This window comes from Tenrec ecaudatus, chromosome 2 (assembly GCF_050624435.1).
Source record: "Tenrec ecaudatus isolate mTenEca1 chromosome 2, mTenEca1.hap1, whole genome shotgun sequence".
Lineage (NCBI taxonomy): Eukaryota > Metazoa > Chordata > Mammalia > Afrosoricida > Tenrecidae > Tenrec > Tenrec ecaudatus.
The window spans coordinates 145,772,740-145,916,918 of record NC_134531.1 but is presented as its reverse complement, the minus strand read 5'-3'; the positions used below and the strand labels follow the sequence as shown (position 1 = coordinate 145,916,918).

Below are 144,179 nucleotides of genomic sequence, written 5' to 3'. Positions count from 1 at the left end.
CAGTCCTGAGCCCAGTGGGAGAGGGAAAAGGGCGGCCTCTCTTCCTTCATTCGGCTCCTTTCCCTCCAGCCATTTCCCCGGCTCCAGGCGCCCAAACCCCAATTAGCCAGTGAGGCTGACGGCCTCGGCTTCGAATGACAGACACCTCCTGTCACCCCCTGACGGGCGAGGAGATTAACTCAGAGCGGCGCCAGCTAGAGGGGACGGCTGGGAGAGGAGGGAGGGGGAGGGGATGGCCAGGCCTCCCCCAACCAAGACCAAACATCCTCAGTGTCTAAGAGGTGGGAGGGGACACTGGAGCGGGACCCAGTCCTCTGAGAGGAGGGCTGGCAGGCTAGGGAGGAGCACCCCCACTCTCCTGATTGGCTGCTCAGAGCTGGGGCTGTTGAGGGCAGGCATGGGTGCCTATGGGTGCTTGAAGGTGGAACCCTCTGTTCCAGGCACTAGGTGGGTGCCCAATAAATAGCTGTGAACTGAGACCTTGCTAAGTACTTTTCCTGTAGACATTCATGGGACCTCACAACATCCCCATTTTAAAGAATAGACTCAGAGGTAGAGGAACTGGTTCAAAAGTCACGTGCTGGCCTAGGATTTAAATTGTGGCTGCCAGACGCCAAAGCCAAGCCACTAATCACCACACCACATCCCTCCTCTCTTAAGGAGAGGATGCAGGTCATACCATTTAGGAATTTACTGTCTAATTTGGCACAACTAAATAGCCCTCATGGTGCAGTGGTTTAGGGCTTGGCTGCTAACTGAAAGGTTGGCAGTTCAAACCCACCAGCATCTCCATGGGAGAAAGATGTGGCAGTCAGGTTCGAAAAAGATTTTAAAAATATATGTGTGGGTATCATATACACACATACATATATACATACACACAGATATATCTATATATATTCAAACTCATTTCCATAGGAAAGGATAGAACTTCCCTGTGCATTTCCAAGTCTATAATGCTTTTACAGGTGTAGAAAGCCTCATCTTTCTTCCACAGAGCAGGTTGTGGTTTTGAACTTCTGTCCTTGAGGTTAGCAACCCAGTGAATAACCCACAGTGTTACCAGTTCTCCTTTTCTGTGAAGATTTAAGGTCTTGGGATCCTATGGGCAGGCTTACTCTACTCTATCCTACAGGTTTACCAGGGGTCCGAATTTAGTCCACCACTGTGGAATTCATTTGGGTGTGTTGACACAAGCCCCAGAAAAGAAAATTAAGATATCAGTTTGAGAATAGACACTGAGCATGAACCTGGAGGTCAGAAGAGTGGGGGGACCAGAGACATGGATTCAGAATGAGCCTCCTATTGTAGAGTGAGCAGGGCCTCAAAGCCCACTAATGGCGTTTCTGTACTTCCATGGCCAGTAAAAGGGCAGAGGAAGGCATTGCAGGCATCGACAAAGGCTTGAAGGTAGAAACTGGCAAGGTGTTCATGAACTGCTCATGGCTTTGGGTTGTGATCAACAGAAACTCAACACACACACACTGGCTTCAGAAATACTGGCTCACTTTGAGGCTCAAGTAGAAGAGCGCTTGAGTTCAAGTCCAAGTGTTGCAAGTATGAGGAAAACTGTTTCACTTCACTTGCTCCATTCATGAGTAGTTCTCCTCCCTAGCTGGTGGTAGCCTCAGATTCCCACACTTCCCAATCAGACGTACACACACCTTCCTAATAATGCCAACCGTGGCCCTGAGATTCAACCTGATTGGCCAATTCAGGACATATGCCCATCCCTGAAGCAATCATTGTGATTCAGGTAGACGTGTGTTGATTGGCCATGTCTTCTTCATCACTAGCAATGGATGACTCCTTCTAGACTCTTATGTCTGGTGAGGGTGGGGATTTTGAGGGTGGAAGTCCTCCAGAGGTCTTCCACACTGAGGACCTGCCTGTCAACATATGGGCTGCCTCTACTCTCTCTCCACTGCCCAGAATTCCTACCTTTGTAGATGACGCCATCAGTCAGCCCTGGCTGAGTGAGAAGGGGTTCCTGGAGTCCGACTCTTCGAGGGTCCCCTCCCCAAACCCGATTTCTCTACCCTTTTCCCACTCTTGGACCAGTTATCTGTTACCTCTACAGTTTGATTAATTATGAAAGTCAACTTAGCTTCTCTCAAGGCACCAGCTCTGACTAGAGCCCAAGAATGGATAAGACAACAGGAAAGGCTATAGCCAGATGTGAGGAAGACCATCCACAGCCTGTAGCCAGGAGGGGTAATAAATGTCTACTTCAGGTAGCGAGAAGATGAACAGCAGCCAGGGCAGCCCCCAGGCTAGGGTGGGAGGGAAGTTTGTCCATCTTGGTGTTCATGCCCTCCATGGGCAGTAAGCTCCTTTCTCCAGGAGGAGGGGAATCTGCAAAAATCACAGCTGTGTGGGAAAGGGAGGCTCTGACTTGAGACCATCAAGTTCAGGGGTTTGAAGCACTGGACTGGAAATGATTTGAATTCTTGTCAGCTGAGGGCCCTTGGGCGGTCTACTCACCCCTAGCGGTTTTCAGTTCCTCATCTGTGAAATGGGGATATGCAAGGCCTGACCTTAAAGGGCCGTGAAGCTCAAATGAGATCCGACACACCAGGTGCTGGCACCGCTCCCAGTGCACAGCGACGGTGCCATAGAGGGGCGGCTGTTATTAATATTCTTCCAGCTCTTGGGACCGCCGCTCCCCGTTTGTATTTCCAACCCCCTTGCTCCTAGGTTGGGTGAGTGACTTGGATGATCTCACTGAAGACCCCTCCCATATTGGTCAATCCTGATGGGGGGGTTGTGTGTGGGAGGGTGTGATGCCCAACCAACGTTTTCACCAGGCTGGGCGGGCAGCGTCAGGCAGGCGGGAGCTGGTCAGGTTTTTAATTGAACGCAATGCAAATGAAATGTAAATACCATGCAAATAAGCTCTTGCCAGGAGGCACTGGGGCCGGGGAGGAAGGGGGGTGGGGAAGGGACTGCTGAGCAGGGGGCCCTTCCCTACCTCCCTTTTTCTCTCTCTCCTGCGGCTGCCCACGCCCACCCCCTGGTGCTGCCCACCCAGCCGGTCATTCCATTCCCAGAAAACAGCGGGCACTTCATCCTGCCCCAAGCTCCCTACACTATGGCTCCTGGTGGTGGCGGTGGCAGTGCTCAAGGAGGGCCAGGGATCCTGTGGATGGGGCGGAGCTGACACACACACTCACAGTCACACAGAAAGACCCACACAGAGGCACAGAGGGACATGCACAGAGGGACAAGCCCTTTGCCACACTGAGACTCACAAATACAGTCATGAATACACACAGCGTCACAAATGCACTCAGACACACGTATGCGCGCGCGCGCGCGTGCACACACACACACACACACACACACACACACACACACACAGAGCCTGCCCTGCCATAAGGCCTGCAAACTGAAGTCCCATAGCTGGCCGAAGGTCAGACAGTGGGAGTAGAGGGGGTGGGGAACAGACACCCTGTGTGGTCAGAGCCTGGTGGCCTGAGTGAGGCCAGACAGCCTTAGGGGGTGGGGTGAAGGGAGCTCCAGGGTGGCCTGGGCCCTTTGCCCACCCCACCCCCACCCAGGACGCTTCGCTCATACCCCAACTGTGCTCACCACTGCCAGTAGATAACCCAGGTGTTGGCCCATAGCTTAAATCCTCTGGACCCTAATTTTGGACTGGGGGTTCCCTAGAGCTGACAGGCCCCAATCCTGAAGCTCCCCACACTCTCAGGGAGGCTGGCCCAGGGGGGCAGGACCTGGCAGGTTAGGTGGCTAGGTCAGCAGTCCATGCCCTACCTACCCTGCCAAGGGGTGAAGTGCAGAAACGAGGATCAGCAGAGCTTGTGTGGACAAGCGTCCGTCCTGCCCCACTCATGTCTGGGGTGGTCCCCACTTCCCCTCTGAGCAGGCCCACAGTTAAGTCTCAGGCTTCTGAGCCTAGTTGGGAGGGACAACCAGCCAACTCTCCCTAGTCGACAGGGAACTCTGGGTGGGCTGCCCTCCCCGCCCGTTTCCCCCAGGGGCCTGGCCCTGCAACAGCCCCTCTGTTAGAGTGAGGCTGTCCTCCTCCACCACATTCTCTCCTCGGAACCCCTCCCACCAGGTCCCCCACCGGATACGCCACGACTTCAAATAGTCCCCCTCTCCCCCACTATGGCCCAGAGGTCGGGAAAGATGAGGCTGGGGATGAGGTTGGATGGGGGGCGCCAGGCAGATGATGCTGGGCCTTTGGCTGCAGAAGTGGCGGGTGATCCCACCGCCTCCTGGGGCGAGGGGCCCAAGCCGCTCTCCAACAGCGCCCTCCAAGAGGGCTGTACCGGGGCAGGGGGCGATGAACCCAGGCGGGCTGCGGGGCAGAGGCGTGGCCGCTGGGGGCCTTCCTCCCTCCCCCGCCCCGGCCAAGCCGCGCAGCCGGTGACTGGGCCCAGTGGCGTGCCTGGCGTCTTGGGCTCAGGCTGCAGGGGACCTCAGCCTGCCCCAGGAGGGCCAGTTCTGCCTGCCTCTCCACCACGCTCCCTCCCCCGCTGCTCCCCTCTCTGTGGGAAGGCGGCAGCTGGGGCGGGGGTGGCCGCGGGAGCGTCTTGCCGGTGTGGTGTGATCGTGCCGAGCCGGGAATTCGGGCCATGTGGGAAAGACATTAGTGCCGGCCGCCCTGCCAGCCAGGAATGCGCCCCCCGCTCCGCGGCCGCCGCCTGCCTGCCTGCCTGGCTGGCCCAGAAACGGTGACTCACCCGCTCCGCGTTCCCACCCCCTCTTCGTGCGCCCTCCACAGCCCACCGCAGGCCGGGCCCCAGCCTGTCCCAAGTGCCCGCCTCTGCTCCGGCGGTTCTGCTACCTGCCGGGCCCACCCCCTTCTCTTATTACAGGAATCCGGGCTGGGACCTCCCGGGGAGACCTCGACCCCACCCCCCAACGTGACCTGGCTAGTCTCTGGACTCTTGCCCTGGTTAGCACCCTCCTTTGGCGCTTAGCCCTTGGGGCAGGCGGGCAGGCGGTCTTGGTTCCCTGGCTCCAGGGTTCCCCTGCTGGCGGGGCCTCAGTTGAACACGGGGCAGGTGCACAACAAAGAAGATGGCCTCGTCCCTGTGAGAGACAGAGACCATTGTGTGAGTGCTGTTTCCTTGGGCCCTTCCTCTGAGAAACTGGGCAGGCTGGCTGGAAGGGGTGGGGGATGATACAATGATACCCACAACCTCCTAGGGGTCTGACCCCCGCCCTCTGTTCCCCATCTGAGCTTAAGCAGCCTGGGAATATGGTCACCCACCTCATCACCGGACAGGAAGAGCCTGCGCAGATGCTAGTGGCCTGCCACGGAGTGGCACTCACACTATGATGCTTTTTAATAAACACCTACTACTTGATGGCCTGACTTCATCTCACATGCTTGGGACATGTCATCGCAGAGACCAATCCCTGGAGAAGGACATCATGCTTGGGAAAGTGGAGGGGCAGAATGGGCTCAGGCATAGGAACCGTTGTGAGGACGGCGCAGGACTGTTGTGCAGAGGGTCGCTGTGGGTTGGAACTGTCTCAATAGCACCTAACAACAACTAGAGCCAGGCCCAAAGGAGCTTCTGTTGGTGTAGTGGGTTGCAGGTTGGGCTGTGAATCAATCACAATGTCAACGGTTCAAAACCACCAGGAACTCCTCATGAGAAAAATGAGGCTTTCTACTCCCACAGTCTCAGAAACCCACAGGGGCAGTGCTGCCCTGCCCTACAGGGTGACTCTGAGTTAGAATCAACTTGGTGGCAATGAGATGTGTTAGCTCTGGGCTGTGCACTTTCTTCACGGTCTCATCCAGTCCCTGCATCAGCCCTGTGAGGGCTCATTAAAGTTGGTGAGGGAGAGGTGCTACCCAGTGCCCCGTGCGGTGTGCAAGAACGTAGGCCCACACCCAGGGCTCTGGTCCCAGCCCCTCCCAGTGTTCTCCTGACCCCAACAAGAGCAGCCTCTAGATCTGCCGCTTCCAAAGACCAACTGGGCACCGCGCTAGCAGACAGCTCCTCACTGCCTGTGGTAGTTACATAGTCTGGTGTCAATTTGAGATTTGAGAGGATTATGAGTGAAGGGGTGGAGTCTAATCTGTCAATCAATCAGATCATCGCCATTGAGACCTCTGTGTGGGCATAGCCTTCTGCTGAGAATTATGGGAAATCCTGCGTTTCCTCCTTGGAGGAGGAAGACTTCTCTGATTCTACTCACCTTAGAGACTCTCTACTGAGACATCCCTGAGGCTGACTCCCCTTGAGACATCCCTGAGGCGAAGCCACATGGACCAACCCTGATGCAGCCAGAACCCTGGACCTAGAGAAGTCATGTGGAGACCCCTGCCAGCGCTGACATGCTTACAATACCACTGGATCCGAAAACTTTCTACCCACTGGCCTGTGATCGTCTTGCATTCGGCATCATTGCATGTGTTTCGTGAGTTTGAAGAGGACTTTATATATTGGTATGGGACATATGGGCTAATATCAGACTTATGGGGTTGGACTGGACTGGGTGGGGATGCTTTCTTAATGTACAATTACCCTTTCTATAAAACTCTCTTTTATACACATATGAGTTTCTGTGGATTTGTTTCTCTAGTCTACCCGGATTCACAGTGGCCCAACCCCATCAGAACCTTTCCACTAGCCTTCCACGCAGGCCTACCTCCCACAAATTTTAATAAGAGGTGGGCATCTGCTTCATTTTTAATCACGTAGTTTACATTTCATTTGCCCCACCATCGTGATGCTGACTGTTGGCGTCTTACCTAAGAGTATCCACTTATGGACGGGCTGAGAGCAAGTTCACAAAACTCATGGAACTCCCCTTCAGCCCCCTGGGCCCTTGGGCACCCTTCTGACTGAAACGGAAGTCACCCCCTGGCTCAACTTTCAGCCAAACAATAGGGGTCCCTACTTCTTAGGACAGCTCGCCTTTGAACAATCAACAGCAGGTCAGAGGGGCAGCATTTGCCCAGGGAGGAAGCTCTGAAGACAAGGGAGGATGAAGAAGAAGGATGAAGAATGGAAACAGTAGACAAAGAGGAAGTGGAAAGGGCACGGTTACATTGTGATGTTCTTACACTCAGCCCCATGAAACAAACTGTGCATGAATTGTTGAATGGAAAACCAATTTGTTCTGTACACTTTCAACCAAATCCCAAGACAAAAACAACAAAACAACAACAAACTAATGGACATTCCACCGTCCCTTTGGGAGGACTCCACCCTCATTCAGAGTGGAAGACCCCAGCTGGGGTCTCAGAGGCCAGGACCCAACAACCAACAGAGTCCCTGGCCCAGATCGGTGTTCAAAACATCTCCCAGGTAATTAATGAACCAACGTCCCTTTTATTTCAGGCCCCTTCCCGCCAGCCTCCAGAAATAATGATCGAGTGTTCAATCTATGGAATATCTCCTCTACTCTGTGCACCAACATCTGTAGGTTGGTTCCAGTAAACACCTATTTTACAGATGGAAAAATCGAAGCCTAGAAAGACAAAGCATCTTATCCAGGGGATATTGCCAACTTAAAGCCTACCCTCTGCACTGCAGCTCAGGGTGGGCCCCTCTGAAAATCCACACTCCGGGCCTATAAACACCAGACCCAAATGTTGGGACTCTGGCTCCATGAACTTCTCAGAATGTCAGCAGCATCAGGTGACAGAGCAAGTGGGAGAGGAGGCCAGGGGCCTGGATGGTTATGGCTCCCCTCACTGGGATCTCCCCACCCCCCATGGTGTTTGCCCTGTCTCTGTGCATCCCTCTCCCTCAGGTATTGAGGCGTGTGCCTACAGCCTAAGGACCAGAGGAAGGAAGATGAGAGCCAGCAGGCTGCCTCCACTCTGAAGGCCCTCTGGCCCCACAGCAGGGACTCTGAGGTCTGACTCTACTTTTCCAGGCTCCCTGTGACTTCCCTGGGATCCGTACATCCAAGAAGTCGCAGAGTCCACTCACCTTTCTTTTCCCCACCAGCCAAAACAAAGAAGATGAGCCAAGATTCCTTCCTGCTTCCCGGCCAGAAGAGGGAAGAGGAAATGCAACATGAAGCCCAGAGCCCAGAGCCTGCAGCAGAGCCCTGGATGAGGTGCAAACTGATCTCGGCCATAGCTCTAGTGGGTAGGGAGGACCTCCCCTAAAACTCAAACTGGACAAGGGTCCCAGACACTTGCTCCTGGCCTCAGCCAGTCCTTAGGAGAATGGGCAGTGTAGCCATCAGCCACCCTCTGGATTGACGGTATGGACTCTCACTTTGGCCTTGGCCTGGTCCCAAGCAGACTAGAAGGACCGAGGATATTCCCCTCAAGACTCAGTCAGACCCTAAGTAGAGGGCGGAGTGGATCACCAACCTCCCGCCCAAGTTCTACTCATAGAATTGGGAGCGCCTCTGAATTTGGATGCATCAGCCCCTACCTTAAGGGTTTCTTCATCAATGGCTGGGGTTTTTAGAAGCTCACCTCGCTTAGACAGGGCAAGCAAGAGAGGGCCACCCTGAGAGCCAGAGGCCTAGTTTAGCATCCCTGGCACCACCCTTACCTCTGCATCCTTGGTGGGCTTGTCTAGAGAGGGGGTTTGGCCCAGTGCACATTGCAGGGAACTGTCGGTGCTGCTAGGCTAATGCACTAAGAGGGGCAGCCAGAGCGTGACATCTCCTCCATTCCTAAGTGGCCTTCCCCAAAAGGGAAACCAAGGCCTGGCAAGGCCAAGGGACTCCCCCATGATCACAAAACAGATTGGGGTGGGAGGTGGAGGAGGTACCTAGCTCTGGGTCTCTGCACAGGTGGGAAATTAGCACGGACCATAGCATAGTATGGGTTAAACAGCACCTTGGTGCCTGGTCCAGGCTGTGGCTGTGTGTGCTGCGGGGGGCGAGCAGGGTGTGGAGCTGCTGCTGCCACCTCCCTGGTATTTTTAGCCTGGAGAATGCGCTGAGCTCAGGGCTCACGCTCATCTGCAGTGAGGGGATTGGGAAGGTCCCGCTGCCCCTCCCTAACTCCACCAGCCTGGAGCCAGGAAGGGGGAGTCCAGTGGACCCAGGTCTGGAAAGAGGCAGGGACCTCAGGAGCTGGGAGAAGTCTGAACCTGAGCCCCTGAAACCCCAACCCACCGGTTTGGTTCACACTTCTAATGGCCCTTCCCCTGGGGGTGCAAGCGCCCAGCCTCGCTGCAGGGACAGGCTCCTCCACCTAGTCCTCTCTACCCTCCGCCTCTGCTAGGCGCTCTGGGCCAGCGCGGGCCTGCGCCAGGTCAGAGCTGCGAGGTTCCCATGACAACGGATGACAGCAGCGGAGGCTGCTGGCCGCAGGGTCAGGGGTGAGGGGGATGTGGGTGGAGGAGCAAGAGAAGGGAGGAGAAACTAGTCTGGGAATGGGGGAGGGGACTGGAGGGGATCCCCAAAATTGCCACCCCCTACTGAGCCTAGAGCCTTGGGAGAGTGCCCAGCCTTCGCCCTGGGTGGGAGACACCCCCAGAGAGAGGGTCTTTTCGCCGCCACTGCCGCTGCCGCTGCTGCTGCTGCAGCAGGGTGGAGGCGGTTGGTCACGGTCATGTGATCTGTGTAGGGGTAGAGCTGCAGGGAATTGCTCGCCCTCTGCCACCCAGCCCGTCTCTGCTGCCTCTTGTCAAGGTTCTTGGGGATGGGGCAGGGAGTGAGAGCTGCGATCCACCCCCTCACCTCTAGGAACTGTAATGCTTCCGCAGGGTCTCCCAGCTGACAGGTCACTTCCCATCAAGCCTGACCCCTACATCCTAGCCCAGGCGATCTCTGGGTTTCCCTGAAGGAGGGCATGCTAGGAATCGTGGGCTCTTGCTGACTGCACCCTTCTGCCTTGCCATCCTCAGAGATCCAGAGGGACTTTCGGAAGTTGCTCCCGCTCGTTCCAGCCGACTGGAGGCGCCATCTGCATGTGACACTAAGGTCTCTAAAGGCTGCCCCCATCAGACCCATCCATGGTTGGCACTTATTATGAAGCTTGAGGTTGACTATAGCCCCTAGGCTTTCTCCAGAGTACTCCCCTTGGCATCCGGAAGTGCCAGCCTCCAGCTTCTGAGGTAAGTGGTGCGGGCCCCTCCAGGCTCAGTTCCACACGCAACAACCCGGGAAACCCGGTTTCTGCCCATTCTGGTTGCTTGCTCAGCAAATGGGACAATGCGGGAGAGATGACAAGGGTCTTTTCCACACCAGACTTCCCATTCCACCCTTACAGTACCTTGGAGAAGAGACATTATTGCTGATGGGTAAACTGAAGCCCTGAGAGGAAGGTCATGTTGTCTGTGGGTCCCAACTGGTGGCCCCTTTTCTCTCTGGACCCCGTCCTGGCTCCTTCCCGGTGGTCCCAGCCTGTGGCACTGCTGCACTTGGACGCCTCAAAGCCAGGCCCACCCAGTCCTTGCCCGGACTCTTCCACACCCAGGCTGCTGCAACCTGCAGTCTACCTCGGGTGGGGCCAGATTGACTCAGCCTCCACTGAGCGCTGCGTACTTGCCAGGCATACAGCCCGTACCCGACGGAGCTTCCGTCTGGTTAGGAAGAGCAGCAAGTGGGCAGGCCGGCTGGCTCACCATGGGATCTCAGATCTCAGCAGGGCTGTCCTGAGGGTGCTCTGGGACAATGGACCCAGGTGCACAGAAGGGGGGGTCATCCAGCCCAGGTGGATGGAGGTCAGCTTCACCTTTCTCAGGGCCTCGCAGGCCTGGGGAACCTTGCCTCCATGTCAGGCACAGCTCCCTCTTGCTGCAACCTCAGGAAGACTTTTAGGTGGGTGAGTGGTTGAAAAGGGCCGGTCACCGGGTCCCTGACCTCTGTGCTTTCTCAACCAGTAACCTCACTCTCAATCTGCCCAGGTCCCACTATCCCTACAGTCTCCACAGGTCCCCCAAGATGGTTAGAGGTGGCTGGCTGGGCAGCAGGCCCATCAGGCCCAGAGCCAACAGATGCCCCTGTGCTTCAAGCCCCTCAAGCAAACACTAGCCCAGGGCCTGCCTGCAGCACCCTAGCAGCACCTGCGCTCTGCTCAGGAGGGTTGGCAGGTCGGCGGGGCCATTAGGGCCAGTGGGAGGGAAGCCAGGGTCAGATTCTCTCCCCCCACACATACACCTACACAAGGGCTGCTGGGCGGGGCCAACCCAGTGGGGTTGTGGTGTGGAAAGGAGGCCCCAGGATGGCTGTTTGGTTCTCGGGATCCCTGAGGGCCACCAGGGAGGGAAGACTAAATGAGAGAGGAACTCCATTTCAGCTCTCAAAATCCTCCCACCAGTTGGCCCCGGGGCCCCAGGGGGAGCAGGGAGCTGTGGAAGGCAGGGCAGGCTCCCAGGCTCCCGACACAAGGGACCCAGACCCTCTCCTGAGGTGGGGGGGTTGGAGTGCTGGGCATCCTCGTGAGGAGGCCACTGCAGGACGATTAATCTTGTGAGGCATGTGTGTCAGCTCCCCACCCCCCCACCCCCACCTGCCCCCCCACTTTGGCCTCCCATGGCCACCCTCCCATACTGCCAGGGAGTTAATCTCCGCTCTGGGGACTTCTCAGTCCCTGTCAGGGCTGCATTACTTCAGAGGCAGAGGGAGGCAGGAATGAGAGCACACAGTTGGGGGTGGTAGATAGTTTCCTTGGAAAGGGGTGTATGGTCAGCAGCTGGTGAGAAGGGGCCCAAAGGAAAAGGCCTGGGTCCCTCGCAAGGTCCAGCCCTGGATGAGGTGGTGAGGGCCCCTCGGTGGTGCTACCCAGGCCGGCAGAACCCTGGCACCCCTGGCCCTCGTCCGCCAGCTGAGCCCCAAATGCAGTTTGCAGTTTTGACAGCAGATGTCTCTGCTATTATGATTTATCCAAATGCTTAAGGTAAATAACGCGCCCATATTTATAGGCAAGGAAGCAGGCAGGAGGTGGGAGGGAAGGAATGGGGTCAGGGGACTTGAGGGCCCCAGGACTCAGAGCACCTCTGCTTCTGTCCTCAACCCTCCCCACTCAGACCCAGAGCAGGCTGGACCCCAACTTGGCCCCAGGGGAAGTGGGATAGAGTCACAGCAGGCCTGTGGAATTGCCCATCCACCCTCCCAGGCCCCGCCCCCAGGACAGGTGGACCAGGGACTAGACCTGTCTTGCTGGCCTGGGAGGCAGCCACCCGAGGAGGGAAGCTGCTGAGGCAGCCTCCCCACCTCTGCCAGCCGCGTTTCCATGGCTTCACTGTGTCCTGGCTCCCCAGGGCTCCGGCCACATTATCAACAGCAGGCACTGCCCTTGCCCTCACCCCCCGCTGCCACCACTCCCTCCCCTCAGACCCCCCAGCAATGGGCCTGACTTTAGCCACAGGCGGCACCCTCCTAGCAGGCCTCAGAGCTGGGTGAGGTATGGGAGCCTGGCGGGGAGACACCAGGGAGGTGGAGGTGAAGGTCCTCTGGCGATTCCAGCTGCACCCATATTAAGTGCCCCTCTAAGGTGCTTAGATTCTGCCATTCCAGGGGAGGGGGCAGTGGTCCGGGGGCTGCCTCCCCACTCCACCCCTCCGCCTCACTCCATACAGTGCTCTGTGTTCCCAGACCTTTCTGAGCTGCAGAAGGATTGAAGAACTTCACTGGGTTCTCCAACAGGAGAGCCAATGCATGTCCACTGCACAAAGTGAAACAAAAAGTCAGACAATGCAAAGACATTTAAAGAAGGAATCCCATACCACATCTGGGCGCGGCCAGGGACGCAAGGCTGCATGTGTGCTGGGTGGTTTATTTGATTTTTATTTTAGTAAATCCTTTTATTGGGGGCTCTTACAGCTCATAGCAATCTATGCACCAACTGTATCAACCACATTTGTACGTCAGTTGTTGTTTCCAAAACATATTCTTTCAACTTGAGCCCTTGGTATCAGCATCTTTTCCCCCCTCCCCCCTCATGAACTCTTGATAATTTAGAAATTATTTTAATTTTCATATCTCACATTGTCCGCAGTGTCCTTTCATCCACCTTTCTGTTGTTCGTCCCAGCAGCAGGGGGTGGGGGAGTGGGTGTTGTATGTCAATCATTGCAATTGGTTCCACCTTTCTCCCCCTTCCATCTTCCCCTTCCCCTCCTGGTATTGCTACTCTCATTATTGGCCCTGAGGGGTTTATCTGTCCTGGATTCCCTGTGTGCAGAGTGTGTGGTTTTCCCAGCCAAAGTCGGGTGTTTAAAGGGCAGCTTCTGAAAGCAGAGGAACCCAGCTATGTGACCTTGTGTATGTTTCTCTACTCCGTGTCGCAACTTTCTCATCTATCAAATGGATCCATACCTTCCCTGGAGTGCTATTGGGAGGATTGTGTGAGCTAGCTAAGTGTGTGGGTGTGTGGGTGGTGGGGGGGCTCAGTGCCTGGCACCTGGGCTTGTGAGGCACAGTAGTATCATTGGCACCTCTCTCCCTGGGAAGGGAGGAAGGGGACAGAGTTCTTCTTGGGGTTGGAAACATGTGGGAGGGAAACAATGGCCAGGAAGAGATCTCTTCAGCACGCCCACATTGATGGGCAGTCCCACAACCAGGCAACTGTCACCCAGGGTGATCAGAGCTGTGAAGCAGACCCACAGGAGCACCTGGCCTGGGCTGCAGGGACCAGAAAGCCTCCCCAGGAGATCCCTGGAGGCAGAGGAGGATGGAAGCAGGGAATGGACCTGAATCCGATGGGGACCAGACGCTGGGGTAGTCAGTCACCGGGTCGCAGCTAGGACCCCCCAGTCCAACTGCTTTGCACCAAGGCCTGGAGCGCCAATGAAGCCAGCCACCTCCCCTGGGCCCGCCCCACCTTCACGCCCTGCTGCCTGGAATCTGAGGCAGCCCTTGTTCTCTGGCAGGAGGGGAATTTAATGCCGCCGAGAGATGGCAGGTCGACAGGCAAAGAAAGATGAAAGTGTCCGCTCTGGCAGGCGGGCCAGGGGCCTCGGGGGACACTCCCACCATCAGTCCTCCTCAGCCTTTCCCGACTCCGTGTGTCAGGAAGAGCCCCCAAGGGGCCCTCAGGGGAGATGTGGGTCTCTGAGGACTGGACTCCCTGCAGGGCTGTGTGACCTTGGGGGCTAGCTGGGCCTCTCTGTGTCTGCAGGGTGTCTGGGCCAAGGTCTGTATTAACATGCTGGTGGCCGCCTGTGTCTACCTCCACCCTTGATGTCACCAGCAACGCCTGTCGCTCAGGACTGCGGGTGGGGAGTGGGGGAGCCGGGCCAGCCATGCAGTGACCTCCATCCAGCCATCTCCGGCACCTGAGAGGAGGCAACGCCAGCTCGACAATCAGGCGGAGCCTGAGCGGCCTGGACTGCAGCAGAGCCAGGCGCCATCACTACCTCCTTTATGGCAGCCGGCACTGGGCTCGGCCAGAACCTGCCCACTGGGTCACCAGCCCACAGCCCCACTGAAATGCTACGGGTCTGGGCACTAACTAGGAGATAACCTTACTGTTTTACAAAGCATCCTGTCAGGTGCCCTCACCCCACAGCCTCTGGCAATGTTGACCTTCTTTCCTGGGAACAGAGAAACAGGATGCTCCGACAAGGTCATTTTGCAAGGGCATGCGTGCTCATGCATGGATGCACCTGTGTGCCCTCGCCCGCATGCACATACACCATGGTTTTGACACATGTTAACCAAGGACATATGTGTCCCAACTTCCAGGCCCCCTTTCCATTCTTTTGAAGACAGCCGGCCCTTCTCCCACCAAGGCAGTCTGGTGCGGGCAACTGGCAGCCAGAAGTCTGGCTTCCAACTAAGACCCTGCTACAAATTTGCCACAATTTGGGCCGGTTATGCCCAGGTCTCTGAGGCCTCTGTTTCTTATCTGTAAAATGGGTAATAATGTCTAGCCTGGTAACATCCTGGAGTCCAAGAGGGAAATTTCCCCAACAAACTGAGACTCTCCCAAACGGAAGACAGCTTCTAAGTAGCTTTGGGTCAAGCGGAAGTGCCCACAAGGAGAGCCCAGCTCTTAGCCCACAACCATTCAGTACAGCCACAGGGGCTGTCCTGCTTCCCCCTTCTTGTACAACATGACCACAGCAAGCTCACAGCAGACGGTCAAAGGCCCAGCCTGGAGTTCTGAGGCCAGAGACCTGGGTCGGGGACAGAGGCCCTCGTCTGGGTGGGGGACAGCAGCACCAAGGGAGACTAGGTCTGGCCAAGACTAGCTGCTGAGGCTGGGGGGAGGCGGGTGCGCCTGGCAGGCGCTGGGCAGGCCGGGCTGGGGAGAGGCCTTTGGCGGCCGCAGAGAACAAAGACACTGGGGTTGCCAGGATATTCTGTGGAGCTGAAGCCGGCAGCGGTGGGGCTGGGAGAGGGGCTGTTGGCCGTGGGAACCGCGCCTGCTGCCCTCACGCCAGCTCCCCTGTCCAGACTGGGCCTCAGGGCCAGGCTAGGGGGCAAGAGGGGCTGGCAGCCCCACCCCTGAGTTGCACGGCTGTCAGGGCAGAGACCCAGCAAGTGCTGTGGGCAGCCATGGCACTCCGTGTCAGCATCACTGAGGGCTGTAGGTGTTACTGTCCCAGCGTCATGACAGGCAGCACCCCAGGGGCTTGCACCATGCTTAACAGCAGCGTCACACAGACTTGTCCCTTGCCGTCCCCAAATGCCCTCCCAGGGTCCCAGTCATGGCGGCGACACAGTCACTATCATGGGGCCACACAGTGTCGCACACTCCGCTCCCAAAAACCCGCCCCACGTCTCACACAGCCGTTTCCCACCAGGTCTGTTGCAGGACATGTTCGAGAACCATGTAGGCTGTGTCCTGCAGTGTGGCCGCTGGTGTCATACATGACTCCTCCGCCACATGGTGTCTCACACCAGCCTCCCACATACTGCCACCGGCCATTTTCATGTCACCAAGAACCACACTGCTGCACAGGACTTCATCAGAAAGATCCCTGCCACATACATGCTCCCTTAGCTCATACATGCGCGCATGACACGTACACACGTGCTGATCCAGGTGTAGGGGCTGCCTGGAGGCTGGGTTTACCACCAGCCTAGTGCACACCTCCAGTTTCTTGAAGTCACCCACCCCTGCCTCCAAAGCCGGTTCCCAATGCTAAACCAACCAGATGGGGTGGGGGGTGGGTGTCAGACTACCTAGGGTGAAGGCTCCTGCATTACCTGAAGGACAGACTCCTAACTGTGCAGAGGGGAGCTGAAGGCACCCAAGAAGGGTCAGGACTTGAGCAAGCGGCCCCAGCTGCATGGGGAGCCTGCCTCTCAGGAGAGCCACAGAGATGAGCTGATAGGAGGAGGGGAGAAAAAGAAAGGGGAGAGACAGACAGAGATGTAGAGGCAAACAGGACAGACACCCAGGGCCTCGGAGCTGCAAGAAGATGACGAAACACAGACACAGGAGAGAGAGACAGACAGAGATCATCAAGTCAGAGATGCAGAGACAGTAAGCCAGACAGAGACACAGAGCAGACACAGATATGGACATCCAACCAGAGACAGGCAGGGCAGACAGGCTGGGCTGAGTGCATGGGAAGGAGGGGCTGGGGGTGGGTAGCTCTATGGAGGTAGGGCAACTGGGTCGCTAGGGCTGTGGGCAGCTGCGCGGCCCAGGCAAAAGGTGGGTGACATCTTGGTGAGATGTTCGGTGAATAATGGTTTTAAAATAACACCGGCCACCATTGACTGTGCGCATACTATGAGCCAGGCCTTTCCCAGAGTGACCTCATTTCATCCTCAGGCAACTTTATGGGGACGACTGTTATTGCCCCCGTTTCCCAGATGAGGCAACCGGGGCTTGTCATGTGGCCTGGTTCACAGCCATCCCCACCCACGTGCGGGCACCCCCCAGCCTCAGAGGGGTCAAGAAGCCTCCCTGCTCCAAGTCAGGGAGGGCAGGCTGCAGCTGGAAATAAGGGCAGGGAGCTGGGGGCAGTTCTGTGTCGAGGAGTGGGCCTAAGAGACCCGCTTGGGCTTCGGGTTGGCACACGAACAGGTACAGGCTGGCTGAGTCATGGCAACCGCCCCCAACCCCCGTAGGACTGGCATCAGAGCTGCTCACCCCACACCTGTAGGCATGCCAATGAGGGCCGGCTGAGGCCATCTGCAGCCCGAGCTGCTGCCAGCAGTTGGGTGGGCAGGCAGGGGTCTTCTGCCCGGGCTCCCCCTACTGGCCAGTCCCCACAAGGTTCTGGAGGGGCTGCAGTCAGTTTGCCTTGTGCTAGGGGTGAGGGTGCCCCTGGCTACAACACCTCCCCTCTACCCCCCACTGGACACCGCCCTTCGGCAGAGCGGCCTGGAGAGATCACAGGCAGCCACATGAAAGGGAATTTTTCCCAGGCAGAGATGGAGTTGAAAGCCACCTCCCACACCCCTGCCAGGCCCTGCTGAGCCAGGCCTGCTGCTGAGCAGTGCCCACTCCCCACCCCCCCTCCAGTGCCAGAAGGGGCTTGTGACACCTGGGAAGGGGCTGGGGGCAGAGGGCCCACCCCATGTGACTATGTTCGCCTCCTGGGAACCATGAGGCTCTCAATTCCCCGCCCCCCCCCCCCATTTCAGAGGCTACTAGCCCTTTTCCTCACCTACCTGAAGCCAGGTTGTTCAAGCCCCACCTGCACTTCGGCCAGGCTCAAAGCAACTGGGTAAGAGGCAGGATCCTCCAGTGCAGTGGATGTGGGCAGGCCTCACCCCCGGCTGGCCTCTGGCTATGTGTAGGGAGCAGGGGCTTCCCCAGCCTAGACCTATGGTAATATCCAGCCACCTGGCCTCTGGGAACCTGGATGACTTTGTGCCAACAGACGTCCTGGGGGTGGGGCAGTCACAGGAAGGCCTGAGGACCCCAGGTTCCAAGTGCAGCAGCCCTCCAGTCTGAGGAGGTCCCTCTAGTCAGAGGGGGGTGGGGTGGGGTGTGTGCGCGCGCGCGCGCGCTCAGGGCAGAGTCCCATGTCTATAAACCTGGGCTACGACTGCTCCCACCAGCACCTGGGGGCAAGGGGAACCCTACATCCCACCCTTGTGTCTGCCGTGGTCAGGGCATGGTGGGTTTAGGTGACTAATGATGGGGGATCCAGGTGATGGAAGATCCCCATAGCCAGGCTTTGGGGGCCTGGAGTGCCCAACACTGCCCACTTCTCAGGCTGGCTTCTCCTGCTCATTGCTTCGGGGACTTAAAGGCCTGCTCCATCCAAGCGGTTTGCCCTCTAACTCTCCTGGGCAGTCCACCCCCTGGAGATGGTCCCAAACCACACCTACCTAGAACAGCTGCCACCCCACCCCACCCCACTCCCGACCCAAACCCAGAGAGCAAGAAGCCAGCATCATGACACAAACATGCATTCGTTTTATTCACAAAACAGCCTGGTTCCCTACAACAATGCAAACAGCATGTTCATCAGCAGGAAGCCGGCCATGGACAGGGGGCCCCTGGGTACCCACCCCCACGGGGGCGGGGGAGGAGAGGTGGGGACCCTCGCAAAGGAGTCCTTTCTTCTGTTACGGTCAGCAAGGCCAGGAAAAAAGAAAGGAGAGGGCTCGTTCTCCCCAAGGAGCCAGGATCAGGACTATTGAGACACAGGCTCCCCAGATCCGAGTGGAGAAAACCAACAGAAACTTCATTTTTTGCCCAAACCCTCGCTGTCGAGGTGGGAGACCCCATCTGGAGGCTGTGGGTCCAGCAGAGCAGGCCCTGGCCAGGGGGTGGGGTGGGGTGGCTACCAAGCCCCCACCTCACTCCCCTCCAAGTTCCACCGGCTGGTGTGGGTGGGTACAGAGGGGCTTCTATGCGGCGCCATCAACATTCTCTTTATAAACGTGAGTGGATTCCCCAGGCAGACTATGCACTATTTCATGGTCGGAAAGGGTCAAAGGAAGTCTAAATGAAGGTGGAGTTAAACTGTGCTAAATTACAGTAGTGCTTATTAGTAACTAGATTTCAAAAGGTTACAGAAAATTTACATTCTCTACACAAAAACTGCATCTCCTGCACAGACAACATCGACATCGACACAGGAAGGAAACTGATTGTCCATTCTTTGCCCAGGAAGTCTCGGCACTTTACAGACTCGCCTTTACTTCTTCATTTCCTTTTTTTTCTTTTCTGTTTGTTGCTGCTGTTCTTCCGAGAAAAAAAAAAAGCAGTTAATTTTTTTCCTTGTCTTTTTTTATACTAGGGACGTGGAGATGTTAAAACGACAACAAAAAATATATATATAAAAACAGGAATGAAATCTGTGAGAGAATATTTTTGGTTCTAAAGACGGGTGCGTTTTGTCTTCGCCTGAATCCCTTGCCGGAGACCACGCGAGCACTGACATTGCACGGAGAGGGCAGCTTTGGGGTCCCGCCGTCACTGAAACCACCGGAAGGCGGCCCCCGTCGGAAGCGTCACCTTCTGGTGAGGGCGGGAGACAAAAACAAGGAGAGTTCGGTCAGGGTCCGGGTGGGCCTGGCGCAAAGACGTTCCCCGTGGATGGCTGCTGGGGGCAGAGGGTCGCGCGTGGTGAGCAGCTGCCCGCGGAGTTCCTGCCCATCCCAGCCTGGCCAGAGAAGGAGTCTTGACCCGAAGGGCCGCTGGAGGGCCGGGAGCACCGAGTCCCTGTGCCCAGGTACCCTCCATCCAGACAGGAAGCACCGGGTGCCTGCGATGCGTCTGGGCGTGTGGACAGGCGTCTGCCTAGTGCTAAGCTGCATGGCCGGGGCACCGAGCTGTGTGTGCCCGAGTGGAGGATGATACTGAGTGGGTCTGCCAACAGGCTATACCTGTCATCAGGGTGTGGCATATGGGAGGGGCGGGTGTGTGTCTCCCCACACGGGGTGAGAGCAGGTGCTTGTGTGTGTGCCTATCGGTGTGTTCTCTGGAGGTCGACCAGATCTACGATGGGGCTGCGACACTGTTTTTTTACTTTCCACCCATTTGTGTCGAGCCCACTTGCCAATGGGTGAGGATAGGGACAGGGACAGCAGGCTGAAAAGATGCTTTCATCCTTGGGGTACAAGGGCAGGCTCTGCTACGAGGCTGGAGAGAAAGCAGCAGCATGGTGACCCTTCTGGGGCTTTCCTATGCCAATCGCACAATGGGCCCCTGGCTGACGGGGGACCGTTGGCCCCAGGACCACAGGCGCCCTGGCCAGTAGCTGTGCAGCCAGGGTGGTTCCCGAGGCACCCACAAGGTACTCCAAATCTTTTAACTGATGGCCTACCCGCGTCTCAGAGTTCTCCCGCGTCTCAGAGCATGACAGCCTAGAGAACTTTGGACTAAGGGCTGGCCCTGGAGAGTCAAGTGGAAGTTAGTCTACAAGCCAAGGGGCCCATGGGGCAGAACCCTACCCTCAGGTGGGGCGGGGAAAGGCCCCAGCATCTTCATGGGCTGGAAGCTTCAGGACGTGACTGACTGAGAACCAGGAACTTAGGATCCCTATGGGAATTGGCATCCCAGGGCCTGGCTGGGAATGCCAGCTCCTTTACCAGGAAGTTTGCGTTCACATAGCTAAGTACCGCCTGGCTGGATCTCAGGATGTGGCTCTGGTGGTGGGTGGTGGTGAGTGGGTGGGTGGGCAGTGAACTGGTTGCTGTTTTAGAGGCTGGCCCAGGCCCCCAGACTCCAGGGACTCACTGGGCATCCCCCTGCCACCTGCGCAGGTAGGAAAGGTGGGGACAGGGGTGAGGGGCAGGGTGGACTTAGGACGACACACAGATGCAAGCCCACACACCTCCCTCTAAGGCGCAGTTACCTCCAGAGCAGCGGAAGGCTTCTTTTTGAGTTCCTCGCACTTTCTGAATTTGCAAATCTGATGGCCAGTCTTTCGGTTCCTACAACTGCTGCATTGCTCGCAGTTGATGCGCCGTCGGCAGGGCGCACACATGCCGCAGCGTTTCCGCTTCTTCTTGCCCGAGCTGATGGCGGAGGCCAGCTCTCCCTGCATGGGGTACTCGGCCAGGCCGGCCATGTGCAGTGCACTCTCGGCCAGGAACACACCCGCGGGGGTCATGATGAAGAGGCCCGGGTTGATGGGGAAGGCGCCCAGGTAGGGGAAGTCGGACTGGCCGTTGAGAGCTTCAGCCCCCGCCACAGCCTCCATGTCAGGCAGGCCAGCGCCGGCCTCGCTCATGAGCGGAAGGTGCTCTTGCACCACACGCTTCAGCATCTCCGTGGACTGCGCAAACTGCTGCAGTGTCAGCTGTCCCTCGGCGGCCAGCTCCGTGGCCCGCTCCGCCTTGCTCAGCAGGCTGGCCACAGCGCCGCTTTTGTGCTTTGAGGTAGGGTTGCTTTTGTCCACGGCCATGGCCGCTGCCAGGTCATGCCCATTGGCCAACAGGGAGGCGGCGGCCGCGGCGGCCTTGTCGACAGACTCTCCACCCATCATGCTGCCTCCCCCACTGCCCCCACTGCCCCCAAAGGAGGAGTAGTGGGAGAGCGGGCGGGAGCGGCGCAGGCTCTTGTTCAGGGGTTCGCTGATGATGCCGCTCTTGTTCCGACGCTCCGGGGGCGGTGCGTCATCTGCCACTGAGGCTGGCGCAGCAGGGGCAGCCACGGTCGAACTCTTGTCAGCCACTCCCGCCTTCGAGCTGCCGCCACCCCCGCCGCTGCCGCCGCCATTGGTGGTGGTGGTACTGCTGCCGCCGGCGTCCTGGGGGCCACTGCCAAGGCTTGACATGGTGGGGCCGAGGCCCAGACCCCGCCACTGGGGGAACCTGTCAACTGCTGGGGGCCCACAGACAAGTGCCTGGCCCTACCGTCTTCAACAGAGGTGCCTGGTGGGCCTGACTGCTCAGGGCAGGCACATGGTCAGCTGTCCTCGTGGAAGTGTCTTCACTCTGTTGGGACAAGAAGATAGAGGGGGTCAGTACCTTTTCCAGCCTCGCCTCAACCACTGCCACCACAGTGGCCACCAGCCTGACAGTGGCTCTAATTGACAGGCCCGCCCCTGCTGGCCATTTTAATCGTGGCACATCCTCATTTAAGACCCACAAGAACCTTGTGGCTCACTGGTTGAGTGCTCAGCTGCTAACCAGCCAGAGAAAAGACGGGGCAGTCCATCTGCTCCTGGGAGGACAGGGCCTATGGCACTCCAGGGGCAGGTCTACGTTGTCAGAGGGCCCCGGTGTGCTGGCCCAAAGCAACAGCACCCTATTCTGCAGAATGACAGGAAGGTGGAGGAGAAGCGTGGTCAAGTCCGCACACACAGCGCTAGCAAAGAGCATGCCGGAGGTTAAGCCCAGGCACCACCCTCCACCCCCACATGGCGCAGTGGGTAAGGGACTTTTGGCTGCTAACCGAAAGCTTAGTAGTTTGGACACACGCCACTTGGCAGGAAAGCCAAATGGCAGCCAGCTTCCAGGCAGAGCACAGCCTTGGAAACCCAATGGAGCACTCTACTCTATCCTTCAGGGTTGTGGGAGTTGGGGTCCACTTGAATGCGACAAGAGTTTTTGAGCGTGCTGGAAGACCCAGTGGTCAAGGAGAGTTGGAGGTGTTTGCTAATTCCCCTGGGGCCCGAGAAAGAAGGGGGCTGGAATATCCTTCTGCTGAGCTTGAAGGTGTAGATCAAAAACAGCTGGGAAGCTGCCCCTGGATCCTCATTCGGAAGCTAATACATACAGGGGAGGAGCCTCAGTGGTGTAGTGGCCCCGCACTGAGCGGAGATCTATAAAGGTCCCCAGTTCAAAACCACTAGCCGCTCTGTGGGAGAAAGACGGGGGTTTCTACTCCCATAAACACAGTTACCGTCTCGGAAACTCACAAGGGCAGCTCTTTCTTGTCCTATAGGGTCGCTATGAGTCAGCGTGGACTCAACAGACAGTGAGTTTGGTTTTTGGTTTAATATGTACAGGTGTAGTCCTGGTGGTGCAGTGGGTTACCTATTAAGCTGCTAACCACAAAGTCAGTGGTTCAAACCTACCAGTGGCTCCGCAGGAACGCGACAAGGCTGTCTACTTCTATAAAAAATTTAAAGTGTTGGAAATCCAAAAGGAGCAATCCTACTGTCCGATAGGGTCACTATGCATCCAAATTGACTTGATGGCAGTGGGTTTTTTTTTGCGGGGGGGGGGGGGGGGGAAGAATACATATAGGTTTCCCTGCTTTTTGAAAACCCACTTCACATCGCCCCGAGTTTACAAAAGGCTGCCATCGACACCAAGCCGAGGCAAGCTGGAGAGGACTTCCCACATCTGTGGAGTGGGGCAAAAGGAAACAAGGGTCCCGTGTCTGTTTTGCAGCGAGTGGCATCGCCGAGCTCCCTCCAGATCTTCACAGTGGCCCCCCCTCCCATGACTTTGGAACTGCGGTAGCCAGCACCATATATGTCAGTGTTATTTTAGGTTTTACGTTGGTATGGTTTCGGAGGTTGCTTTTGGGCCTGGGAACACTCAAATTTTATCCCGATATAAATTAGTGGCTGTTTCTGGGATTTACACCATTTGAGCTCACGAAAGGCTTCCCAGCAATATTCTCCTGCTTTGACTCGGGGGCAGGGGAGGGCACCCACATTTGTTATCTCAAGGCTCTGACAAGTCCTGCAGGTAAAAAGAATGTTTGCCTTCATGCACGTTTGCTGAGTAGAGCACAGAAGCCCTGTTCCAAGGAGCACCCCTATCCTCCAACACAGGGTGCTGTGCCTTCTCCTATGGGAGTGGGGGACTCGCCCGCCTAAGCTCCTGCGCCATCAATGCCATGGGAGATCCCATTGCCACTCCTGTTTACATAGGCCTTGGGTGGGAGCTCTGGCCCGCCTTCTAGAAGGGGGAGACTTAGCCAAAAAGGGCTCCAGGCACAGGACTCTATGAGAACCCAGAGTGGGCGGGGCTTTGGAGGAGGGACAACCTGGGGCTCAGAGAGAGGGTGTGAAATTGGGCCAGGAGGGAGCTTGCCCTTGGCCACGCCCATACTCCTGAGGTATTCCTACCCAGGACAGGTCCTGTCCGGAGCAGGCGAAGGCCCTTGAACAACCAGCCTCCTTGGCCAGGAGCTCTGGAAGGAACTGGTCCAGATGGAATGGAGCGGCAGTTTGCTCATCAGCTCGGCTCGCTAGCGTCCGTCCCTTCCCAGTCTGGTCTGCCTGCTGTAGCTCAGCATCCCCCAGGAGAGGGGCGGGAAGACAGGGCCCAGCCCGTGAGCAGCTGGGGCCCATGGGGGAGGCACACATCTGGTGGGGCCTGGCCCCGCCCTGGGCTTGAAGACTGCACACACTGCAGCTTTGTCCCCAGGCAACCCCACCACCTCCTAGTCACGGGACACAGCCCGCCCCAGGAGATCATCTAGTGTGACCCGAAGTTTACAGAAGGGGCAACTGAGGCACTGAGCAGGCAAGACCCTCTGCCTCAGTGCTGCTAAGGAGTGGTCAGAAGGACTGTGGGAATGGGGAAAGCTCCCGTCTGTCTCCAGGGTGAAGAAAATGGCAGGCACCAGCCAGGTGCCAGCACAGCCTGCCCTGGCGATGGGCTCCCACCTAAAGGCTCAGCAACAGTACTGGGTAACGGCGGTCAGGAAATGCCGGGAGAGCTCAGACGCCACAGGGAAGACCCCCTGGAGTGCCTTGCAGGGGTCCAGGCTGGGCTGGTACAGAGATCAGAGGTGCACTAGAAGAAAGGTGGTCACGTGTGTCCAGGACAGCCCTGTCTGTTCTACCTCCCATGGGCCAGGGCCAGGCCCAGGCTGGCTCTCAGGCCCCTTCCCTTAGGCAGTAGTTTTCAACCTTCCTATGCCTTGACCCTTGAATACAAGTTCCTCGTGTTGCGGTGACCTCCCAACCATAAAGTTACTTTCGTTACTACTCTTCTTAACTGTCATTTTGCTACTGTTATGAATTGGGCGACCCCTGTGAAAGGGTCATTTGACAACCCTCCCACCCCTCAAAGGGGTCTTGACCCACAGGTTGAGAACCACCGCCTTAGAGGCTGGTGATCCCTGCAGGCATGAGTGACCCTGATTAGGGGATGGGACCAGGACCAAGGACACCCACCACCCTACCCATATCAACTCATCCAGCCCATTGGAGCTCAAGTCCCTTCCTTCCCTGGACCTTCGGGAAGAGGGAAGACAGGAGAAGGCCGGTGGCTGCAGGTTGGAGAGGTGGGAGGGGAGCAGTCTGCGCCCCAGCCCCGGTGTGCACCCCCCCCCCCCCGCCTCTGCAGCCCGCTGGCTGGTGGCAGAAATCGATAGCTGCATTAACGCTGCTCTCGCCCTTCTCCCTCCCTCCCTCCTCCCAGCTCCAGGATCTGGCTCTGTGTGCAGGGCGGGCAGGTCAATTAGAAGTCAGCTCCCTCCAACACGGCTGGTCGGTTGGGGCTGCGCGCTGGCTGCCTCTGCTTTTGTCTCCTTGGTGGGGACTGAGCCTCGTGTTCTGGGCCTCTCTTCGCACCTCCTGGACCTCTCTCTTCTGCCCTTCCTCGGGGACCACCTTCCCTTAGCTGCCCAGGTCCTGGGACAAGCTGAGCTCAGGGACCGGGGGACTTGATATGCCACCGAACAGGTTGCTGCGGTGGAAGACAGCTTGGCTCGTCAGCCCCAGAAACGGGAGGTGGGGCAGTGTGCAAGTGCAAAGGGGACTGGCACTCAGGGGAACTGTCCTTAAACAGTGGTGTGGCAGCACACTTAACATCTAGAACCAAGGCCCGGTTCCCAAGCACGTCCAAAGTCTGTCCCTGGCTCAGCTTCTCGTGCAGATCCCAGCAAAGTCGATGCCCTGGCCCCAGTGGACCCGACCCCTGGGCCTGGTGGTCCTCTGAACAGCAGAGGAGGGCCTGGAGAGGACGTCTGTCCTCTGTCGGCCCAGGCCTCAGCCTCCTACTTGGAGACACACCGCAACCCCCTCCCAGGCCAGGCAGGGCCTGGCAGTGCCCAGGCAGCAGGGGAGGAGTCAGGGCTGCGTTGAAGCGGAGCGGGAATGAGCGGGAGGGAAAGCTGGCGGGCAGGCGGGCGGGCGGCGGCGGGCGCATCCATCATCGGCCCTGCCAGGAACGCATCCAGCCCCCAAAAAGAAATACTGCGCCTGAGGAGGGACAACAAAGGGCTCCGTTTCATCAGCAATGCGGAGCCAGCGCCCCGCCGCCCCGCCAGCCGCGGTCAGCCCACAAAGGACCCCTTTGTCCATGCAGGAGCCGGGCGCTCGGGAGCTGGGACCAGGGGCTGACGGGCGGGGACAAGAGCCCAGGGGGTAGAGGGGGCCAGAGGGGGAACCCAGCCATGAAGAGCTAGGGGGCAGAGGGGGACATAGAGGCACAAGAACAGTGACAGGTGGTGGGGATAGAGAACCATGAGAGAGAACTTGAGGGGCCAGTCACAAGGAAGTGGACCTGGGAAGAACGGGCAGAGGGTCAAGGCTAGAGGACAGTGATATAAGGGGGTCGAGGCTAGGACAACTCGGCTCAGAGACCTGAGCACTCGGGGCACCCAGTCTAGCTTCAGACCCGCATGCATGCCTGATGGACGTGGACAGCAATGGACAGGCTCACAGGGCAGAGGCACGAGTGTGGGGGTGGGGGGGAGTGGAATGGAGACCCACCTTATCTGGGGCCTCCACCTGTGGTTGCCCAAGCACCCAAAAAGGGAGAGGGGAATGCAGCTAGGCTAGGGGCAAGGGGTTCTTGGCCTCAGGGCTTGCGTTGGGGAGAAAGGTCAAAGCTGGGTGCTCTGCACCAAGCGGGCCATTCCTGCCTCTATCCTTAGGCCATGGCCATTCCCAGAAGGCATTAGATCCACACCCTCTAACTAGCTCCCACCACCGGCACTCAAGCTCCCTGAACGGGCTATCTTGTCACCTAGCATTTGTGGAGCACCTGTTTGTAGGAGCCTCGGTGGAGGTTAGGCACTGGGCTGCTAACTACAATGCCAGCAGTTCGAACCCACTAGTGGCTCTGCAACAGAAAGATGAGGCTTTTTGTTCCTGTAGAGCAGTTCTCAACATGTGGGTCGTGACCCCTTGGGGGGGGGTCCAAACGACCCTTTCACAGGGGTCGCCTAATACATCCTGCATATCAAATATTTACATGATTCCTAACAATAGCAAAATGACAGTTATGAAATAGCAATGAAATTTTATGGTTGGGGGTCAGCAACACATGAGGAACAGCATTAGGAAGGTGGAGAACCACTGCTGTAGAGTTAGCGCCTTGGAAACTCACAGGGTCCTGGGAGTCAGAATGAACTCAACGGCAGTGAGTTACTGTGCACGGGCCCAGTGCACTTAACTTACAGTCCCATCACCCCGACTCCTTAGAGACAGACAGAGGGTTCATGAGTTTGAGAGATGAGCAGACAGGCTCAGCGAGGTTGGGGTGAAAAGCCCAAGGTCACATAGCCAGTACCTAGCAGGGATAGGACTTGAACTCAGAGGCTCGAAGTGTCAAGTCCCTCTGCTCTGTGATCTCCGTTGTTCCAACTGGGCAATTGGCAGAGTGAGGGCGCAAGATGATCCAGCTCACGTGGGGGCTGCCCTAAAACCCCACACCTCCCGCCCCAGGGTTGTTACCGTGCTTGTCACCTCTCCATGGTGAGGGGGCCAGCTGTCACAGACCCCAGGAGAGTGCTTTGGAGATGCCCAGGAAGGAGCCTAGAATGCTGGGCCAGTGACGTCACAGTGCCAGCTGGCGATGAGGTCACCACAGGTGGCAGTAGTGCCTCACCCCTCCCTTGCCCCCAGGGGAGGCTCTCTCCTGAGCCCCTCGGGGAGACAGGGGTGGGGGAGGGTGGCCCTAGGGGAGGGCGTGGCACTGCTGCATGAAAACATGGACACAGGTGGCCCCAGCTAGCCGTTCAACGGACACATTCCCCACCACCTGCCCCAGTGTCAGGCACAGGCCTCTGCCCCAGGGTCGCGAGGAGGTACCGGGAGGGAGCCTGCCTTGGGGAAGGGGCTGTGGGGCTGAGTGTTTAGAATGCAGGAGTGGTTCCTAGAGTGGGAGGAAGCCCAAGCTTGAAAGAGTTCATCAGAAAAATGCATGTGAGGTTGGCAGGGTAACAACTGGGCAGGGCCTTGAGGCTAGGGGATGAGTTTGTTTGTTTGTTTAAATCGCCACATTGAGGTAATAATTTACATACTGTAAGTCTCCTGTTTTTGAGCTCATACTGTTAGTAAACTTATGGAGTTGTGCAGTCATCTCGACAACCAATAGTGGAGGAACCACGCCACCGCCATCCCTGCTCCACTCTGTTGCTGGTGGGACACCCTCCCCCCATCTGCCGAGGGGAGCTGCTGCCTTCCGAGAGGCCTTCAGGACCTGATGCGGCCACAGCGCCAATGGGTCAGGGCAAACCCGCTTTGCAGAGCGTATCCAGACTCAATAACCCCTTCCCCACACTTCCACTCATCTCTTGAAGTCTGCTACTCCTCCAGCCCCGCTGGCTCTCCTTCCCCCACCTTCGTGGGCTGATCCTGGCAGTCAGACTGATGGCGGGCAGGCCACGGGGGACGGAGCGCAGACCACAGGCTGCGGTGGCTGCACTGGGCTGAGCAATAGGGTGTGTGTGGGGGGGTTTTCCGTCTCTGATTTCCATGATTCAGCCTGGGGAGTTTCCAGAGGGGAAAAGAAGCGCTGTGCAGACCCAGGAGACGCACAAAGGGATACTGGTCCTAGAGGCATCAAGAAATTGCATCTCAGCCAGCGAGCACAGGGCACACGACGCACGCGCCTGACAACTGCCAGCACCCCACAAGTGGGCCTTGGGGTAGCACATGCCCTCAACATTCTTAGGGTCTCCCCACCCAGACTGCCTGCCAAGGACAGAATGGAGGATGGACAACAATCACAATTCCCCAACTGCTTGCACCCAGACTTCCACGTCCTTCCTCCTAAGGACAGTCCCTGACAGGATCAAAAGATACCCCCAACACCCAAGGGTTTGTGAGAAAATTACAGGATGGCCAGCCGGTTAAGAGCCTAGAATACAGAGGCCCCACGCAATATAAGGGGGGGGGGGGAGAGAGGCACAGCTGGGCTGTAAAAGGCACCTAGGAAACCTTTGATAAAGACAGGGGGGCCTTTCCAAACAGGCTCCTCCCTCAGGCCTGGCTCTCTTCCTGCAAGAGTCACCTGATCCGGAGGTTGTCCCTTAACATCTGGCCTCTGAGCCAGTTTGTAATGTGGGCCCATGGAAACAGGCAGAGAGTGGAGCCCTTCCTGTAAGACCTGCTTTCCCTCAGACTCCTCCTACCACCCACTGAAGGGAGCACCAGGAGGACCGCTCATAGCGCCGGAACCCTAATCAACAGCTGTGAAGCACAGAGCAAAGGGTGCCTCCCCACTGAGGACCCACGGGTCTTGGGCTAAGGGTGTCCCAAACGGGGATGTCTGAGTTCATACCACCCGGTGAGCAGAGTCCAGACACTCATCTGGAACCTTCCTCCTGGTGGGCCCTGCTCAGAGATACTGGAGGGAAACACCTCCAACAAGAGAACTGGTTAGGGGGCCCCTGTCCAAAGGTGCAGACTTGTGGTCCCACTGTTTCCCTCCCTGAGGGTTACCTCTGACCAAGGAAAAGAATCGTCCTCATTCCTCGCCCCCCAAATATAGCACAGTGACCCCTGGGGGCTCCATGCGGAAGGAGGCAGTTCGATACAGGAAATCCTAAGTAGGGACTCTCCACCCCCCCATCCCCCCCACTACCTCCTTTGCAGGTAGAGACACTGAGGTCTAAGGAGGAGGATTTGAGTCTAAACCCCAGGGAGCCCCTCCACTGCTATCTCCCCATAAAAAGGGTAAGAGCAGGCCCTGGCGGTGTTGTGGTTTCTGTTGGGTCGATAGCCTAAGATTAGCCGCTTGGACCCACTAGCTCATCTGAGGGAGGAAGATGAGGTTGTCTTCCCATAAAGATGATCGGGCTCAGAGAAACCCCAGGGAGCAGTTCTACGCTGGCCTGTCGGGTCCTCGGGAGTCAGGATTGACTCGATGGCAGGCGCTGCCAACATCTCACATGCAAAGTTTCCACTGTGGGTTCTCACTACAACCCATTCCACAGACCAGGCAACTGAGGCTCAGGGAGACGAACTCATCTGCCAAAGGTCACAACGCTGATTAAGTGGCAGAGGCAGGACTTGAAGTCAGGCCTCTATAACTGGACTCTGGCCTCCTGGGCTCTGAGGCACATGGAGTGGAACTTGGGCTAGAGGATAGGGCCCAGGTAACCTCTCAATCTTGGGACTTCTCTAGATTGCCCATGGATCCTAGGGGCTGGTTCTTAGACCCTGGGCAGAAGATGTTAAGGCACTGTGGCCAGGAGGTCTGCAGCTGTACTCCCAAGGCCCAGGAAAAGTCAGGGGAAGGGGCTGCGGGTGGGCCGGACGGGCCAGGCTGGGCCAGAGCTCCGGGCATTCCGGCGGCCTCCGCAGGAAGCAGAAAGGGACGGAAACCGGCTCCTGCCTCCTCCCCCAGAATCCTGTGGGCAGCCCAGCCGTGCCGCACAGAGGCCCTCTTTGTGCCTGCCCCAACCCACCACTCGCGGCTGGCCCAGGGTTTTGAGTTTCCTGGGGGGTGGGGGCCCAGCCTCCACTGAGCCTCTAGCTACCTCCCATCTCAGGCGGCCACAGCGGTCCGGCCACAGCTGGAGGAGGAAGTAGAGGGCCTAGGCTACCCCAGAGACCCAGGGGTCTGGAGTCTGCCTAGACCCCACTCCCCACATGTGCACGCTCCAATCAAGGGCTGGGGATGCGAAGAAGTAAAGGCCACCCTCCCCACCAAGTCCATTGTCAGGCCGCAAAATAATCCCACCTCCCACCCTACATGCCCATGCTCTGAACCCAGGGTGGTGAACGTGAAGAAGCATGTGACAGGGCTGATCAGGTGGGCAGGGCAGTCTGTCTGCCCAGCCACCATTCCCCACTCCCCTACATCTCAGGGCTGGAAGCCGTCTAGGCGGACACCAGATGCTGGGGAGGGAGGGAGGGAGGGAGCGATGGGGTCAGGTGTGTGAGATCAGGAGCAGTGCAAGTGTGTGGGGTGGGGTGGGGTGGGCAAAGGATGTGCCCAGGTGAGTGTGAACATTTTCAGTGTCTATTTGGAGATCTGAGCACTGATGCAACACCAGGCTCACACACCAGGGGGCTTCAAAAAGTTCATGGAAAACAGGAATTGAAACAGAATAGGGTTTTCCCATGAACTTTTTGAAGACCGCTCTTCATACAAGCACCTGCACGGTGACTGAGAGACCTTTTGTGTGTACACGTGGATGTGTGTCTCATCTAGACCTGAGGACCTATGTGCAGGCCCGTGTGTACATGTCCAGGTACAGTGGTGGGATCTCAGTGGGCTTGTCTGGGCTGTGAAATGGCCTATCTGTGCACCAGTGTACTGTGGAGGGGGTTGGGGGAAAGGAGGCAATGATAGTGCACTGAGGGCCTTTGGGGGCTCTGTGATGGAAGTCTGGGCCTGCCTGGCATGGGGAGGGGACAGATAGGAACTGGTGCTAGGTGCTGAACCGCCTATGGAAACAGGAAGCTGCCCACAGGTGCACTCGGGTTATGCTGGGGGCCGGGCTTTGCCCAGGCTTCAGTTTGTCCCCCTGAGAAACCCACCCACAGTTCCCTTGGCCCAAAACACATCCCAGGCCTGGCAATGAGGGAGGCACCTGCCTCATCTGCTGCTCAAGGCCCAACAGCTCTGGCCAGCGTCTGCCTGACTGCCTGGCTGGCCTGGGTGTAGAGAACACTGGAAAACAAAAGCCCCCAGACCGCAGGCCCTCCCTGCAGAGGCATGGGGGAGGCAGGCAAGAGGCGGGAGGCTGAGGAGGAGGGAGGGAGGTGTCGCCGCAGCCCCGGAACACAAAAATAATGAGGCGAGAGGGGCCATGGGGCCGAGCCGGCTGGTTCCGGAGTCGCTATCTGACCTTGACAGATGCCACAGCTGGGCGCCTGGAGAGGAGCTGCCGCCTGCCGCGCTACGGCGGGGAGGGGGGGCCCCCGCCGCTCCCACCTTCCCCAAGCCAGGGTCGATGGAGACTTAGGCAAGCCCCAGCCACAGGCAGCCCCTAACCAGGGGAGAGCTCTGAGCACATCCCAGTCAGGGGCACAAGGGGGCGGGGAACCTGGGCCAGCGCAGGGCAGCATGGGCCTCCTGAGTCCACCTCAGCACTCAGGTGTGAGAAGGAGAAACAGTGTGTCATTGTGCGCACGTCACCATGAGGCCGAGCCTGCACAGGGACGGGAAACACAGTGGGAGTGTGGGTGAGACAGACACAAAGATTGCACTTGTGCACGCATGTCCTTGGGGGGGCACACGGGCTGCAGAGATGACTGAGGTCCCCGCAATGGGTGTGGCCATGTCACTCAGGGGTGGGCACTGATCATAACTCCATCTCCAAGGGCCTAAGGGAAAAGTCACAGCTAACCTGGGGGGTGCCAGCCACACGGGCGATGGGGATGGGGACAAAGAGTGCCACAGTGCACCCCACCAAGCCTCAGCCACTTGCACATGGAGAAAGCCCGTGCCTGCGGCCCTTTCCGGTCCCCCCTCTCCCACTGTGGCAGTTGTCCCGGCCACCACCACTCGGGGGGACATCAGCAAGGGGTTGGGGTGTGAGCTGCAGGAGGGGACGCTGGGCTGGAGGCGGATTAGCAATTCCGAGCACTGGCTGCATAATTAAAAAATCATTACGGCAGGCGGGCAGGCAGGCGGGCAGATCGGAGTGTGAGCTCACGCTCTGAGCGGGCGGGGACACTGCCATGGCTCTCCCCCTCCCACCACTTCCCCGAGGAAAAATCCCACCTGCTAATATCATTATGGAAAAACACAAGCACGGAAATTCGGTTTCAGCAAACAACGTGCCCCAGTGCCCGGGGCCTGCCCGGCCCCCCAGCACAGAGAACAGACTGGTCACCAGCCCCCGGGGCTCCTGGCAGTGGAGCAGGCTCTGCTGGGTCCATATATTCCCGACTGACCCTGGCTCCCAGCCCTTCAGCAGCCCCGACAGAGGGCAGTGGGCGTGTGAAACACAGCCCTCTATGTACAAAGCCAGCCAGCTAGGCCTGACACTTTACAAATGGGGAAACTGAGGCTAAGGGAGCCGCATAAGTACAATGGCAAAGTGGAGACACTGAGTTAAAGACCACTGAACCAGGGCAGAACCTGGGGAGCTGGACACTGCCCCAGCCCCTGCCCAGTTTCCCTCTCATCTGTCACCCAGACCTGCCTACTCTCTATATCGGCATCTCACTCCCTGAGGACTGAGACTGTGCACGCCACACAGACCCGGACTCCCTACGGACGCCCCACCCCCGAAGTCCAGGGACAGGGCGTCCTGGGCACGGCTGGGTTAAGCCAGGCAAACAGAACTGGCTCCTGCCCCGAGAAACGTCGCCAGCTCCGGGGCGCAGGCCCACAACAGCAGGAACAGCCGCCATCACCTCGGGCCTGGAGCGGGCAGCGCAGGGAGGGGGGCTGCGCCTAATTAGCCGGCCTGGGACCCGGGTGGGCAGGCGCCGCAGCCGCTGGAGCCGCGCGGGCACGTCCGTCCGAGAGGCCAGGCGGCTGGCCGGCGGGGGAGGCGGCGGGAAGGCTTGGGGCTGAGGCGCCCTGCGCAGTGGGACAGGCTGGCCTGGGAAGGCCCGGGCCAAGGAGATTCCACACTGCGCAGGCCGCCTCCCCTCACTCCTCGGTGCCACCAGGCGCAGCAATTAGAGGCTTTCAAAGTTTGTCCTTAATTGGTTTCATTTTTGCCTCATAAATGATTCATGGCCCCAGAGGTCTGGGAGGCAGAGGGAGTGGCAGGGGAAATTTGGGGAGGCTTTCGCCCGGCGGTAAGCCCCCATACCTGCGGCCTGGGAAGGGTCCCAGCACGAGCAGGGGACGGGGGAGCAGCCTTGGGCAGGTGGGGGCCTCCAGCAAAAATAAGATGGCAGGTCCTCCCCTCCGAGCAGCACTGAGGGCCTGAGAGCCTGGGGTCCACCACGGCTGCTGGGGCCCTGGGCGCGTGCATCATCATGGAGGAGAGCAAACCAACAGTCAGTAAAAAGGATGGTGAGCACTTAGGGGGCGCCCATTCAGTGACAGGCAATGGAAGCCCATGTACATTTCCGCCTGTAGCCACAAGGGTGGGTACTGAGGCTCAGGCTGCAGACCTGCTCGCCGACCCTCAATCTAGCCAAAGCCAGATCTCTCCCACTCCAAGCCTGAACACTACGAATACCACTCATCTGGGTCAGGAGCACTTTAGAGTCAGAGGACCAGGGCAGGCCCCAGGGAACTCTGAGCATGGCCCCGGTCAGGGCCTAAAGCCTGGAGGAAATCCCTGAAGGGCATCCAGGAGCCACACCCAGCTGACAGGCAAGACTAGTGGGAAAGCACCCACTCACTTACCCCTGTCTCTCAGGCCTGAGGCTCAGCAGGCTTTCTCCCTCCACAGGCCCTGTGACTGGCTGAGCAATGTTTTCATTCGGCCGTAACTGGCCAGTCTGTAAAAATTAGGACAAAAAGTGGCCCAGTGTTAAGCTTGCACTGGACACTGGGGTACAGACAAGAGGTCCCATCCTCCCCCAGGGAGCTCCCCGGCTAGAGGAGCGACAGACACACACACACAGGCTGCACAGGTTTATTTAGAGAACCCTGAGCTCCCACCTGGGCGATGCTGGGGGGACTTGTTGGCAAAGATAAGGTGGCCAGAAGATGCTGCTCCACTCTTGACCCCACACCTAGCCACAAAGAGGACACTTGGACTCGTGGTGTGGCACCCTTAAACACCCCACCCCAACCTGAAGAAACCCAGAGCTATATCCTTGAGTCAAGAGAGGGGTGGGAAGCTCAGCCCACCTATGTAGGTCACTCTCGACAACTCTGACTATGGGGGTGAGGCCTACATAACCAGCCAGGGGTCCCCTCCACCCCAGGGAAATCCTGGAGGGGAGGAAATGTGGCAAACAATCTGGGGTGCTGCTGGGTAGACTGACTGAACCCTGAGAGCGCCTCAGAGTTCTAGGCCACTAGTTGCTGGTCTCTGCTTTACTTGCAAGCACCCCCCCAGATCCTCCTTTTCCCAACCACTCCGAAGTCCACTGCTGCCCTCCTGGGCCCCAGCATGGTCCCATCCAGCCTGCCTCCAACAGGCAGGGGTCTGCCTGCCCTTGCAATGCGATGCCTCCCTGTGCTTCCCCACAGGCCTCTGAGTGATGTACATGACCATCCCTGTTTTCCAGATGAGGACGGTGAGGCTCGGGGAAGATAAGGGACCTGCTTCAAGGCTATGTAGCTAGGGAGGACCCAGGGTTCGTCCTGACTGGCCGCTTGCCGTCGGTATATCCCGAAACTAGCAAGGACTCAGTCCCTGGAAACTTGTGGTCAGGGGTTCCCTATATACTCCAGGGGCCCTGAGGCACAAGGGCTCCTTCCTTAACCCAACCAAGCCTTCCGAAAGGTTAGTCAGATGGGGTGGGGGTTCCCCAAGAGGCTAACACTTTAAAAAACAATAAACCTAATGCCTTTGAAGTCAGTTCAACGCACAGGGGCCTTATACATGCACGGCTTCTTAGCCTGTGTCTTTACAGGTGCAGTCTCAGCTTTCTCCCAAGGAACAGCTGGTGGGGTTGAACCACTGACCTTGCAGTGAGGAGATTAATGCCCAACCCATAGGGTCACTGGGGCTCCTTACATGCACACATCAAACTCAAGAAACCAAGCTCGCTGCCAGGGAGTCCGTGCCGACTCAGTGACCCCATAGGACAGGGTTGAACTAACTGCTCCTGTGGGTTTCTGAGATGAACTCTGTCTAAGAGCAGAAAAGCCACCTCTTTCTCCCGCTGAGCGGCTGGTGGTTTTGAACTGTTGACCTTGTAGTTAGCAGCATAACACGTGATCACTGTGCCACCAGGGAGGGCTTCTTACATGCACACACAGCGTACCACAAATGTCCTGTGCATGACAGGGTGGAGGGGTTGCCATGGGGAATACGGGATCGGCATTAGGTGTCTATGCCATACCTGGGATGGCCCGATGGAGCCTGTGCAATTCTTACAGGTTGGCTTGGAGCAGTGGTTCTCAACCTTCCTAATGCCGATGAGCCCCCAACCATAACATTATTTTTGTTGCTACTTCATAACTGTCATTTTGCCACTGTTATGAATCAGGCGACCCCTGTGAAAGGGCCATTCAACCCCCAAAGGGGTCGCGACCCACAGGTTGAGAACCGCTGGCTTGGACAGAAGCTTAGGTTCTATGTGCCCCCTATTTCACCCTGCTAGCGAGTACAGCTAAATCACCTGAGCAATCCACCCTCACTGAGCCTCAGTTGCACGGGGGCGGCCAAAATGTCCCTCAAGTCCTCTGGAAAAGGCTCTGGACAACACATCCAGTGGCCTGTGTTGACTGTTGACACTTGAGACACTGGGGCCTGCGTACAATCGAAGCCTCACAATGGGCATGTTGAACATACAAACAAGTGGCTGAGTTCTCAGGATCCCGAGGTCCCCCTCAGAAGGTCCTGTCAACACACCCTGCCCAGGTGCCCAAGTGGGGCCAGGGCACACACTGCCCTTTGGCTCTCATGGTCCATATGCTTGTCCCAGGCACCAGAGTCCCTCTCCTCGGTCTGCCCAGGGGGCTGCGCATCTCAGGCAGGTCAGCACTGATGTCAGCAGGACCAGCCGGGTGTGGAGCCCGCCACCTCCAGAACCACCAATTAACTTTTTCAAATTAATTTCCCAAGCAAAATTCCATAATTACATCTGTCTCCGTCAGCTAGAGCTGGGCAAGCAAGAAGATCCTGCAATGATATGGACTGTGGGGTGAGGGCCCGGACAGGTGGCCCGACTGGCTCAGAGACCAGCATGGAAGGGACGCCGGGGTTCGGTTTCACCATAACTGAGTGCTTGCTGGTGTCCTCATGGATGCTGCCACACTGCCGGGGAGGAGATGGGGCCGGGAGGTCAGAGGTCCCCAAGCCAGGCAGTGGGAGGTCCTGGGAGACTCATGGCTGCCAAACTCATTCTGTGGTCCTTTTACTGCCCCCCACCCCAGTGGCCCCAAACCACAGAGGGTCTTGGCATGGCCCAGTAGCAGCGCAGACACTGCAAGGCTGAGGAGGCCGCTGCTGCAGCGTTCTAATTTCCCAAAGGGGCTGAGATTAATTAGCTCACACACAGGCGCAGAGAGGGAGAGGGGAGTGGGAGCAGGGGCGGGCAGCATCAGGCGAGGAGCTGGCTGGCGCTCCCCCTGCTCGCCCGGCAGGCAGGCAGGCAGGCAGGCAGGCAGGCAGGCGGCCTTGACAGCCTGGGTGCGCTGAAGGTCAGTGGCCAAGCCGGCTGAGCCAGCAGACTGGCACCGTCTCCTTCCCAGAATCCCTGAGGCCAAGGCTGAGGGGACAGTGACCAGGAGGACAGGCGGGAGGGGGCGGCTGCTCCATTGTCACCACCATCTATCTAACCTGTGCCAGGTGCTCTGCTCAGATCATCTTGTTTCATCCACCCAGCAGCCCAGAGGAGGGGCCTCACGGTGCTCCCCCCATTCAGGGAGGCCACTGAGCCTGGAGCAGTGTGGGGCAGTGGCAGGCCAAGGTCAGAAGGGGCACATGGGCAAGAGACTGGAATCCAGGCTTGCCCAAGGCTAGAGGCCACCCTGCTCCACTGTGCCATCAAGAGGACTGCAGGAGTCCTGGGCCCGGGGACATGTATGGAACCTGACCCCGCCTCTGAGAAAGTGTAGGGCAGACCTGCAGCCATTCCACAAAGAAACCAAGGCCAGAAATGGGCAGTCACCTGCCACGCAGCACAAACCCAGCCCCCAGGAAGGCGGGGTGGTGGTGAGGGACTGGTGGGGGCTGGTGAGGGGGCATAGGTGGAGGAGGAGCACAGAGATCAGGCCACAAAAAAGGGTTTAAGCACCTAAGAGTCAGAGGACCAACTAGGTGGCTTAGCTCTGGATTGCTGGGCCTTGCCGGGCCTATCTCTGACCTCCTCCCCGGGCAGAGCCAGCATCTAGTACAGATGCTCACTGAAGGGTAGATGTGATGTTAATTTTACTGCCACCAAGAGCAAATGTGCAGACCTAGGATGCAGCCCCACTTCTGGTGTTTGCCTGTGGCCCAGAGGAACCCCTCCATGGGCTCAGTCTCCCAACCCCAGAGAGCATCCTCCCTGTATTTCATCCTGGGGTCCGTGGGTTACAAAGGGGGGTACCACCCAGATGGCTAGACAAATACTCCTGCCTCTGACCACAGGAAGACCCCACCTACATTTCCTGTCACCTTTGCCTCCCACCAACCCTGCTCCCCCCCACCCCCGTCCTGCCTCCCCCTCAGCACTCCTGACAGCCCTGCTGCAAGGGCCATGGGCTGAGTCCCTCGCCACCTCTCGATGGCCCCATTTAGCACCTGAAGTCTTTGCTCCAGTCTAACAGGTGGCCTGGGGACTAGAGTTGGCTCTCTCCATTTCTTCCCCGACTGTGAAGCCCCCAAAAATGTTCCTAACAACCTGATTCCCCTACCCTGGGTTCAAACCACCGCCACTCACTGCTCCCCAACTTAGTCCCTTCATGCCAAGACCCCAGCATTCCCATCTGAGAATAGCCCTAGAGAAGCTTAGGCACAAGTTATTAAAATGAGGACATCCTTGTGGGGTCCCCTTCTCTGAGAAATGCCAGCTTTGGTGGCACAGACAAGTGGGGACAGAGGTGAACTCACCTATACCCCTAGGTGTGGCATAGGAAGGCTGTGAGCACCACACCCCAATATCTGCTTCAGGTCCTGCAGCTTCCAGACAGAGATGCGCCTCATACCCATTTTATAGGCAGAAAAGGTGAGGTCAGAAAGGTTGACAGACTGGCTCATGATTACACAGCAGGGAGGGGCCAGGCCAGGTTTGGAACCTGAGCCTGTCTAGCTCAAGTGCATGGTTGCTGACTGGCCGGTGCTGGTTTGTTTGCCATGGATTACTTGGGACCCTTGTACCCACCCCACCCCACCCCCCATCACCACTGTCTAAGCTTTTTTATGGAGGAAACTTGTATGGTCAAGATCAAACTCAACCTCCACTTGCTTCTCAACCCTAGCTGGACTACGTCAATGCTGTGAGCCTAGAATGATCTGCAGGCTGGGAGGAGTAGACAGGTGAAAGCCTATCATGACCATGGGCAAGTTATTCCTATTAGACTCGACTTATTCATCTGAAAAATAGGCATGCTTGTAACTCCACCTAGTTCAGAGTGGGCAGGCCCCAGCCCCAGCCCCAGTGGGCAACAGGAACATAGGCCCCTTGAGAACAGCCCTCGAAGACAGCAGCCCAACTGAACAGCACCCCTTTGTATGCAGGCTGGCTCTGTAGACAGGAACAGGGGCTCTGCTGCAGGGGATGGGTACAAGGGAGGTGTGGGTGAAAGAGGGGTACCAAAGGCCTTAACCAAAAGAACAGAGAAAAGCAATTCAGGGTGAGCAGACAGACAGGCTCATGGGACCCAACCCACTCACTCAACGCCCCGAATTTCCCAAAGACCCTGCCCCCCAGAGTGGGGAGAACAGCCAGGCCACTCAGCGCTCCTGGGGAAATGGATTTTCCATGGTTTTCAGTCTCCAGCCTTTCTTCTTCCCAACTCCTCGGCATCCCTCCCTCCCTGATCCCAGCCCAGTTCCCCCTAAGGGAAGACAGATGGATTTAACACTTTCAGCCAGATCCTTGGACCTCTTTCTCCAGGTAGGGCCAAGACAGCCTGGAAGAAGGGGCGGGGTGGGGGGGGGGATGGACACGGAGCACAATTCCCTCATCCAGCCCAATCTCAGAAGACTCACTTGTGCTCCCTGGTGTGAATCTAACAGGAGGCATGTGTGGGTCTGTGTGCATGTACAGGCGTGCACATACCAGGTTTTCTCATGTTTGGTTCATGGCCGGCCGACTCCCTGGCATCATCTGGGTATGAACGGTGGCCTGAGAGTGAGTGGGTGAGCCTGTGGCAGGATGGAGCAGTGGGTGGGGGTGGGCAGTGCGAACATGTATGCCTGGGACAGTGTATACCCTCCATCCACGTGTCTGTGTGCCAGAGCATACGTGACAGAGGCTGGGGCGGTACATGCAACAGCAAGAGTGACCGCGATGAAGCCTGTGAGCACAGGGCATGGGAGCCAGCTTGGGCTACGCGTGTCAGTGTGTGTGTGCTGGGTCATGTGCAACTATTCGTGCGTGAGCGAGTGACTGGGTCTGTCCTAAGTGTGTGCCCCGGGTGTGCCTTGCGTGGACTGCAGGAGTGCACGTTCTGCCTGCCAGGCCGCAGGGCTTCGTGGGGCTGCTGGGGATGGGGTGACTCACGTCTCCTGAGCTAATCCCGCCACCCGCCCAGCTCACCCTGCCCAGCTCACCCGGCTCGGCAGGGCTCACGGCCGCCAGCATGAGGGGGGGAGCAGGGGGGGTTGGCGCAGGCAGACGCGGCAGGGAGGCTGGCTTGATAAATAACCTGCTGCTTCCCCCCCCCCCCCCCGGCCTCGGAGAAGGGGAGGGGAGGCTGCGTGGGGAGGAGGGAGGGAAGAGAGGTGGGGAAGGCAGCTCTGGCCCCCCAGGCTCTGGCTGTCCTGGCCCCCACAGCCCAGGCTGCAGCTCCGGTTCCTGTTTCATCGAAACCTGAGCTGGGAAAAGCCTATCGGGTCATCTTGCCTGTCCCGCCGGCCGCCAGGCCCAGGCAAGCTGCCCCTCAGGGGACAAGCCCATAGCCTGGCCGCCCAGCCAGTGGGGAGGGTGGGGGTAGAGCGGGTGGCGGGTGGATATTTCTGTCCAGACTAAATGCAGCTTGAGGCCTCTGTCCGCACCCCGCAAACAGCTGCTCCCAGGGGCCCCCAGCACTGGAGGATTGACTAAATATAAACCCCCTCCTTCCAGCAAAACCCCAATGTTCACCTTTTCCGACTGGCCCACATAAGGAAGGGGGGTAGAGGGCTAGAGAGCCCACTGTGTGACCTTGAGCCCATGCATCCCCTTCTCTGAGTCCTGCCCTGCCTTCCGTGTCCTATCGGGCAGCAGAGGCAGCTAGGCTGGGGTCTTGGTGTAGAGAGATAAGGGCTGGTGTCCAGAGTCATCTCTCTAAATGACTCCAATCTTCTTCAGCCAAAGAGCCAGGGCAGGGAGTACTCAAGCACCTTCAAGCTTATTCGAAACATGGCTCCTTCCAACCTGCCTGCTCCCTGCCTATGCCGGGCAACACCAGGCTCCTCCAATCTGCCCCGGACGGACCCTGGCCAGGAAACAAGTAGTGCCAAGTTGGGGGGGTGGGGTAGGCGGGGGAGCAGGGCTGCAGGGGCGGGGCGGGGAGTATGACAGCTGCTATTTCCTGGAGGCCACAGTTGGGCACAACCCGGATTCCTGCCTGGCTCCACACGCCAACAGTCTACCCAGGGGACTCTCGCAGGCCAGCCTCCAGACCCTAGACAGGGTGCCCCTTTTCCTCAGGATCAGCATCATCATCAGACCCCAGCCAGGGTCACAGCAAGACCTCTCTCCATACGGGTACAGGCAGGAGGTACCCTCTAGAACAGGAGAGAAGTGGTCTCCACAGGCAGGTGTGTGGCAGGGGGAAGCAGCCCCAGCCCCCCTTCTTCTGCCTGCCTGCCTGCCCATCCGGCTGCTTCCCCCAGCCCCACTGCTTCAGCCCCACATGCACCAAATTCCCCACATGCCTGTCTGTCTCTGACAGCTCGCGCAAATACTTGGCTGCACGGGCACCCGCTGTTCTGAGCCCGCTGTGCCTCCTCCCCTGCCTTCCCGGGGGCTCTGCACACAGAGCCAGGAACGGGAGGGGGCCAGAGCCTAAAGCTCAGCTCGGTGGGCAGCAGTAGCTAGGGAGTAAGATTAGGAAGGGCCTTCTTAATCCAAAGCACCACCATCATCCACCCCACCACCCAAGCCTGGGGTGGGGGGACCAAGGGGCCTGGGAGTCAGGTGGCAGCTGGCGACCCGGCCTTCTCCCCCCCACCCCCCACTGCACTGCCCGGAACCTCCCAGGAGGGCTTTCCGGAGGCCTCCCACTTGCCTCGGCGATGAAACAGCATCTGCCACCCACAAGCGGCGGCTCCGGACAGGGCGGAGGGCACCGGGAGACCCCTGGGGAAGGTTGAGACCTGGACGGTGGCTAGGCCCCTCCTGGGCCCCCCACTACAAGTCCAGCTGAAGAGTACGGGAGCAGGGAGTGTGTCCCGCTCTCCTGTCACTGCTGGAGGGGCACGCCCGCCCAGCTGCCAGGTTTGGCCGAGGGGCCTTGTCTGCCTCCACCGGCTCTCCTTCCTGCTGGCCTTGCCTCCCTCCCAGGAGACTGGAGAGGAAACACTTCCTGAGCACAGCTGGGATTTTCCGCTGGACAGTGCCTCCCTGGCCGGCTCCATAACCCCCCCCCACTTCATCCCTGCTCCGAGTCGGCCCTTCACGGCCCCCACCTTGTGTGTGCACTCAAGGAGTGGCCACCACCAGTGCCTGGCCCTTTGCTTTGGCATCCCCGGTATCTACCAGCCAGCCCGGCACACTGGGTGCTGAGTGCGGGTCCTTATGTACAAGCCCCTCCAGGTGGCGGAAGGGAAGATGGAGGTCAGAGAATCACACATTCCCCCCCCCACACACACACACATTCTTCCTGAAGGAAACTGCATCTTCCACCACACTTGATCCTGGACTCAGTTCCATGCCCCCCTCCCCCCGCCTGGCCACGGGGCTCAAGCCTGCCAACTCCCAGCTACCCATCAGGACATCCTGCTGCTCAAGCTCCCGCTGCCCCCTCCCACCACCGCCCCTCTCCTCAACTCTCTCAAAGCCCAAGAGGAAGAATCTCCCAACTGTAGTGATGACCCGAGACTGTGAGGTACAGCTTCCTCTCCCCATTGCACAGATGGGGCTGCTGAGGGCCCCAGAGAAGGGGGGGAGCTACGGGCGCCTGTGAGTCAGAGGGGGAGCTGGGAAGCCGCCCGGCCTGCCGGCTGTCACTGGAAGCAACAGCCTGCATTTCCTCCTCACGCTGGTGCCTCGGGAGCGTGGGCAGTGGGAGGGTGGGCACTGCTGTTGAAGACCCCTCCTGTGCCTGCAGGCCAGCCACATCTCCTTGCCGCCCGATTGGGTCCACAGCACACTCCCTCCTCTAGACAGACTCTCTGCAGAACTGCTCAAATCACCTGCGGCTACCAGGCCGGCCTGTGACCTCAGTCAAGTCTTCCCCTCAAAACCTCCACGTCCCTTAATGTCAACCTAGGAGATGGAATCAAGACACCTTAAGCTTCCTTCCGGCAGTGAAATTCACGGTTTCCTGGTTCTAGAATTCCACCAGGCCAAACATTCTAACTTGAAAATCTCTCTACTTGGGCATTCTGTGCATTTCAGATCCCGTGGCTCTAAAAATTCTCAGCCCCCAAGATCTGACACGTCCAGGAAGGGGGCCACAGGAGGTAATGACTCACAGCCCACGGGCGTGGGGGACCAATGTCTCACCTAGCTTAGAGGGAGGAGGGCTGGGTCTCATCTACCAGGTTTAACAGGAACTAGGTGTGCGCCTGCGTATGTGTGTGGTGTGTGATGTGTGTTGGGGGCGCTATGGCCTGAGGATGGAGCTGGTTCACTCCGAGGTGACAGGCTACCTCCTAGCACACTGGACATGGCCCACTGTAGACGGTAAGAAGCCCAAAGCATACCTATCCCAGGAGTGCAGGATCAGGGGGCCGCTGGGAGCTTGCAAGCCTAATCCCCCACCCTGCGGCTCAGAGGGAGGGCAGGTGTCAGGTCAGGGTTGGTCTTCTCACTTCTCAGGTTCCAAGCCAAGCTCCACGCTTCATCTTCCTGTCTTCACCACCCACTGCTTCCTCCTTCCCGCCACGGTTGCCTCTACTCCCACACTCCCAGGCCAGCCTCAGCTCAAGCCAGCTGGAAGTCTGCCAGGACTCAGACTTCTAAAGCCCATCTGACAGATGACAAAACTGAGGCCTGGGGCAGAGCTAGGATGTGCTCTGAGGGCTCAGCTCTAGGAGCCTGTTAGTCTCTGGCCACACCTCTCAGCCTTGCTCCCTCCCCATCTCCTTTCCCAGAATCCCCACAGGGCCAGTTGGTCTCCACACACCCATCTACCTGCCCATCAGCATATCCCCCTATCCCAGTGTCCCTTGAGTATTCTACCTCCCACAACCACGCGCCATTCATCCATTCCGTCATTCACTCAACTAGCCAAATTCTCCATATCCCCATATGCTAGGCCCCTTGCCAGGGGCTACAGGAGCCTCCCTTTCAGTTTGCCAGGCAGTGCGGAAGGTACAGGAAACGGCACAAGACTGCCCTCCTAATGCTGCTAATAGGAACCCTACCGGTTGGTGACAAGTCACAACCCCGCACCCCCCCACCCCGCAAGCTTCAGTGTCCTCATCCTCATGTGGAACAGTTAAGGGCAGTCGAACCCCTGGGCTCTTGTGGGGATTTAAGGAGGCGGCCGAAGTGAACACAGGCTGCCCGGTAAGGGCTCAAGCTCGGCTGGTTGGCAGGCACTATCACCATTGTGACCAGAGAGTCTTAACTGGGGGCAGCAGTGACCACAGTCGCTGCTAAAAGGTCTTCCAAGACGTAGTTGGTGCCAAGCACTGGGGGCACGGGAAGAAGTACTGGTACAGTGCACTGTTCAATACCCAGCAAAGGAGGGCATCAGTGACGATGACGGCAGGGGCAGCCCCGACACCAAGGCAAGCTCAAACCAGCGCTCAGCCCATGAGGCGGGTGATCCTTTTGCACTCGTGTATGTGTAAAGCACCTTGTGTGACAACGAGGGACTGGAGGGTCCGCAGGAGTGGAGTTTGTGTGTGTGGGTGGGGGGGTGGTGAGTATGGATGTAGGAACATAGCTGCTGGAGTCCATTCTGGCCCCCCCACTCTCCATTGTACCCCGCCCCCACCAGTGAGCTCTGTGCCACTGAGGGGACTGGGGCAGGAACAGGGCCCAGGCCCAGTGGGGAGAGGCCGGGAAAGATGTTTTGCATAGTTCTGGTCACCAGATTACAGGCTTAGGCCGGGCTCCTGGGGGGGGGGGGGCCCGCGAAGCACCAGGTGCTGCCCCACAAGAACCAGACCCAGAGCGCCTGCACTGTATGTCTGAACCCACATAGCACACAAGTACGGGTTCCTGTTGGCAGGCTTGGCAAGTCGAGGAGGTGAGAAGAGGTCATGGGCAAAGAAGGGGGCGGTGGACCCAAGGGCCATGTGGGGTCTGCCTGGAGAAAGGAGGGCGGGTGCAGGGCTCCCCAGGGGCTACCGGGCAGGCCTGGCTCTGCCCTGCTGGGGCCAGCAGCTGGAGGGGAGTAAATATAGCGCGGGGCGTCCCGTCCACATTCCTGGGAGGCCAGAACGGTCCGCCGTTCCTTGTGGAGCAGGGCGCAGCAGCCAGGGCCCAGAGCCGCCACTGCCCTCTTCCCAAACAAACAGAAAAATAAATAAAACCAGCTCTCCCGGCAGGCAGGCTGGCCAGGCCAGGCCAGCACAGCTGGGGGGGAGGGCAGGAAGGGGTGGACCCCGGGGCGGACAGGCAGGAGGACTAGTTGCCGCATTTCTGTTCCGCTGGGAAGGAGGTGGCCAACAAAAGAGGAAAATGGAGGAAAAGGGCAGGGAGATGGTCAGAGATGTCAGAGAAGGCCCAGGAGAGCTGGAGGGTGTGAGGAGCGAGCGTGTGGGGGAGGCAGGTCAGAGGGACAGGGAAGGTGTATCGGGCAGGCCCAGTGGGGGCCCACTGGGGAAAGGCAGAAGCAGCTTTTGTGTCAGTAATTCATCGATAGGGATGCCCCTGGGGGGGTTGGGGAGGCAGACAAAAGGGGCCATGTGTGCTGGGGCAGAGGGCTGGCTTGAAGAACCATGAAATATTAAAAAGCCTAGGCCAGTGAGTGACAGAGGTCACAGCAAGCTGGAGAATAGCTAGGGGAGTGGTGAGGGGGGACCCTGAGGCAGAGGCATGCCCCCCTCCCAGGGCTGGTCCTGAGCTCCCCATTCCTATCAGGGCCAGTCTGCTAGCTCTCCCCCTGCTGTGGCTCCAGCTCCTTTGTCGATAGAGAGGAGAGGGGCCATAGGGATTAGGGACGGGAGGGAGACCTCTGCGGGTCCCTCTTCCCTCTGGCTGCTCTGTGCACAGGGTCTTCCAGAGCTGCCAGCCACCCTCGAAAGACGACCAGGAGGCCTGTCACCACAGCTGCTGCCACCAGCGCCTCCTGGGGAAGCAGGGAGTTAGATAGAGAGCTTCCCCCTTCCCAGAAAAAAAGAAAATTCAGTCAAGCTACCACTTTCCTTCACAGAGCCCCATGGGGTGGAAGGGAGGCAGTTGGCTTCTGGCTCAGTTGAGCCAGCAGGTCACCCCCGCCTCCCCATACCCTGGACCCATCACCAGTCTCATGACCTTGGCCAGTGTCCCCACCTCTCTTACCCCACTCCCCATCCCCCACCCTTGTCCATGAGCCAGCATCTTCACCAGCCCCACCCCACCTCAGGCTTGGCGTGAGGAAAGCAAGAAGAGGGGCCCTCACACACATGTTGAAAACCTGCTCTGGGCATCTGCAGGCAGGCATCTGCGGCCATTGTCCCAGGCAAGCCTCCCAGGCCCCCTGGGAGGGAGGCCCTATCATCATGCCCATTTTACAGATGGGCAGAGAAAAGCCCTGAAAGGCCAAGTGATGTACCCGAAGTCACACCTCTGGTCAATCACAAAGTGGAGGCAGAAAGGCTAAGAGGGTCCGTTCCTTTTCCCTCAGTTCACTGGGGCATGCAATCCCGTCACCATAAAGCCTGCTTTCAGTAGATGCTGACTGCATGGGGGGGCGGTGCTGGGCACTGCACAACCATGCCGACATCCATCTGAAAGTGGTTTTGGGAGCCAGGAGCTCCAATAAGGGGGCAGGTTCAGATGTGCAACCTGTCCAAAGGGCACACGTCCAGTAGACAGTCTCTCAGACGAGATGTGGAGGCCGTATGATGGGTCTAGAGCCAGGGGTCACCCACCCTTGTCCAGATGAGGGCAAGGGAGGTGGGTTAGGAGGATCCAGGAGGAGGGTAGCACAGTGAGCCCACTGGGCAGGACAGATACCATGAAAAGGTCAGACAGAAGGTCACAGTTGCTGTGATGGGTGGTGTCCAGCACATGCTGAAGGAACAAGGGTGGATAGTCCGTGGGGCGGGGGGGGGGAGGGGGCTGTCCAGGGGCCTGGCCTACTCAGAGCAGCAGTACCAGGTAACACAAGGGGCCCTGTACTTCCCCCCACCCCAAGGAGACACAGAGGCTGGTCCAAAGAAGGGCAGTGGGGTCCTGTCCCCTTGGTCCCCAGAGTTTTAACCTGAGCTCCCGGGCCAATGTTCCAGGAATTAATCAGCCCTCCAGAGCCCCTAGTGCCCTCGGAGGGGGGTAGTCGCTGGATCCCCACCCTCCCAGGGCCTGTGAGCCCAGAGGGAGGGCAGCATCAGAGGCAGGAAATGAAGAAGAATTTGCGATCTAATTGAGCTAGGGCGGTGGGGGGATTAGGCGGCAGAATGCAATTACAGGGGCTGGATAGAGGCCAGGGGCACTGACACCCCGAGATGTGGCCTGGCCCAGGTGACTGGGCCCAGACCATCTCTGGCTTGAGACATTCAGTTGTGGGGGGTGGCAGACTGATCTTCAGCAGGACTCCAGTGCCATGACATTCAGAAACGACATTCTCCTGGGATCTGCCCCCCCACACCCCCCAGTAAACAGCCCAGACTGGGAGACCCCTCCCAGGCTCTCTGCTCCTGTATACACACATGTGCTCTCACCCCCAGGTAAACCTCACACAGCCACTCTCACTGCCATGGGAACAGGCTTCCCAACCTGCAGGCATACAACCCTGGCCCTTTGCTGCCACCACTCCAAAGGGGGCTGGGGGTGGGGGGACACACCAAACAACAGAGAAAAAAACCCATGACCTTAAAATCCTTTTATTCCCATAATCACAGGCTGCCATCGCCGTGGATACGCGCTGTCACCCCGGCCCCAGCCTGTCTCCCTGCAAAGCTTCCAAAACTCCCGGCAGGCAGACCAGGCAGACGGGGTGGCTGCCCAGTTACTGCCAGAGAAGGGAGGGGTGAAGAAGGACTGGGTGGGAGAGGCTTGATGCTACACACACACACACACACACACACACACACACACACACTCAGAGCCTCAAACAATCAGGGAGACTCAGAAAGACAAACTTGCAGAGAGAGGTAAAGACAGAAGAAACCCAGAGATACTGGCTACAAAGGCTGACAGACCACTGTCCAGCCTGCTCAGACAGGCCTGCTCCCAGATTCACAGAGAGAATCACAAGTCAGATACACACCACTCAGGACAAGGCACTCCCAGACTTACAAGCCTATATAAAGCGCACAAGCGCACACACACACACACTCCAAAATTCAAGTACACCCCACTCTCAAAATACAGTCCCCCAGACTCACAGGGATACACCCAACTTCCAGATACACACCCCCAGATGTACAAACACATGTGTACACATACCATGTACTAATCTACACACTCCAAGACACACAGGAACACAAGTCCTGTTCACAAATACATGCATGTATGACTCTCACAGTCCAAGACGGCCAAACTCGGGTGCACATGCCACAGACACACAGTTTACATAGACACATATCCTGAGTCATACACACACACCACCCAGATTCCCACATCCCGAACCAACAGACGGCAGCGTCCATGCACAGACCCCGCTGGCTGCCATATGACACTTGATGTTAGGGCAGGTGGAGTTCCTGGGCCTGTGAGGGGCAGCGCTTTCTAACTGCTTAGATCTTGGGAGGGTGAGCTCACAGTTGAGGAGATTGAGGGGGAAGTTAAGAGAAAGCAGAGGGGGAAAAAAAAACTTTAGTGGGATATTCTTGTTGGGCAGTAGTGCGTGAGTAACTAAAGAGGCTTTTTGTGGTCTGGTGAGCTCCAGCTATGAGTGCGGGTTTAACTATTAATACACTTAATCAAGGACAATTCAGCCACAGAGGCGAGGATGCCACTGGGGTGTGTGTGCGAGGGAGAACCCGAGAAAAGTGGGAAAGCCCCAATCAGAGCCCGAGGGGTTGGAAAGAGGGCGGAGCCTCCACCTTGGGCCCTCCTCCAGAGCAGGAAGGAGGGCTTCATTTCTCAGCACCCAGGAATGGCAGGGACAGACTGACCACACAAGTAGGTTCTCAACGAAGGCAAATTCGGCCAATGAATGGAAAAGTGCGCATAAGATTGTGGGCAATAATAAAAACCACGGTAGTGACAAGTGAACACGCCTATCCTTGACCAACTAAAGGGTGCTCTAGGCAAGGGGTTAAAGGCTAAAGGGGCAGCTGGAACACCATGCTTGGGGACTTAGTGGTCACCCCCAATGCACAGGCCTAGGTCCAGCTCATCCACACCTCTCCCAGTCCCTTCACCTCACCCTACCTGGAAAGCCAGCTGACCTCAGCCCATTCCACATCCTTCCGGTAAGCTTTACAGGTACAGCCCACCCTCCCATCACAAACTAGGTTGGTCTTGAGGAAGGTAATTTGTCCGTAGAGGGTTTTCCTTACCCAGATGCAGCCCTGCATTCCACACCCCTGTGGACATCAGCTTCACATGTGCCAAATGGATAGAAGCTATAGAGAGGAAGCGAGGACTGGAGGGTCCCAGCGGGAGCCCATGAACACAAGCCAGTGCTGGCCTGGGTTGAGGCTGCTGCGGCCATAGAATTCTCCCCGCCCCTCCCCCCTCTCGCCAGCCGGGTGGACATTCCAGGTCTCACATGATAAAGACGAGGTCGCTGGCCCACGGGTAAGTCAACAGGCTCTGTCGGGGGAGAGATAGCAGGCTTGGGCCAGGGTCACCTGCTGAGCTGGGAAAACAGCCTCCACCAAACACACACATAAATAAGGCTCCACTCGGCTAGCCAGCCAAGGGGTTTGTCTGTCTGCAGCAAAGGAAACTGCTCCCACCATGGAAGGGGGGTGGCATGGGAGAGGGAAGTGCCAGGCTAGCTTTGGGAGAGCCCCCAGCTCCTGCCAGGGTGTGGGTGGGTTTCTACCATGCTCTCCAGGGGTGACTGCGGAATCATAGGCAGTCACCCCTCCCTCAACTATTCCCACCCCTTCTTAGGATTAAAATCATCATCGGGCATCCCTTCTCCCTCCTCACTAAGGAGAAAGGACATTTCCGTTCTGGGATTCTGGGAAAGGGGTGACAGCTGCCGAGCGGACCCTCCCCACCCCCCAGCTCCTGCTGGAGTCTCATCCAGGGAGATGGCTAAGTCAACACTGCAGCCACCAGCCCCAGCCTCAGTCTCCCCACATGGCTATTGAACAGGGATCCAGACAGGGGCTACAGGAACCAGTTCCTGGGTTTCTAGTGGGAGGGGAAGTCAGGATTTGGTTGTGTGTGTGTGTGTGTGTGTGGTGTGTGTGCAATCTTTCGAGAGGGTGATCAACTCAAACTTGGCCCAATGCACCCCTTAGAAGGCTTAATTAAACGCTCCCTGTTTCAGGAACAGACGCCCCCCGCCCCCCTGCCCCCGCAGGCCAGGGCAGCTGAGGTGGCGCCGGGTGTTCATGGCGTTCAAATCGCGCTCCAAACAAGTCCGCTCGCAGCCCCCGCCAGGCGGCCCCAGCGGAAAACTTGAAAGGGACTCTGTTTGCCAGCGGCCCCGGGGCGGCTCCGGCGGGGGCGCAGGCCGAGCGAGCACACACGCCCCCTTCCCCAGCCCCTTCCTGGGAAAAGGCGTGTGCGCGCGCGCGGGGGTGGGGGGAGAACTAGGCCCACCCCAAAACCAAGGGTTCCCAACTGTGCCCGCCGGAGGGGGAGAGAGACGGGTTGGGGGGGGTGTTCTAGAGGTGGGTCCCCAAACTTCCCTCTAGCACCCCCACGCTCCTTAAGATGCAGCTCTCAGACCACCCAGGGTCCAGAGGGCAGTCCTGTGAGCTGCCCAACCTTTCAGACCACGGTCTCAAGGGACCTGAGCGGGGAGCGGGTCTTTCCGGATGAGTCACTTCAGAAACCCCCTAAATCTGTGGGTGCCCCTTTGCAACCCGTGGCACCAGCCTGACTATGAGGTGTATTGGGGGGGGGCCTTTCTAGTTCCCCGATTGGGTGCTTCAGCCCTTCTGACAGGTTCTTTGAATGCCTCCCCCCCTTCAAAACTGGGGTCACTCACTTTCTGCCGATCCTACAAATAAACAAAGCCTGGCGCACCCCGTGCTCTCTGCCGGAAAGCAGCCCATTCCGGTGAGGACAACTTCCCCCAGTAAGAAAATTAACACATTCCTCGCGCAGAGGTTCAGCCCCTCGCTCCGGGAGGGCGAAGGGGAGGGGGGCCGGGGGAACCGAACTTCAGGGGTAAATTTGGGGCCATGGTAGCGTGGCAGGAGGCTGGGATGCACCCTCCTGCCAGCTCTGCAGCTAGGGGACACCCCATTCTTCCACCCTGGCCTGGCACACGGCTTGGCTCACGCCGGGCTCGAAAGGCTCCCCGAGGCTGGGGAGGGCGGGAGGGAGAAGCCGCGGGGCGCGGTGGTGGGGGGAATACTTAGGCAGGAAAAATAAAAAAAGGTCAAACTTGATCAGCCGGCAGGCACCCCGCAGGTAGCGGGGGCGAGGAGGAGTCGGAGGGAAAAGCAGAAGTGGCCGCCGCCGCCCCCCTCCAAGTGGAGGGGGCGGCTCAGCCACGCGTGGTCGAGTGCGCTCAAATCAGTTACCGTCGCCCCCAAAACACAGGGCAGCGAGGGGAGGAGTGTTCGCCGGAGATAACCAAGCCGCCGCCCCCGCAGGCAGGCGGAACGTCCGCTCAGCGCAGAGGTGAGGACCCCGGGCTCCCTACGCCCCAGCGCTCGAGAGCTGGAGCTTTTGGGGAGGGGGCGGCGCCCCGCGGGGAGAGCCACGGCCCCACTGCAGGGCACCCCACTCGCTGTCCCAGACCCTAAAACCCTTCTTTTTGTCTGAACTCAGTGATCTGCGACCGAGCAGACTGCGGCTCGAGGATAGCGCCGAGCGCCGAGCGATCACCGGCGCTAGGGTTCCCAGTCCCGGGCTCCGCAGCTCAGGCTGCGGGTGCCTCCCCCACCCCCCCGCCTTGCTCCTCCCAAACACGGGCCCCTCCTTCTCTATCCCTGGCTCTCCGCACCTGAACTTCGGGGGAGCCCGCGCCGACAAACTTTCCGCCGACTTGCAGCGAACTCCGGCCCCGGTCGTGCACCGGCCCCGGGGGAGGAGGAGGGAGGCGGGGAAGGGGAGGGGGTCGGCCTGGGGGGCGGGGGAGGGCCGGGGCCCGACACCTACCGTCTCTCCGAGTCGTCCGAGCCGTCACTGCCGCCGCAGACGCCTCCGACGCGAGGCCGAGGCCGAGGGGGAGGGGCGGGGCTGGGAGCTGCGCTCCGCTCTCCTCTGGGCACTGTCGCCGCCGTGCGCTCCGCTCCCGCGGTGCCCGGGTCCGGAGCCCGAGTCGCACCACCGCGGCTGGCCCGAGGCAGGGAGGGGGGGGAGCCTGTAGCACCTGCCCCTCCTCCCCCTCCCCGCGGCCCAAATTAAAAAAACAACAAAAAGCAACTAATCACCCCGAGCCGAGCGCGGCGGGCGGAGGGCGCAGCGTGTGGCGCCCGGACTCAGCAGGCAGCGCGCATGGCCGGGCGCGGGCTGGGCAGGGCTGGGACGCGGGGCTGGCGTCGGGGCACGAGGCTCAGCTGCTTTTCTAGCTCGGCTCGGGCGTCTGCTTTCGCCGCCGCTGTCGCCTCTGCTGCCGCCAGTGCCGCCGCCTCTACATCCCCGCTCAGGCTCCGCCGCCTCTGCCGCCGCCGCCGCCACTGCCGCCGCGCGCCCGCCCGGGCAAGAGCTCTGAACGCTGCCCGGGGGCTGCCGGCAAAACCCGGACCGGACTCTCCGCTCCCTCCTCCCCCCGCCCCCCCTTTCAACGTCGGCTCCCTTCCCTCCTCCCTCCGCCTCTCGCAGCGCAGCTCTGGCCACTTGGACGCCGCAGGCTCTGAGGCCGGAATCGCAGCCGCGGCGCCTCGATCTCCGCGTGCCTTAATGAGATCCGCCCAGGCCAGGCTCCCTCCAGCGCCCCGTCTTCATCTCTTTTCTGTAACTTTACCAAAAAAACCCAAAACAGGACTCCCCACTTTTGTGACGGGTGCCGAGGCTTGGAAATGCACCTTCTGGAAAAATCAACCTTCCTCCTGCCCTTGTTTAGCAGGGCGCAAAACTATGGAGACTGGGTGGAGTGAGTGCTAGGGAGGGTTAAGCTTGCCCCTCAGCCAGGTGCACTTGAGCCTGGGATTCCTGGCCAGGGCTAGGTCACAAATTCACACACCACCATTCCCAGGAGCTTTCTGGGTTTAGTGGGCCCTAGGTCTTTGGAAAAGAAAGGCAGAGAGATTTTTGCCCCCATTTCACAGATGATGAAACTGACCCGCGAAAGAAGGTGTTTTTGTTTTTTGCCATTGGCCCCTCCCGCAGGCATTGTAGGCCCAAACTCTTGAGTCCTGGGGCTATGGATACGAGATTGTGGTGTCCTGAGACTGCAACTGATGGGCGCAATCTGAAACAGCGCCTGGCACAAAACAGCTCTCAAAAGATGCTGCCTGACAGAAGAAATCTAAGCCATGTTGCTAGGCACCTAGTGGGGGCAGATTGGGTCCCTGTGCATCTTCACTCTTCTTATTCAACTGCCCAGCTCAGATGGTTTACCCCTCAAGCTATGGGTGCCTTTCTCTCGCCAAGAGGAGGGTGGGGCACAATAGGGGGAAGCCCTGGGCTCACATAATCTCAAATGAGATCATGCCAATGTGGAGGCTTTCTCGGATTCTCTGGAATTCTTGGAAGGGAGTGGGGCAGTTTGGTGCAGCTAGGCAGCCCCTCCTGCCCAAAGCAGAAGAAAGGCAGACCCCAGAGCCAAGCTGGGGAGGGACAGGCAGGGCGGTTGGGGAAGACCACTTAGGGTTAAACGTTACAGCCGCAGCCCATGCCCCACTGATTGGGGCCCAGCTGAAAAGGAGCCATGACCTGTGGCTGGCGCCCTGGGGTTTCTCCAGCTGCAGGTTTGGTTGGCCTCCATTGGAGAAGAGAAACTATCTCCCAGCTCACCGCTTCCTCTCCTGTTGAGGCCTGGCTTTCTCTGAAACAGGCATGGGGCAGAGTAGGGAGGCTGAGTCTGCAGGGGGCCAGCTTTTGGAGCCTATTCTATAAGCCTTCTCTGGTAGGACCTTGGAGTGGTGAGGGTGTCACAGGGCAGTACTTCTCTCCTGATTCCCAGGTCACGGTGAGGAACTCCTCCCCGACCTGGTGGACACCCTCTCCCAGGCACTTCAGAGACAAGTACTACCTTTAAGTGGCTTAAGATACACCTTCTAGGCCCTGTCTTAAATGCCAGGCTCTGAGCCACACAGGAAAATGGAGATCAACATCCAGGGTCTCTGAGCATTTAACCCAACTCCATCCACCTGTGCTGTGAAGCTGAGAGACGGACAACGAAGCGGTTCTACGACCCAGAGGTTAGTAGTGAGTCTGGCAGGGCCAGGATGCAAAAAGTGAATGGAATTACCAGATATACTCAAGTAGAAGCTGAGTTTCCCAGCACATTTTTAATGCAGTTTTGTCGTAAAATTAGGTGCCTCAGCGGATATTCGGGTTGGCTTATACTAAAGTATATAAGGTAGTCTTGCTGGCTTCACTTAAGATCCAGGGTACACTATTGGGAGCCAGAGGTGGAGGGGAGATAGTAATGCAACCTCAGGGAATTATTAATTAGCCACTTTTTTTGTTGGCCTCTGGCCTCCCACCCCCAAACCTACCCAACTCAGGAGGACAAAGGTCACTGGGCAGCAGGTTGCAGTGGAAGAGCCAGGTGATCCCAGTGGCAACAGCTTCCCGAGAGCCTTCAGAGGCCACATCCACTTCAAAGAGTGGAGTGGGTAGACTCTGGAGTCTTCCCTGTACCCTGGAAATTAAGATTTGGGGCGGAGACTCCCAACCCTCACCTATCCAATCCAGGTCGGAACCAGAATACAGAGGGGCATAGTGGTCCATGTGGAAAATGGGACAAGAATAGGACAGTTCATGTGCAAGTTAACGACACAGATGGCAGTTAGACAAAGAGAGGATGCCCAAGGAGGCTGGAGCGGAGAACTTTGCTCTTGGGGAGACCATCCCCACCCTACCTCCCTTTTCTAGGAAGAAGGGAGCTTGTAGAGGTTCACTATACTTTCCCTTCTCTGCTTACAGAAAGAAATACATAAGTTTTGCCTTGTTATTCAACTTGCTGCTGCCTGACCAATCAATCAGCTTTTGAAACCAGAAGCCAGTTCCATAAGGCTCCCACACCCTTTAATGAGAGAGGGGACCCAGCATCCAGCTACTCCGAGGGCCCTGTCTTCTGCCTCTCAGTAATAACATGGATGGCTAGCATTCCTGAAGCACTTACCTGGAGCCAGATGTCCCTCATTTCATATCCAAATCAGGCCCTTTTCCCCTAGGAGGAAACTGAGTTACAAAGTTACTCTCCCAACCCTTGAGGAGTGCCTTTCCTAGAGATCTGGCATGGGGCTAACTGGTTTCACACTGCAGTGGCTCCTAGCCCAACCCCCCTGCCCAACTAGCCCTGTCTTTTCTCAAGCCGGGAGCTAACACCCACCCAACAAGGTGGTTCCCCCAGGCACCACTAACGGTTTCATGGCTTTGCATGTATGGTTCCCTCTGCTCACCAAGACCTGGATCAAGTGCACCTAGTGACCTCCTCATTGAAGACCAAGAGCCTCTACAGCCTCCACTGGAAACTTCTCTGACCTCCACTCTCAGCCTGAGCTTGGTCCATAGGCACAGGGCCACCACTAGCTCTGTACCAGTGAAAAAAGTGTCCCGGTTCCTCAGGCAGACGGAGGAAGCTCCACAGCAGGTCTTGGAATACCTTTCACTCTTTGGAGTGCCCTTCTGGTGTCCTTTTACAACTACACTCGGGTGGCCTTCTCTGTCCCCTCCTATGGCCACAGTGACCCTTACCACCCCCTACCACCACTCTGCATGTGTCTGCCCCCATTGCCATGGTCACTGATTCACCATCCACTGACTGGTCAATGTCTGCAAGGAGAGGAGAGCAGACTGGTTTCCAATCATGAAGGTCCGGCTGCGTCCCATTCACTCTCCCCTGCCACAGAGGAGGGGAGCCAGGGGATTTGGAGCCCTGCCTGCTGGGGCAGAGTACAGAGGCCATGTCTAAGCGAGGGTCACTTCCTTAGGTGGTGATCAGGTGGGAGTTAGGATACCCGTGTCAGACACACTGACCATTGGACCTTAGGTCTCTGACATCCTCCCTAGCTACTTCACCCCACCCCCATCCCACCAAGAGATGACAAATGACCTTTGAAGGGAAATGAGAGCTATGGAACTAACTTTCAGGAAGCCAGGTCTGCTTCTTAAATAGCCAAGATCCCCCCCCAAAAGTAGCCAAGATCCACTCACTCCCAGAGAAGTCAGTTTGATGGCCTGAGGAGCCTGGCCCTGAGCTGTGTAAACATCTGGGAGAAGTGGAGGGCAGGGGGCGGGGGTGGGGGGAGGTCCAGCTCCTCAGGCTCTAGCAGGGGAACAAAATGACTCTGGGTTCAGAGGGCAGGAGGGAACAGAGATCTCACACACACACACACATACTCCGAATCTCCCCCTGTCCAGGCATAAGCCACAGATAGCCAGATACTGCCCCATGCTCTGCCAGGCACAGGGGACTCAGCCTGGTGTGGGAAGGTTGGGGGATGGGCATCACACCCCTGGCAGTAACCCTTAGCATCTCTGGGCACAGTGTTGGCTCAGCTGTCACCTCTGTTCAGTCTGGTGGAGCTGAGTGCTCCCGGAAGCCAATGCAGGGTCCCCAGGATCAGGAATAAGAGTCAGGGGAGGGAAGTAGCTGAAGGGGCCCCAATGGGAGGAGGGGGGCAGTCCTAACAGGTTGCACTCTAGGCTCAGAGGAGGGGTATCCTGGGGCCTCAAAGTGCCCACTCTAGGCTGCAGGTGTCGGTGGGTGGGATGGTCAAGGGAGGCCGGCTGGAGGTGGGGGTGGAGCTCAGGGCGGAACAGTGCCGCACTCAGGCAGGGTCCACATCTCTTCTCAGACAGTGGACCCTTGGGACCACACCCACCGACAAGTGTTCTGGCAGCTCTGCTGGGGGGGCCCCAGATGAACTGCTCTTTGAACTGGTGGGACTGGTTCTGTGTCTCACTGCTTGGGCAGTCACGGGTTGCCCGCAGGGCTTCGGAGGAGGCCTTGGTAAGGGGGCCCTAGTAAATCGTTAACTCCAGGAGCCGCCAAGGCCGGATCCCCTTAGCCCCACCCCAGCCATGACTCAGGCCCTCAGAGGTCACATCACCTGAGCAAGCCCCTCCCCCAACCACCATAAGGGTGGGTGTTGGGGGTGTCTACCCCTTCCTGTGGCTTCAGGGAGCTTCTCACCCACCCACGTGGGCCTTCAGCCTCCAGCTGCAGCCCTGACCTTGGGGCTCGGGGTGGGCTTGTAGGGCCCACCTGTAGGCAAGGGGCTCTTACAGCCTCTTTCACTTTAAAGGGATAATTTATGCAGCCCACCCACTACACCTTAAGGCAGCGGTTCCCAACCTTCCTTGTGCCATGGCCCTGTCATGTTGTTGTAACCCCCCCAACCATAAAATCATTTTCGTTGCCACTTCATCACTGTCATATTGCTACTGTTATGAATCGGGCGATTCCTGTGAAAGGGTCTTTTGACCCCCAAAGGGATTGTGACCCACAGGTTGAGAACCGCTGTCTGAAAGGGGACCAACGGGATTAGATTGTGGATAGGGAGAGGGAAATAATGAGAGGTTATTTCAAGTGGGGCATCTCTCCTATCTGGTTTCCTGGGGCTGCCCCCAGGGGAAACACAGAGGCGGCCTTTGGGGCTGTCTGGTGTTAGTAAAACCCTTACCTGCTTGACCATGTTTCCATTCTGCAAACAAAGAGACGGCAGCTCAGAGAAGGAAGGGTAGTGACTTCCTCAGGCCATGGTGACTTTGCGGGAACAGTCAGGTTTGAGGCAGCTGAGCCTTGGAGCCCCAATCTGTCCTGTTTGTTGGTCAAGTTAGTGGGTTGATTCCAACTCTTGGAGACACCAGGTGTGCGTAGAACCGGTCCTAAGGCTTGGGTGGCTGTCAGCTGAGGGGCATCTGGGTGGGTTCCCCCCACCAGCCTAGTCTCAAAGCACTTGATCCTTTGTGTCACCCAGGGTGAGGGCCAGCCTGCCGCTTCCAATTCCTAAGCTGCTCGTGAGGAGACAGCCCTAATGACCAAATGGGCTGGGTTTCCTGCCCACCACCTGCCACAGTGTAACACTGCAGGGGAGGGGTTCTGACTTGCCGGCAGGTAAGGGGAGGGTATGTGGGCAAGAGATGGACAGTGCAGGGCTACCTCTGGGAAGTCTTGTCTACTGTGGCTGCCCCTGTCCCCATCCCCTCACCTCTCTTGCTCCTGCCCCAGACAGGCTAATGAGGGAGGATTGATGGTGCCTCAGCCCTTTCCACCAGGGAGGCATCTCAGAAGCAGAGGAGACTTAGGGAAAAAAAAAAAAATCAACTTTTAATCGAGATTGTAGATTCAGAAAAGATTCATAAGTGAAATGATTCCCCAAGGAAATATAAAAAGTTACTTACGGCACGGCTAAATTGGGCATACTTCAATCAGGGGCTGTTGAGAAATCATTCAGATATACAAGAGGCCTTCTTAGCTATGCGTGTGCTCCATCAGAGGCGGGATGTCAGTCAGGAGAGACCAGGCCCTGAGCTGCCGCGGTCTCCACTCACCTTTGCTCGCCAGGGCCAAGAGGCCACTGCTCCCACCACCCAAGCCCAGGGGCAAGGGACGTGGGACAGGAGGGACTAGGGTGACATGGAATTTTGATTCTTCGAAATCACTTTTCCTGACAGCAGAATGGGGTGTGGCCGTGCTAGAATGAACTTCCTCCCTTGAAGAACCACAGAAAGGACACTTCTTTCTGATCCCTGACCCCTTTCCCTATTCCTTGGGTCTGCTTGAAAGACTGGCTGCAGTGACCTTGCTACACAGACCTGTCTCAGGCCTCTAGACAGTGCCTTGGCCAGGGGTGGGGTGGTGTGTGTATGTGTCCAAGTCATGCTCCAGAGAACATTGGGGGAATGACTGACCCTTGTGAGGAGTTTCCAGAGTACCATAAGCTCCAGCACATCCTCCCTCTCCCCAACACCTCACTGAGGCAACCTCCATTCCCGGTGGAAGGCTTACCTGAGGTCTAAGCCTCTTCCCTCTTGCTGCAGCTTCCTGCCCCTTACTTTCCCCACCCCTCAGGCTTTTAGGGTAAGGCTGGAAAATCAGTGAGGGGTGGGGTCTCTGCTGAGTACTGACCCTCACCCCTCCTACAGGCCAGGGACAAGGCTGTACTTCCATGGTGTCCGGGACGTGGCCTCATAAATAGATGTTTATGGAAAAGGAGGGAGGGCAAAAGGATTCAGCTGAGGCCAGTCTAGTCCCTGGGGGTGGGGGAGGTGGGCCACAGGCCTGGTCAGAGTGCTGGAGTGGCCGTCCATGGGTCCCTTTCTGTAGCCCACCTGCCTGGGTAGTCCCCTTCTTGGCAGTCAAATCGTCAGGGAAGGTAAGAAACTGGAGCCGGATGGTAGTGGCCACCCTGCCTTTTGGGTGACCCGAACCCGATCCTGGCCAGCCCAAGGCGCTATTTTAAACCCCAGCCCCAAGCTGCCACTTCAGCTGGCCCAGCCCATCTCTGGTTACAAAGCCACCGCCCACCTCTCAGCCCAGGACTTCTGCCTTCCCACCCTAGCACCCCAAATCTGGTGGCTCAGTGTGTCCTGGGCACCTCTGCTTTCTGTGGGCCTTGGTTGGTCAGCTGGCACCAGCGCACCTCCCCACTCCCCCAGCCTTGCCTATTTAGGTGCTCCTGCCCTTCACCCACCCAGGGGCCCTATTGACTTATGTTTTCTATTTCCCCAGAAAGGAGTTTCCTGCCCCAGGGAAGAGGTACAGAAGGCCTGCAGCGCTGGGCCTAGTCTCTGTAGGGGCTGTACACAGCTGTAGCATGGTGCCAGCCCCCTGCCCTCCTCTAACTTCACAGGAGAGAATCGCCAGCAACATCAGCCTGAGAGTGATTCCTGTGAGGTGGAGGTCAGACACGTCAACCTTCTGCCCTTCTGATCAATTCGAGCACAGCACTTTCTACTTCTCTGCTGGGTTCAACCATTCATCACAAGGGCCAAAGAACTGGCACCATATTCAGTTACAGCTTTATTAGGAAAGTGAGTTTACATTTCAGGATCAGGAACTACTCAGGATATAGTTTTAAGATCAGGACAAGTCTTCTCAGCTGTGTCCAAGGGTAGGTCTTTGGTCCTCAGTCTGGCATCTTCTTTATTCTGGCAAGTGTTATAAAGCTCTTTGGCTATGCCAACACATAGGGTAGGTGAGGTGGGAGGCCTCTTACCTAAAGGCTCTCAGCTTTCTCGACCCATGGGTTGGCACACCTCCTGTAACCACCTTGCTGTGGGCCAGGAAGCCCACTCTGCTGTCTGGTTTCTGACTCCTCTTACGCTGTTCCTCACCATCACCTCTGGTATTCCAGCTGCCTCTCTGGCTTCTGGGTCTAGGAGGTTCTCAGCACAGGGACTCCAGATCCAAGGGAAGAACTCTTCTTAATGGTAGTGAGGTTCCCCCTTCCTGCCTGAGATGGCAAAACTGGTCAATCCCCTTGTTAGGGTTCTACATATCTATATAGGCACATCTATTTATGTGGTCTCACCCCATAACAGTGTTATACAATTATTGCATTATTAGCAAGTTGTCCAATCACCTCATTTGCCTGCCCCCATCTAATCATTTGAGGAGCTACAAGACCATGGTAAGGGCCATACAAAAGTGATTCACCACATGCCATTAGTATAAGATTGATGATACAGGAGGGAAGAGAGTAGGTTAGATAGAAGTAGGGACTTCCTACCAATGAGATTATGCACTAGAAAGCTTCCCCCTGCCTGCTTGGGCGGGAAGTAGAAAATGACCCCAGAGGGAGCTCCCTCCTGAATCCTCCAATTCAAGGACTGATGTTTAGGGGAACTTGGACACCAATTAGCCAGCCCACAGTGCCTGTCTCCCTCCCATCTTCCTGGAAGGGCCAGCCACAAGCTTAGTGCTCAGGAGGCCCAGCTGTCAGCTGGCTGGGCCCACTGGACTTGTGTCCACAATCCTCTCTCAACAGCAGCCCCCACTGGCTCTAAGGCTTGCCAGCCCCATCCCCAGCCTAACACTAGCCTAGAGGCAGGCAGCAGGGTCGTTTGGGAAGATGAAGCAGACCTGCCATGCTGGGTCATTCTACACAGTGCAAGCTAGCTGGTCAGAAGGCAGCCAGCCCAGTGGCCCCCTGACCCTGGTTACCTCCCTACCCCCATGCTGTGCAACCTCGACGGTGCTACTTGGCACCAAGCCTGGAACAGCTGAATAGTGGAGCCAACACTGCCATCCAGGCAGGCATGTTTTGCTCCAACCTGGCAGTCAGAGCCGTGTGTGTGATAGTGGTAGTGGGGAGCAGCTGAGACAGCTGGGGATAGGCCTGTTTTGGATACCCCACCCTACTATTGCAGAGGATCTTTGGTACTCCCCTTTGGGGTCCTGGTCACCCCCACAATAAGGGGGCAGTGGGGCTGACCCTGTGATTAGACCAGTGGTTCTTAGGACCAGTTTTGCCCCTGGGGGCATTTGGCAATGTCTGGAGACACATTTTTGCTCATCACAACTGCTGTTACTGGCACCTAATGGGTAGAGGCCAGAAATGGAGCAAAATGTCCTACAAATACACAGGACACAGAATTTCTACAAACAGAAAAGGGGCCAAAGCTCGTTTCCCACATCTACTAGCCATGGGGCTCTGTAGTCTGCCACTCTGGCTTTAAAGGTCTTTTGTGGAAAAGGTGCCCAGGATGGTTGTGTGTGTGTGTGTGTGTGTGTGTGTTTGCTGGCAAAACTCACCTGCTCAGACTCCAGCACATTCTACCTAGCAGGTAAGCTCTACTGAGCATTCCCTTCAGGAGAATTCTGGATCCTTTGGAAAGCGAGGGTAGCATGGGGGTGAAGGGCCCAACAGGACCCTCCATCCCATGTTCAAGGGGTTGGCCTGACCAGGGGCTGTTTGGAAACTCTGACTACCTCCTCGCCTCGCCCCACCCCCTCCCGCTTCTATTTAGGAGGCCGCCATGGTAGCTCAGCTCCTGTCTCCCGTTTCCTAGGGAGACTCTGCTGAAGCAGCCCAGCCTCCGTGGGTCCATCTGTCAGGGAGGCTGTTCCGCCCCATCGAATGCTGTTCCCTGGGGGGTGGGGGGGCTGTGCCGCTTGAGGGACCCAATGTGGCGGCCAGATAGGAGGGAACTACACAGAGAAAGGGGGGGGCAGTGTGCAGCTTGGCAGCAGGCATAGCTGAGAGGGGCTGACACTGCAGCGAGAAGACTACAAAGCTAGACAGGCATGAGAAATGTAGAGGGCCAGAGGCAGGAGGCTGGCTGGAATGACCTCTGAAGAAGCCAACTGGCACCCTCAGGACTGGGTTCCGTCTTTGAACACACCGGGTTCCCATTTGCAAACACAACAATACTAATAGCTGACGTTTATTGCGCAGGAACCGTGTAGTCTGCCCAGCACAGAGTTGGGGGCATTGCCGCCTGCCTCCGAGCCCATTGGAGGCTCACCCCCACCCTTGAGCAGGTGCTGCATTATCCTCCATGATAGGAGGCGGCGGCGGCGCGGAGACGTTGCGGCACTTGTCGCCGCCGCACCGTGAGGCTGGAGCCAGACTTGAGGTGGGGCAGCCTGCTGGCCTGTGGCTGCGTCCCAGGCAGAGCCGCGGGGGAGGGGGCGTGTCCCGCCTGGCCAGAGGCCCCGCCCGCCCCTTGGAGCCGCCTCCTCCCCTGGGCTCCGTGACATCTGCCCCGCTTCCCGGCCCCAGACAGCTGCCCAAAGCCACGTCAGCACTTCCACCACCGGAAAGTCTGGAAATTGGCTCCTGCCCTTGGGCTGGGGGTGGGGTGGGGGCTGCGGGTCCCCAATGGAGTGGCTCATTGAGAGGGTGACCCACTCCGCCACACAAGCGCTGGATGATGGGTGATGGATGACCTTGGGCCAGGCCTTCTCTACAGCCAATTTGCCTTGTTGGGAGCGTGGGGGGGGGGTGGGAGACTGTGGAAAGGGGCTCGGAGGAAGAGGAGGCAGAGGTGATGGGGGAAACACTCCCACGCAGCTGGAGGGAATCCCCACTGCCCACCCGGGGCCAGGTAGTCCACAGGGCAGGGCCGGCGGTGCCCGCAGGGGAAGGAGGGTGGGGAGGTGTCTGTGCTCGGGCTAGGCTGAGCACTGGCTGGCTGGGGCCAGAGATAACCGGCGCCTCCCGGAAAATCATTAGCATCTGTTTGGGCCGCAGCAAAGTTGGCCCGCCGGCGCCTCCGCCCGCCGGAAACAGCCCCCGCGCCCCCACCGACACCACCCCAGCCCAGCTTAAACGCGTGTGGCAACAGCAGCTTTCGCCGAGGAACTAGGGTCTGGATTCAGGGCTGCCGCCGGTCGGCCGAGGAAGCTCGCTGTGCCGTCGGGGGCATCCTGTGTGGACGGTCCGGGTCCGTACGCTCCAGGCCAGCTCTTGGCGGAGCCCACACTGGCGGCGGCCCAGGGAGTGTGTGGAAATGACACCGCCAGGGCGGCGGAGATCCCCCCCCCCCCTCCTGACATTGGCTGGAAAGTGGAGCAGCTCGTCAGGGACAATCAATGGCGATCGATCGCCTAGCGGCGCGGGTGGACGGGCAGGCGGGGAGGAGGGGTGGTGGGGGGTGATGGGTGGGGGGTACTGGCAATGGAGGTCAAATAACAGATCCGCTAAGGGCAAGGATGGGGTCACACAGACACCTTCCTTACAGGGAAACACCACTGCGGGCCACCAAAACACCACAAAAGTGGCACTCTACCCTATGAAGTTACAACATACCATTCAAGCTAACAAGTCACGAGGTCAAGCAACTGGTTCACATGGACACGACAGGGTCACAGACACATCCCAACCACACAATCAGTCCATACTTGATCACATTATTTACTCCACAGCAGGGGCTTACAACACCAAGAACAATGGCCCGACCCTAGACACCAAGGACAGATCCTCAGTAGTCACAAAGTACATCATAGAGTTCCCTAGCTGGTCTCAACCTCAGCACAGCCAGATACACCACCACCCACGACCACAAGGGTCTATGTTGGGAACATATGGGATCCAGAGACCAAGTATCCCACGCCACACATCCCAGCAACTAAAAGACGGATGCAGCTGTTTCAGAGCCCCAACATGCATACAAATGGACCCCACCCCACATGGCACAGCCAACAGTGTGGACAGGAACTCAGAGTTGACAGGATTACATGAGTTACTGCAGGGGAGGTGCTTAGCACAGGGTCACACATCTTCAGTGCTCTCAACCTTCCTAATGTCGTGACCCTTTAATACAATTCCACACGTTGTGGTGACCACCCCCCCCCACCATAAGATTATTTTTGTTGCTACTTCATCACTGTAATTTTGCTATTGTTATAAATCAGACCCTGTGAAAGGGTCATTCCAACCCCAAAAGGGGTGCTACCCACAGGCTGAGATCTGCTGTGCTGTGCTCAAAGCACAGGGGTCTTAAAAAAATTAATTTGAAACACGGGGGTGTTGGGGGTCACTGTTAAAGGTTATTAGATGCTAGTAAGCAATCAATTTTAGGAGGCTTCAAAAAGTTGGCAGGAAAATTCTATTAGCTTTTCATACAATTTTTACACAAACCTTTGAAGCCCTCTTGTATAATGACTTTAGTAATAACTACGTAACAGTAACATCACTCTTCGCAAGTTGGGTCATTCCTCTCTCAGGAATGTGATCTGATCCAACAGCCAAAGTAGTTCTGCCACTATATACCCTTGGGGTCACAAACACAACTCAAACTGATGCATTCACTGGGCCTAGACCTAGAAGCCATCCCTGCAGAAGCAACACAATATTACCTTTGCTTCTATTTGGCTACCCTCAACCCCAAATTTCACCCCCAGGGGCAGCAGCCTTACGCGCATGACACTGACCATTCTAGGGCTTTGGTGGTCAACTCATCCCCTCACCTCAATCTCTCACCAGGTACTACTCACTTAGTACAAAGTTAGGGCCCCTCACAAAGCTGTGGGAACACAAGGCAGTCCGTTTCAGAATTCCTCACGCAGTTACATAGGCTCTTCACACATTACGTTCTTTGCCTGGCCCCGGTCAGCTCCTGAAACTCTTCCCGGTCCAGATTTAAGCCATTATCCAGCCCACCTCACAATTCCCAGTAGCTATGTATAAGAGAGCAGGGCCAAGATTTACCATTTCGTCCACACCCCACAGGCCGCTCTGGTGGCTCCAGAGGAAGGCCAGCTGTTGACGTGACCTCCTGTCTAGGTCTGGGCCCTCCCAAGGGCCTCCGGAAGCCCTTGAAGCCAAAGAGCTCCCTCTAAAGGTTCCACTTATAAGACTCCTAACATCCCTGTTTTGCCTGGCTGTGTGACCTTGGTTAACACTCAAACCTGTCTCCAGAATCCAAGTGACCATTGATCCAAACCCCCATTACCACCCTTCCTGCCCCAGATACACACAGGTCCCTGACTATGGAGAGAGACTACCAGAGGGCCCTCCTACCCACTCGGCCTGCAGATGAGGCTGGAAAAGGTGGGGGCAGTCAAGCCCTCCTTCCACTGTACCCTTTCCCTCCGCCAAAGGTCACTAGAGGCAACTCCCCCCACCACCCCTCTGTAGGTTTTTATTCACTAGAGAGGCAGCTGGACACCCCACACCCCCTGTCCTCCAAGAAAGCAGAAGCAGAGGGACAGACAGATGCTGGGCAAGGGGTTGAAGGGTGACCAGGCATATGCATCCATCTGCCTACCCATCCTGTTTGTGGGCACACTCTTGCAGGATTTGCCACATGGCCACATCCAAGAAGCTAGTCTTGTCCAAGGAGGACCAAAACTCTGGCGGGGACAGGATTCCAGGAAAAATGTCCCACTGTCCATAAGTGCCTAAGCACTCTCAAGCACAACCCTTTAAAACAGCCTTCTTTGACCAAGTTTTGCTGTGAGCCAGGCTGGGGGCCAAGGGCCCATTTTCTAGATGAGGAAATCAAAGTAAAGCACAGATAAATTCGTTGCACAAGATCATTCAATTTAAAGTCAAGAATCTGAAATTCAAACTCGGAACCAGCTCGTCCTTCTGAGGCTACAGATCCTTCTGCTCACACCCATATGCATAAACACTAAGGAATGTCCTGCTCACAATTCTCACTCTCCCACAGACTCCTGCACACATGGGCACCCCCCTCCTGCACGAACTGACACACAAGCAGGCCAACACTCTCCCACGCCTGGGGCCTTGTCAGCCACATTCTCCATGGCTCCCTCCCTCCAACAGGGACAGGGGGCGGCCTGGAGTCTACATTCCCAGGTTTCCGCCCTGACCCTGACCCCCTCCCTTCCCCTCCTCAGCGCATGCATTCCTCCTGCAGCAGCCAGATAACCAGCCCCAGGGGGAGGCCTGGGGGAAAAGCAAGGCATTCTGGGGGCCAGGCTGCTGGCCCTACTTTGGGCTGGCCAAGTCCCTAGTCTACTGCTGGGTCTGACAGGCAGGAAGTTCGTTTTCCCTGCAGGTAGCCGCCACCCTTCTAATGGGTCTAGGGCCACCCCCCCACCCACGTCCCCCTGCCAAGGCATCCCTCCACATACCAGGAGCTTTCTTCACAAGGAGAGCCTCACAACCCATAAAGGCCTTCCTCTACCTCCTTCCCCAAGAATCTCCCAACTTACCCTTTAGACGCCAAAGCCCTCCTGAGATGAGAACTAGAGCAGACCTGGGAGCCAGAAGCCCCGCCCTTAGGCAGCCTTCACCTAGCCAAGGGTGGAAGAGGTGAATTCTCACAGTTCTGCCTGGGGGGCAGCCACTTGATGGGCACAGCAAATCTGGAGATATTTGCATAACCAGATGGCCAAGCCTGGAATTTCAAAGAATTCCCCATGAGGAGGCAGCTGGCTTCCGGGTGGTGGCCCTGGAGGTTCACAGCTGTTGAACTGGAAGACTGAGGAGCCTAGGGCCCTAAACACAAGGTACAATCAGATGGCCATGGAAGAACTTTTCCAGAGCTACCAGCTCGGTTCCTGTCCCCAGGTCTCTATCCTACAGGTAAGGGTCATGTTCTGGTTACCAAGAAGGGGAGGCAGACAAGGGAGATTAGGCTACTTGGCTGGTGGCACATGATTGCTTACCTCTCAGGTACTGCAGCAGTGGACACCAGGCAGAGGTGCTAGAAATATAACTCCAAACCAAACTCACTGCCATCGTCAATTCTGACTCATAACAACCCTGTAAGGGATCCCCATATTTACATACATGCAGCACTGGACTGATCTTTACCACTAGACAATCAATCTGCAGCCAGGTGGGCAATGGCCCTGACTTGTATGCTAGGGAGCATGTCCATACCCAGTGATGTGGCTACCAGAGTGACAGGGTGGGGATGGGGGTTGGGTGGTACTAGTGGTTTGACACCCTGACAGGCTTGGAACTTCTGGGAGTCACTAACCTGCTTCCTCATCATGTGTGGTTGAACGAGGTACTGGTTCAATCCAGTTCTGGACAAATTGTGAGCAAAGCTAAACTCATACAAAGTATCTCCACCCCAACAAATGCCTCCCTCTGGTTTGGTCCTTGCATTTCACTGACCACACACCTCAGTTATTAAGCTGTGTGTAGCCACTGCCCTCTGCTGGCCACTCAGGCACTAGCACAAACTCAAGACCACATCCTTCCTCAACCCCCATCTAAGCAGTCAGTTAAACTCATCCAATCTGTCACCTACTACTGACAAGGGGGTGTGCTAGGGGAGACATCACACCAACTTCAAAGGGAAGTGCCTTTCTAACTAATTTAGACCAAACCCCTCACCACCTTCTCAGGCACTCCCCTTATTCCCTTCCAAAGGCAGGCTGGGAGTCCAGACAGAAGCACAGCCACTTGACTTCTCTAGCAGGTTTGGGAAAGCCTTGGTTCTTCTGTCACTCAAGCCCTGGTTGCCCTTTGAAACAAGGCCAGTGAACACCATTCTTGGTGCATTGCCCTGTAGGTAAGTACATCTTCAAAGATGGCAGAGGTGCTGCTGGAGGGAGGATGTAACCAGTATCATCCCCAATATTAATTAGCTGGTCAAAGATTCAGACACCTCTGTCTTCAGGTAGCTCTTGCCAGCTACCTCTAGCATGTGACATCTTTCGCACTTCTAAGAAGGTGTTGGTTCTGGAGCCTAAGGTTGGGCTGCTATTTATGGGCTATTTCTAGGAGTCTTCAAGTTTGAAGATTCCGGTAGTTGTTTGCATTTTCTCTGGAGAACTTCAAACCTGAGAAAGTGCACATTTTGAGGAGCAGTTGGGCTGAGGTCATAATTCCCCAGCAGGGGTGGGGCTACTTCTTACTACTCAAAAAATTTTAATTAATTTGGACGAAGTGCAAATAGAATTCTTGAGGGCAGGAAGAGAAAGCTGGACCTGGGAAAATGGCAGCTGTCACAGCTCAAACCCATGAAAGAGCTTGAAAGGAGCCCAGCACTTTCACCATGGCTATTGGCTGCTCTGCTCTGAAGAGTGTCAGTGGAGGACTGGTCTGCCTGGGCACTCGCCATCTCCCGGACATTCATTCCCAAGGGTGACCAATCATTTGTTTCAGGTGTGGTCAGGTATCTCAGTCTTGGAAAAGGCCACTCTACCAACAACACTACACACTCCTTTTAAAACAAAACACAAACAGAAAATCCACAACTGAGCTGCTATCTTGGTACTGGACGTGCATTTAGTTTTGCTTCTGCTAAGAGGTAAGATTGCACACTGCCTTTGATCAGATGCAGCTTCAGGGGTGTGGGGGAGGGGCGGGGGGGAACAGACCAACCACCCACTGTAAAAATGTTAACTCTGCTCAACCAGTCCAAGCAGGTTGTTAACTGCATTACACATTCAGACACTGAGGTCAAAAGCCCTGGAGGCTTTAGAATCATTCCTAACCTATGAGCTTTCCCACTCACACAGAGGGATCCGTTTGTTCCAGGAACACTAAGGACGACAGAACACTAAGCCAGTTTTTGCTCCCCAATTTCTTAGGAAGTGATTTGGAAATATTGAGAGGCCTGAATCCCAACCACATATACCAGTCTTGGCTAACTCAGGCTGCAGCATTAGAGAAAGGCTTTAAGGCAGGCTCGTGTGGGGTTCAGCGAGCTAGAAAGCGTCCCTTTTCATCTAAGTATAGCCACAATATAAGGGAAACCAGGGCACAGCCTTGGCAAGCCTACCCCTACCCCTACGCCCCTTTTCTCTTCTTGGCAGGGCAGCTCAGACAGTTTGCTACTTTCACACTTATTTTCATATTAAGCATGTTTCTTCTGAATAAACATTACACTCACCAAAATAACCCATCACTTAGAGTGTTTCACAAGGGGAATGGAGGAAATCAAAAGAATATGGGCCCTTAATACTATGGACAATTTGCTTATTCTTGCTTGATTCAAAGCAGAAGATGTATCCATATCTCAGAAGATCTAAGAATTACAGAAAATTCTTCTATTAAAATGCTTATAGGCACACCAGCTATTATTTAGAAACAATGCAGTTCTCATGACAAATCTACTGAGGGCTCAAAATAAGGTGAAGTAAAGAGGAGTGACTCAAGAAGTAGATGACTGTAGCAGTTAAGAGGTGGAACAGGAATACCACTGTTGCTGGGTCAGTGCACCTTCCCCTTTTCTCTCTCTTTTTCTCCTTGCTCAACCCTGCCCCAATAGATCTTCTTGCACTACCCAAGAGATAGAAACCAGCAGGGTCATGGTTTGTGACCACCAGCCAGAAACACAGCAGGCAGATGTGAAATAGTTTAGCTTCATCAAAAGAGACTGCTCTAACGCTTAAGTTGACAAAGTATCTCATGCTATTAGAGGCAAAAGAAGAGAGCCCACCTACTTGGCATTCTCTTGTAACCATGGCCTCACCGATATAATCAAGGTTCTACATGTGACAAAGCCAGAGGTACTCCTAAATAGAGCAATGTGATCCCAGGCGAGACATGCCCTGGGTGACATGGTTTTCATTTGGAGGGTGAGGAAGGTAGACTCCCTCACTGAACTTTCATTCTGCACACCTATACAGACTGCATCTGACATGCCCCTATGCAAACAGGAAAAGCTAAACTGTATTCAAGGGCCTAATGTTGTTCGTGACCATCCATTCAAACTCTCTTACTTGGTTGGCCCCTGCATGCCAGGATGATGGCTTTACTTAGCACTTAAAAATACTTAAGAGCACTCTTGTGAAAATATTCACATTATGACCTAATAACTGGTAGTAAGCTGGATGCTCTCTAAAGCAAGAGGCAAATAAATAAAGAACCATTATTCAGGATCTGGGCAACTGACCCACAGTCCACTGTCCTTTAAGGACCCAAGCTGATGGGCTCCCACCTGCCCATGACAAAAAGAATACAGAGTGATTTGGGGGTACAGTTCAATTCGAACTCCTTTCCCCACAACCGTTAACAACCAAAACTCTTCAACAAAGCCAAGGATCCTGGAAATGTTAATAAGTAACCATCAGCAAAAAGGCGACACACTAAGAGGTTTCAGGAATAGACTATACTTCCGTTTTGAGATGAAAGAGCAGTGACAATAGAGATGAGACAAGTTGAGCAAGTTTAAAACCAAAAGCAGCGGACATTTATTCCTCAATTTTTGTGCAAGAGTCTAAAGATGCATTTGAAAGAACCTGATGGCTGAAGAGTATCAGCCATGGCCTCCGGGCTGGCCTGGTTTACAATTAAGAGTAGGAGGAGGGGAGGAAGAAAAGATAACTTGCCTAGTTCACATGAACAATGCTTCTGGCAAACAGCTGTTTACAAATTTCAAACTACATTTTACTAGAGTCAAGGGAAGACTTCAAAAAAGCCACATACAGTACAATTTAAAATTAGATGAACATTCTGCAAATGTTAGTGAAAATTATGTACACTCTCCAGTCCAAGATTGTGCTCATGTTTCCCAGGAGTGGTCAATGTTGCTCTTTTACAATCACAATCAGAGGCTTTGACTTACCACACAGCAAGGCCCCTGTGTTCTATGTCCTACAGAGCAAGGGAATGTCACAGGGTTTTGGTGAAATGCAATTTAGTTTCATTCATAAAGCAAACTTCTTAATCAGTTTAACAGTCATGTTCCTGGAATGCTGCACACCTAAGTTTTATGGAAATGCTTTTAAGTTTTTCCCCTTGTTCAGTAGCATTACTCTCAAGCTATCCCTTTTACTACGTAAACTGGAATTGTTTCATGATTTTAAATGCAACCAATATAATGAAAACACTTCAGGGGTGGGGGGAAAATCCATCACTAACCTCAGCTAGACAAAGTTCTTAAAATCAATAAGCCTTATTCACACGAAGTTGTATGTAATGACTGTAGTAATCAGTTTATTACACAGATTAATCATTCTTTAACGTACAAGCTCCGGAGGAGCGACTGGGTCTTTAAATATACACAAGCATTTCCATCAAATGTATTTTCACTCTTACATCCAGATAGACCTAAGCAGTTAAAAACATATGAAAAATAAGAGCTATTAGCTATGTATTAACTGAGAAACCACATACAAACCAAAGAATATGGAAGAGAAAAAGAGAGGCTGAAAGGATGAAGGCTGAAGGGGTGGGAAGATGTAAAAGAGTTGGGGACAAAGCCCATCACACTTTATGTACTAACAGCTCCAATCCATTTACTGTTGACCAGTTAAACTTAGACTGCAACATATAGGATGTGTGGGTACAGTGTAGTTTGGCTGGTCCTAACTTCCCCTAAGATATAAGATCCTTCAGAACAAAATGAATACAGAAACAGCTTCATGGTCTTCGCACTTTGCTTTTCATAACTGTTTTATGTTTAAAAGGGTTCCACTTAAAAACATTCTCTACACGTTATGGAGCTGTTTTCCCTCATCCAAGCACACACCATACCCACCAACCCTCACCTTGCCATTATCCAAACAGAAATCAGTAAAGAAAGCTTTTAGTCTCACACCTAGGTTACGCCTGGAGAACTGGCTTGTCACACACACACTTCTCTGCTAGGAGGCAATGTTGGTACAGGAGTACAGTATTTCTAGTTGGTTGTTCCAAGTATGTACAACACGCAGCACTGCTGTATCAGGTAAACATGTGCACAGGGGAAGATGAGGCGTGGGCTCATAGAAAGCAGTCGAATGGAAATCAAAGGACTTTCTCTTTCAGAGTTCCCCTATCTTTATTTGTAGAGGTTATCCAATAATTTCTTTAGTTACATCGCATACTTCTGAGTCCATTCCCGAGCTATTCTGTTGTACCTGTACACACAAAGAGAAGTTTGGCTTAATATAGGTGAGGCATCAATTAATAATCAACAGATTTCACTCATTACCCCATCTATTAACTCTAGGGTCTAACTTTTAGGACCGTCAAACGCAAACTTCTAATGAGCACTTATTCAAACTAGCCAAAAAGAAACAGACAATAAATGCTACTTACAGATGATTCTGATTAAATTTCAGCACTTGCTGGAATATACCCTATTCCATATACTTGACCAGTCTATTTCTTTTTTTTTTTTTTGACCAATCTATTTCTATGAAAAGTCTTTAAATCTTGATTAGTTTATTTGGTATTCTTGGAATTACTATCTCTTCATTTTATAGTTCTTGAAGCCATATACCAAAAGGGATTAAATTGACATAATATTTTCTTTTTTATGTCAATAAAGAAATGGTTCTGGCAGAACAATTTGGTTGATGAAACAGATGGGAGTCTAATGCTCCACAAGAATATTCCAGTAGTAAAATAAGCAGAGCAAAAGCTTCTATAATTCTTCTTTTTTATTTTTAATATCCAGGATATTTTATTTTTTATTAAAATATCATTTTATTGGGGGCTCTGACAACTCTTGTTACAATCCATACATAAATTGTATCCGACATAATCTTACATATATTCCATTGTTCTTTCCTAGACATTTACTTTCTTTTTTTTTTTTTGTTTTTTTTTTGACATTTACTTTCTATCGAGCCCTTGGGATCAGCTATTTTCTTCCCTCCCCTACCACACCCCTACCCTCATGGAACCTTGATAGATTATAGATTGTTATTATTTTCTTATCTCAGTTTCTACAATTCTTCTATGAGAAAAAGGATGCAGGGAAAGGTCTGCTGAACATAACTATTCCAGTGACTTAGAACATCCTTCTGGAGGACATTCTTGCATATAAATCTAGGTATTGGATAAAAATGGTTCGCCAATAAAAAAAATACATAAAATTTGCAAATTATCAGCAAAAAGTAGGATCTAAAATCCAGACCTAAGCACAGACAAAACTAAGGCACTCTGAACAATTCTCTAATACATTTCAAGCAATTCTTTAATCCTTTATGTTTTCATTTTAGAAACTAATCTCTTCTATTCAGGTTCCTCTAATCTCACTGACTATGCAAAGCAAAAAAAGGTTAAACCACTTTTGGTTACCTCTTTTGATATCCTGATCATGCTGCAGTAATTCATAGTATAACTCTAATATCTAAATTTTGTTGGGGGGCTTCCATTACATTGTGCCAAATGGTGAAAAATAAATTCTCTCCTCCCATTGCTTTACAAATACCTACTTAAAGACATAAAAGCTCTTAATGAAAAATGTTTTATGTCAAAAGCCAAGCACAGGGGCTAAAGCTGTTAAAACAGCTTTACTGTAAAAAGGTATTTTTATAAACAGCCAGAACTATATGACACAGTGCTACAATCAACACAGTCTACTTGTAGTATCCAGTACAAATATTCCTCTTGCTTCTTCCCAGGAAGGTATTCATTAGCTTCACTGGAAATACCTGGCCCACTTTCAGCCCCTAATTGAGAAGACTTGAGACACAAACCTCCCCATCCAACCACAGATCCTTCTGTCTAGAGGTCATACTCACTTTTCTCTATCTGTTTTGTAGATCCGAGCAATCTCAGGCACTAAAGGGTCATCTGGATTGGGATCACACAACAGAGAACAGATGGACAAGAGTACTAGAAATAAAAAATGGTTAAATTAGTAGAGAATAAAAGCAAAGGTTTGGGAGAACAACAGAAAACCCTGAGCCCAGGGTTCTTGAAGTGCCTAGCAATTTCGTTCTGCCTGCCCTTTAACACCAATAATTCAACTAAGATTTAAATAAATTAAAACACATTTCTTGTTCAGTCACTAAATAAATATACATATAAATAACCACAGACAATTAATGTTCAGTGATATTTTGGTTTCTCCTATCAAAACATGAGTCCCTTTGGTTCGAAGTGTCCAGGTAATATAATAACGTAAGAATCTATAATAGAACATTCTCTGTTTCAAATGCAAAGAATTGACTTGTCTGATAATGAGAAGAATTAGAACCTAGGTCTTCCGAATCTGAGAACAGGAACATTTTTCAGAGTCTATGAAGGTGTATTTGTAGAATTTTATGCTCAGGAGTGAACAGTTCAAAATTCCACAGAAAGTACAAAAGTACACAACAGAAAACTATTAGTCAGAAATGATAAACATGAAACCCAACAATCACTACTTTCTCAATCAGAGGTACCAGATTCAGATAAAATGAATGTTTCATTTTTAGTTAAAAGCAATTTAGCTTTTGGCCCCAAAGGGGGTGGTCACTTATTATAGAGGGTGCAACATACAAAGGCTTCAAATGCTTTTCAGCAATGCTTTACAATCTCATTTAAGCCATTTCCTCTGTGAAAAACTGGGATGTAACAGATTATGAGGGCAAATCTCAATGGTACGATGTGATGTGCTCTGTTCAAATCTGTTGTCAATTCTTTATTGAATGTAGAAAAGGTCGGTAGCTTCTGACAGACTGAAATAAATTCCAATCATTCCATTGTGAGACTACTAGAACGCAGCCATCTGCTCTTTCTCTAATGGCAATAACGCTGACCCTGCATTACTCCCCAAACGTCAGATTCAGCAGGAAAGGGAGCAACTTATTTTCCTATGAAATTGATTCTACAGAGATCCATGGCTTCTGAGATGTGAAGAAAAATTTGACACGCCCCTTTCATCATTCAGTTTGGTGGCCAAAAAAAGCTACTTCCCTGCTTTAAAAGCACATGGACAATAAAAACATCAGGAAAGGTGTTTTGACTCTTCCTTCCTAGTGCCCACAATTCTGGCAGACAGCATTCCCCAAACATCTTCTCTTTCCACTGTTGGGTATTATCACCTAATGCCCTCTTCAAGCACTAATCATTCTAACAGCAATTACAGAAGACCTCGTGTACTTATCCAAACTAGCAACAGGAAGCTTACATTTTAAATGTTCAAGAAATCATTACCTATAAGAAGAAAGCTATCCAACCTATCAAACTGGCAAGATTACAACTAATCCTTCATGTAAAATTGACAGATTACCAAAATGGTGCTGTAAATTCTAGCTACTTACTCTCCTAATTATTTAGTAAGGTAACATTTAAAAAACCCACTATTTTAAAGAAGCCGCTTTTCTTTCTTCCAGGAAAGGAAGGACGGGTGGTAATATAGATCTAATAAAAAATGCTTAGTGCACTAAGGATCTTTCAATTCCTGGAATAGTGATTTGGGCTTATTCTCTGGTAAAGTTAATAACCAATTTCCATTTCCACAGCTAATGAAGAAAAGATGTTGGAGAAGAACTGATGCATCTGAATTAGGGTGCTAAAGAATACAGAAAGTACCACAAACTTCAGAAGAACAAACAAATCTGTTTTGCAGGAAATATAGCCAAAATGTCCCTTAAGAAGCAAGGATGGAGGGATTTCGTCTCACATATTTTGGGCATGTTATTATCAGGAGGGATTAGTCCTTGGAGAACACTTCCACAGCTTGCAAAGGCGCCTCACTGAAATGGCTACACTACCAACTATATGCAGGCTTCACCAGTATAGTATGCTCAGAATATACAAACTTGTGTATGTCTTAACTCATACTCACTTCTAATTCTAAATACATGTGTGTATGTGTGTGTGTGTATATATAAATTAGTGATTTCATAAAAGGCGGTGTAGTGGTTACCCATTGGGCTGCAATCCACAAGGTTGGAAGTTTGAAACCACCATGTACTCTTTAGGAGAAAGACGGGCGTTCTATTCCAGTAAACAGTCTTGAAAACTCAAAGGGGCAGTTCTACTCTGTCCTGTAGGTCACTACGAGTTGGTGTCCCCTTGATGGCAATGTGTGGTTTCATAGCACGCTTAGCTGCTTCCTTCAAGTTTTCTGTATATTAAATGCCTAACATACATCTTCAAACAGAAGGAATCCAGAATCAAAGTCAATGCCCTTGAAAATAGGCTATTTTGTTAAAATGATGATTATTAACACCCATAGCCTTACCTACTCAAGGACATTCACAGACTGGTTGTTCATACACCACAGATAACCAAAACAAACAAAGAAAGAATAATTTTTTTCCTCAAAGCTATGTATTGAAATTGCTATGTTACACTTAATCTATTTGTCAAATCTGTGATTCCATTCTTGGAAATATTTCTCAAACTCATCTGTTTGGAGGGCTGACAGCACCTCCCTTGTTGTATTCTTCATCTCTTCTATGTCTTCAAATGGTCAAACCACAGTCCTTTCATATCCCTCGTCATTCACAGAAACAAAAAATAAGTCATACGGAGCGAGGTCAGGTGAGTAAGGTGTGTGAGACAAGAGAAGCATGCTGGGTTTTGCCCCACCCCCACCCAGAAAAACAGAAAACTAGCGCACTAAGATGGCTGTGTGAGCAGGTGCATTGTTGTGGTAGCAAAGCCAGTCCTTTTTTGTGTCATACACACACACGCGCAATCTTTTCAGAAACTCTAAGTAGAAAGTTTGATTAATAATCTGACATAGTGGAATGAACTCCAAATGCACACAAATCACATCATATCAAGTAACAAATGAGCACCATCTTGATCTTTGATTTATTTCACTTGACAAGCTTTTTTTGGGTGAGGTGACTATGGTGTATTCTACTGGTTTGATTGATGTTTGCTTTTAGGGTTGTATGAAAATCACCAAGTCTTGTCACCGTGGGGAAAAAGCATGAGTTCCTTCAATGCTGTGTTCTTCCAAAGCATGGCATGCTTCCATTCAACACTCTTTTTCCTAGTCAATCAGAACACAAGGATAAATTTCGCTGCGACCCTTCTCATTCCCAAATCATCCAATAAAATTCACTTAATTTTGTGGACATTTTCATCCATTCAGGAAGTTTACAGATATCCAGAATGAAGTTTGTCGTCAATCAACATTGGAGCGAGAAAACCACTCATACACTTGCGTTTTCCCCACAGCACTGTCCTTCTAGGTTGTGTTCAACATTGTAACAGTTTCTGTGGCATTTTTCTCCAGCAGGAAACAAAATTTCACAGCCACACACTGTTCTCTTAAATCGGCCATAAAACAAAACAAAACAAGGTTCCAGTGAAAACGCTTTTACAAAAAAATTCACTGTGACCAGAGAGAACCTTCCTAGATTCAATGCTCGCCTAGTGGGGGGAAAGCATACTATAAAAGCTCCACTGTGCCCAGCCAATTCGTTTGTTTTTTTCTGGGGGGGGGGGAGGGGGGGTAGGGAGGGCCGGAAGACCCAGAAAACAAAACTAAACAAACACTATCATTAAAGCATTAAACTAGCTTAGATAAGTCAATATGATAAAATTAAACAAATTGGCAAATCAATATTTTTTTTTAAAATAGGGATCCAGATTGAGCGCATCACAAGACAAACAAATGTCTAATAGCCCTGGGTTTTAAAATACAAAAACATCAACAAATATGGTGAAAATGAAGATATATGAAACTGTTTGTTACCTCATAAGTACTCAAACTTATCTGGACTCAATGTCATGAGGTCAATGCCAACTCATAGTGACCCTATTACTATAGGACAGATAAAACTGCCCCTGTGGGTTTCCAAAACTGTACCTCTATGGGAGTAGAAATCCCCGTCTTGGACAGAGTGGCTGGTGGTTCTGAATTGCAGACCTTTGGTTAGCAGCTCTACCCACTATGCCACCAGGATTCTCAAATACCAAAACTACCATTATCTGTTACTTTCTAGTTGTTTTAACATACTTTTTCTACCTAGCACAAGTTACAATGTATAAAAATTGTACAGCCTGATTTTGTTATAGTATTTTCTGAAAAAATCTGTAAAGAAAAATAACCTATTAATAGACTGACACTACTGTTGAACCTGTAAGTAGTATATAATCTTCAGAAATAAATACAGCTGTTACAAATGTGCTCCCATAAAAAGCATTTTGATTACCTGGAACTGTTTTTCAGGATACATGAATGAAATGAGAACCACGGGGTCAAAGGGTATATATAGATGAATCTTTCAATAGTTATTCAAAGAGTAGTCTACCAAAGTCTACACAGATCTACCTGTGGCTGAGTACTCATCTCAACACACCCCACCATTTCATCTTTTTTAGAAGATCTTTGTTAATTAGAAAGGTGCAAAGAGGAAATTCATTTTAATATCTACTTTGGGATCTGGCTCTCTGACATCCTCTTATTTATCTGATTTGTTTTTGTTTAAAACACAAATAACACACAACCCTTGTCAAGTTGATTTCAACTCATGGCTAACCACAGTATTTGTAGTCTATTTCCCACATTTATATTTTGACAAAGTTTCCATTATACAAATGCGTTTTTTAAAAACATTTTTGCGATTTCCTTAATGAAGGTATATCTACTGATTTATTTTTAATCAATTTTCAGATTATAAAGCTGAGATTTGATACTCATTTTTGTTCTTGTCTATAAAGTATGGTTTAATTTTTAATCCACTGTGATGTCATTTTGAAATAATGCACTATTTCAAATTATGGCAGTTACATAATCTGTCAACTTGAGAGAAGGGATGAAGTCTAGCCAATGAGGATTCTATGTGTGGGGAGGGCCTTCTCCTGAGGATTCTGGGAGCTCCTGTCTTCCTCCCTGGAGGCAAGACACACCTTCTGCTACATATTCCTGCTGACAAACCACATGAAGCTCTGCTGATGGAACCAGAACTCTAGAGTTGGAGGAGCCATGTGAGGACCCACACCAGCACTGAGATGCTTCCACTGGCAATGGATCCACAAGACTTTCCACCCACTTAGCATGACTGTATGTATTTCATGAATCTGTAGAATTTATAGACTGGTATCGGACATATGGGCTAATATCAGACTTAAAGGTTGATCTGGACTGGGATGTTTTTCTTTTTCTTTAAAAAAATAATTTTATTAGGGGATCATACAACTCTTATCGCAATCTGTACATACATCAATTCTGTAAAGCACATTTGTACATTCATTGTCCTCATCATTCTCAAAACATTTGCTCTCTACTTAAGGTTCCCTGGCAGCAGCTCATTTTGTCCCTCCCTCCCTACTCCCCCCTCCCTGATGAACCCTTGATAATTTATAAATTATTTTGTCATATGTTGCACTGTCCAATGTCTCCCTTCATCCACTTTTCTGTTGTCCATCCCCCAGGGAGAAGGTTATATGTAGATCCTTGTAATTGGTTCCCCCTTTCCAATCTACCCCCACCCCATTCCACCGCCGATATCACCACTCGCACCACTGGTCCTGAAGGGATCATCCGCCCTGCAATTCATGTGTTTCCAGTTCTTATCTGTACGAGTGCACATCAGCTGGTCTAGTCAGATTTGTAAGGTAGAATTGGGATCATGATAATGTGTGTGTATGGGATGGGGGGGGAGGAAGCATTTAGGAACTAGAGGAAAGTTTCATTGCTACCTTGCACCCTGACTAGCTCTTCTCCTCCCCGATACTCTTCTGTAAGGGGATGTCCAGTGGCCTACAAATGGGCTTTGGGTCTCGACACCACACTCCCCCTTATTCACAATGATAAGATTTTTTGGCCTGATACCTGATCCCTTAGACACCTCATGATCGCACAGGCTGGTTCCTTCATGTGGACTTTGTTGCTTCTGAGCTAGAAGGCTGCTTTTTTACCTTCAAGCCTTTAAGACCACAGACGCTATACCTTTTGATAGCCGGGCGCCATCAGCTTTCTTCACCATATTTGCTATTCACCTACTTTGTCTTCAGCGATTGTGTCGGGAAGGTGAGCATCATGGAATGCCAGTTTAATAGAACAAGTATTCTTGCATTGAGGGAGTACTTGAGTGGAGACCCAATGTCCTTCTGCTACCTTAATACTAAACTTAAAAATATATGCATGTCAATCTATTTCCCCATCCTCATATATAAATATACTTACATGCCTTTACTTAGATCTCTATAAATGTCCTTTGTCTCCTAGTTCTTTCCTCTATTTAGGGGTCCTCAAGCGTTTTAACCTCCCTGGCGGTAATCCCGAGGGTGGCTCGGGGCAAATGTTAATTGTCAGAAGAAGTTTATCATACCTGGAATGTCTACTAGAGAGATTAAAATGAGTAGTGTCTTAAGAATTATAGGCATACAATATAAAACAACAAATTTTATGCAAAAACAATGTACCACTTTGGGTACAAAATTACTGACATAATTAGACCACCAGGGAGGTTAAACAGGGGGATAATTCACTGTCCCTAAGACCGTTGGAGGGCCAGACTATAGTTAAAGAAAAAAGAACTATGAACAAATTCCTATGCACACTGCACACATTTTATTTTAAAGTAAAAAACAAAAGGGGCAAAACACCCAGTGGGCCGGTTAATTGTCTTCGATGGGCCGCGTGTGGCCTGTGGGCCACAGTTTGAGGATCCGTGCTCTATTTCCTTTGACTTTCCTCTTGTCCCACTATCATGCTCAGTCTTCATTTAGGTTTCAGTAATTCCTCTTGGTTACATTACCCTTGATCATGCCCTACCAGGCCTCCTACACCCTCCTCACCACCAATTTGGATCACATGTTGTTCCCTTGTCCCTGGGTTTGTTAACACCACTACCTCTTTCCCCTCATGCCCCATTCTCCCATGTCCCCCCAACCGAACTGTCGGTCCCATTGTTTTCTCCAGCAGATTGTTCATCCAGCCTATCTTACTTAGGTAGACCTGCAGAGATAATAACACGCACAAAAACAAGACAGAGAAAAACCAAGCAACAAAATAAAACAAAACACAACAACAAACCCATGACAAAAAAAACAAAACACAACAAGAAAGAACAGCTTGTAGTTAGTTCAAGGACTATTTGCTGGCCTTTAGGAGTGTTTTCCAGTCGAGTCTGTTGGGGCGCCAAGCCCTGACCCAAAAGTCTACTTTTGGTATTCCCTGGGGACTTCGTTGCTCTGTTCCCTTGCTGTTCTGTTGCACACCCTTAGTGTTTTGCCTAAGTGTGGTGGGATCAGATCGAGTGGAAGTCCCACACTGCCTCATAGTGGGGCCAGCCATGTGGTCTTCTCTGTGGATTGGCTAATCTGAGCAGGAATATCGTCCTCGAGGCTTGGTGGGCCAGGATGTGCTCCACTCTCTCTTCATTCTCCTTCATTTGGTCCCATGTGCTCTGATCACACATGTCCCTCTCCTGGAGCTATAGCTTCAGTGCCGTCCTCTGAAGTAAATTTTTCTGGGGGGAGGGGAAGGTGTCCACGTAGTTGGGATTGGACTGGGATGTTTTAACATACAATTACTCTTTGATATAAAACTCTCACACATGAGTGTCTCTGGATTTGTTTCTCTATTTAACTCAGACTTATACACAAATCAAAATATAAGGCAAGAATAAATATACAGTTCAGTCCTCTGATTCTGATAACAACAACAACAAAAACAAAACCCCAATCTATCCATGCAAAATAGTCATCTTATTTAGAAGAATACTAGCTCATCATGTTCTAAGGAACTTTCTTTATACAATTGTAAACACACATTATACCAGAAAATTAGATACTCAAATAAAAATTTGTTAAATTGCCCACTTTAGGGATCATGTATGCTCCCAATAGAAACATTTAAGAGTATGAGAAGCATTTGTCAGATACCTAATATGTTTCTATAGAGCAAACTTCCCTCTAAAAAGGCTATTTCCGATTCTGAAACTGTACCTATCCTTTCTGTTTACAAATATCAAGATTGGAAGAGATACTGATTGTTTTCTACACTAACAATGCTCTTAAAAAATCCATGTCAAATAATCATATTCCTATCTAAGCTTGAACAGCACAAGAGTAGTCACTACATGAAGGAATATATACATCTGGAAACCCAACTCTATCATCCAGTCTCAAGGTCTATTCAAGAATGAGGAAGAATTGTTGGCTCCTCCTAAAAGGCACAAAACGATGGTGAAAAAATAAGAAGGGGCTTGCATATCAGAAAGAATATTGCCTGGGGTCTTAAAGGCATGTCTTAAAATAAGCTGCCATCTATCTGGAGTATCAGCTAAGACCAAAGAGAAGGAGCATGCATACCAGCCTAAGAGATCCAAAAATGGTTAATAAAGTGCAAGACAAGAGAAGGGAAATCGTACTAGAACTTAAATTCTGAGTACCCATTTTGCAGGCAATGGATTATAATGAACACCCATATCCATTTGCAGAGTATTCACACAAATTAAGCCTGCCCTGAATTTCCTCAGACCCCATTACCTAGGGATATGAACAGTCCTGTCTGTAGACAGGGCACACTGGAAAGTGGATTACTGCTGATAGGGTTAGATTAAAACACACATTAACATTTGTTTTTCCTTTTGACCCAGTTTTAATTTGTTTTAGTTTCTCTTATCTTCTTTTGGGTGAGTTTTTTCTGTGTTTTATACTGTTGCTAGTTAGGATTTTTAGTATGAATTTCTCTATATGAAATCCAAGATAGGTAATTCATACAGACAGTAATTACAGTATATACTCGAATATAAACCAACCCGAGTATAAGCCGAGGTACCAAATTATTACCTGGGAAACCAGAAAAACTGATGATTGACCTGAGTATAAGCCGAGGGTGGGAAATGCAGGATGTGAATGAACATAGAGACCAGAGGGGAGAGATGGAGCGCAGCCACAGACACATCCTTACCAGTTCAGCTGCCGGTGTATAAGTGAATCACTACGGGTGCTTCTGCGAATTGGAGCCGTCCACGTCATAGGATGGCTCTGATTGGTTAGATGTGAGTAAATAAACATTCAAAGCCCTGCAGTGTCAGCGGGGGCTTTGAATGAACAGCGGAGGGGCAATCACCGCGAGACGTTACACCTCGCTAGGATACCACTGACCCGTGTATAAGCCGAACCCCAGTTTTTCAGCACATTTTTTGTGCTGAAAAACTCTGCTTATACACAAGTATATACGGTAGATTAACAGTTCCTTAAGGTTATGGCAGAGGAGGCTCGCAGGTAACAGGAAGCTAGTAATAAAGAGTATAAGAATGAAGAAAATAGGGGAGGGAGGGGAAAAAATGATGAGCAGATACCAAGGGCTCAAGTACAAAGCAAATGTTTTGAGAATGATGGCAACAAATGTACAAATGTGCTTGACACAATGGATGGATGTACGAGCCCCCAATAAAATCATTTTTAAAAAAAGATTGAAGAAAATGTTCTAAAACTGATTGTAGGGATGACTACTTAACTCTAATATATTTAAATCATTGAGTCATGTATGGCATGTGAATTATATGCTAATAAAATTGTTTTTAGAAAAAGAAAAGAGGCACGAGTGATCTTGTCAAGTGAGTAACCTAATGACAAAATTAAACAAACAAAAATAGATTGCTGTACCTTGGTATCAAACATCCAGTCTATATTACCTTTTGAAATTGTTAGTGCCGGAGACCACTGTGATCGAAGGATATCAAGACAAATGCTGCCATTACTGTTAATATTTGGATGGTAAATTCTTGTAGTAAATGCAACCTAGAGAAAAAAATAAATGCTCTGTAAACCGATTTATCAGTATCATAAAAAGCACATAAAAAGCAATCATCACATCCAAATTACCTTAGGTGGTTTGAAGGGGTAATCTGTTGGGAAATGAATTGTCAAGAAAAATACTCCACCCTGATAGGGACTGTCATTCTGTTGATGACAAAAAAAGTAGAATTAAAATCAGTGAACTATATAAACCATTTATTCTGAAATTAATCTGAATACTTACTGGCCCCATTATTGTAGCTTGCCAATGGAACACTGAAAAAGAACAACAAAATCACCATGAAGAAATATCCACATCATCCTATAATGTAGTAATATATCACTCTGCATCTAATCCTAGTTTATTTATAAGCAGTTCAATAATAAGTCATAGGAAGAATGAGGAATGTATCAATAGTGAGTAGTCTAAAAGGAGGTGGCGGGGGGAAGAGTGAGAGACTAAAATGGTCTAGAGAACACTAAACAAGGTTTTTGGTTGCTAAAGCATCCTGAAAACTAAAGTTTACTAGGGATATAAACTTTTAGATAAGGTCCAAGGTTCTATTTTGAAATAGGCATTCAGTTACCTAAAGGGTAACCCCAAGAAGGTTTCTAAGGCTTAAAACTTGGATCTTGGACCAGTTGGTGGGCTCCAACTACTAATTTTCTGGCTAGTAGCTGAGAGCTTTAACCATTGCACAACCAGGGATTCTTCAAGTATAAAGGTAGAGCCAAAAGATTCCATTCTTTGATGCATCATATCATTATCACCACCCCAACACTGTGATACACAAAATACTATTTTTATAATGCTAGTTGAGGAGGACAAACTGGTAAAGTCAAAGTAGACAATACTCGAATTAGTATTTTAGTAAAAATATTGATTTTTACAATGAAATAAAATACCTAAGAACTCTCATGTGTACTAGCTGTTCAACTAAAGAAAATAGTAGCTACTAAAAGTCCATGCTTGGGGGGAGAGAGTTGATAGCATTGATGATTGTACACTCCCATCCACTGGATTGAACAACAGAGCTGTGTAGGAAGGGAAGGGATATATTGGAATGAGTTAAGGTATGGAAACAACAGAAAATTTTTTCCAAGTCCAAGATTAACCACAAACCCTAAGGTTAATCTCTTCAAATTGCAGGAAAGGGCAAATGTTTCACTTCTAAGCTGGTGCCGAGTACAGCACAGAGATCTCAAAGCCAGAATTTGTGCTTATTAAAGAAATGAACTTATCAATTAACAGTTATACTAGAATCTGATCATTAAGAGAAGTTATCATTGGGATTTGAGATCAACAACCAGAACCAAGTTAACTCCTACTCCAACACTAAAACAACCTATCAGCAATATAAGTCCTAAAGTTTATTCTGAGTTCCTGCATATTGTATCTAATTGATTTATAGCTCACTGGGACCTAAGCCCATATACTGCTTATCAGGAATTAAAGGTGAATGATAGATATAGCTGAGGATTTTTCTCAGATTACCCATACTAGTACTTTCATACACTTTGCCAATTTCTTTTAGCAGAGTAGCTAAGGGGAAAGTCACTTTGCGTCACTAAAACTAGTCCTAGTCTATGAACAGGCCCCTAAGCCCTGGTAATATAAAGGTTAAACACTGGGATGGCTAAATGAAAGGTCAGTGGTTTGAAATCAGCTGCTCTGAGAGAAAAAGATGTAGCAGCCTGTTTCTTGTATGATTTATAGCCTTGGAAACCCTACAGGGCAGTTGGAACATGTCCTATAGGGTCATCATGAGTTGGAATTGACTCTAGAGCACTGTTTTGGTTTTAATATTCTGTTTATAGGGAAAATAAGAAAACCTCATTGTTTATAATTACAAACATACGGACAACTGGAATAAACAAGCCGCACAACAAGACTGAGAACATTATTAGACAAAAGAATAAGCAAACGCTACAGGACCTGTTTTCAGTTATGCTCTTCCACTTAATGCTTTATTTTATTTAATTATCTGAGTGGCTACAAATAAGACAGAATTATACTTGCATTCCTGCTTAAAGTAGTAAGAGTCAGATAAGGTAATAAGAGAGCCCTTAGATAATAAATTATATAAGTATTACCCATTTAATTAAGGCCTAATCTCTTCTGCTCTTTTAAAGAGCTTTTCTTCCCTTGTTAAAAATACTATCAGACTTTAGAAGTTAGAAAAATTTACATCAGAACAAATCTTTAAGTAAAGGTAAAAATTTCCATCATTCTCCATTCTTCCTACCTGCAAAACAACAAAGCATATTTTATGCTTATGGGTAAAAGCTTATTAAAAATAGGGCCACCTAAAATCACACCAAGCGACGTGGCGCAGAGAAGACAACAGCTGAAAAGGAAGGGACTTACAATTATGGAAAGGGTAAGAACAGAAGACCGGAAAGATCAGTGCTTGCAGGTAGTGTCAAACTCGCCAGGGGTGCAGGGGGGTGGGGTAGGGGAAGATAACCTTCCGGTACTAAGTAAGATTATTATATTATCAAGAACTCTTCCAAGCATTATCCACAAATCATTTCATATGAAACTTACACTTGTTTAATTAGTAAGTTTTATTTATATAATAATCTCCAACCTAACTGTGTTAACCACCAATATTAAAATCTCTAAAGAGAAAAAAAACTATCAAAATGTTGGTATTTTAAAAATTAATTGGGAGTTAATATTTATCATTCCATAGTTCAATCACATCAAGCAGAATTGTACAATAGCTACCACAATCAGTTTCTATCCCACATGTTAATACCCAACTTTTTGCCTTCACTGTTCTGAATATTGCTACCAAAAAAGTGAGCGAGTAACACACCACTGAGTCTTTAGAAATGAGTGACCCCCCCAAAAAAAAATTTGAGTGACATTCTAAAATTGACTGTGGTAGTGATGCTACACTTCTTGATTATGATCAATCTACTGAATTATATGATATTTGGATTATGCCTCAATAAACTATTTTTAAAAGTGTCAGGGAAAAGAAAGAAAATGGCCAATGTAAGGCAACAGAGACCAGTGATATTACATGGCTTATCAAGAGTTCTAGAGTACCAACAAAAGACCGAAAGATAAGCTTCTGTAACATGAATTTAATAAAAGCAAGAAGGATCCACCATTTAAATCTTTATTTGGGCATTCTGCTTTACTGGTTAAATTGTAAGAACACCTATGGCTTAGGTTTCTCCTGGAATTCACTTACAACTCCTAGTCCAAGGTAACAAGAATACATTGAATCTGTCTTGTATTACAATGGTTCTATAAACAGTTCGAGAGTTGCAAGAGGTTCCAGTTGGAAAGAATGCTAGGATAGTTACTGGATGAAATGCTTGGCCATAAACATAAAATATTGCTGTATTTCACACAAATATCTATTTCAAAGAATGAAGTTTAGTTTGTTGTTCAAAATGAAAATTCATGGTACCACCAAAATGAAATTCACAGTACAAACAAAAGTCACATAAAAATTAAAAAATTTCAAAAAGTCAAAATTTTAGTTTAATATAGTAAAAAACAAACAGAATAGCAATAATCATCTTGGCTTAATCCTGTCAAACCAAATTAACAACGGAACGCTAAATCTGTTTTATGAGAGCTTAAATGCAATAGTCACAGCTCAATGACTATTCTTTAATATTATGGATGAAGCCTTGAGGTTAAAAGAAAGATAGTGAGAATATTTGTTACAATTTGAGACAGAATCTCAGGAGACCTATATCTGAACATACAGATCGCTAGAGTTACATTCACCAAGTGTTCAAAACAAAAGAAAATGTCACAGATTATATAACCAACAAATATTCCACTTATTTCTCCTTTTAGGAACCAGTTTTCTTTATCCTTACCAAATCTTTATAGAAAAAGAGTGCTAGTAGTACATCAAAATCTGAATTGTTTTAAAATAAAACTGTTCTTCAGAAATTTAGTCTTACACTAAATGTCAATAACATGAGGCTAGATTTGAAAGCTAGAATTATAGGCAGCTCAAAAATTTTAATTTATTTCTGACAATTTCTTACTCCTTAGGTTAAATTGTTTCTCTACAACAAAAAAAATGATCAAAGTACATTGAGCAGTCAAAACATTTTGTTTTTCTACCCCTTTGTAAAGACCTGGTCAAGTTCTGATTTTTTTTAAACAGTAATTTATCCTCAAGCACACACAAAATTTAAGTACAACGAGGCATCAAAAAAGTTCAAGGAAATTAAAAAACAACATTTTTTATTGTGAACTGGGTGAAGGATTACAGAGCAAATCCGTCCATTCAACAATACATACATTTTGTTTCATGTCACTGAGAACAATTCCCCAATGTATCATCAATTATTCCACTCCATCCATGTTGTTTCCTATTTGTATTCTTCCCCCTTTCCTAACTTCTCATTTTGTCCTTGGGTAAAATGCTGTCCCCTTCAGTATTTTAGGTGTGCACATTTCCTTAGTGCTACCAGCCTCCATGCAGATTTGTCTATTCTTTGACACCAAACAGAGTCATATGAGTTCATTTCTACTCTTGAAGGGTGGCTGGAGGGGCACAGTCTTGGAGTCTCCATCCAACCAGTAGGGCTTGGTCTTATAATTTTCAGTTTTGTTCCACATCTTCTCCCACTTTACCCAGGCTCCTTTTCAGAGCATTTGGTAGTGATAACCAGGTACCATCAATCTCATCTAATGGTTTCAGGGTGGTGGACACTGATGTTTGTTTGGTCCATTAGTCCACTAAACTAATTGTTTCCATGTTACGTTGTTAAATTGTTTCCAATTATTATATTCTTCTTTCCTCCAGTCAGAGAGAACTTAGATGGCCACCCAGAGTTTTCAAAACTCTACTCTGTACATACCAAATTGAAGGTAAAAACATGTGTTAGTGGACTATGTTATGCTATATTATTCTATTGTGTGTATGTTTCTATAGAGTTCATTTATCCAGCTGTTGATGGGCACTTGGGTTTTAACCTCTATATAATATTGTTTAAAGTACTGATATGACCATGAGTATGCATTTATCTACTCATGTCATGGTTATGATTTCTCTAGAATATATATCAAGTGCACGATTGTTGGATCATATGGTATTCCTATTTCCAACTTCTTAAGGAAGTATTGTACCATTTCCAACAGTGGTTGCATGATTTTACAGTCCCACCAGCAGTATTTGAGGGTTCCAATTTTCCACACGATGGCCAATATTGGGTATTTTCATTTAACTATTAAGCTGGGGTGACATGATATCGAATGGTTTTCAATTGTACCTTTTTAATGGCTACTTGCTCACGTCCACCGCCCAATTTTAAACTGAATTGCCATTTTTTAAATTTCTTGCTGAGCTGTTGGTGTTTCTATAAATGTTAGAGAATAGTCCTTTGTCTGATATACCACTGCTACTTATATCCCCACTCCCACCCCCAACCACCCCAGTCTGCGAGTTTTCACTTCACTCTTTTGGTGCAATCTTTTGATGCATACAAGTGTGAAATTTTTAAGAAGCCATCTATTTTGTCTTCTGTTTGTGTGTTTTCAGTAAACTATGTTTGATAGCGGTGTGTGTGTGTTTTACCAAATAGCAGGCTGTTTTGATTACTGTTGCTGTATAACAGGTTTTGAGATTAGAATGTGTGAGGCCTCCTACTTAGCTCATCTTTAGTCGTTCTTTGCTTATCTGGAGTTTCTTTCCTTTCCATAGAACATTGGTGATTAGCTTTTCTTTCTCTTTAAAGAATTATGTTGGAATATAGATTGGGATTACACATTATATGTAAATCATTTGGGGTAGTATCAACATTTTCTAAATCTTAACTCTACCTATCAATGAGCTATATTAAAAATCTATTTTACCATTAACTTTTTAAACCCGATATACATAACCTTACCAGTAAACAATATGGCCAAGCTTAAAGTTATAAGGAGCCCTGGTGGTATAATGGTTCTGAGTTGGGCTGCAAACTGCAAGGTCAGCAGTTCAAAAGCACCAGCCATTACTTTTTTGTTGTTTTTTTTTTTTAGTAAAGTTAAACTGTTTTTTTCTTTTCATTCTTTAAAACATTTTATTGGGGGCTCACATAATTCTTATCACAATCCATACATACATTCATTGTGTCAAGCACATTTGTACATATGTTGCCATCATCATTCTCAAAACATTTGCTTTCTACTTGAGCCCTTGGTATCAGCTCATTTTTATGAACCCTTAATACTTTATAAATTATTATTATATTGTCATCTCACACCAGGGGTCCTCAAACTGCGGGCCGCCGAGGACATTTACTCAGCCCACCAGATGTTTTTGCCCCATTTTATTTTTTTTACCTCAAAATAAGATATGTGCAGTGTACACAGGAATTTATTCATAGTTTTTTTAAAACTATAGTCCAGCCCTCCAACGGGTCTGAGGGACAGTGAACTGGCCCTCTGTTCAAAAAGTTTGAGGACCCCTGTCTTAAACCATCCGACATCTCCCATTCACCGACTTCTCCTCTGTCCGTTCCCCAGGGAGGAAGTTATATGTAGATCCTTGTGATCAATTCCCCCTTTCCACCCACTCTCCTTCCACCCTCTTGGTATCGCCACTCTCACCACTCGTCCTAAAGGGATCATCCATCCTGGATTCCCTGCATTTCCAGTTCCTATCTGTACCAGTGTACATCCTCTGGTCTAGCTGGATTTGTAAGGTAGAATTGGGATCATGATAGTGGGGGTGGGGGGAATAAGAGGAAGCATTAAAGAACTAGAGGAAAGTTGTATGTTTCATTGATGTTTATTGCGCCCTGACTGGCTCGTCTCCTCCCCACGACACTTCTGTAAGGGGATGTCCAGTTGCCTACAGATGAACTCTGGGTCTCCACTCCACACTCCCCCTCATTCACAATAAGATTTTTTTTGTTGTTGTTCTTTGATGTCTCATACCTGATTCTATCAACATCTCATGATCACACAGGCTGGTGTGCTTCTTCCATGTGTGCTGTGTTGCTTCGCAGCTAAATAACCGCTTGTTTATCTTCAAGCCTTTAAGACCCCAGATATTATCTCTTTTGATAGCCGGGCACCATCAGCTTTCTTCACCACATTTGCCCATGCACCCGCTTTGTCCTCAGCAATTGACATACTGTTGTTTAAGAGACTATTCTCTTGGAGAAGATAAATATTGTGCTGATCGGTTAATAGTATATAACTAAAGATTGCAAAAAGTTGAATATAATGACTAGGAGTTAGGGAAGTTCACATTTATAATTTAATAGAATTGACAGACTATAAATTCATTCATTTTAAGTAAACAGTCCAATGATTTAAAATCACAAAACTGTATAACTACTACCACAATCAATTTATCATATTTTTATTAAATCAAAAGGAAAACCTATACTGACTTGACTCCTCATATTCTCAAGTCTCAGACCTATGCAACCATTCATTCATTCATTTATACTGTCTTTATGGATCTGCCTATCCCGGATATTTAATATAAATTTGTGTATGGTTGCCTAAAGTAACAAATGTTTTAAAAAAAATGTTTTGGGGGCTTATTCAGGTTACACCATATATTAGTGTTACATTTATTTTTTATCATCAAATATTTCAATGTATAAGATATATTCCATTTTATTTATCCATTAGCTGAAGGACATTTAAGTTGTTACTATTCTTTAACTATTATGAATTATTCTGCTAAGAATATTTGTGCATGCATTTTACATGGACATATATATATTTTTCTCTTAGATATATACCTAGAAATGGAATTACTGGGTCATTTGGTAATTCAATATTTAACTTTCTAAGGAAACACTAACCTGTTTTTCACAGCAGTTACTTTCTTTCTCCAGCCATGTATCAGAGTTCTAATTTCTCCACATCTTTGTCAATATTTGCTATCATCGGCCTTTTTTATTACAACCATCTTTGTGAGTGTGAAGTGACAATCACTACGGTTGGTTTTTTTAAAATCTCACTAGGGTTTCACTTATGTTTTTCTGATGACTAATAATAAGCAATTTTTTCATGTTTTACTGTCCATTTTAACCTTATTTGGAGAAATGCCCAGTTAGGAGAGACTTTGTCCATTTTAAAATAAAGCTATTAGGCTTTATATTATAGAGTTATAAGAATTCTTTTAATATTAGTTTAAACGGATGAATAAAAAGTTTATTTGAAATGTAAACACGCACATCTAATTTACAAAAATTGTTATTTAAAAAAGCTAAACTTCTACATAATTTCTGAACACTAAAACTTAGTACCAAAAAAAAGTACCTTACCCTGTAGGTTTCTTTTCATTCTCTTCATAGTCCTTTAAACATGCTTTTCATTTTGATAAAGTCTAATTTATGGATTTTTTTTTTCCTTTTACTGCTTGTGCTTTAGAGGGAGTTTTATTTCATCTACCAGGTAACCAACTTTCAATGTGCGAAAGGAATGCAACAATGTTAACTATCATGAAAGAACAATGAAAGCAAATTAGATTACTAAAGAGAATGTCAAAAATAAAATTTAGTGCCCAGACTCCAAGCATTTATATAAAACAAAACCACTTTTTCAACTGAATGAAAAGATCACACTCATGTAGGCAGATCATATAATATGCTATAAGGACAAATCTAGAATAAAAAATTTGTATACAAGTTTACTTCAGAATTTTTGGATCCTTTCACTGAACTCTTTTCTAAAGTGGTCAAAATTTCTTCTTCACTTAAAAGGATTATTGTGTACAGCTTAAATAAAAATAAGACCTCTTGATAGAAGCATTTAAACTATTTTCTTCTTTTTGGCGTTTATTGTTTTGTTTTTTAAAAAGTTTCTATGGCACTTAATCCACATATACAATTCAATAGTAAAATCCCTATCAAGAAGAGTTATACATTCTAAACTATTTTCTATGTCCTATTTGATACCAAATATTATACTACTAAAGTTATTCACATACTTATAAACTTATAATCATCTGCTTTGTCTTTAAAGCAACCATTACAAAGGATCTTTCGTTGATTCTTAAAGATTTAGCAAATAAAATTAAGTTTACATTTCTAATTTAAAAATCAGGAAAATATCTATATAAACACTTCTACATGTTTTGAAGGATACTCATTTTTTCTATTTGTTAAGCGCTACAATTTTTTTGTGTGAATGAATTTTATCATTCTTCTCTTTTTAAAGGTAGAAGAGATAGGGAGAAGGCTAAGTTGAGGGAGGCAAAGAGGAACAAAAGGTAAATCACCCAACTTCTTTATCATCTAACAAATTGTTTCACTCACGATAAATCAAATCAACAGGATATTCAAAATAAGTAAATCATATCTGCCTTGTAGTATGAGTCAGTAGAAAGACAAGCAACATCATCATATTTAGCATTATTTTACTTAGAGGATAACAGGTTAAAATTATACTCTTTTACTCCTGGGAAATACCCAAAAGATATGATGAACAAGGACAACTACACACAAAGTCTGGCAGAAGATGTTCAAAATCAAATTAACAGAAGACAACAGGACCCACGTAAAACTGCATTTGTCATGGACAAGTAAACACTGTGTCTTCCCTAGCGTACAATTGCCTCTTTACATAAAATAATCTTGAGATGTATATTTATCTGTTTCAGAGTTCCCCAGAAGCAGACCATTCTGCTATTTTACTGCATCATTTCTGTTAAGTACTTACTATCATCTCCAACAGGACCTGCTGAACACTGTGCTGGGGGGTCCCGTGCCAGATCATTCAATTCCTTACAAAAGAAGGAAAAGAAAGTTAGTCAACATAAATTTAACTTTTGTCCATTAACAAAACGAACAGTTACTAATATTCTTTGTCCTATTAGAAGTCTTTTAAGAACGAACAATATCTTAAAAACAGGAGTGTCTTTGTGAATCTTTTAGTCTGGAATGCACATGTGCGATTTAAAAAAGAAATCAGTTTTGTTTTGTTTTAGGGTTTAGTAGGTAAATACAGTAAGTAGGAATCATATACTAAAAGAGTTGCAAAAATTATTTTAAACCACAATGTCCCTTCCCAAAGATTCAGGCCTACTTTTTTCATCTCAAGACTATTACTAGGTTATAAGTAGAGCAAGTTCTAAAAGTGATAAATGTTCCAAGTTATACTGGATGATCTGTCAAAAGTTATGTGTTTATAGCTGATGTTTGCATCAAGGTTCCAAAAGTAATAGGGGGAAAAAACTTAAGAAATATATAAAGGTAAGGAGCCCTGGTGATATATTTGCTACATGTTGGGCTGTGATCTGCAGTCAGCAGTTTGAAATCACCAGCAGCTACATGGAAGAAAGATGGTCTTTCTACTCCCATAAACAGTTAGACTCATTCATTACAGGTCAATATGGACTCCATAGGAGGGGGGGGGTTGAAGTAATCAAACTTATAAAGCTTTGTGATCAGATACCTACAACCAGAAGCCAGTTTCCGTAGCTATTCTAACCCGAGAGCCCACGATCCTGAGTTTTATTGCTGGGTAGAGATCTCTGAGAACCACAGAGCAAGATATTATACTCTATTTCTTCCCCTGGGCTTAATATCTGAGTTAAAAACAAGCTCTAAAGACTGATTTTTAAGATTATCCAAATTAATATTAGTAGTTGGCATTAACTCGATGACAGTGAGAATATGAATATTAGTACTTAAAATTGCAACAGTAAGATCTAGTATTTTATAAGTACAATAAAATTACTCTTAATAACTTATATATTGTTGTAAATGTTTTTTATCTTTTAATGTATAACATTTGTTTAGTTTTCTTCCACATAAGTTAACCTACTCACTCAGATATTTTACTTTATCAATGATGCTGTTTTATTTTACTCGCAACTTTGGAGGACAAAATTAAAGAGTATAGAAATTAAGTTTTTTTAAAAGCACAATGATTGAAAGACTTTAAAAAAAATTTAATGCCTCATGTAACCGAGTGGAGTTACTGAAACTCAAATGAAGGCTGAACATGATAGTGGGACAAGAGCAAAGTAAAAGGAAATAGAGGAAAGAACTAGGAGGCAAAGGCCATTCATAAGCGGTCTAAATACAAGTATGCACATATGTAAATATATTTATATATGACGATGGGGAAATAGATATATATATGCATATATTTATAGGTTTAGTATTAAGGAAGCAGATGGACATTGGGCTTCTAACTCAAGTACTCCCTCGACCCAAGAACAATTTGTTCTATTAACCTGGCATTCCATGATGCTGACCTTCCTGACATGATCACCAAAGACAAAGTGAGTGCGTAAGCAGATGTGGTGAAGAAAGCTGATGGTACCCGCCTATCAAAAGAGATAATGTCTAGGGTCTTAAAGGCTTGAAGATAAACAAGCGGCTATTTAGCTGCGAAGCAACACAGCACACATGGAAGAAGCATACCAGCCTGTGTGATCATGAGATGTTGATAGAATCAGGTATGAGACATCAAAGAACAACAACAAAAAAATCTTATTGTGAATGAGGGGGAGTGTGGAGTGGAGACCCAGAGTTCATCTGTAGGCAACTGGACATCCCCTTACAGAAGTGTCGTGGGGAGGAGACGAGCCAGTCAGGGCGCAATAAACAAGCCAGTCAGGGCGCAATAAACATCAATGAAACATACAACTTTCCTCTAGTTCTTTAATGCTTCCTCCCCCAACTCCCACCATCATGATCCCAATTCCACCTTACAAATCCAACTAGACTAGAGGATGTACATTGTTACAGATAGGAACTGGAAATGCAGGGAATCCAGGGTTGATGATCCCTTTAGGACAAGTGGTGAGAGTGGCGATACCGGGAGGGTGGAGTAGAAAGGGGGAATCAATTACAAACTTCTACATATAATCCCCTTCCTGGGGGATGGACAACAGACAAGTGGGTGAAGGGAGACATCGGACAGTGTAAGACATGACAAAATAATAATTTCTAAATTATCAAGGGCTCGTGGATGGAGGGGGGTGGAGGAGGGAGGGGGGAAAATGAGAAGCTGCTATCAAGGGCTCAGGTAGAAAGAAATGTTTTGAGAATCAGAATGATAACAAATGTACAAATGGCTTGACACAATAGATGTATGTATGGACTGTGATAAGAATTGTACAAGCCCCCAATAAAATGACTGAAATGAAAAATGTATGCCTCCTTTCAATAGATTTTTTGCAACATCGCCATAAAAAACAAGTCTATGGTGCAATCCTACTCCCCAACTGTTGTATGCAATACACATGAGTATAACTAAGACGACTTGCTTGAGAACAGAGTTATCCTGTTCCTTTTGACTGCCATAACAACAGGTAGCTATTTAAATTGAAATGGAATTTAATAATTTATTCTTAAGTTCTGTCGTGTTCATTAAATGGTATTTCACTTGTAATTTCTTAATCTTTTGCTCCTTTCAAACAGTTACCCTTTCCCAAGTCAGATTTTATCAAGTGAGACTTATAGAGCCTATAAGATCCATCCATCCATTTCATGTGCCAGTATGAAACAATTAATTTTTAAAACTTAACCTAATCTTAAGCTGACAGTATTTTAACACACTCATTCAACACGTCCTTGGTGCAAGGCCCTGATATTAATGAATCTCAAAAACATAATGTTAAATGAAAGGCACAGAAAGATTATGCCCTTTTAAAATTCCATTCACATGACATTCTAGAAAAAGCAAAATTACTTTAATAAAAACAGATCAAATAGTTCCAGGAATGGAGAAAGTTGGAGGGAACGGATTATGAATAGACATGAGCAAAATTTGGGAGGTGAAGAAAATGTTCTATGTATCACAACTTTGGTAGAGGTTGCATGACTGTGTATACATAGGTCAAAACTCAAACTGCAACTTAAAAATTATTTTAATTCAAATGAGACAAATATTATAATGATACCACTTATAAAAAATATTTAGAATAGATACAGAGACAATCATTTATTGTTGTTGTAAGGTGCTGTCAAGCTGGTTCTGCTCATAGCAACCCTATGTGCAACAAAACGAAATACTGCCCAAGTCCTGCACCATAATTGTTCTTATGTTTGAGTCACTTATTAGTGTTTACCATTTCACATTAAGAAATCACTTTGAAGATCCAAACCATGGTATTTTCTATTGCATCATATACACGAGAAAGCGAGAAAATACAGATGATTAAAGAATTGATGCCTCTGAATTATAGTGCTGGCAAACAATATTATACCATGGACGGCACAAATAACAAACAGATCTGTTTTGGGAGAAGTACAGCCAGAATGTTCCTAAGAAGTAAGGATAGTGAGATCTTATGTCACATACTTTGGGCATGTTATCAGGAAAGAGAAGTTACTGGAGGAGGACATCATACTCAGTAAAACAGAAGTTCAGTGAAAAAGAGGTAGCAGCTCTGTTTGAATTACAAAATGTTATGACATCTGTAATAGCTCCCAATAAATGATGAATTGAAAAAGAGAGAGCAAGAGGGACAGACTTGACAGTGGCTGCAACAACAGGCTTAAACGTGGAAAACAATGGTGAGGATGGTATAGGACTAGGCAGTGTTCTGCTGTATTACTACAGAGGTCACTGTTAGAATCAACTTGATGGCACTTTACCACCACCACCACCAGGGGCACAGACAAGGAAAGGCATGTTATTACTGAAGAATTACGTATTGCTTGAACTTCTGCTTAGAGAGAGATGATAAACATTTGGGAATGGGTAATGGTTGCAAAACACCAAATTTTAACACTTGAGAATAGTTTTAAATGGCAAATATTGTTATATAAATTAAAAAACACACACTGTTGTTATCTACAGCAGTGGTTCTCAACCTTCCTAATGCCACGACCCTTTAATATACTCATGTTGGGGTGACCCCCCAACCATAAAACTGTTTTTGTTGCTACTTTATAAGTGTAATTTTGCTACTGTTATGAATCATAGTGTAAATTGCAATGTGTTTTCCGATGGTCTTAGGGACCCCTGGGAAAGTGTCATTCGACCCCCAAAGGGGTTGTGACCCACAGGTTGAGAACCACTGATCTATAGGGTAAATCTAAGGAGCCCTGCTGATGCAGTGAATTAAATGTGGAGCTACTAACTTAAAAGTCTTAAACCCACCAGCTGCTCTGTGGGATAAAGATGCGGTCCTCTGCTTCCATTAAGAGCTATAGCCTAGGGAGGAGAAGAGCCAATCAGGGTGCAGAGTAGAAACGATGAAACATACAACTTTCCTCTAGTTCCTAAATGCTTCCTCCCCCCCACTATCATGACCCCAATTCTAACTTACAAATCCGGCTAGACCAAAGAATGTACACTGGTACAGATAGGCAGTGGAAACACAGGGAATACAGAACAGATGAGCCCTTCAGGGCCAGTGGTGAGAGTGGCGATACCAGGAGGGTGGAGGGAAGGTGGGGTAGAAAGGGGGAACCAAATCCAAGGATCTACATATAACCTCCTTCCTGGGGGATGGACAACAGAAAAGTAGGTGAAGGGAGATGTCAGGCAGTATAAGATATGACAAAATAATAATTTATAAATTATCAAGGGTTCATGAGGGAGGGGGGAGCAGAGATGGAGGGGGAAAATGAGGAGCTGATATCAAGGGCTCAAGTACAAATGTGCTTGACACAATGGATGGATGGTTTGTGATGAGTTGTACAAGCACCCAATAAAATGATTTAAAAAAGAAAAAGAAAGAAAAGAAATTCACAACTACAGAGGGAGCTTTTATAATTTGTTTTTTGGTAATTAGTAGAACAAATACAGTAAAGACCTATCACTATGAACTAACTTTACAAAACTTATGTTTAGATAACATTCTTTCGAACCACAAAAGTATATATATTTTTCAAGTGCACATGGATACAAGTCTCAGATACAAGTCTCAATATATTTTTAAAATTATTTTTAAAAATGAGCCATAGCCTCAAAATAAATAAATGATGCTTGAATAAGTGGAAAAACATTAAAAGACCTATAGCCTCCCCAATTCTTATCAGGCAGTTTACTGTCCTACAAGGTCGACAGCAATGGAGAGGACAATCTAAATAATGAAAACGCAGTTTGACTGAATAAACACACAACCTACAAAATTGATCATCTCTACATCAAGATGAAAACTCAAAATGCACCTTACAATCTGAACTGATCTAGACTGAACTGAATAGAAAAAAATACCCTAACATTCCTTTCATTTTTTAAGAAAGGTTCCATAATTAGTTTTACTGTTTGGCTTTATATGTAACATATTAATTTCTGCTTTCTACACTAAGAAAAATGTATATATGAAATAGCCTTGTATATTACACATCATATACTAGACATCAAGTTAACCATTAGGATTGAAAAGAGCCTTGGTAGCTTAGGCTCCGAATGCTGATCAAAAGGTTAGTGGTTCGGTCACCTCACAGAAGAAAGATGTGAAGTCTGCTTCTGTAAAGATTATAATCTTGGAAATCCTTTAAGGGAGAGTTCTACCTACCCTATAATGGTACAAGTCATAATCAACATGGAAGGCACATGAGAAGATAGAAAGTAAAAAAAGAAAGAAAGAAAGAAAGTAGGAATCCCTGGCATAACAAGTTAGGCACTTATACAAATTGAAAGGTTAGTGGCTCAAATTCATACAGAGATAGCTCAGAAGATCTAGCAATTTATTTCTGAAAACCCTACAGGGCAGAACATTCTGACAAACATAGTGTTACCATGATAGGATGACAGAGATAAAGATCAAAGCCCAAATCCAAAATTTGTTTACTTAATGTTTCTATAGAAAGCGTGATAGAGAAATGCATATGTGAGAGGGCTTCAAAAAGTTCATAGAAAAAGGAAATGAAAAGATAATGGAATTTTCCATGAACTTTTGGAAGCCTCTTTATATAGTAAAAATTTGAGGAGCCCTGATGGCAATAGTGGTTACTACTGAGTTGCTAACCAAGAGGTCAACAGTTTGAAACCACCACCTGCTCCTCAGGAGAAAGATGGAGCTTTCTTCTCCTATAAAGAGTTACTGTCTCAGAAACCCATAGGCGCAGTTCTATCCTGTCCTATAGGGATGCCATGAGTCAGATTCAACAAGACAGCATTGAGTTTGGTTTCCAGTTGTATAATGATATTTAGAAAATTAAATCTTCAATTACTAAAAACAATATAGTCTAACTTTCTTTGAAATATAAATAAATAAATGCCTTATTTGGGGGTATGCATCATTATTTTACTAAATAGCTTTCCATTTAAAATACTGCTTTGTTGCTGTTTCCTCTAGTACCTTTGTATCTAGGTTTATAGTAAAACTAAAATCTTTGATTCTCTGCAACCATGTTTCCCACCTTAGACAAAACAGTCCCAAAATATTATACCAAATAGTTTCACTATCTTCAAGCAAGGTTTAACTAGCTCTGAACTTTTTATACATTTCTGACTAGCTTTTTTGGTCTCAGGAATATGGTTTCTAACTCGGATAGAAGGGATAATAACAGTGCCTTGGCTGTTCCATAAGAAGTTATTTTCCACAGTCCTTGATCAATCATGATCAAATAAAATACATCACGTAAAGTTCGAAAAACCCATTATTAATATCATAATACTGTAGCAAAAGGCAAAGAACTTCAGTGGGCAGGAGATCCTGGCAAGGGATGTGTAGATTTCCCTTTCACTGTATACCTAATAGGAGCCCTGGTGGCACAGTGGTTACAAGTTGGGTTCCTAACTGCAAAGTCAGCAGTTTGAAACTACTAGCCGCTCCAGAGGAGAAACATGAAGCTCCCTACTTTCAAAAACAGCTACCCATAAGGGCAGCGGTGCTCTGTCTTTAGTGTCACTATGAGGGATGACGGACTCAATGGCAGTCAGTTTCATTTGGTATCATATACCTAATACTCATGTTATACTCTTATTTGATAGAAAATTAATGTTTCTCATCAGCTTAGATTTCTAAAAATGTATTTCCTTAAATGATCCTCCTCCCCCAATTATGAAACAAAATAAAGATGCACAGAATAAAGATCTAGTTCAGTATTTTGGTATTACTATGGGAATTTTTAAGCAAAGATTATGACTCACAAAATTATAATTTCAGGACCAGAAGAGATCGACTATACCTAGTCTCAATTTTACAAAATACAGAACTCCTAATCCAAAGACATGTTGGTAAAGATTCAGTGTCTCCTATTATACCTTAATACTTTGGTATGGATACAGAAATGTATAAGAATCTGTATGTTGCTCAAGGATTAAGTTGAATTTCCTTTAAAATTATTAAAATGTTGAGAAAGAACACTTAGACCAGTAGTACTGAAAAAAAGAAAGAGAGCGTGAGGAAGGAAGCAAGCAAACAAAAAACAAGATCCTGGTAAAGCAGTATTAATAAATGTCAGCAACACCTAGATGCATCAGCTTCACCTTAGACCTAACTTGGAGACTCTGGAGTGAAGCTTTTTGTGCTTTAATAAGCACCCCTAGGAAATTCTGATGTACTAAAACTTGATTATCTTTGCATCTGACAGGTTAAATGAAAAAAATTATATAGGCAATAAATAAGACTTAAAAAGTTGAACTATGTACCCATGGTCTCAAGACAGATGAGAAACAGGCTGTCATTCCTGTAGTACTACATTCACCCTTCCCTACCCCATTTTACTAGAGTAGCAACAGAAATGTTGGCTTAATTTTTGCTACCTGCTTATGTGCCCAGCACTGAATTTAAAGTTAGTATTTCAAAATCATTCCAAGAACTGCCAATTCTTAAATTTTGACAAATATAATAAAATCAGATGAGTGTGAAATTTTGATAGCATATTTTTGGCTGTCGCAAATGACAGAATCTCAAATTATTTGGTTTTCAGTATCTGACATGTTCCACTGCGATTCATAAAGTTTTTAGTGGCTAATTCCTCCAGAGCAGACAGCCTAGCCTGCTCCTTCTTCGTAGTCGGTTCTTAGTCTGGACACTGATGAAATCTGTTCGCTCTGAGTGGCCCTGCTGATATTTGAAATACCAGTGGCACAGCTTTCAATATCACAGCAACATCCAAGTCACCACAGTAAGACAAAGTGCTAGGAAGTGGTGCTTGCTGAAAGTCAGGAGGACATAAAGGAGAAATCACTAATTAAGATAAAGGATTGTAGCTTTCAGTACAGATAACAACTCAATGTAAAAAAAACAAAACCTCAATGTAAAGAAAACAAAAATCCTCACAATTTTATAAATAGATAACATCATGATAAATACAGAGAAAAGATTGAAATTGTCTGTCAAGGATTTCACCTGGCTTAGCTCAACAACCAATGCTCACAGAAGCAGCAGTGAAGAGATCAAAACACATTGCACTGGGTAAAATCTGCTAAACAAGACCTCTTGGTGTTGAGAAGGCTGTTACTTTCAGGATTAAGGTGCACCTGACTCAAGTCATGTTATTTTCCAACCACCTCAAATGTATGAGAAAGTTGGACACCAAATAAGGAAGATCAAAGAAGAATCGAAGCATTTGAATCAAGGTGCTGGCGAAGAATATAGAAAGTACCATGAATTGCCAAAAGAACAAACAGATCTGCCTTGCAAGATATACAGCCAGAATGTTACTTACAGCCAATGACAGCCAAGACTTCGTCTCAAGTACTTTGGACATGTTCCCAGTCCCTGTAAAGGATATCTTACTTGGTAAAGCAGCTGGGAAATGAGAAAAAAAAAGACCCTCAACAAGGACTGAATACAGTGGCTACAACAATGGGTTCAAACATTACAAACAATTGTGAGGATGCCACAGGAGCAGGCGGTCGTTCATTCTGTTGCATTATAAGGTCCCTTTGAGTCAGAACTGACTCAACACACCTAACAAAAAATTATTTAGAGTTAACAGACTTAATCACATGGCATCGTCAAATATTTTATACCTGAGGTGCATTGGCCAGGAATTAAACCTGGGTGTCTTACATGGAAGGTGAGATTTCCTATTATTGAACCATTACTGCCTCATGTCTTTGATGTAAACATACATCAATCAGTCCTAAACTAAGTATAAGCAAAAGTGGTAATCCTATCACAGATTAAGTCTGTGCACCCTTAAAAAATTTCAGGTTAACTGAAAGTGTAAAAACATCCACTCATAAACCAAACCTACCACCTAGCTTTAAGAAGTCCCTTTTTCACTCTTCCAAAAGAAACCACTACTTTGAGTTCATTGCTTCTGACCCCCATACATTCTTTCATACTTTATGTGGTCTCACCCAAAACATCTTTTTCTATTCAGGTTCATTAATTAAATCCTAATATATTCTGTATATTACTACAGATGGCCTTACTGTTCTTGATATAGTGATTGCGTTGAATGGAATGGACTTCCCTTGGAAGTTGTTTCACTGCCTTTGTTTATCTTCTCATTTTTTTTCAGAGTTTGAGCATCAACTCTACTTGGGTACTACTTACTCATCTTCTGATTGAGACATCTGAGTACCTTTTATGTTCCAGAATCTGAAGGATGTAGTGAAGAATATGATATCCTTTGTTCTCCCGATCAAGGAGTTATAATTATGCATATGAGGGGTAGAGGTAGAGGGAATAGAAGTTAACTTTGAAAGAAGTGCTTTTAAAAATTGAACATGAAATTTATAATACATCATAAATGCATAATGTAACTGCTTGGAAAGAGGCAAAAGTCTATGGGAAATAAAGTTAAGGTTTTTGCAACTTAAAGAGAAGTGGTATATATAAACATTGATATTTTTTATTGGTAATATTTTGGGGGTTATGTTTTAAAATCATAATTGTAAAGAAAAGTAAACTTGAGCCTACCTTTTGGTTTTAACCTCAAGCTCATGATTGGGCTTAGTAAATGTTGGCTTCTTTGTGATGCTATTAATACGTCAAGCAAATTTGAGCGTCTCATGACTCAAATAGTTTCTTTTACAGAAAAAGCTTAGGAATATAAACTGACTATTTACCATTTCCCATAGTTGGCTTTCCCTGTTAAACAATGATTGATGTTATTGTTAGATGAGTCAATTGTGATGCATGGAAATCCCTGGGGTTTTCAAGACTATGATCTTTTGGAAACAGGTGCTCATGTCTGTCATTTGAGGTGCTTCTAATAGTGGTTGGATCCCCAACCTTTTGACTAGTCACTGAGCACTTAACTGTACGCCACCCAGAGCCCTTAAACACTGAGACACCTCACTATTTTGACTTCCTGATTTCAATCTTTTAAATTTTATTTAAAGTTTCTACAGTTCCTTGAATTTGTTTGATTAGGATAATCAGGATCTCTTTTGTTATGAAGAATGCTAGACTATATTTGCTTTATGAATACAGTAATGTCTTGCTTAATTTTTATTTCCTGGGTTATAATATATACAACCTTCTGATGTTTATATGAATTTTATACCATAACAAATTAGATTATATAAATGACATTTCTGTAATATCTTTATATAGCATAGCATTTCTCTTTTAAGGGGATATAGTTCATTGGGGGGGGAGAGATTCCCTGTTGCCTACAAAACTATGGGCTCAAGTTTTGATCATTATTAGCATGCAAAACAGTACTTGTAAGGATTTCCTGGACCTGATAGAAGTCACTTAATAAAAAACATCTGTATCTCTGACAATTCAAAGAACCTGTAATATGACTTAGAAGAATTATGCTGCATTAACCATATTGGAGAAACTGGCCAAACATTAGTTGACAGTCAAATAAGAATGAAAGTCTTTTATTGTAAACATTGTTTTAAAACCTTTTTGCCTAGGTAAAATCTTGGTTAGGGTTGGGAGGAATGGTCTAAGAAGAGAGGTTAAAGCTAGTTTTGTGTCCTTTTCTGTTGGACTTCTTCAGACCCTTATTTTGATATGTAAAGATGTGCATTACATTTCACAAACTTATTTGAGCCTCAGTTCTAATACCAAACCATGCTGTGTAAACATCTGCTTTAGTCTAATCTAAGTTTTATAGATCTGAAAACTCTAAAGAAGTAACTTGCTTAAAGTTACTTAAGAGCAGAAACAGCTTGGAAAACTTAAATTCTGCTAATTGTTCCTATTGATATTTTATAAACAGGTTATATATTTTATAAACAAGACTTTCAGTCCTCATGGTAAACTTTTTTCTTTTTGTACTTACACAAGGGGTAATTGATTGTCAATATTTGCCAAAGGAAAAAAATCGCCATGTAGTTTTTCTGTAGAATCAATTACTGAAGGTAAGGAACAGCTAGAGTATTTTTTCATGTGAAAAGTAATGAACCATTTGGGGAGGGAAAAGTTATCTTTAATAATTAATTACTGCAATTAATTTATTGTATGAAAATATGAGGGCACTTCAAATATTGCTTGGAAAAATGAAATTTTAAAATGTCATTTTCCCCAAACGTTTTGAAGTCCCTTTGTATAGCATTAAACCAAAAAAATTTAATTATAAGCAAGGGAATAAGCACTTTTTAGCTAAAACGAAGAGAAACTTGGGTATACAAGAATAAAGAGAAGACTCATTAAAAGATTTAATATAAAAATAAAATAGTTAATAGTTAAAAACAGGGAAGAAATTAAATGTCTATTAACTAAAGAACTACTCTATGTGGGGGAAAAATCTATGTGGGTTAAGATGTAGTATCAATATAAGAGATCTACTTGGATATCTTAATGGAAAAATATATCCAATTGTGGAGGAAAATGTAAAACAGATAAACTTCTAAAAAAGTTTAACACTATGTGAACATACAATTGCTGCCTACTTGATTCCAATGCATGGCAACTTTACGAAGTAAATCAGCAGGCCTTTCTGAGGTCCTTCTGGGTAGACTACAATCTTTATTTAGTGGCCAAAATCGCTAAACATTTGTGCCCATCTATAGACTCCTGTAGATATGTTGTGAACATTACAGAAAAAAAGTTTATTTTTTTGAGTACTTCAGTAGCATCTAACTAGATGGAAATGTTCTGCTATCATTAAAGAATATATTCTCAAAAATAAAGATTATTATCCTTCCTTATTGAAGATTAAAAAAATTTCCTAGATTTTATTTTACCTATATGAACTTCATTTACTAATCTAAACACTTCCCCCAACCTGGGGGAATACCCAAACAGGGTATTAATTGAAGGGCGGTGGGTTAGTTTATTGTGCCAACCTGGCCGATAAACACATGTGGGGTTAAAGGCGGTAAGCATCGTCTTTCTAGTTCTCAGGTCTGATGCTCTCTGATGATCAGACCAGGGTGTAGCTGCCTTAGCCAGTTCCCTGCTTCAGCTGGCAAGGCTCACTTCCTGAGAGACATCCCTCAGGAGAAGCCACATGGACCTACCCTGATGCAGCCCTGGGTGGAGCAGGCGCGTGGAGACCCCTGCCAGCACTGAGATGCTTACACGCTCACTGATTCTGCTTTCCTTCTGCAGTTGGCATCATTGCTTCTGTTTGGAGATGGAGGACTTTGTGGATTGGTGTTGGCCATATGAGTTAATGTTGAACTTGTGGGCTTGGGCAACATTGAGTTGGGATGTTTTCTTGATGTGCACTTAACCTTTACATAAAACTCTCTTATACATGAGTTTCTGTGGAATTGTTTCTCTAAAGTACCCAGACTAATGCAGGCGGAGAAATAAATGGCTCAGCAAGCCTCACCTTTCTGGTCTCTTGCTCTTTGGTGATTGAACTAGTGTGTAGCTTCCTTAGTTGGTTCTGTCTCAACTTGTAAGTTACACTACCTATGGGACACCCAACCTGTGGACTGTGTCCCTGTAGTCTGAGGTTCCTTCAAGATCTGCTTCAACTCGCTACTGGAGTATACTGGAGTCTTCATCGCTTGAGCTGGGGACTGTCGGACCCTGTCATCTGGCTGACTGTTGGTGACCTGCCTTGCTGTTTGCTGCCTGTTGCTGGATTGCCTGAATTTCTCTACAGAGGACTCAGCTTGTCTGCTTCTTTGACTTGCACCCGGTGGCCCTCAGGACTTTAAGGATTGCCAGTGTATTAGCTGTCTCATGGAAGTGAATTGCACTAAGCCATTTGTACTGCTCTATAAACTAATTAGCCGTTTATTTCTTATGCTGTGTATATGTATGTCTAATATAGTCATCTTATCATGTATCTTTTTTTTACATTTTATTAGGGGCTCATACAACTCATCACAATCCATACATATACATACATCTTTAATATATTAATAAAAGCATTTTCTACTGCCTTGGGAAAAATATCACAGTACTATGACAACAATTCATAAACATTGTTTTATATTACAATCCCCAAAATGTAACATCACTTAGCCCCCACTTCCCTCCCCTTGCTTTCCTGTTTCATAGCTCTTTTCCCAGACCTTCTGAACTTTGCTTTGAGTAAATACTGCCATTCAGATCTCAAATGATTAATTTTCATAATGTGTGCATACCTCTCTATTATTGTTCCCCTTACAAACTTGTCTATTATTTGGCTGAAAAGTGAGCCATAGTAATGAGTATTTTTCCAGACTCAAAGCTCATAATTTTGGAGATTCCACCAATCTCTATCTGACCAGGAAGACTAATCTTTTAAAATTTTATTCTATCCTTTTCTACTCTTCTTTCCTTCAGACAGAGAGAGAGAACAATTGTTGTACCTAAGATGGCTGCTTATGAGGTGTTAAGACCCCAGTCACTACTCACACCACAGTAGCTGAAGAAAACAGTTTTTGTGAACTTTTATGCCACCTGACCCTTTGGTGTCCCCCAAGACCATGTGACTCACCACTCAAGGTATTTCGGTATGTCTAAGATGTTTTCATAATTTTGCCTCCTATATGTTCTACCAGATTTATATAGTTCTATAAAAGTTAAGTATACATATATGAATATCCCAAACATATATACCCCCCCATATACTCCTCAAATTGCATCTCCTATTAGCCTACCCATGTATCAAGTTGTAGATAACCATTACTGGAGGATTATGAGTCGACATTGATTTGATAGCAGTGAATTTGGTGTTGTTTTGTTTTTTGGTGTAGCGTATACAACAGTATTTACCTCAGTTGTCCATGCTTTTTTAAAGAGCTCTTATCTCAAGATTTCTCAAACTCAGTACTACTGACATTTTGGGTCATATAATGCATTGTTGCTGGAGGCTATTCTATGCATTATGGGATGTACAAAAGAGCTCTTGCCTCTAGATGCTAGTATTACCCACACCCTTAGTTGATAACAAAAAACGGTCTTCAGATACTGACAAATATCAAACCTGGTAGCCAAAATTCTCCTCTCCCCCTAATTAAGACAGTCTTCTCCCCACCAGTTGAGATATTGCAATGTCCTTTATTTTTAACCACTTTATTGGGGACTCATACAGCTCTTATCACAATCCATACATACATCCATTGTGTCAAGCACATTTGTTGCCATCATCATTCTCAAAACATTTTCTTTCTACTTGAGCCCTTGCTATCAGCTCATTTAAAAAAAATCATTTTATTGGGGGCTCATACAATTCTTATCACAATCCATACACACATCCATTGTGTCAAGCACATTTGTACATTTGTTACCATCATCATTCTCAAAACATTTGCCTTCTACTTGAGCCCTTAATATCGGCTCCTCATTTTCTCCCCTTCCTCTCCCCTCCCTCATGAACCCTTCATAATTCATAAATTATTATTATTTTGTCATATGTTATACTGTCTGATGTCTTCCCCTGCCCTCTTCTCTGCTGTCCATCCCCCAGGGAGGAGGCTATATGTAGACTCTTGTAATCAGTTCCCCCTTTCTAACCTCCACCCTCATTCCCTCGACTCTCCAGGCATCGCCACTCTCACCACTGGTCCTGAAGGGATCATCTGTCCTGGATTCCCTGTGTTTCCAGTTGCTTTCTGTACCAATGTACATCCTCTGGTCTCCCACTTTTCTGGTCTGGCAGCAGGAGCTCCAGACAGGTGAGTCCTATGGAGTCGCCATTTCCCGCCAAGTCCTTGGAGCTCATTTTTTTCCCCTCACAAACCCCTGATAATTTATAAGTTATTATTCTTTCAGGTATTACACTGGCTGATATCTCCCTTCACCCACTTTTCTGTTGCCCGTCCCCCAGGGAGGGGATTATATGTATATCATTGTGATCTGTTCTCCCCCCCCCCCCCCTTACCCTTACCCTCCCTGTTATCGCTACTCTCATTATTGGCCCTGAGAGGTTTAACTGTCCTGGATTCCCTGGGTTTCGAGCTCTGATATGTACCCGTGTGCATGCTCTGGTCTAGCCAGATTTGTAAGGTAGGCATGGGATCAGCATTCGCCTTTTAGAAATATATTTTATATTATTTATAGATAAAATGATATGACATCTGGAATTGGCTTCAAAATAATCTATTAAAAGTGGTTCTGATTACTTGCCAATGACAAAGCCATGTTCAACTGAGCAAATCATTGCCTAGTCTTGAATCATCTTCAAAACTGTTGGAATGCTTAAATTCATTGTTGTAAGCACTGTATTTGAGTGCCTTCCAATTTAAGGATATTCTCATCCAGTACCATATCAGATAATATTCTGCTGTAATCAAGAGGATTTTCACAGGCTCATTTTTAGTATTAGCGCATCAGCCTTTTTTTTCCTTCTAATCTGTCTTAGTCTAAAAACCCCACTGAAACAAGTTAACCATGGATGACCCTGCTGAGATCGGAAATACCAGTAGTATAGTTTCTAGCATCACAGCAACCACAGTATAGCAAACTGACAAACTTGGTGGACAGGAATGGAGTGGGTACCAGGACAAATATCCACATGCAAAAAAAAAATCAAACTGGATCCCCCCCACCATCTCACACTATATATAAAAACTAACTCAAAATACACCAGACCCCTACATTTATGATCTGAAACCACATTCTCAAGTGGGATTATAACTATTAGTATAGAGGTTAAATTTTACTATATATTCTTGGAGGGCACAATTCAATTTGTATCAGATGGATACCATAAAATACTTTTTTTTAAATGTGTTAGTGAGGATGTAAGGAAAATGGAATCTTCAGACATTGCTGGTATGAATGTAAAATGGTCCCTTGTGGAAAACAGTATGGCGGTGTTATTTAAAAAAAAAAAAAAAAATCAGTTATCACAAGAGAAACAAAAGCATGTGCATACAAAAATGTGTATGTGAATATTCAAACCCGTATTATTCACATTAGCCAAATAGTGGAAGTAATCTAAATATTCAACAAATGAGGAGTGAATGTGTAGTATTATCCATACAATGGAACACTGTTTTTGTCTTAGTTGTTGATGAACTTCTCTGATTGATAGCAACTCTCTCGGAGTGCAGAGAAGAACAACTCCATAGCGTTTTTTCTCGGTTCTGATCTTTCAGAAGGAGAGCATCAGCATGCCTGTCTTCTGAGGAACTTTTAGGAGAGCTCAAATCACCAGCCTTTCAGCCAAAAGTTGAGTATTCACAAATTGCTTTACTTAGGAATTCCTAAAGAAAATTATTCAGTAATAAAAAGAAATTTAGTACTGGAACATGATACACAACATGGGTGAACTTTGAAAATATCCATAAGCAAAAGAAGTTTGATACAAAATGGCAATATACGGTATGATTCCATTAACACAAACACCCAAAATGGCAAAGCCATTGAAACAGAAAGTAGATTAATGCTTGCCAGGAAATGAGAGACGAGGAAGTAAGCAGAGTGACTGCTACCAGGTACCAAGGTATCTTTCTGGAGTGATGGAAGGGTTCTGGAATTAGATCATGGTGGTACATGTTTTGTTTTGTTTTGTTTTTTTGGAGGAAAGAAACTGCACAATTATGGGAATACAATAAAAACCAATGAACTATATCCTTCAAAATGTTAAATTTTATGGTATAAAGATCATGAGAAATTGTTGAGGGCAGTTTTAGAAAAATAATGGGACATACACCAAATTCAAAATACCCAGGTGGCACACAAGAGTTAGGAACTTACCTGCTAACCAAAAGGTTGGTAGCTTAAACTCACCCAATCACTCTGCGGTGAAAATCCTGGAAACCTGCACCAAAGCTTATTGTTGCTGTTAGGCTCTGACCAATAGCCACCTATAAATGAGGGGACTTCAAAAAGTTTGTGGAAAAATTCCATTATCTTTCCACTCTTTTCCCCATGAATCTTTCTAAGTCCCCCCTTTGCAATAAAATTAAACACTTCCTGGTTTTGGTTCCATCCTTACAATCATTATTGTTTGAGTGCACTGTTGCAGTCATGTCAATCTGTCTCATTGAAGGTCATCTTTATTTTTCTCATTGACTCACTACTTTATCAAACATGATGTCCTTCTAAGGAGCTCGTGGGGTACTTCTTCCAACAGATTTATTTGTACTTCTGGCATTTCATAATTCCAGCCAATATTCTTTTCCCAACACCATAATTAAAATGCATCAATTCTCCTTATTCATTGTCCAGCTTTCACATGCATATGAAGGTGATTGAAAACACCAAAACTTGGGGCAGGTCCATTTTAGTCCTCAGGTGATTTCTTTGTTTTTTAACACTTTATTGAGATCTTTTGTGGGCTTGCCCAAGGCAATGTCTTTTTTTTTAAGTTTGCTTGGCATATAGTTCCTGAGTTATGCAATAATCACCATGATCAGTGTTAGAACATGCAATATCTTTTAAGCAGTCATAATAGAATTTTTTTAAATATATACAAGGAGTTGGCAAAGTTTCTTTTGTTGGGTAGATGTCTTAAATAATCCAGTCAAAGATCACAGGAAACCAATGTGAACCTCCATGCGCTGAAAGGAAACACTGGGAACACATATTGAGGCTACACTGCTTAGGTCATACCATGCCAGTTTGAGCACACAGAGCAATAGTGAGACTCTTAGGAAGTTTAGCTCAGGAACTGGGGCGTCTATTACGCCTGCTCAAAGGTTCAGTCTTCTGGTCATGAAGGCGAGGTGCACCTGGCGGGTGCTGCACCTGGATTAGCCCACCTAGGCCAGGTAAATTCAAGACAGCCAATGGAGTTGACCAGGGTCGTCCACCACACCTCCAGAGGAATAACTGAAAAAGGCAGGAGCCAACTGAGTAACTTTCTGAGCAGCTTCTAAGGAGGCTGCATGGGGTGAGAGGCCTACACGGGTGCCAGTGTAAACCTGAAACTTCTCTCATAAAACTCACTTGGATCACAAACCAGGCTTCGGCGTGAATTCTTTCTCACGCGGAGACAAGGACCGAGGTATTATCTCTCCCCCAAGAGATCTAACAAGACCATTGGCCAGATTTTCAAAGTTGGCTCCAGTTGAGCTGCAATTGAGTGACCATCTTACTTTGAGGCGCACACCAAGGAAAGAGAAAAGGCTTTGTTGTTGAGTTCTTGATACTTCCAAGTTAAATCTTCCATCTTCTGTTTTCCATGAACACTGCTTATTGATCTAGTTGGCGTGTTGTTTTTTTTAATTTTATGTTTACTGAAGACTGTGCTTCGGTAAGTGAATTGTCATCAGTTTGGCTTCCAAAAAACAGTCGTGTCATCTTCGTATCACAGCTTGTTGTGTCTTCCTCCAGTCTTGAGGGTGCATTTTTTGAATAAACAGCTTCTTAGATTGTTTCGTGTACAGAATGAATAAGTAGGGTGAAAGAATACAATCCTGATGCACACCTCTGCTGGTTATAAAATGTGCGGTCTGCTTGTTCTGTTCAAAGGGTTGCCTCTTGGTCTGTGTACAGGTTCTGCATGAGTACAATCGAATGTTCTGGAATTCCCACTTCCTGCAATTTTGTCCAAGATTTGTGATAATACATACGGTTGAACAACTTTGCATGGCATTAAAACACAGGTAAACATCTTTAAGAGGGTGCTCTCTGCTCTCAGCCAAGATCCATCTGACATCAGCAATGATCTCTCATTCATCACCCTAATTTGATTCTAGCTTGAATTTCTGTCAAAGTATTACTTCAATCATTTCTAAATTATCTTCAGCAAAATTTTACTTGCATGTGCTACTAATGATATTGCTCAAAAAATTATAAAGCACCATATGGATGAAAATCGACTTGATAGCACCACCCAACTGATGGCTAAATGAGTTTGATACACATGAGTAGCAAGAGCAAGGCAACCATTAAAGAAAAAAAAAGGCAAACAGGTAACTGCTAATACACTAGAATAGATTTTATGATGGGAGTGACCTGGTTAAGTTTATGGGTGGAGAAAAACTGATGGTGAAGGAAATCACTGAAGAGCAAGAATCTTAAAAAGGTAGAGGGGACCTGAGACCAATAGAAGTAGATGGTACTCTTAGGTAGCTAGACATAGAATGGTAGAACTAGGGGTTGTCTTGATACAAAGCCTCCCTTCCCCTTACAAGAAGTTGGAAACTGCTTAAGGCTAGAGGGCATCCTCACATTCAGGTCTTTGAGACAGGAAACCAGTACACTTGCATGGGCCCCAATCTGGACCAGGTGAGTTTAATTCAGTCAGTGGGTCAACCAATACCATCGACTAAGCTGGCCCAAGGCCCTCTTATCCAGCCTTCTCTTTGCAGCTGCTCCTTGGCTGGTAGTGCTGTTGTTTCTTTGGTCTAAGGTTCCCACACAGTGGGTGTGAAGTGCCCTGAGGGTGCCTATGTAAAACCTGAAACTTATTCTGTCCTTTATAAAAAAAACCACTTGGATCACAAACCAGGCTTCCACGTGAAACCAAGGTTTTTGGGTTTTTTTGGTAACAATATACAACCAAACAACAACAACAAAAAACCAATGACAAAAACAAAAGAAAACACAAGAAAGAAAAGCTTGTAGTTAATTCAAGGATTGTTTCGTTGGCCTTTAAGAGTGTTTTCTAGTCCAGTCTGTTGGGGCACCATGCCCTGGCCCCAAAGTCCACCCTTCAGCATTCCCTGCGGGACCTCACTGTTGCACCCCCCCTTAGTGCTTTGCCTTGGTGTGGCGCGATCATATCGGGTGCAATTCCCACACTGTGTCTCCAGTGTTGTCCCCTGTAGGGCTATGGGTCAGTGCGGGGCATCTTGTCTCATAGTGAGGCCGGCTATGTGGTCCTCTCTGTGGACTGGCTGCTCTAATTGGGAACATCGTCCTCACGGCCTGGACCAAGGTAACCCAAGAAACGTAACAGTACCTTCCGGATACTACTACCATCTGCTCTGAAAATGATGATAAGATCCTATATAGAGTGGAAGAGAATGTGGCACAGAACTCAAAATCAAAAGGCTTGCTGGTCAGATAGACTAATGGAATCCCCCAAGGTTATGGCCTCTAATCACCACTAAGATCTGAACTTATCCTCATGTTAGGATGATCAACCATTTAAGTTCAAAAGAGCAACATTTACCCAATAACAAAGTACAGGAGTTAGGAAAGGAGGAGGAATGAAAACAAGGAGAACTTAGAAAAATAAGAATACTGTAACTAAGAATATTATAAACTTTGTCTTTGTTACAATGCACCTGTTCTATACAAGATTTTATAGATAACATAGATACATTATACTTAACAAAGATAATCTACAGTAGCATTCATGAGCAGAGGAAAATCCTCTTTAATATATGCTCACTACCATGGAGTGGGTGCCAGCTCACAGCAACCTTTCAGGCGGGGTGGAACTGCCCCTCTGAAAACAGGCTTAAGGAGCTAAAGCTTTAACTGTAAAACTTTGAAGAGACTAACTCTTTATGGGACTAGGAGCAGCTGGTGGTTTCAAACTGTTGACTTGCAGTCAGCACCCCAGCACATAACGGCTATGCAACCGGGGTTTGCATATTTTATATAGGCAAGAAAAAATACTATTTTGCAACAAAATATAAAAGGTTTCATGTTTAATTTTTTTGCTTATATTACAGAAAAAGCATATGAAATCACATTTTGCCTATGTATTTTAACACAGACCAATTGTGATGTCAATTTTAATCTCAGCGTGCATTCTGCAAGTTCTTATTTATATTCAAGAAGAAAGGTGAGGCTATCTTCTGTTGCTGTCTCAGAAACCACAGGGGTAGTTAGTTCTATTCTGACCTATAGGGTAGCTGTGAGTTGAAATCGACTCGATGTCAGTACATTTCATTTTCTTTCTATTCCAGCAAGAATACTAGTATGAAGTGTGGCCTTTTTCAAGTCGAGGAAGGAGAACCAGAGAGCAGTAGACCAAAAGCTATGAAAAACCAATCAACCATTAACAGCCAACAAGGCTACTGTTACTAACCTTAAAACTGAAGACTCCATTGAATGTGGCAATTAAGTAATCATCAGTGACCTCACTAAACAGTTCCAGAACAATGAATAGACTATACTATCAAGAACTTGGCATTGAAATGTCAGAGATGGCAGGGAAAAAGAGGAGGAAGGAAATAGCTCTAGTAGGGGAAGATTTTTAAAATTTGTTTTCATTTTTTTATTAATGGGGGAAAATCTTGATACTGAGAGGAATTAGAAAAAAGAAGACTGAAATGAATGTGATTGGGAACAGTTACTAGAGAGCAAGGATCTGAGTGAATGAACAAACAAACAAACAAATAAGGATGGGATAGAAAGCAAACATTAGCTTTGCAAATGGGGGGAAAGCCTTGTTTTTTCAGAGCCAAGAGGAGAGGGGAAAGGGAGAGTTAGAGCCGATAAACTGGAGAGGCACTAGCACTGTAGTCAGACTGCTGTAGCTTCCAAAAGCCCCCAAGCAAGCCTACTGCCATTGAGTTGAAGATGACTCAGAGCAGGCGTCCTCAAACTGCGGCCTGAGGGCCACATGCGGCCCACCACCGACATTTATCCAGGCGCCGAGTATTTTTGCCCAGTTTTGTTTTTTTTTACTTCAAAATCTAAGGTATGCACAGTGTGTGTATTGGAATTTGTTCATAGTTGTGTTTTTTTTAACTATAGTCCAGTCCTCCAACGGGTCTGAGGGACAGTGAACTGGCCCCCTGTTAAAAAGTATGAGGACCCCTGACTCAGAGCAACCTTCTAAGACAGAACGGAATTGCCCATGGGGTTTCCAATACTACAAAGAGTGCTATAACTCTCTCCCAAAGAGGAGCTGGCAATCGGTCCACCTTTTTTTGCAGAGGAGTGTCTAATCTCTGTGCCACCAGGGCCCATCTTACCAGAACCATAAAGTTTGGGGACAAAGTTTCTAAACCTCCATGTTCTTCCTAACTTAGAACTAACATAATTATCACAGGATTGTTGAGAATTTACAGTAAGTAAGGCCTGATATATAGTGAGTACTCTAAAAATTAAAAGGGTAGATTTTTGTGGGTTTTTTTTTTAATGCCTCAAAGGAAATGTGAAAGAATCGACACATCAGATTTTTATTTTCTCTGTAGAATAGGTTATCTGCTAGGATGAAAACAGGTTTAAGGAGCTAACATCAAACCAAAAACCTAATGCCAAAAAATCGATTCCAATTCACAGCAACCCTACACAGGGTTTCTAGGGCTGTATATTGACCGGATCAGCTGAACAGGTGGGGGGGGGGGCTTGAACCACCCCCACCCCCAGCCTTGTGATTAGCAGTCCCTTGCCCAACCCACAGAAATACAACAGGTTCTTAATCTTCTGGAGAAATCTAATAACCCATTTGACTTTGATGAAAGATAAAAGGGCAAAGTCCTGTATCAAAATTTGCATTTAAATGTAAGGGGCCTTCATGGGTACCTCCAAACAATGTAAAGGGATGCAAACTAGGAGTCAGCATCCACTTGATAGCAGTTTTGAAAGAAGGGAAAGATCTTCAAGTTCCAGAACATAGATTAAAATATCCAGCTGTTTGACTAAAAAAGATTGCATCCAAAAAAAAAAAAGATTGCATCCTCTGGTCTTACAAACCCAGTAAGGGTTAACATATGGCCTTCCAGAAAAGACACTAGACACAGTGAAGAAATCAAAATTCTTGATCCAATCCTACTCTTAACATGGCCAGCTATGTATCATTTCAAACTGCAGCAAAGATGTTTTTCAGTACTAACACTTAAACATTCTATGATTCTGTTACTTCAAATCTCCTTTGACTTGAAACAAATGGTACTTAATTTCCTGATATCATACTTTAATATGGTTTTGAAGCTTAGCCTGGGAACCTAACCACCAAAACATTATTTCTACAAGGAAAAGAAAACAAGAAAACAAGTGTGCTCCTGCATTTCTGGGATGAGGCTGTAGAGATTCCTGGCAGCATCAGGCATGAGTCAGGTATTCCTATCCTAGGAACTGCCTAGGCTATTTTAACAGTCATCTCCCTCTAGACAAACACCTAGAATTGGACTTGGTCAAACTTCCCTTTTGTCAGTGTGCAAGGCAGCAATACACGCTAGAAGACTTTAAAGAAAACCTGGATCTATTAATAATTATCCTCCTGCAATGGGGATTGCTTAAATTGCATATAAACAGCAACCTCTCCCCCCTATGGTAAAGCTATAAAAAGTTATTAAATCCAAGAATCCTTCACTAAGGGAAAAAAAAATACCACCAAAAACCTTCCCAAGCCCCCAATAAAATGATTTTTAAATATAGAGAATGATCAGAATTAAAAAAAAACCTTCCCAAAGATATCTATTTCAAGAAGTTAATCTTTTGTAATAAGATATGCTTGCTTTCCAAGATAGAAATAATTTAAATAGGCATCTTGAGCCAGTGATTTATCATATTAAAGTTGTCAGTACTCAACAGGATTATTTGCTAATTTGTTTCAAAATTTTAAAACAAATCATCCTAACCTCTGATAATAGTAATGTAATAGTTACCATACTTCGAGTAAAGGATTTTATAGTTTTATTTGGTACTATTACAGCACTACAATACTTATAAATATCCATGCTCTGTTAATGTCTTAAACTTAGAAAATTTTGAAAATGTAGTTTTTCAGAGAGAACTCATTATATGAAACGGCTCACAAATTTAATAAGATGAAAAGTTCTATTATAGGGTTACTATGTCAATTAAACTGGCTTTCCCCGATGACCTTGCACATAAATCATTTAAAACCTTTGCCAAAAAAAATTTTGTCCAAAATTATTTAGTTTTGCCTATCTATTTAAAAGCCACTATCATCGGATTGATTCCAATTCATAGCAACCCGTTACAGAGCAGAGCTACTCCATAGGGTTTTCTTGGCTATAGTCTTTATGGAAACAGACTGCCAGGCCTTTCTTCCATGGCACTGCTAGGCAAATTCACATTGCCACGTTTTAGGTATCAAGGACAAAACAGAGGCACCATCCAGGAATGTATAGTATAAAGCAATAATTTTGAAGCACCCAAAACCTGAATTTACAGCTTCTATTTAAAAAAAGGGAATATTAATACTTCTAGCAACATTGGACACTCAGAAACTGGCAACAGCAACATGTGGCTGGAGCTAGCCAGACGTTAGGAACCTTGGTGGTACAGTGGTTAAGCACTTGGCTGCTAACCAAAAGGCTGAAGACGCAAACACACCAGTTGCTGCTCACTGGAAGATGTGGCCCTGGCTTCTGTAAAGATGTACAGCCTTGGAAACCCTACAAGAACAGTTCTATCTTGTCCACCATGAACAATCAACTCAATACAACCCATTTGGTGTTTTGGTTCCATTACCACTGCTTTCATCTGATGGGACACGTATTTTCTGTTTTCTTCCAATTCTTAGGTTTTTTTTAAATTTCTGCCTAGTTGTAACTATGAGAATTTGAGATCTGTATTTTACTTATAACTTTTTAAAATGTGTTGAAGGGCTTTAAAAGACACTAGCCATATAAATCTGTGCCATATAAATAGATCAGGAGATTATTTGTTTTCAAGCCTCACTCTGCTTTAAAGTTATGTAGATCAATGCTAATACAGCTTGCAGGACTCCATTCAGATGTACAAGGCACTACTACTTTAAAGGAATCCTCAGGAGCCTAACTTTAGTTGGCTTTTAATTCCTCAAAGATTCCATATTCAGCCTTTTACCCTTCTCAAGAATGGAGAAATAAATTCACCCTGTATTTCAAAACCATGGCACTCTTAAGAGTACCAAAGAGACTCCTGCCCTCAGTACTGAAAAAGGTAAAACAGGAAGCAAATCAAAAAGGCCCCTTATGAACAGCACAGTTCACAGAACACTCTGTGTACACTAGATCTAATTTTAATAAGCTCAATGATCTGGTTTCCTACCCCATAACAGACTGGATGCAGTCGACTCCAAAAGGGCTTTTACAAACAGGTGAGGGATAGGTAAAAGTACTATCAAACCAATATTGAAGGTTTACAAATTTACAATTCTGCCTCAAAGCATGGCAGATTGGCCTTTTTTGTACAGATCTAATCCCAGAGACTATCACCCGATCCAATCCTGCCCAGAACTACATTAGGTATTCATAATGGCCCTTTTGGTGCTCTTTCTTTAAAGCACAGATCAGGAGACTTTAAAAGCATTCAAAATAAAGTCCACCAAAGCTTTTTTCCAAAAAAGACATGGCATTTAAAGGTCTGCCAAATTTACAGAACACTATTTCCCTGTGAAAGAAACAAGAGATTAAATTCCTAAAGATGCCACAATGTGAAGTGTGCTTGTTCTCAGTAAAATTTTATTAGAACCCAGATGTAGCAGTTCATGACAGCAAGATTTAGGAGAGTAATTAAGTAGAAATGTTTATTTTAAGAGAATGATAACTAGTAAGTTTCAAGACAAAGATTAATTATATAAGAAAGACTTTTGGAAATCCCATTGTAGATAAGTAACTAGGACTGTGTGGCTAAGACAGGACCTATCTTAAACCATTCAATTTAAGATGGATGTTGTACAAAAACTTAGGAGGGGGCGTGGGGGGAGACCTCCATTTTGTTATCACAGTCTTACTGACTGGTATACCGAAAGTTCCATTTTTCTAATGACTAGCATTCTCATAAGTCAAGTCAGACTTATGAGATTATATACTAGGAGGTGGAGGTTTAATATTGCATGTCAAAGTTCAAGTTATTATAAAACCTCAATTTTTATCATTAAATTTTTATGTATGTTTTAAATAAACCTATTCTGGAAAATAAAATTAATTTTTAAAGCCATACTACACTTTCAGTATGTATACTAACATTCAGTAGTATATTATTTTATTAGAAGATTAAAATATGTTTTAATTCAAAGTACCACTTCTGTCTCTGAAGAAGTCTCGATAACACATATACTACAATGTAGACATTAACTATGACATAATCACCCTCCTCTTCAGATTGTAAAAGAACACAATCTATAAGTGTAAACCAAATGGCATCTTAAATTGGTAAATTCCCAATTAGACTCTATAAACGAGCTAATTCCTACAAGATTGTGAGATACATCTATGAGGGGGATTCAAAAAGTTCGTGGAAAAATGGCATCATCTTTCCATCTCATTTTCCCATTAATTTTTTTGAAGTCTCTCCATGTTTTGCTAATGGCTGCAGTTCTCAACCTGGGGGTCACGACCCTTTTGGGGATGAGCGACCCTTTCACAGGGTCACCTGATTCATAACATTAGCAAAATTACAGTTATGTAGTAGCAACGAATATAATTTTATGGTTGGGAGGTGTCACAACATGAGGAACGATATTAAAGGGTCCCGGCATTCGGAAGGTTGAGACTCACTACCTTAAATGGTTCTTCAAAGATCTTTGTATAACATTCAAGTTTCTTTTAAACAAATACCCTGTCTCATTTTAGGACAAAATTGATTCTGTCAAAAGCCTGTCCCTTTTTCATTTGTTAGGTATCAAGGAAGTCAAAAGAATTTGATAAAAAGTCAAATTTACAGCAACCATTGGGATTAATTCCACATTGCATTATAAGGTCTTTGCTCAAAAATCAGAGAACCATCTGATGAGTTGAAGCGTTTAGCACATCCTACAATCCACCGCTTGGGCAGGTAAGAATGGTTCTCTACCTCTACCGCATGGACATCTGAGTTCCAGATGGGTAATCCCAGTACCCATTTCTCACTAAGTAACCATAGGTTTCATACAGGCTCTCTGAGTAACCAAGTGAATCCCCACTTCCAAGAGGGAAAAATGATAGTATGGGGCACTGAAGGATTACATTACGAGAAAGAAAGGTCTAAACTTTAAACCAGACCTGTACTAGAGAGTTGCATTGGGAAAACCTCCTTATCAATAACCGATGGCATAACCCTCTATTTTAAAAGCAAAGACGTTGTTTCTTTATTAATAAAAAACCAACAAAACCCCTCCTAAGTGAAAAACCTCCCTCGAAACCGATCTCCTAATTTAAGTATGGCAGTCCATGCTGTATCGGGGCTGCGTTGACAGGGACCTTTGTGTAATTTTACCTGTTTTCCATGTTCCAGTTTCTACACTCTTCTTGCCAACTGAGCGGCTCTTCAGTAGATCCAGTCTTGGTAAACTTAAGTGTTAGTTTGTAACTACAAATGGGAACCTCAATGCATAAAGCGCTTCTCCTGCTACTCTCCCTTCCTTAGAAGAGTCGTCACCTTTTCTCCTGCTCCACTTCCTAACTCTTTAGTTTCCAGCTGGGTGGACCGAAGTCTGAAGACACTTGTGGACCGGTGGGCCAATACTGCTCCCTCCACCTCCGAGACACGAGGCCCAGCTCAGGCGGTTCGACGGAGCTGGGGTAGGTTCCGGGCAAGGATGGGGTGCGCAAGCCCGGTCGACCTCCGCCGATGGGGCCGCCCAACGCCCCAGCCCCCCCCACGTCGGCCTGGCCGGACAATGGCCCCCAAGGCCAGCAGCCGCAGGCTCCGAGAGGCCCCGGGCACCACTCCACGCGGGGCCTGGGAAGGCGGCCGGAGAGGGACACAGAGAGGGAGAGCGCACCTCCGGCCTAAGCGCGGGCTGCGCGCCGGGGCCTCCTCGGGCGCCATCACTGGGAGTGGGGTGTGAAGGCCGCCCGGGCAGGGCCATCGTCGGCAGCAGGGTCCGAAGAGGCCGTGAGCCTGGCGGAGGCGACGGCGGGAAGTGCAGGCCGCGGGCTGCTCAGCCTGCCCGCCGCCCAGTGGCCCGTCCCCGACCTCCAGCCGCTTACCTTGTGGATTCTCTTCAGAGCCATCGTGGGAGGCGGGTGGCGGCGGCCCCCGGGGCGGGGACGGGGGCGGGGACGGGGACGGGGAAGGGGCGAGGGAATGCGAGGCCGGCTTCGGCGATCGCGGGTCGGCCGGAGAAGACCGGGAGTTCGGGGGCGCGGGACAGGCTGGGGGCCGAGGCCCACTCGGCTCCTGAGCCTGCCGCAGCGGTCACCGCATCACCCGGCGGCGGTCCCTTTATGCGCTACCACTCGAGCCGCCGCCGCCGCAGCTGCCTCCTCTTCCTGGGCTCAGCGCCACCTCCTCGGCCGCCACGAATCCCTCCGCCGGGAGCAAGCGCTCAAGCTTCGGGCTTGGCAAGCACCGCGGCCGGTAACCAGAGAGACTGCCTGCCTTCTGCCTGCTGCAGGTGGACGGAGGGACGCGCGGGCGGGCGGGCGGGCGGGCGGCGCCGCCGGGGTGTGGCCGCCAGAGCGCGGGGTGGGCCCTGGGCGAGGGGCAGGTCGGGAGGCACTGGGATTGGCGGACCGGGGACCAGAGGGCTGAGCCGCCGCGGCGGCGGAGGGATACGGGCCGCCCTTGTATGGAATCTACGCGCCGTCACCGACGCCGCCACGGCCGGTCGAGAGGATGACGCTGCGAAGCGCAGGGAGCTCTCGCGATAGTTGAGGCGCGGGTTCTGGGTACTCCCGCGCCGCGACCCTTCAGTCTCTTGTCCTCTGTCCCCAGCCCCGCGTGTCACCAGTCTGTAAGCGTTTCAAGACGAATGTCTTCCTGACGGGGCTTGACCGGCCCCATAACCGTCCCGGGAGAAGGCACTTCTTAGGCCCCGTGCAACATTCCTGAAAAAGGAGGAGACGGGTCCAAGGTCATATAACTCCTCAGGAGCAGAAGCGGGACGTCCCTGAAACGGCGAAGCTCTTCAGATCCCGTTACGGAAGCCGAGTTGTAACAGCCAAGCACTTGCTGGGGATGTGATTTTTCAAGCCTGGCTCTGGCAGCTCAGAGGTTGGCCATTCTGGTCAAAGTCCAGCTTGAGGACTTGAATGCTGCGCTGCCACCGCCACTAGCATGTCACCTGTAGAAAAGGCACCCAGAGCTCGCTCTGCTTGGGTATTGGGTAAACCAGTGCTGCCCCAGTTACCTGAGAAAAACGTGCACAGGGTGTGCTCCAGTCTCTAAAACTAATGTGGTGCTCCAGATTTACATGAGCAGTGCCCATTGATAGGCAAGTCTGGAAAGCCTATTGTGGAATTTTGTTTTATAGGAAGTGATGGCAAAAAGCTAACTCACCGAGCCCCTCCTACTCTGTGCCTAGCACTGCACAAGGACCAAACATGAGAAAGAAGTCAAGTTGTACCCGTTAGTTGTTAGGTGGCAATGAGTCAGTCCTGACTCGTAGCGACTCTGTGTACAACCAAATGAAACACTGCCTGGTCCTGCACCATTTCCATATTTGATGCAGTGATTGAGCTGAGAGGTGCTTATTATTTGGCTGAGTGGACAAGAGTATGGGGAGGAATATTTTCCTGTGATGCCCACATTCTCAAATCCACTAAACAGTTTCCCAAGTCTATCTTTTCTTCCCCACATCTAGAAAGGACCTTGAAGATCAGTCATTGATTCTAATCCTGAATTAGTGTCAGTAGTGTGTTTGGGTTCTTGGTGATAGGAGAGAACACTGCAGGGTCCTGCTTCCTCCTCATAGGGGTTGCTGTGTTTGAGGTGCCCATCATTTCATTCATCTAAGGTTGTGGTTGACTCCCTACTTCACCAGGAGAGAAAAAGAGGTTTTCTACTCCTGTCAAGAGTTACAGCCCTCCAAAACCAACAGGGACAGTTCTACCCTGTCCTAGAGGGAAGCTGTGACTGAATCAACTCAATGGCAGTGAGTCTACTTTGCCAAGTACAATGTACTTCTCCAGGGGCTGGTTCCTTGTGTTAAGATATCCATAGTACATGGAAATACTCATCACCCTTATTTTTAATAGTTTTATTGTCCTAAAATGCATATATCATACGATTCAATAGGTCAATCGTATGAAGAGTTTTTGTGCAACCATCACAATGAATTTTAGAATATTTTTCTTGTAGTCATTGTTGTTAGTCGTCACCCTTATTTCTAAGGAGGAACCCTCTCTTCTAAGGTCCAGCTCTCCTACCAAGACAGATAGGGGCCCAATTTAGGAAAGGAAGGGAAGGGAAGGTGGGACAGCTAGGGCAAGGCCACCTAGATTCAATGAGTGCAAAGAGGAACAATCTGTATCCAGTTGTCCTGGATACGTGTGTTTGAGTTTAGGGCTGGAAAGAGACATTCCACTGCCCCAGATCATTTCTAACTGCGAAATGTCATCTGCAGAGTGTGCGATCAGATTGGGCCTCTGGCAGATATCCTGATCTCCTCTAGCCATGGGCAAGGAATCCCCATCAAATGGGGATTATGATGGATGGAACTGTGGTAGAATATGGTACTTGGTCAGTTAACCTCTCTCTTGACTCAACCTGAATTTGCTCTATGCTTAAATATTTCTCAGTTGTTCCCAAACAGAAATTTCTTCTCTGGCTTTTTAAATATTCTTGGTGATCTTTGTTTTTATCTTTTTCTTTCTGACCCTTTATTTTTATCTTTATATTATTATTGGGGTTTTTTCCTTGTTTGGGGTTTTTGGGTCATTTTTGGTTTTTATTGTTTCTCTTAGGTCTCCCACTTTATTAAGCACAGAAGGAGTGGATGCATAGAGACAATAACTGATGTTATGGTTTATTGGGGAGGAATCAGTGGATGTCAGACGGAGGAGGGAGCATTAGAAGGTAAGGATGGTATGTGCAATTGGTAAGGATGATATGCAACTGTTTTTAGATATGTTTTAGCTACAGAAGTATATAATATCTGAATATTATATCAAGAAATCTACTTAAAAAATAAAAGAAACCAAACTTGACCGATGGTTACCAAGGGTGCAGGAGAAAGAGTTTTTGCTTAGGGGGCATTGAGTTCAGTTTAACGGTGGTAGAATAATTTGGAGAGGGATATCAATAATGGCTGTACAACACAAAGTATAATCAATGCCACTGGATTATACATGTGGACATTGTTGAATTGGAGAATGTTTTGTTATGTGTATTTTTTGCCAAAATTGAAAAAAAAGAAACCCATGAATAAAACAATGAGTACAGGGAAAAGACAATGTTCTGAAATTGATTGCAGTAAAGATTGTATAATTCTTCTCTTGATACAGTTGAACTATTGAATTGTATGATCTGTGGATGAAGTGCCAATAAAACTGTTAAAGAAAAAGAAAGAAATGTGCTATCAATCAGCCAGATTTCTTTCCCCAAAATAACTTTTCTTATATTAGAAAAGTAATGTATGTTTGTTGTACAAAATGTAAGTAAGCAAAATGAAGAAAATAAAACTCACTCATACACTCATCATTCAAATAGCAGCCACGTTGACATGCTGGTGTTATGTCCTCCTAGTCTCTCTATAAGTATTGTCTGGGCTTCCACTGCTGCTATCCCAACCGTGAAGAACAGTTTGTTTCCTCACTGTTTAGGCTAGAAATCTGAATGTTACAGTGGAATGTTTTCTCTCTCTGTGGGCTCTGGGAGGAGATCCTTATCAGCACAGGCATTCCTATGTTCCATCCCAATGTTCACACGGCATCTACCCCTTTTGCTTGCCTCTATGCCTATGTTGCTTTTCATAATTCAGGAGTGATTGCATTTAGGATACACTCCACACTAACATGTCCCATAAACAAAACAGCCTTTCAGCAAATGTCATTGCTTTCACAGGTACAAGGATTAGGATTCCAACATGAACAAGAGGGTACCTAAAAAAACCAGATTTTTTTTTGCAAAGCTATGTATTTTAAGTTTTTTACAAAACAATCTTATTAGCTTCAAAGTACTCTCCATTACACTTAATACGTCTGTCAAATCTGTGATTCCATTCTTGAAAACACTTTTCAAACTCATCTTGTTTGGATGGTGACAGCACCTCCCTCATTTTTTCTTCACCTCTTCTACATTGTCAAATCACTGTCCTTTCATGTCCCTCTTTATTCACGGAAACAAAAATGTCACATGGAGCAAGGTCAGGTAAGTAAGGTGCACGGGGCAAGAAAGGCATGCTGATTTTTGCAAACGAGCGCTGAGATGGCTGCTTGAGCAGGTGCATTGTCGTGGTGGCAAAACCAGTGCACTGTCTGCCACAAACCAGGCCTTTTTCTGTTGCACACTGTTACACAATCTTTTCAGAAGCTCTAAATCAGTGGTTCTCAACCTGTAGGTCACGACCCCTTTGAGGGTCAAACCCTTTCACAGGGGTCGCTGGATTCATAACAGTAGCAAAATTATAGTTACGAAGTAGTAACAAAAATAATTTTATGGTTGGGGGGGGGTCACCACAACATGAGAAACTGTATTAAAGGGTCTCAGCATTAGAAAGGTTGAGAACCACTGCTCTAAATAGAAAGCTTGCTTCACAGTCTGACCTGGTGGAACAAACTCCAAATGCACTATTCCCCTCACATCCAAAAAACAAATAAGCCTCATCTTGATCTTTGGTTTCACTTGACAAGATTTTTTTGGGCAAGGTCATGATGGCATCTTACACTGGCTTGTTTTTTCAATAGTTTTCTTTTGGGGGGGTAATCCCTTGTATTTTAAGGGTACACAATTTAGCCTATAAAATGTATAAAAGCATTTTAAGTGGAATTCAGCAATATTATCTTGTCATTTATTTAAAAAATAAACACTATATCATGAATCTTCCATGTTAATTAGCATTTCTACCATATTGTAATGCCGATGGAGGTCACCAAGAGTCAGAACTGACTCAAGAGAAGATAATAACATATTCTATCATAAACATACAATAACTTCTAACGTCACAACTCTTACATCTGTCTTTATGTTTTACTAGTACTAATGCTGTGACGGATCATTTGTAGCTCTATCTTTGTACAGCTCTACTTTAGAGAATGTAATTGTGTCAAAGTTGATAAAGATGTTTGTATCTATACTCATGAGGGAGATTTCTTATAACATTATTATCAAATCTTGCCATCATGGTTGTGCTGGCCTCATAAAGTGAATTTGCAAGTGTCCCCTCTTTCACTATGTTTTGGAAGAATTTGTATAGGATTCCTCTTGTTTCGTCTTTTTTTTTTTTTTAGCACCTCTTGTTTCGTCTTTAAGTAAGTCATTGGTTAAGCTCACTTGCGAAAGATTTTATTAACACATTTAAATTCCTTAATGTAAACTATGAGATTACCTAGCTTTTCTTTTTCTTCCTATGTCAATTTGGAGATCTCTGTGTTCCTAGAAAACCGCCCGTTCCACATGTCCTCTCATTCATTAGAAGGACTGCTGATCCTCTTGGGTTTAGTTTCCCTTTTGCTATCAGTATCACCCACGATGAGGTCCTTCCTGGATTCCTGATGGTGGTAATTTGTGTTTCCTCTATGTTTTCCCTCATAAATCTTGATAGGGATTTATCTATTTGTTAATCTTTTGAAAGAACCAACCTTTACTATTTTCTCTATTGTGTGTCTATTTTTGTTACTGAATTGATTAGTGCATTTATATCTTTGTTACTTTCTTCTCCTTTGGGTCTAACTTTTTCTTTTGGAATATTTTATTGTATTTTGGGCAAAAGTAAACACAGTGAGAAAGTGGCCCCGGGGTGGGGTGGGTGGCATCTCTAACATGCTCCAGCTTCATCAGAGGGAAGGAGAACCCAACTCCACACCCGCCCAGTACGGATTCCTGCTACAAGGCAGAGGTCAGACACGCCTCCACCTTCCATCCTGCTTTATCCCATCCTGACACCAACTCACCCTCCCACAACACTCTACTTTTCCACGACATCCGATGTTCTGTTTCGATGGCCACACAGGACTCACAGACAATATTCACAATCACCGGGGATTGTTAATGAAGCTAACAAGTTATCACAAACAACGCTCAGAAAGCGTTCTAAGGATACAGTCAGTTTTGTCCACGGCAGCATCTCTTTTCAGAGATGACGGCAGGTATATGTCTCGCTGGTCCTCAGTCTCTCAGTCCCTCAGTCCCTTGGCCTCTGCCCTGCTCTGACAGGTGTTACAAAGTTCCTCCAGCGCCAAATGACAAAGGGCACCCCACTCTGCCAGCCAGCCTCCTATGTGAAGACACTCAGCCTTACTTTTTCTGTGGCCAGGAAGCCTTCCACTCCATCTCATGGGGCCTCTGGTCCCTCTTTTACAGCTGCCACTTCATGCTGACTCTCTGCCACTTCACACAGGGATCTCAAATATGCTCCACTGGGGAATTTTCTTTCTTCATGCTCATGAGGTTCTCTGTCCTGCTTCTGAGCTGCTCACTTTTATATTAGTAGAATAACAAAACTGACCAATTTCCAAGTTAGAGACCTCTGCACCTTATTGCATGCTCCCAGCCAGGTACCAGGTGGAAGTTATAAGGACTGTGGCTAGAAGTGCTATAGCAAGTTATTTCACTTTATTGCACACAGCAAAACAGGTTCCCACCCAACCATGTGTGTATTTGTATGTATATATAATATGTATGTACAATGTTTATTATATATATAATTATATATAGTTCATTGACATTGATTACATTCTTTACATTGTATTAGCATTCATGATTCCTGTGGTAGTTATAAAATCTGTTGTCAATTTGAGACTTAAGAGTGAAAGGGTGGAGTTTAGCCTGTCAATCAGGTCACAACTTGATGACTTCATTTGGAGGTGCTAAGGAAATAAATAACTCGCTGGAGGCAGGTCATAGGTAGACCCCCTTCGAGACATCCATGTTGAGAAGACACATGGAAAGAAACTGATAGAGCTAGAGTTCAGGAGCCGGAGGATCCAAGTGGAGACTCCTCCCAGCACTGAGATGCTTATATCTCCATTGGATCCACAAGACCTTCCACCCACTGCCCTGTGATCATCTTGCATTTGGCATCATTTTATGTGTTTCATGAGTCTGAAGAGGACTTTGTAGATAGATATCAGACATATGGACTAATATCGGACCTATAGACCTGATCTGGACTGGGCTGGGATGGTTTCTCAATATTTAATTGCTTGTGTATATAAACCTCTTTTTTTTATTGCCTCCCTCCTCCCACTCTCTAAAATTCTTTTTAAAAATCACTTTATTAGTGGCTCATACAACTCTTATCACAATCCATACATACATCAGTTCTGTAAATCACATTTGTACATTCATTGCCCTCATGGTTCTCAAAACATTTGCTCTACATTTAAGCCCCTGGCATCATCTCCTCATTTTCCACTCCCTCCCCACTTCCCCCTCCCTCATGAACCCTTGATAATTTACAAATTATTATTTTGTCATATCTTGCCCTGTCCGACATCTCCCTTCACCCACTATTCTGTTGTCCATACCCCGGGAGGAGGTTATATATAGATCCTTAAAATCGGTTCCCCTTTTCCAACCCACCCTCCCTACACCCTCCCAGTATTGCCACTCGCACCACTGGTCCTGAAGGGATCATCTGTCCTGGATTCCCTGTGTTTCTAGTTCCTATCTGTACCAGGGTACATCCTCTGGTCTAGCCAGATTTGTAAGGTAGAATTGGGATCATGATAGTGGGTGGGAGGAGGTAGGGAGAAAGCACTTAGGAACTAGAGGAAAGTTGTATAAACCTCTTTCTTTTTCTTTTTAAAAATCATTTTGTTGGGGTCTCTTACAGCTCTTTTTTTTAAAACAATTTATTAGGGGCTCATACAACTCTTATCACAGTTCATACATGTACATACATCAATTGTATAAAGCACATCTGTTCATTCTTTGCCCTAATCATTTTTTTTCTCCTCTTTTCTTTTTTTACATTTTATTAGGGACTCCTACAACTCTTATCACAATCCATACTTATACATACATCAATTGTATAAAGCACATCCATACATTCCCTGCCCCAATCATTCTCAAAGCATTTGCTCTCCACAAACCTCTTTCTTATACACATGAGTGTCTCTATGAATTTGTTTTTATAGTCTACCCAGACTAACACAATTCCATTCTAATCACTTCATTTCCACTTGGTCTCACTACCTTCCAACCTTCTCATTTGACCATTTAGTCTCATACAGATTTTTTCTCCTATAATTTTTTTTAAAAGACAGTTCTCAAGAGCAACATTCTTTTTTTTCTCTTTACATTTTACCGTAATTGCATGAAGGTTTTCAGAGAAGATCATCAGTTCTACATTCAATGATTCATAAACATTGTTTCATCTCATTCATTGCGATCCCTTCGATGTAGCTTCACTCATCATGCCTCATCCCTGTTTTCCTGTGTCTATGTTTCCATGTTTCTTAAGCCTTCTGAATTTTGGCCTTGGGGAAATGTTTCCCCCTTCATCCCAAATAGTTGATTGTGCTAAGGCAGTGGTTCTCAACCTTCCTAATGCCGTGACCCTTTAATACAGTTCTTCATGTGGTGGTGACCCCAACCATAAAATTATTTTCATTGCTACTTTATAACTGTTATTTTGCTACCGTTATGACTCAGGTGACCCCTGTGAAAGGGTCACTTGACCCCCAAAGGGGACACCACCCACACGTTGAGGACTGCTGCTCTAAGGTGTGCTTCATCAATAACACTGCTTACAGTGTTTTTATTCTCCTTAATGTTTGCCTAGAAATTGAACCACAGGGGAGAATTCAATTCCAGACCCAAAAGATGATCACAAACATCGTTTGAGGGATTCCACCAGGCTCTATCTAGCCAGCAAGGTTGATCTCCTTCATGATTTCAGGTTTGGTTCCACCCATCTTCCACTCTATCCAAGACCCTCTAATGTGATGCCCTTCAAAGTAGTTTGTCGTAGTAGGCAGGCACCTAGTTCTTCTAGTCTCAAGGTCTTGGAAGCTGATGTTCACATGCCCATTAGTTCATTGGATTAAATTTTCCCATGTGTCTTTTATTCCATCATTCTTCTTCCTCCAGACAAGGAGAGACTAATAGTTATACTTTAAATGTCCATTCATGAGCTTTTAAGACCCTTGTCACTACTCACCAAAGCAGTATGTAGGCTTTGTGGACTATTGTATGCCAAATGACCTTGGTGTCCCCCATGATTCTAATCCCCAGCCTATCAATTCATTCCATAAATTATCTGGTCATGTCAACATATTCTTATAACTTTTATCTTCTTTATATTCCGCCAGGTCCATGAATATAGTCATAGCAAATGTAATACCCATGTACATACATCCTAAGTCAAGTATTTCATATATATACCTTCCCATACCCACTCAGTCAGCATATATAGCTATGCATCTACTCATACAGTATCGGATATATGAAAGTGTTTACCTTTGTTGAAGATAAGGATTATTTTATTAGAATGCTGTGTCAATACAAGTCCTTCAAATATGTTAGCCATTATTATTTGTATGAACTAACAGGGAAAGTTAAACAGTTTTAAAATACAACTCCATTAGTCATTCAGCCTGCTGCTTTCATGAAAGATTTGCCTATCTGTAAAAATGGCTTATATTTCAAAAAATGTTGGCAAGTCATAAATGTATCATATGTTGGGGTAGGGTAGGGTGGGATGTAAAGATAAGAACAGAAAAGGACAGAGTTCAAGAGAAGTTTGGGACCTTGGAGAGGAAGAAGGAGGGCAGAGCTCCCTGGAGAAGCAGGAGATGGTACTGAAGGCAGCGAGGAACAATGGGTTCAGGGTAGGGTAGACAGATTGAGTAAATTCACTCTTTCTGAGGCTGTAATGGTTCTCATAGTCTAAAACTTGGAAGGGCCTAGTCTCTTCACTTTTAATAATTTGACCAATTGGAAGCCCAGTAACTTCAGCAGCAAATAAGATATGTATTATAATCCTATCTGTATTTGAATCTATATTATATAGAAACCCTACTTGTACATAAAGGGCCTCAGTGGTACTGTCAGGTCAGTGGTCCAAACCCACCAGCCACTCTGCAGGAAAAAGATGAAGCTGCCTGTTTCTGTCAGATTCACAACCCTATAAAGGGCTGCTATGAGTTGAAACCAACTCAATGGCAGCAGGTATATATTTGTACATGTATATAGATGCTATAGTATCATGAATCGTGTCCTCCAAAAATCTGTGTCAATTTGGCTGGGCCATGATTCTCAGTGAGTATCCTCCCTTTTGTGGTCTGATGTGATTCCCTCTGTGTTGTAAATCCTAATCTCTATGATATGAATTGAACAATATCGTTAGTATCACATGCAAGTAAAATTTTGCCGAATATAATTTAAAAAATCATTGTATCAGTACATTAATAAGAAGCCTCCAGACATTCAAGCCATATTTATAAGAGGACATGACACAAGGAATATCATTACTAATGCATCTTGGCTTAAAGCAAAGAATACTAGAAAGAAATTTACTTGTGTTTTATTGTTTATGCAAAGGCATCCAGCTGTGTGGATCATAACAGATGATGCATAACATTGAGAAGAATGGGAATTCCAGGGCACTTCACTGGACTCATGCAGAACCTGAGCATGAAGCAATGTAATCCACCACATAAGGCAAAGGAAAGAAGCACACGATCATCTCAGGAGCTGCAGCAAAGGCATTGGACAATGTACAACACCCATTTCTGGCAAAAACACTCAACACAATAGTAAGTAAAGGAAATTCTTCAACATAATACAGGCATAGGCAAAAAAAAGTCAGCCAAAGTCACGATGCTCAATGGAGAAAAACTGACAGTAGTTTCCCTGAAAATGGGAAACAGACAAGGATGCCCCTTATCACACTCTTACTCAGCATCGTGCTGCAAATCTCAGCCAGAACCTGTACGTGGACCGAGAGGCAATACTAACAGAACAGGGAATATGACATTGTTTGAAAGCAGGAAAGGTATGTGTGTAGTCTGGGTACTTTGAAGAAACAAATCCACAAAAACTCATGTATAAGAAAGAGTTTTATATAAAGGTTAAGTCAGCATCAAGAAAACATCCCAATCCAGTGCTGCTCAAGCCCTCAAGTCCAACATTAACCCATATGTCCAACACCAGTCCACAAAGTCCTCCTCCATCTCACAAAACAGATGCAATGACGCCGACTACAGGAGGAAAGCCCAGTCAGTGAATGTGTAAGCATTTCAGCGCTGGCAGTGGTCTCCACATAGCTGCTTCAGTAGCCAGGGCTGCATCAGGGTAGGTCCATGTGGCTTCTCCTCAGGGATGTCTTAAAGGAACTCAGCCTTACAAGATGAAGCAGGGAACTGGCTAAGGCAGCTGCACCCTGGTCCGACCATCAGAAAACAAGAGACCCGAGAACTTGAAAGGCAAGGCTCACCCAGCCATTTATCCCTATGCCCTTCAATTAACCCCACTTGTGTTTATTTTTAAAATGTTTTATTAGGGGCTCATATAACTCTTATCACAATCCATACATGCATCAATTGTGTAAAGCACATTTGTACATTCATTGCCCTCGTCATTTTCAAGGCATTTGCTCTCCACTTAAGCCCTTGGCTTCAGGTCTTTTTTTTCCCCTCCCTCCCCGCTCCCCCTCCTTAATGAGCCCTTGATAATTTATAAGTTATTATTTTGTCATTTCTTGCCCTCTCCGACATCTCCCTTCACCCCCTTTTCTGTTGTCCATCCTCTAGGGAAGAGGTCACATGTAGACCATTGTAATCGGTTCCTTTCCAACCCACTCTCCCTCTACCCTCCCAGTATCGCTCCTCACTCCCCTGGTCCTGAAGGTATCATCCGTCCTGGATTCCCTGTGCCTCTAGCTCCTAACTGCACCAGTGAACATCTTCTGGTCTAGCCAGACTTGCAAGGTAGAATTCAGATCATGATAGTTGGGGTGGTGGTGGGGAGGGGAAGCATTTAGGAACCAGAGGAAAGCTGTATTCTTCATTGGTGCTACATCACACCCTGACTGACTCATCTCCTCCCCTAGACCCCTCTGCAAGGGGATCTTCAGTGGCCGACAAATGGGCTTTGGGTCTCCACTCTGCACTTTCCCCTTCATTCACTATGGTAAGATTTTTTTGTTCTAATGATGCCTTATACCTGATCCCTTCGACACCTTGTGATCGCACAGGCTGGTGTGTTTCTTCCATGTGGGCTTTGTTGCTTCTGAGCTAGATGGCCGCTTGTTTACTTTCAAGCCTTTAAGACCCCAGACACTATATCTTTTGATAGCCGGGCACCATCGGCTTCCTTCACCACATTTGCTTATGAACCCATTTGTCCTCAGCAATCGTATCATGGAGGTGTGCACCCAATGATATGATTCTTTTGTTCTTTGATGCCTGATAACTGATCCCTTCAACACCTCGTGATCGCACAGGCTGGTGTGCTTCTTCATGTGGGCTGTGTTGCGTCTGAGCTAGATGGCCGCTTGCTTATCTTCAAGCCTTTAAGACCCCAGATGCTATATCTTTTGATAGCCGGGCACCATCAGCTTTCTTCAACCCCACTTGTGTTTATTGGCCAGGTTGGCACAATAAACTAACTCAGTGTGTATCAGAGTTGGGTCCCTTTGCCTTACTTTTTCAGTTTTATGCTGAGCAAATAATCCAAGAAGTTGAACTATGTACATCAGGATTAGAGGAAAACATTGATAATCTGCAGTATGTAGATGGCATAGCCTTGCTTGCTGAAAGCAAAGACTTGAAGCACTTGCTAATTGTGTTGGACTAGATTCTCTGGAGAATCAAAACCTGTGACACTTACATGTACGTATGCAGAAAGAGAAATATCAAGAAATGACTCAAACAGTTATGATCTACTGCAGGGGTGCTCAATACACCGATCGCGATCTACTAGTTGATCCCAAATGCAGTGTGGGTAGTAGATCTCATGGCATTAAAAAAATAGACATAAGCCTATCATCAATCCCATCACTTAATTGATGATATACAGCACAGCCAATCAGATGCAATCTTAGGTGTCAAATGCATGCGCAAACAACTGCGCTAAGTGCAGCAAAACTGACAAGTTATCGCCAATTTTTAGACCTTGTTTTTTTCTCTTAAATGTAAGAAAAAGTATTAGAATGAGTGGGGGAGCTGGTCCAAGTAAGATACAAATGTATCACTTTCTTACGGAATGGGAGATTTTGACACTACAAGTGGACATTCAGCTGAAGTCCAGAGCACATGAACAGTTCTGGAACTTACTCCCAGAGGGAAAGTACCCAAATGTGAGAAAATGTGCTACCTCATGGACTCCTTGATTCGTCTCTACTTATTTATGTGAGTCAGTCTTTACCCACGTAAAGATCATTAAGCCCAAGTACCATCCCACCATGACTGATGAACATTTGAAAGTGTGCTTGAGGCTGGCTGTCAGCAGCTACTGTCCGGACTATGAATCCCTGGCTCATTCCATTCAGTGCAAGTCATCTGAGTAAACTCAGGTAATGACCAATTGTGTTGTGTTGTGTAATATGGATTCATGCGGTTATGCAAGGTACACATATATTGTACATATTGAGAATTCTCTGCATTTACGAATAAATGTAATAAATTAAAAAATTAATATATGTTTTGCATTTTTGTAGTTGGTAGATCATTTTGACTTGATCATTTTATAAGTAGCTCGCATGCTGAAAAACTGTGAGCACCCCTGATCTACTGCCACCAAGGTGATTCTGACTCATAGTGACCCTATAGAGAAGGTTAAAACTGTCCCCATGGGTTTCCAAAAATGTAGCTCTATACAAGAGTAGAAAGCCTCATCTTTCTCCAATGGAACAGTAGGTGGTTTCAAGCTGTCGACCTTGTGGTTAATAGAACAACTCATAATCACTACACTGCAGGGCTCCTTTTCACACCGTAATAGAAGTGGATAAATCTAGTCTGGTTCAAGTCCATTGATCGGATGGTATGCCAGAGGCCTCTCCCCATGTGTGTAGCTGCAGCGGCTGACTAACTAGGAAGCAGGAAGACTGTAGGCTGGTGAATGCAGATCCGAATGAATCCAAGGTCAGGTATTCCACTGATGGCTCCTGGAATTGGCAGACAATATGACAGGAGGTTGACAAAGCAGATGCAGAATCCAGATCCAGCAGAAGTGAGCTGCCTTCCCCACAGTGTCAAGCTATACTAAGACCAGGCTACCTCCAATGAAACCTCCCCTCAATTGTATCAAGGCTATTACTAGATACAGGATACGGAGGTGGTTCTCCACTCTATCTTCCCCCCAACTGCTTGACTGAACCACAGAAGACACCATTGTGGAGTTGATTGACCATACTATATGCAGTCACATCATGGGAGAATCCTGGCCCAGTCAGGTTGACATAAAACCTTTCACACTGATGAAGATCAAAGACTGTAGCCTTCAATAAACATTGCTATCCAATGTAAAGAAAACAAAAATCCTCCCAACTGGACTCCTAGACAGCATTATGATAAATGGCGAAAATATTGAAGTTGTCAAGGATTTCATCTTGCTTACACCCACAGTCAATACTCATGCAAGGAGCAATCAAGAAAACATGATGTCCTGCACTGAGCAAATCTGCTGTACAAGGATACTTTAAAGTGTTGAAGAACAAGGATGCCACTTTGAGGACTAATGAGTGCCTGACCCGAGCCAAGGGTCATGGGGAGAAGAGCCAGTCAGGGTGCAGGTTAGCAGCGATGAAACATACAACTTTCCTCTAGTTCTCAAATACTTCCTCCCCCCACTATCATGATCTCAATTTTACCTTGCAAATCTGCCTAGACCAGAGGATGTATACTGGTACAGATAGGAACTGGAAACACACGGAATACAGGGCGGATGATCCCTTCAGGACCAGTGCCGAGAGTGGTGATACGGGGAGGGTGGAGGGAGAGTGGGGTAGAGGAGGTAAACTGATTACAAGGATCTACATATAACCTCCTCCCTGGAGGATGGACAACAGTAAAGTGGGTGAAGGGAGACGTCAGACAGTGTAAGATATGACAAAATAATAATAATTTATAAATTATCAAGGATTCATGAGGGAGGGGGAATAGGGAGGGAGAAAAGATGAGCTGATATCAAGGGCTCAAGTAGAAAGCAAATGTTTTGAGAATGATGAGGGCAGCAAACGTACAAATGTGCTTGACACAATAGATGTATGTATGGATTGTGATAAGAGTTATACGAGACCCCAATAAAATGATAAAAAAAAATTTAAGTGGGCTCAAAAAAGATATAAAACCCCAACACAAATTGACTGCTATTAAGTCAATTAATTCCAACTCTCAACAACTCTACATTGACTTCCTGAGATTGTAAATCTTTTCGTGCAAACAGCCTCATCTTTCTCCTGAGGAACAGTGCTGGGTTTGAACCTATGACCTTGCAGAGAGCAATCCAACACTTACCTAACAGGGCCACCAGGACGCCTTCAGACCAGATGGAGGGGTCTATAGATACACTTTTAATAGTTCTGAAATATTTATAGATTACAGTAAATCTCAATAAGAGAGTTCCAGTGTGACCTTTACCCTGTGTCCCTCATTGGTTATATCCTACATAAGTATAATACAATATCAAACTCGGGAACCAGATGTTTATGTAGTTCGATGTCATTGTATCACAGGTGCAGAGTCCTATCATTACCACCTAAACCAGGATTCGGAACTATATTCTATCACTACTTAAAGTCTCCCTCATGGTACTTCCCTGTAGACACACACACACACACACACACACCACCACACACACACACACCACTCCCACTGCTAAGCACTAATCTGTTTGCCTTCTGTGTCATTGCGATATAAATAAGTCAAACAGTAGGCGCCTTTCTGAGGTTGACATCCCTCGCTCAGCACAGCGCCCCTGGATCTACCCAGATTGCTGTGTGCAGCACCATTGCTCATTTCTTCTCGTTGTGGAGTGGCCCTCCGTTTTACAGTGGACTTGTCTTTTTCTTCCTTTTTCTTTCTCTTTTTGAACTTGTATTTTTCAAAGCTAGATGATTTGATCTGTTTCACATAAGGTCAGCTGTGAGTGGAAACCAATTCGGCTCCTAACAAGCAGCTTTTGTCACAGCTTAGCCAAATAGTGCGTGAGGGGAAGAGTCTGTGTGGCATAGAAACATTGAACTCATGTTCTAATAAAGAATGACAGAACAGCAGCATTTTGCGACCTCACATGAATGAATGGCTGTAAACATAGCATCAGTGGCTAACTTCTCAGAAAGAGACAGCCAGACACAGTGTGCCTCTGGTTAGCAATACATCTGCCTACGAGGCAGGAGTGCTGCAAACAGCAGCAACCAGCTGATCACACCTCTACATCCAACTACCCATTGACGGGAAATACGAAGGACAGAAGAATATATCAAAACCATGCCTTGGGACTGCAATCAGCAAAGTCCAAATCGTGTGTGGCAAAAACAGTTTCTCCAAATAACTTACAAGTAAACACTATACACTCACACAGATTGCAAAAACAAAACAAAAAACCCCATGAATCAAGAGTATTTTAAGAAAGTATACAATGGAGTGAACTGGAAGACATGCTGAGTGCCTGGCAGAGGACCTGACCGGTGCCAATGAACCATGCGTCCTCCCCCCAGGGGTGTTAGCTTGAAGGTCACTTTGCTGGAGGGCACCTCACGTGAGCTGGGATCAACTTGTTAAGGTAGGGGAAGGGGATGTTGTCTACTGCCATGCAAAGTTATGCCGAGGCCCCCAGGACAGGTAGACAGCCCTATCAGAGCGACGATGAGAAAGTCAAGTGAGGAGAGGGGAAAGGGAGCAGACACGTCTGAGGGAGAACAAATGCATGACTATTGGTAGGAAAAGTGGGAGGATGCTATAGTTTATTGTGCCAGCCTGGCCGATAAACACAAGTAGGATTAACTGAAGGGCAGAGGGATAAATGGCTCGGTGAGCCTCATCTTGGTTGTTCTGTGCCTCAGTTTAAAGGGGTACACTACCTGTGGGATGCCTAGCCTGTGGACTGTGTCGCTGTAAGTTGAGGTCCCTTTAAGCCCACATGATTGGAATGTTCATCTCTGGAGCTGTGGACCGACAGTTGGTGACAGTTGGGGACCTGCCTTGCTGTTTGCTGCCTGGATATATATAGCCCAGCTCTCTCTACAGAAGGGGACTGGCAACTGGCAGCTCTCAAGCCTTAAAGGACTGCTAGTGTCTCACTGCTTTATAATTTAACTGTTAATTTCTTGTATTATCTATCTGTATATAATTTAATGGTTCATTTCTTGAATTATATATCTTTATAAATATATTTATATATAATTACTAGCAATCTGGTTTGTCTCTCTAGAGAACCCTGTCCAATACAGAGGACCGGCCTCCAAGGTGGGGTGGAGGTGGGAAGAATGACTGAAAATGCTTTGGGGACCCTAAGGGGCAGTGTCCCTAGTCCCAATTGGGCCACATTGACCCAGGCTTCTGGGTGCATCCTGCAGACCCAGACTGGGTGCTGTGGAATGCTGGGACACTGGCTCCTGGATCGTCAGGGGCACAGCAAGCTCCAGAGGCTGCATTGTTGATATCCGATGTGGAAAATCCACGGGAGATCTGGCCTCTAGCTCAGACATGCTTGTAACCCGAAGACTGAAAACGTATGTCCGAGGAAGCCGAAGACAGCTGTACCAAGATTGTTGACCAGTTGGTAGGCGGACAAGCATTGCTCCATCAATGCCATGTGTGCTGCTTTAACATATACATTATTATGACATGCCTGTGACTGACGTTCTCCATGACTATTATTGTAAACCTTCCCTGACAATCAACTCCCATTGTAAACAGCATCCATCCACGAAAGGATTGATTCTGTGCAAGTGACTAATTCAGCTACTGCCTTAGGGAGTTAGCCTACATTGACCCTATATCCCTCTCAACAGAGCTTAAAAGGGTAATGCCATGAGCTAATCAAAGACAATATTAACGCAAGATCGTTATGCCCCAGGGGGAGGAAACATAAGACCCTCTGCCATAAATTAACAAGAAAGTTTTGAAAGGGAGCCAAAGGCAGATAAAACAAACAAACAACAGCAACAAAAACAGATCCAGGAGTGGATTTGGGGCTTGCCCTAAAACCTAGCTCCAATTTAAGAACAATTAGTTTTTACATCATGGCCCGGCTTGATACTTGCCCTCAGGAAGGGTACACAGAAGATATGGATGCTATAGCAAGGCGTGGTGAAGAAATTAGATGGTGCCCACCTATCAGATAAAATTGCATCTGGGGTCATAAACGCTTGTTTCCATACAAGCAGCCATCTAAGTGAGATGTCAATTAAGTCCACATGGAAGAAGCACATCAACATCTGTGGCCAAAAGATTGTAAATCATATAATCCAAAGCCCAAGGAGGGAATAGTATCAGAGCCTAAGTTGTGAGAATCTAGTTTGCAAAAGGCTATTCATGACAGCGGATACATTTGTGGGATCTACACAGGACATAAGTCTACGGGAATTTTCCTCTATTCATAAAAGAGAGATGGGAGGAAAGTGGTTACCAAATAGAGTGCGTTGGAGAGATGACTGTAGAAGATCAGGCATGTTGTATCATTAGGAGTCACCCTCTTGAAGTTGTGTTATATGTTCTTCTATTTTTCAATATAGGAGACCCTGGATTGGTGCACGTGGAATAAGGGTTTCTCGGGGTACAGGGGTGGTAGTAGTGGTTGGGTGGTAAAAGGGAGCTGATGGCGGAGGAATACTCACCTAAAGGTCAACCTGGAGCTACTTATAGGCTGTTTTTTTTTTTTTTTTGTCATTGGATTTTTGTTGTGGTGGCTGTTGTTGTTGTTTTTTTCCTTTTTTGTTTTGTGCTTATTATTGTCTCTGTATGCCTTTCTAGATAAGAAAGGTGGGATAAACAATTCAAGGGAGAAAGCAATGGGACCGATGGTTGGGCAGGGGTCACAGGAGAGGAGGAGGCAGGGGAAAGGAAGTGGGTGCTAACAAACCTAGGGAGAAGGGAACGACAAGTGATCTAAAATTAATGGCGAGGAGGGCGTAGGATGCCTGGTAGGGTTTGATCAAGGGCAAATGTAACAGCGAGGAATTACTGATACCCGAATGAAGGCCGAACATGATAGTGGGACAAGAGGAAAGTAAAAGGAAATAGAGGAAAGAACTGGGAGGCAAAGGGCATTTATAGAGGTCTAAATACAGGCATGTGCATAGATAAATATATTTATATATAATGATAGGAAAATAGATTTATGTACATATATTTAAATGTTTAGTATCAAGGTAGCAGATAGACATTGGGCCTCTACTCAAGTACTCCCTCAATGCAAGAACAATTTGTTCTATTAAACTGGCATTCCATGATGCTTAGCTTCCCGACACAATCTCTGAAGACAAAATGGGTGCATGAGCAAATGTGAAGAAAGCTGATGGTGCCCAGCTATCAAAAGATACAGCATCTGGAGTCTTAAAGGCTTGAAGATAAACAAATGTCCAGCTAACTGAGAAGCAACAAAGTCCACATGGTAAAAGCACACCAGCCTTTGTGATCATGAGGTGTCGATGGGATTAGGTATCAGGCATCAAAGACCCAGAACAAAAAATCATATCAATGTGAATGAGGGGAGAGCTGAGTGGAGACCCAAAGCCTATCTGTAGACAGTTGGACCTCCCCTTACGGAAGGATCACAAGGAAGGGAAGAACCAATCAGGGTGCAGTATAGCATAGATGAAACATACAACTTTCCTCTAGTTCTTTAATGCTTCCTCCCCCCACTATCATGATCCCAATACTACCTTAAAAATTCGGCTACACCAGAGCATGTACACAGGTACAGATAAGAGCTAAAAACACAGGGAATCCAGGACAGATAAACCCCTCAGGACCAATAATAAGAGTAGCGATATCAGGAAGGGAAGGGAAAGGTAGGGGAGAAAGGTGGAACCAATCACAATGATCTACATATAACCCCCTCCCTGGGGGATGGGCAACAGAAAAGTGGGTAAAGGAAGACATCGGACAGTGTAAGACATGAAAAAATAATAATTTATAAACTATCAAGGGTACATGAGGGAGGCAGGGCGGGAGGGAGAGGAAAGCACTGAGGAGCTGATATCAAGGGCTCAAGTAGAAAGAAAATGCTTTGAGAATGATGATGGCAACAATGTACAAATGTGCTTGACACAGTGGATGCATGTATGTATTGTGATAAGAGCTGTATGAGCCCCCAATAAAATTATTTTTTTAAGTGGAGAAATGTGCTGATGTTAAGGAGTTCAAGAAGGAAAAGAATGTTTTGAAACTGATTGTGGCAGCAATTGTACAATATTGCTTGATGTGATTGAAGTATGGAATGATACGATGTCTGTATTAACTCCCAATAAAATGGTTGTGAAAAAATTACAAAAGCCTGCACATAAATATTCATTGCAGCATGATTCATAATAACAAAAAAAGCAAAAGTAGCCCAGTTATTCATTAACTAATAAATGGATAAACAAACTGTGGTATATTTACACAGTGGAAAATAGTTTAACAATGAAAAGAAATGGAGACGTGATACATGCTACAATGTGGATGAACCTGAAAATGTTAGGCTGTTACCCCTGCACACCAACAAGTCCGAAACACCTGATCGCAGCCTTATGGGATAGAGTAGAACTGCTCTCTCGGGTCTTTAAGGCGATGATCTTGGCAAAAGCAAAGTTACCTCTTGCTCCTGAGGAGGGGTTGGTGGGTATTTTCAGTTAAGCCACCAAGTGCTTAACCACAGCACCACCAGGCTCCTTGCTAAAGCACCAAGGTCGACATGTGCTTTCCTATGATTCCATTGATAGGAAACGTGCCAGAGGCCAATCCATCGAGATGACAAACTGGCAGGCAAGTGGTGGTCCATAAAGATGGTAAGCAGTAGAGTGGTTACCTAGAGATGGGGGGTTGGAAAGATTAGTGAATGATAGTTAAAGGGAAAGGGGGCACAAAAATGATGTCATATGGAAATTCTATTTTGGAAAAATTGTCAAACTCTTTTTCAAAGCAGCCCCATCATTTTATTTTCCCTCCAGTATTATGAGTATAAGGGTTTCATTTGTCTACATTCGCATCAGCACCTGAAATTAATGTGGTGATGCTCTGTGAAGACACTAGCTTCATTACGTTAGATACTTTAAACGGGTGGATTGTATGTAATGTAAATGATGTCTCAACAAAGCTGGAATAAAAAGATATCTTAGAAGCATATCAATTGATCATAATGTGTGGGTCTTATTCATATTCTGATTCAATCAAATGATTAAAGACATCAATCAAATGATTTAAAGATTTAAGAAACCACAAACCAAGTATTTGAAGATATTAAATTTGTTTTTATTTTTTAAATTAAGGGATTATTAATTTTTAAAAGATAGCAATGCTATAGCTATAGGTATTTTTTAAAACAATCATTTTTCATATATACTTAAATATTTACAGATGGCATTATATTATGTCTGAGTTTCACTACAAAATATTCCATGAGGGAAGTAGCAGGTAGAAGTATAAATGAAACAAGATTGTCATGAGTTAATAATTGTTAAAACTGGTAATAGATGCATTGAGATTTGTTATAATCTATTCTACCTTTCTATTTATTGAAAAATTTCCATAGTAATGGAAATGCAGATGGTGAAGGGAAATGTCAGACAGTGTAAGCTGTGACAAAATAATATTTATTTATTAATTATCAAGGGTTCATGAAGGAGGGGGGAGTAGGAGGAAGGGGAAAAAGGAGGAGCTGATATCAAGGGCTCAAGTAGAAAGAAAATGTTTTGAGAATGATGATGGCAACAATGTACAAATGTGCTTGACACAATGGATGGATTGCCCATTGTATGGATGGATTGTCATAAGAATTGTATGAGCCTCCAATAAAATGATTTTTAAAAATAGAAATGCATGTTATTAATATCTCTCCATGTCATTGCATAGAGATTCCTTTCATGCTCTATAAGAGCTAAACAATCTTTCATATTTATTTAAACAATTCCCCATTAAAGGGCACTTGTATTGTTTTCAAATATTCTATATTCTAAACAATACTGCCGGAAACACCCTTGTACAAATGTTTCTGCCCAATTAAATCATTATTTCCTTTCAAATGAATTCCTAGAAGGAAAGCCCTGGTATGCATGTTTTAAATTTTCACTTGTAGAGAAATTATATTCTGGAAGTTATCTATTTCCTGACACCTGCAACGATGCATTACACATTATCAATCTTTCTTCTTTTTTAACAGACGGTTTTATTGAGGTAAAATGTACATGACATTAAATTCATTCATTCTAAGTGTACAATTCAATAACCTTTAATATACTCACAGAGTTGTGCAACCATCACCACAAACTAATTTAGAACATCTCCATCACCCCTTAGAGCAATGTTTCTCAACCTGTGGGTCGCGACCCCTTTGGAGGTGAATGACCTTTTCACAGGGGTTGCCTAAGACCATTGGAAAACACAGTACGATTTTCATTATGATTGATAACAGTACCAAAATTACAGTGAGGAAGTAGCAACAAAAATAATGTTATGGCAAAAAAAATTTTTTTTAATA

General features: G+C 47.9%; 2 protein-coding genes and 1 long non-coding RNA gene across 8 annotated transcripts; 1 reads left to right on the top strand and 2 right to left on the bottom strand.

Moving 5' to 3' along the window:
• Positions 1 to 18,214: 18,214 nt before the first annotated feature.
• Positions 18,215 to 52,667, bottom strand: CXXC5 (CXXC finger protein 5). Of its 4 annotated transcripts, none has more exons than XM_075541643.1 (4): positions 52,088 to 52,667; positions 34,182 to 34,276; positions 20,627 to 21,710; positions 18,215 to 19,287 (listed from the first exon to the last, which is right to left on the bottom strand). In XM_075541643.1, exons 3-4 carry the CDS (start codon positions 21,548 to 21,550, stop codon positions 19,243 to 19,245), a joined length of 969 nt encoding a protein of 322 aa, XP_075397758.1. In that variant the 5' UTR covers positions 21,551 to 21,710; positions 34,182 to 34,276; positions 52,088 to 52,667; the 3' UTR covers positions 18,215 to 19,242. The 4 variants fall into 4 exon arrangements, with proteins under 4 accessions (XP_075397758.1, XP_075397759.1, XP_075397760.1 ...); XM_075541644.1 differs by lacking the exon at positions 52,088 to 52,667 and adding an exon at positions 51,933 to 52,016; XM_075541645.1 differs by lacking the exon at positions 34,182 to 34,276.
• Positions 52,668 to 71,337: 18,670 nt separating this feature from the next.
• On the bottom strand, positions 71,338 to 122,091 carry UBE2D2 (ubiquitin conjugating enzyme E2 D2). Of its 2 annotated transcripts, none has more exons than XM_075541642.1 (7): positions 121,661 to 122,091; positions 93,440 to 93,503; positions 84,032 to 84,063; positions 83,875 to 83,952; positions 83,685 to 83,790; positions 73,884 to 73,977; positions 71,338 to 72,269 (listed from the first exon to the last, which is right to left on the bottom strand). In XM_075541642.1, the coding sequence occupies exons 1-7, from the start codon at positions 121,682 to 121,684 to the stop codon at positions 72,224 to 72,226; spliced, it is 444 nt and encodes a 147-aa protein (XP_075397757.1). In that variant the 5' UTR covers positions 121,685 to 122,091; the 3' UTR covers positions 71,338 to 72,223. The 2 variants fall into 2 exon arrangements, with proteins under 2 accessions (XP_075397757.1, XP_075397756.1); XM_075541641.1 differs by lacking the exon at positions 121,661 to 122,091 and adding an exon at positions 102,310 to 102,366.
• Positions 122,092 to 124,082: 1,991 nt separating this feature from the next.
• LOC142439347 (uncharacterized) lies at positions 124,083 to 135,083 on the top strand. 2 transcript variants are annotated; one of them, XR_012782849.1, is made up of 4 exons: positions 124,083 to 124,133; positions 124,358 to 124,469; positions 130,339 to 130,455; positions 132,099 to 135,083. It is a non-coding gene; the product is annotated as an uncharacterized LOC142439347 (long non-coding RNA). The 2 variants fall into 2 exon arrangements; XR_012782850.1 differs by lacking the exon at positions 130,339 to 130,455.
• The last annotated feature ends 9,096 nt before the right edge of the window (positions 135,084 to 144,179 follow it).

What these genes read in the sequence shown, in the direction of transcription:
- CXXC5 (XM_075541643.1), bottom strand. Translation starts at nt 21,550, where the DNA reads ATGTCAAGCCTTGGCAGTGGCCCCCAGGACGCCGGCGGCAGCAGTACC. An exon ending in AGCCTTCCGCTGCTCTGGAG is followed by an intron (nt 19,288 to 20,626) that starts GTAACTGCGCCT and finishes CGCCCTCACCAG; the next exon opens with AAGGTGACGCTTCCGACGGG.
- UBE2D2 (XM_075541641.1), bottom strand. Translation starts at nt 102,351, where the DNA reads ATGTCCAAAGTACTTGAGACGAAGTCTTGGCTGTCATTGGCT. An exon ending in AGTCTTGGCTGTCATTGGCT is followed by an intron (nt 93,504 to 102,309) that starts GTAAGTAACATT and finishes TTCTTTTGTAAG; the next exon opens with GAATTGAATGATCTGGCACG. An exon ending in AAGCTACAATAATGGGGCCA is followed by an intron (nt 83,953 to 84,031) that starts GTAAGTATTCAG and finishes TGTCATCAACAG; the next exon opens with AATGACAGTCCCTATCAGGG.